This window comes from Mytilus galloprovincialis, chromosome 6, assembly GCF_965363235.1.
Source record: "Mytilus galloprovincialis chromosome 6, xbMytGall1.hap1.1, whole genome shotgun sequence".
NCBI lineage: Eukaryota > Metazoa > Mollusca > Bivalvia > Mytilida > Mytilidae > Mytilus > Mytilus galloprovincialis.
Genome location: NC_134843.1, coordinates 28207898 through 28352076, shown reverse-complemented (window position 1 = coordinate 28352076; position 144179 = coordinate 28207898). Strand labels below are relative to the sequence as shown.

The window sequence follows — 144179 nt, the reverse complement described above, 5'->3', positions numbered from 1 at the left end:
CCAATATACATAGTGTCAGAGTCAATATATCACAGTCAGATGATATATCCTGTAACAATAATGATACTGTGACCTATAAACATGGTATCAGAGTTAATCTATCACAGTCAGATGATTTATCATGTAACAATAATGATACTGTCACCTACACACATGATGTCAGAGACAATCTATCACAGTCAGATGATTTATCATATAACATTAATGATACAGTGATCTATAGACATAGCGTCAGAATCAATCTATCACAGTCCGATGATTTATCCTGTAACAATAATGATACCTTGACCAATAGAAATGATGTCAGAGTCAATCTATCACAGTCAGATGATTTATCCCGTAATAATAATGATACTGTGACCTATAGACATGGTGTCAGAGTCATTCTATCACAGTCAGATGATTTATCCTATAAAAATAATGATACCTTGACCAAAAGAAATGGCGTCAGAGTAAATCTGTCACAGTCAGCTGATTTATCCTGTACCACTAGTGGTACTTTGGCCAATAGACATAGTGTCAGAGTCAATCTATCACAGTCAGATGATTTATCCTGTAACGATAATAATACTGTCACCTATAGACATGATGTCAGAGTCAATCTATCACAGTCAGACGATTTATCCTGTAACAATGATGATAATGTGACCCATAGACATAGTGTCAGAATCAATCTATCACAGTCAGATGATTTATCCTATAACAATAATGATACTTTGACCTATAGACATAGTGTCAGAGTCAATCTATCACAGTCAGATGATTTATCCTGTAACAAAAATGGTACTGTGGCCTATAGATATGGTGTCATAGTCAATCCATCACAATCAGATGATTTATCCAGTAGCAATAATGGTACTATGGCCTATAGACATAGTGTCAGAGTCAATTTATCACAGTCAGTTGATTTATCCCGTAATAATAATGAAACTGTGACCTATAGACATGGTGTAAGAGTCAATCTATCACAGTCAGGTGATTTATCCTGTAGCAATTATGGTACTGTGGCCTATAGACATAGTGTCAGAGTCAATTTATCACAGTCAGTTGATTTATCCCGTTATAATAATAAAACTGTGACCTATAGACATGGTGTAAGAGTCAATCTATCACAGTCCGATGATTTATTCCGTAACAATAAGGATACTGTGACCTATAGACATGGTGTCAGAGTCAATCTATCACAGTCTGATGATTTATCCTGTAACAATAATGATACCTTAAACAAAAGAAAAGGCGGCAGAGTAAATATATCACAGTCAGATGATTTATCCTGTACAACTAGTGGTACTGTGGCCAAAAGACATAGTGTCAGAGTCAATCTATCACAGTCAGATGATATATCATGTAACAATAATGATACTGTGACCTATAGACATGGCGTCAGAGTCAATCTATCACACTCATATGATTTATCCTGTAACAAAAATGATACTGTGACCTATAGACATAGTGTCAGAATCAATCTATCACAGTCCGATAATTTATCCTGTAACAATAATGAATGAATGAATGAATGAATGAATGAATCTTTATTTCCTCCATGTATATGAAGATTTTGCATACAAAAAGAAAACAAGCAATTATTTACACAATCAACAAAATATCATACATTATGAGATAAATACATATGAAAAAAAAGAACAAAAAAACACACACAAAAAACAACATATAAGTTAAACACACAATGCACAGATTCTAGTATAAACAGCAGAAACACAATGTTTTTCAATCAATGTCTATTCAAAATTCAAAATTAAACCTATTTTCAAATAAAACATGTCTGAATTTTTTAAACATGGGGTAAATATGTTTTGCTACGTAATACATCATTCTAGACCAAACTATAGGATCGAGATCGTATACAGTATTATCAACAGCTCCCAATAGTACTTCAAGAAGGTCATCATCGTCTAAATTGAAAATATCCACGGACTTTTGAATGGGAAGTTCATCCACAATTTTATAGAACATGACATTTCTTTCGGTTAGTAGAACATGACACTCCATTATTAGATGTTTAACGATATCAAAAGATTGTTTGTTACATAGAGTACATGTAGCTTTCTTAATGGCTGCCGATCCTAAAGCTACAAGTACTAACAGTTCGAGTTTTGTATCGGGATATAAAACTGTCAACCGAATTAGTCTATGTTCACAGAGGGTAGGATGAATTTTGGAATACCGTTTGAGTTCATTTCTATTTTCTAAATTACTTTTCCATTTGTTCTCTTCATAAATTTCAATAGACTGACGGACAATTTTCGACCAAAGCACTTTTTCTGGTATGTAATCCTCATTTACATAAGTTTCAAGGAAGGAAAATAGATCGTATTTAACAAGAGTTGTTATAAGATTATATGTTATAGAGTGTTCGGCATTTTCATCCAGTATAATTTGACTGATGCACATGTTGAACAGTTTTTTATGAGTTGTGCCAGATTTACTCCTACATAATCGCCCAAAGAATAAAAGTTTGAATTTGTCGATTACAGCTTCTAATGACCATAGACCAAGGTTACTTGTAGTTGAGTCCGTTGGTGAATATTTGTCCATGCATTGTATATACCGCGCAGCATATCGTTGTGTTCTTTCTAAAAGTTCTGTTTCAGAATTTGAGAGTTGTCCCCATACTTCGCAAGAGTACAATGCTGTAGGAAGAACAAATCGTTTCCATATCAACGTGTTTGTAATCGGTGTAAGGCCTTTTGGGTTTACTCCAGCACTATACAATGAGTGTAGATTTTTCTTTAATTTCTTCGCCGCCTTTTTTGTCCTTTCAAACGTTTTATTATTGTTAGTTATCAATGTACCAGCATAAATTGTATCAGTTTTACACGCTATTGTTGTATTTCCAAGCTTAATGTCAACATCTGTATTATTATTATTAAAAGTCAAGACACAACTTTTTGTTCCGTTATATTTAAGTCTCCATTTACACGCATAAGTTTGAACACAGTCGAGAAGACCTTGTAGACCTTTTGGCGAAGCACTTAGAAGGGTTGTGTCGTCCGCAAGAAGAATGGTAGGAATGTTCAAATAACCAATTCGTATTCCACAATTTGTCGTTATCAGCTGCAATATTAAGTCATTAATGTACAAAGAAAATAGCCAAGATGAGAGTACTCTCCCTTGCCCTACACCCTGCGAAATGGAGAAATTGTCACTAGTGAGTCCATTATATTGCACATGTGCACTAGCAGATTTGTAAGACATAAAAAGAATGTTCCATAGTTTACCAGTTACACCGATTTCTTTCAATTTCAGAAAAAGTCCGTCGTGCCAGATCTTATCAAATGCTTTCTCATTATCTAGAAAACCAACATAAAGTTTAGATTTACTTTTCAAAAACACGTTAATACATTCTTTGAGTGTGTATAAAGCGGGGATAGAACCATGTTCAGGAACAAATCCAAACTGTAAAGGATCAGGAAAAGTCTTGTCTAGTGCGGTAAGCATTTTATTTATTCGATGAAGGACTGTTTTGTCATGTAATTTTCCAAATACGGATGTTAGGACAATAGCTCTGTAACTGTTCGGATTACTCTTGTCTTTGTTATTTCCTTTATATAACGGAATAATTATGCCATGTCGATATAATAATGGTACATATTCGCATTTAAGTATAATATTAAAAATATAACAAATCCATTTCAACAAGGTATTACCACCGTATATTATATGTTCATTGCATACATAGTCCGGGCCTGGCGCCTTACCACATTTTAAAGTTTTAATTTGCTCATATATTTCATCATCAGTGTAGGGCACATCGAAAAAAGCATTAAACGGTTTTCTACTTTGACTGCTATATTCACGAATTTTTTCTGTGACATCCATATAAAAAGATTGATCAAAATTGTCATTTTCATTTTCATTAGGAGTATACAAGTCACTAAAATAGGTACTCCACAACTTGCAAATATCACCGTTGTTAGTAGCTGAATTTCCATCATAATTCAAACAAGTTGCAGGCGATTTTTGTTGTCTATGCTTTCGCACAACACGATAAAAGTGTCCTATGTCCATTTCGGCTGCTTTTTGCACATCAGCAAATTTTTCAGATTCCCATAATCTCTCTGCATTACGTTTGTGTTTTCGAAATTCTCTTTTCTTATCTTTATACTGATTATAAAAGATATTGTCATTGTTACGTACTTTTCCCGTTGACAGCCACGTTTTTCGAGCTTGTCGTTGCTCATTATGATAATAGTCTAAGCTGTTACTCTTCCAGTACGGTTTTAGATAGTGTCTAAATTTTCCAGTAGGAATACACGAATTTGCGGCGATATGTACAACATTTATAATATTTGAGTTTATATGTTCTATGTAATTTTCGTTTATTTCACATGAGTTCAATGGTAAAACTTCAAAGTTTAGTAATTTGTCTAATTCTGTTTGATAATATTTCTTCTCCCATTCATCACATTTCGACCACATTAGAACTTTACGATAAAGATGAAATTTATTTGATGTATTACATAGCAAATTCATATCTAAGATAATCAAAACAGGATAATGATCTGAAACATTAAATGGACAATCATTTCTAACTTCTAAATTTTTAAAGCCATTACAAAAGAATTCTGGAATGAAAATATAATCAATCATAGTTTTACGTGTCATGTCTTTAGACCTAAATGTAAAATCAGGGCCTTTACGACCGGACATTAATGGAACAGGAGATAAATTATTTTTTGTAATGAAGTCTATGACATTTTTTGATTTACTACTTAAACTTGTTACTGTAATATCAGTATTAAAGTCACCACCAATTACTGTTACACAATCAACTGACATTCTATCATAAATACTACATACAGTTTGAAAATATTGTAAATACTCTTCAGTTGAATGATTTGTTGATGGTAGTAAAGTACCTATGATACATAAACTTTCATAACCATGCTTGGATAATTTGACAGCACAAATTCTGTCATTATCGACAAATAAATTATGTGTCTTAAAACCAAGTTTTTTCCTTACAAGAATGGCTACTCCACCAGAGCCTCTGTTTGAATTTACTGAACAAGAGCTAAAACATGAAAATACTCGAAAATCATATGCTAACTCATATAAAAATGTAATATTATTTCTATTTAACCAGTGTTCAGTTACAATACATATATCAGAATCATTGAGCAAGTTTTCAAAATATGAGGTGCCATACATAGCGCCTCTCATATTCCATGTTGTTATTCGTAACAACATGAGTAACATAACAAAAATAATATATAACAGTTTGAACATGAATGTTATTGATGTTTGTTTTGTGGGATATAGTCTCGCCAGTACACGCCTTCTGGCCAGAAGAAGTCATCGTTTTCTACTGCAGCAAAGTCCCTCTCATTGATGTTAACACGAAGAGTATATGTCGCAATGTCTTTGTATTGTCGCTTTGTTAGTAGTTTTACAAAAGTTATATTAACCCCTTTACTTGACGCAAAATGTCTAATTGCAGTATCAACTAGTTCGAAAGGTTTATAATAATGATACTGTGACATATAGACATAGTGTCAGAATCAATCTATCACAGTCCGATGATTTATCCTGTAACAATAATGATACCTTGACCAATAGAAATGGTGTCAGAGTAAATCTATCACAGTCAAATGATTTATCTTGTACCAATAATGTGCTTTGGCCAATATACATAGTGTGAGAGTCAATCTATCACAGTCAGATGATTTATCCTGTAACAATAATGATACTGTGACCTATAGATATACTGTCAGAGTCAATATATCACAGTCAGATCATTTATCCTGTAACAAAAAGGGTACTGTGACCTATAGACATACTGTCAGAGTCAATCTATCACAGTCAGATGATTTATCCTGTTACAAAAATGGCACTGTTGCCTATAGACTTGGTGTCAGAGTCAATCTATCACAGTCATATGATTTATCCTGTAACAATAATGATACTGTGACCTATAGACATAGTGTCAGAATCAATCTATCACAGTCCGATGATTTATCCTGTAACAATAATGATACCTTGACCAATAGAAATGGTGTCAGAGTAAATCTATCACAGTCAGATGATTTATCTTGTACCAATAATGGTACTTTGGCCAATATACATAGTGTGAGAGTCAATTTATCACAGTCAGATGATTTATCTTGTAACAATAATGATACTGTGACCTATAGACATACTGTCAGAGTCAATATATCACAGTCAGATGATTTATCCTGTAACAAAAAGGGTACTGTGACCTATAGACATACTGTCAGAGTCAATCTATCACAGTCAGATGATTTTTCCTGTAACAATAATGATACTGTGACCTATAGACATACTGTCAGAGTCAATATATCACAGTCAGATGATTTATCCTGTAACAAAAAGGGTACTGTGACCTATAGACATACTGTCAGAGTCAATCTATCACAGTCAGATGATTTATCCTGTAACAAAAATGGTACTGTGGCCTATAGACGTGGCGTCAGAGACAATCTATCACAGTCAGATGATTTATCATATAACACTAATGATACTGTTACCTATAGACATAGTGTCAGAATCAATCTATCACAGTCCGATGATTTATCCTGTTTCAATAATGATACCTTGACCAATAGAAATGGTGTCAGAGTCAATATATCACAGTCAGATGATTTATCCCGTAATAATAATGATACTGTGACCTAAAGAAATGGTGTCAGAGTCAATCTATCACAGTCAGATGATTTATCCTGTAACAATAATGATACTGTGACCTATAGACATAGTGTCAGAATCAATCTATCAGAGTCCGATGATTTATCCTGTAACAATAATGATACCTTGACCAATAGAAATGGTGTCAGAGTAAATCTATCACAGTCAGATGATTTATCTTGTACCAATAATGGTACTTTGGCCAATATACATAGTGTGAGAGCCAATCTATCACAGTCAGATGATTTATCCTGTAACAATAATGATACTGTGACCTATAGACATACTGTCAGAGTCAGTATATCACAGTAAGATGATTTATCCTGTAACAATAAGGATACCGTGACCTATAGACATAGTGTCAGAGTCAATCTATCACAGTCAGATGATTTATCCTGTAACAATAATGATACCTTGACCAAAAGAAATGGCGTCAGAGTAAATATATCACAGTCAGATGATTTATCCTGTACCACAAGTGGTACTGTGGCCAATATACATAGTGTCAGAGTCAATATATCACAGTCAGATGATATATCCTGTAACAATAATGATACTGTGACCTATAAACATGGTATCAGAGTTAATCTATCACAGTCAGATGATTTATCATGTAACAATAATGATACTGTCACCTACACACATGATGTCAGAGACAATCTATCACAGTCAGATGATTTATCATATAACATTAATGATACAGTGATCTATAGACATAGCGTCAGAATCAATCTATCACAGTCCGATGATTTATCCTGTAACAATAATGATACCTTGACCAATAGAAATGATGTCAGAGTCAATCTATCACAGTCAGATGATTTATCCCGTAATAATAATGATACTGTGACCTATAGACATGGTGTCAGAGTCAATCTATCACAGTCAGATGATTTATCCTATAAAAATAATGATACCTTGACCAAAAGAAATGGCGTCAGAGTAAATCTGTCACAGTCAGCTGATTTATCCTGTACCACTAGTGGTACTTTGGCCAATAGACATAGTGTCAGAGTCAATCTATCACAGTCAGATGATTTATCCTGTAACGATAATAATACTGTCACCTATAGACATGATGTCAGAGTCAATCTATCACAGTCAGACGATTTATCCTGTAACAATGATGATAATGTGACCCATAGACATAGTGTCAGAATCAATCTATCACAGTCAGATGATTTATCCTATAACAATAATGATACTTTGACCTATAGACATAGTGTCAGAGTCAATCTATCACAGTCAGATGATTTATCCTGTAACAAAAATGGTACTGTGGCCTATAGATATGGTGTCATAGTCAATCCATCACAATCAGATGATTTATCCAGTAGCAATAATGGTACTATGGCCTATAGACATAGTGTCAGAGTCAATTTATCACAGTCAGTTGATTTATCCCGTAATAATAATGAAACTGTGACCTATAGACATGGTGTAAGAGTCAATCTATCACAGTCAGGTGATTTATCCTGTAGCAATAATGGTACTGTGGCCTATAGACATAGTGTCAGAGTCAATTTATCACAGTCAGTTGATTTATCCCGTTATAATAATAAAACTGTGACCTATAGACATGGTGTAAGAGTCAATCTATCACAGTCCGATGATTTATTCCGTAACAATAAGGATACTGTGACCTATAGACATGGTGTCAGAGTCAATCTATCACAGTCTGATGATTTATCCTGTAACAATAATGATACCTTAAACAAAAGAAAAGGCGGCAGAGTAAATATATCACAGTCAGATGATTTATCCTGTACAACTAGTGGTACTGTGGCCAAAAGACATAGTGTCAGAGTCAATCTATCACAGTCAGATGATATATCATGTAACAATAATGATACTGTGACCTATAGACATGGCGTCAGAGTCAATCTATCACACTCATATGATTTATCCTGTAACAAAAATGATACTGTGACCTATAGACATAGTGTCAGAATCAATCTATCACAGTCCGATAATTTATCCTGTAACAATAATGATACCTTGACCAATAGAAATGGTGTCAGAGTAAATCTATTACAGTCAGATGATTTATCTTGTACCAATAATGGTACTTTGGAAAATACACATAGTGTCAGAGTCAATCTATCACAGTCAGATGATTTATCCTGTAACAATAATGATACTGTGACCTATAGACATACTTTCAGAGTCAATCTATCACAGTCAGATGATTTATCCTGTAACAATAAGGATACTGTGACCTATAGACATAGTGTCAGAGTCAATCTATCAAAGTCAGATAACAAAAATGGTACTGTGACCTATAGACGTGGTGTCAGAGTCAATCTATCACAGTCAGATGATTTATCCCGTAATAATAATGATTCTGTGACCTATAGACATGGTGTCAGAATCAATCTATCACAGTCCGATGATTTATCCTGTAACAATAATGATACCTTGACCAATAGAAATGGTGTCAGAGTAAATCTATCACAGTCAGATGATTTATCCTGTAACAATAATGATACTGTCACCTACACACATGATGTCAGACACAATCTATCACAGTCAGATGATTTATCCTATAACACTAATGATACTGTGACCTATAGACATAGTGTCAGAAGCAATATATCACAGTCCGATGATTTGTCCTGTATTAATAATGATACTTTGACCAATAGAAATGGTGTCAGAGTCAATCTATCACAGTCAGCTGATTTATCCCGTAATAATAATGATACTGTGACCTATAGACATGGTGTCAGAGTCAATCTATCACAGTCAGATTATTAATCCCGTAACAATAATGATACTGTGACCTATATACCTGGTGTCAGAGTCAATCTATCACAGTCAGATGATTTATCCTATAACAATAATGATACCTTGACCAATACAAATGGCGTCAGAGTAAATCTGTCACAGTCAGATGATTTATCCTGTACCACTAGTGCTTCTGTGGCCAATAAACATAGTGTCAGAGTCAATCTATCACAGTCAGATGATTTATCTTGTAACGGTAATGATACTGTGACCTATAGACATGGTGTCAGGGTCAATCTATCACAGTCAGATGATTTATCCTGTAACGGTAATGATACTGTCACCTATAGACATGATGTCAGAGTCAATGTATCACAGTCAGACAATTTATCCTGTAACAATGATGATAATGTGACCCATAGACATAGTTTCAGAATCAATCTATCACAGTCAGATGATTTATCCTGTAACAATAATGATACTTTGACCTATAGACATAGTATCAGAGTCAATCTATCACAGTCAGATGATTTATCCTTTAACAAAAATGGTACTGTGGCCTATAGATATGGTGTCATAGTCAATCCATCACAATCAAATGATTTATTCTGTAACAAAAATGGCACTGTGGCCTATAGACGTGGTGTCATAGTCAATCTATCACAGTCAGGTGATTTATCCTGTAACAAAAATGGTACTGTGGCCTATAGATATGGTGTCATAGTCAATCCATCACAATCAGATGATTTATCCAGTAGCAATAATGGTACTATGGCCTATAGACATAGTGTCAGAGTCAATTTATCACAGTCAGTTGATTTATCCCGTAATAATAATGAAACTGTGACCTATAGACATGGTGTAAGAGTCAATCTATCACAGTCAGGTGATTTATCCTGTAGCAATAATGGTACTGTGGCCTATAGATATGGTGTCATAGTCAATCCATCACAATCAAATGATTTATTCTGTAACAAAAATGGCACTGTGGCCTATAGACGTGGTGTCATAGTCAATCTATCACAGTCAGATGATTTATCCTTTAACAAAAATGGTACTGTGGCCTATAGATATGGTGTCATAGTCAATCCATCACAATCAAATGATTTATTCTGTAACAAAAATGGCACTGTGGCCTATAGACGTGGTGTCATAGTCAATCTATCACAGTCAGATGATTTATCCTGTAACAAAAATGGTACTGTGGCCTATAGATATGGTGTCATAGTCAATCCATCACAATCAGATGATTTATCCAGTAGCAATAATGGTACTATGGCCTATAGACATAGTGTCAGAGTCAATTTATCACAGTCAGTTGATTTATCCCGTAATAATAATGAAACTGTGACCTATAGACATGGTGTAAGAGTCAATCTATCACAGTCAGGTGATTTATCCTGTAGCAATAATGGTACTGTGGCCTATAGACATAGTGTCAGAGTCAATTTATCACAGTCAGTTGATTTATCCCGTTATAATAATAAAACTGTGACCTATAGACATGGTGTAAGAGTCAATCTATCACAGTCCGATGATTTATTCCGTAACAATAAGGATACTGTGACCTATAGACATGGTGTCAGAGTCAATCTATCACAGTCTGATGATTTATCCTGTAACAATAATGATACCTTAAACAAAAGAAAAGGCGGCAGAGTAAATATATCACAGTCAGATGATTTATCCTGTACAACTAGTGGTACTGTGGCCAAAAGACATAGTGTCAGAGTCAATCTATCACAGTCAGATGATATATCATGTAACAATAATGATACTGTGACCTATAGACATGGCGTCAGAGTCAATCTATCACACTCATATGATTTATCCTGTAACAAAAATGATACTGTGACCTATAGACATAGTGTCAGAATCAATCTATCACAGTCCGATAATTTATCCTGTAACAATAATGATACCTTGACCAATAGAAATGGTGTCAGAGTAAATCTATTACAGTCAGATGATTTATCTTGTACCAATAATGGTACTTTGGAAAATACACATAGTGTCAGAGTCAATCTATCACAGTCAGATGATTTATCCTGTAACAATAATGATACTGTGACCTATAGACATACTTTCAGAGTCAATCTATCACAGTCAGATGATTTATCCTGTAACAATAAGGATACTGTGACCTATAGACATAGTGTCAGAGTCAATCTATCAAAGTCAGATAACAAAAATGGTACTGTGACCTATAGACGTGGTGTCAGAGTCAATCTATCACAGTCAGATGATTTATCCCGTAATAATAATGATTCTGTGACCTATAGACATGGTGTCAGAATCAATCTATCACAGTCCGATGATTTATCCTGTAACAATAATGATACCTTGACCAATAGAAATGGTGTCAGAGTAAATCTATCACAGTCAGATGATTTATCCTGTAACAATAATGATACTGTCACCTACACACATGATGTCAGACACAATCTATCACAGTCAGATGATTTATCCTATAACACTAATGATACTGTGACCTATAGACATAGTGTCAGAAGCAATATATCACAGTCCGATGATTTGTCCTGTATTAATAATGATACTTTGACCAATAGAAATGGTGTCAGAGTCAATCTATCACAGTCAGCTGATTTATCCCGTAATAATAATGATACTGTGACCTATAGACATGGTGTCAGAGTCAATCTATCACAGTCAGATTATTAATCCCGTAACAATAATGATACTGTGACCTATATACCTGGTGTCAGAGTCAATCTATCACAGTCAGATGATTTATCCTATAACAATAATGATACCTTGACCAATACAAATGGCGTCAGAGTAAATCTGTCACAGTCAGATGATTTATCCTGTACCACTAGTGCTTCTGTGGCCAATAAACATAGTGTCAGAGTCAATCTATCACAGTCAGATGATTTATCTTGTAACGGTAATGATACTGTGACCTATAGACATGGTGTCAGGGTCAATCTATCACAGTCAGATGATTTATCCTGTAACGGTAATGATACTGTCACCTATAGACATGATGTCAGAGTCAATGTATCACAGTCAGACAATTTATCCTGTAACAATGATGATAATGTGACCCATAGACATAGTTTCAGAATCAATCTATCACAGTCAGATGATTTATCCTGTAACAATAATGATACTTTGACCTATAGACATAGTATCAGAGTCAATCTATCACAGTCAGATGATTTATCCTTTAACAAAAATGGTACTGTGGCCTATAGATATGGTGTCATAGTCAATCCATCACAATCAAATGATTTATTCTGTAACAAAAATGGCACTGTGGCCTATAGACGTGGTGTCATAGTCAATCTATCACAGTCAGGTGATTTATCCTGTTGCAATAATGATACTGTGGCCTATAGACATAGTGTCAAAGTCAATTTATCACAGTCAGATGATTTATCCCGTAATAATAATGAAACTGTGACCTATAGACATGGTGTAAGAGTCAATCTATCACAGTCAGATGATTTATCCCGTAACAATAATGATACTGTGACCTATAGACATGGTGTCAGAGTCAATCTATCACAGTCAGATGATTTATCCTGTAACAATAATGATACCTTGACCAAAAGAAAAGGCGTCAGAGTAAGTATATCACAGTCAGATGATTTATCCTCTACCAATAGTGGTACTGTGGCCAATAGACATAGTGTCAGAGTCAATCTATCACAGTCAGATGATATATCCTGTAACAATAATGATACTGTGACCTATAGACATGGCGTCAGAGTCAATCTATCACAATCATATGATTTATCCTGTAACAATAATGATACTGTCACCTATAGACATGATGTCAGAGACAATCTATCACAGTCAGATGATTTATCCTGTAACAATAATGATACTGTGACCTATAGACATAGTGTCAGAATCAATCTATCACAGTCCGATGATTTATCCTGTAACAATAATGATACCTAGACCAATAAAAATGGTGGCAGAGTAAATCTATCACAGTCAGATGATTTATCTTGTACTAATAATGGTACTTTGGCCAATATACATAGTGCCAGAGTCAATGTATCACAGTCAGATGATTTATCCTGTAGCAATAATGATACTGTGACCTATAGACATACTGTCAGAAACAATCTAATACAGTCAAATGATTTATCCTGTATTAATAATGATACTGTGACCTAAAGACATAGTATCAGAATCAATTTATCACAGTCAGATGATTTACCCTGTAACAATAAGGATACTGTGACCTATAGACATAGTGTCAGAGTCAATCTATAACAGTCAGATGATTTATCTTGTAACAATAAGATACTTTGACCTATAGACATAGTGTCAGAAACCATCTATCACAGTCTGGTGATTTATCCTGTAGCAATAATGCTACTGTCGCCTATAGACATAGTGTCACAGTCAATTTATCACAGTCAGATGATTTATCCCGTATTAATAATGATACTGTGACCTATAAACATGGAGTAAGAGTCAATCTATCACAGTCAGATGATTTATCCCGTAACAATAATGATACTGTGACATATAGACATGGTGTCAGAATCAATCTATCACCGTCAGATTATTTATCCTGTAACAATAATGATACTTTGACCAATAGAAATGGAGTCAAAGTAAATCTATCACATTCAGATGATTTATCTTGTACCAATAATGGTAGTTTGGCCAATATACATAGTGTCAGAGTCAATCTATCACAGTCAGATGATTTATCCTGTAACAATAATGATACTGTGACCTATAGACATAGTGTCAGAATCAATCTATCACAGTCAGATGATTTATCCTGTAACAATAAGGATAATGTGACCTATAGACATAGTGTCAGAATCAATCTATCACAGTCAGATGATTTATCCTGTAACAATAAGGATACTGTGACCTATAGACATAGTGTCAGAGTCAATCTATAACAGTCAGATGATTTATCCTGTAACAAAAATGGTACTGTGGCCTATAGACATCGTGCCATAGTCAATCTATCACAGTCAGATGATTTATCCTGTAACAAAATGGTACTGTGACCTATAGACGTGGTGTCAGAGTCAATCTATCACTGTCAGTTGATTTATCCCGTAATAATAATGATACTGTGACCTATAGACATAGTATCAGAATCCATTTATCACAGTCAGATGATTTACCCTGTAACAATAAGGATACTGTGACCTATAGACATAGTGTCAGAGTCAATCTATCACAGTCAGATGATTTATCTTGTAACAATAAGATACTTTAACCTATAGACATAGTGTCAGAAACCATCTATCACAGTCCGATGATTTATCCTGTAACAATAATGATACCTTGACCAATAAAAATGGTGGCAGAGTAAATCTATCACAGTCAGATGATTTATCTTGTACCAATAATGGTACTTTGGCCAATATACATAGTGTCAGAGTCAATCTATCACAGTCAGATGATTTATCCTGTAGCAATAATGATACTGTCACCTATAGACATACTGTCAGAGTCAATCTAATACAGTCAAATGGGGCAATATGCGCAATTGTTTCTCCATAGGCCGTAATGGTAACGTTTTCTTCTGTTGCTCAGCCCATATCGTAAACTTGTATATGTATGATGGCTTGTTTCGAAGCTGAGACATTTTTACATATGTGGTTAAATTTTCGGGGTACGAAGTGTGATTCATTTTTCCGTAATTTAGCAAACCCCGAGAATCCTTTTGCGATGTGGCTCCTCATGGTAAAAAATCCCATTTTTAACACAATAAGTTCTTTGAAATTTTAATACTTTGAACACATTTAATAGCTCCATGGTTTTTACACATTTATTCTGTGTTCCCCTACTTTCTAAATTAACACTAATGGTTCAGCTCAGTCATTTGTTTATCATAGAAATGTGTCAAATATCACTACACAGAGATTTTTTGTTTACACGTGACTTTTGTGTTCCTCATTTCAAGGCGCATTAGGGGTATTGTCCCATATTGAAATCCATAGTTCTGATTTTTCCAAATATTTTTAGGTGATCTTCATCGGTATGACATTCTGAATAAATCTGTGTATTTTTGTCCATTTCTGAAAAAAAATAAAGTCGTTTCAGCACTATATGGCAATGACACTTTTATCGCTATATTCATTTATTTTTAATACAACGTGTATGTATAATTAATTTCTTCCAGTATACCTTTACTAGTCAAAACAAGGACAAAACTTCTGATGATAACCTTAAATTACAATATACAGACCCTGTTAAAGCATTCCATAACATTTTCCTGTGTCTTAAAGTGCATTTTGACAGAGAAATTATGCAAAAATGTAGATTTCATAAAAAAAAACCCACCAAAATAACTATTCTTACCAGTAGACATCTGGTATATAATACTATGAAAACCCCTCAAAACTACTGGGAAAGTCATTCTTATTATGTAATTAGAGTGCAATGAAGTGCAAATTTTCAAAACTTGTCCATTCACATAATTCTATTTGAGAAAAAAAGGCTTTCTACATGTATTTTAGTGAAAATCCTTTCTCAGTGAGAAATCCACATGAGGTATTATAGGAAACATTGTGACATCACACGTATTATGGCGTCATTAAATAACGACAGATCAAAATAGTGCTAAATAGAGTTTGCAGTGTTACATGAGAATCAGTTGCCGCAAGATTTAACTCGAAATGTTGAGTCGAAAAGATCAGTAACCAAGCCTTTTCATTTAATAGCAAGACCATAGCAACAGTTTTCATATAAGCATATTTATAACATACCAACTGTAATTTCATTTGCACAAATACCATAAATAAATAATTTAGAGCTTACCTAATAAATCAAAATGCTTACCAGTTATTCAGGACTTTTTAAAACCTTTTGTTTGCCATCTCATGTTTAATAGTAATGATATGTCTGGAACTGAAATAAGACAAATTTTTTTACTCAGGCTGTGTTATCATTTAATTTAAGTACATAAGTATTATCGAGAGAGAAAAATCTAATTCTTGAAAGTTTTATCACAAAGAAAGAAAAATGCCTCTCCCTTGTGGCTTAGCCACCTTCATTTAAACTGTTTATATTAGAAGCAATGGGTAGTAGCTAACTAGCTTAATACATGTAGTTGAATAGCAATGTTGTTTTCAAGAGGATTGGCCCTCCCCCTTTTTCACTGAGAAATGACAATATCTTGTGTTTGCTCGTGTGCATTAACAATAGTAATACATGATTTTCTTAATACATGTACAAGGTCTTTTTCTGTTTATTTGCATATGATATCTACTGACCAGGGTCAAATCATTGTATAAAAGCATGTGATGATGTATCTCACTTTACTCGTGTGAAGTGTGTTATCTCCCTTGATTATCAGCTATTCCTGCAGACCAGAGTGATAATTACATAACAAAGACTATATTGTGTCATGTTTACTTACAATTAATTCATATTACATGTAAGTTTTCCTGCCTTTTTCAATTGAATAAACAATTCCTTTCGGATCTCTCGGGGTAAACAAAGTTATGATTGTGCCTAAAAAAAGTGTTCAGCCCCGTGCCAGTAACGATTTTAAAAGCGAAAAATTCATTGAATTTTTGCTGTTCTTTATCAATAATATTTATCTTAAATCATTTATGATAACTAGTTATAAATAAAAAACTACTAACCATCATTTTCACAATTTTCTGTGGTGTACAAGGTGAAATTATCTTAAGATATCTCTGGATCTTGTCTTAGAAGATGGGGCAATATGCGCAATTGTTTCTCCATAGGCCGTAATGGTAACGTTTTCTTCTGTTGCTCAGCCCATATCGTAAACTTGTATATGTATGATGGCTTGTTTCGAAGCTGAGACATTTTTACATATGTGGTTAAATTTTCGGGGTACGAAGTGTGATTCATTTTTCCGTAATTTAGCAAACCCCGAGAATCCTTTTGCGATGTGGCTCCTCATGGTAAAAAATCCCATTTTTAACACAATAAGTTCTTTGAAATTTTAATACTTTGAACACATTTAATAGCTCCATGGTTTTTACACATTTATTCTGTGTTCCCCTACTTTCTAAATTAACACTAATGGTTCAGCTCAGTCATTTGTTTATCATAGAAATGTGTCAAATATCACTACACAGAGATTTTTTGTTTACACGTGACTTTTGTGTTCCTCATTTCAAGGCGCATTAGGGGTATTGTCCCAAATGATTTATCCTGTATTAATAATGATACTGTGACCTAAAGACATAGTATCAGAATCAATTTATCACAGTCAGATGATTTACCCTGTAACAATAAGGATACTGTGACCTATAGACATAGTGTCAGAGTCAATCTATAACAGTCAGATGATTTATCTTGTAACAATAAGATACTTTGACCTATAGACATAGTGTCAGAAACCATCTATCACAGTCTGGTGATTTATTCTGTAGCAATAATGCTACTGTCGCCTATAGACATAGTGTCACGGTCAATTTATCACAGTCAGATGATTTATCCCGTATTAATAATGATACTGTGACTTATAAACATGGAGTAAGAGTCAATCTATCACAGTCAGATGATTTATCCCGTAACAATAATGATACTGTGACATATAGACATGGTGTCAGAATCAATCTATCACCGTCAGATTATTTATCCTGTAACAATAATGATACTGTGACCTATAGACATAGTGTCAGAATCAATCTATCACAGTCAGATGATTTATCCTGTAACAATAAGGATACTGTGACCTATAGACATAGTGTCAGAATCAATCTATCACAGTCAGATGATTTATCCTGTAACAATAAGGATACTGTGACCTATAGACATAGTGTCAGAGTCAATCTATAACAGTCAGATGATTTATCCTGTAACAAAAATGGTACTGTGGCCTATAGACATCGTGCCATAGTCAATCTATCACAGTCAGATGATTTATCCTGTAACAAAATGGTACTGTGACCTATAGACGTGGTGTCAGAGTCAATCTATCACTGTCAGTTGATTTATCCCGTAATAATAATGATACTGTGACCTATAGACATGGTGTCAGAGTCAATCTATCACAGTCAGATGATTTATCCTGTAACAATAATGATACTGTGACCTATAGACATAGTGTCAGAATCAATCTATCACAGTCAGATGATTTATCCTGTAACAATAAGGATAATGTGACCTATAGACATAGTGTCAGAATCAATCTATCACAGTCAGATGATTTATCCTGTAACAATAAGGATACTGTGACCTATAGACATAGTGTCAGAGTCAATCTATAACAGTCAGATGATTTATCCTGTAACAAAAATGGTACTGTGGCCTATAGACATCGTGCCATAGTCAATCTATCACAGTCAGATGATTTATCCTGTAACAAAATGGTACTGTGACCTATAGACGTGGTGTCAGAGTCAATCTATCACTGTCAGTTGATTTATCCCGTAATAATAATGATACTGTGACCTATAGACATAGTATCAGAATCCATTTATCACAGTCAGATGATTTACCCTGTAACAATAAGGATACTGTGACCTATAGACATAGTGTCAGAGTCAATCTATCACAGTCAGATGATTTATCTTGTAACAATAAGATACTTTAACCTATAGACATAGTGTCAGAAACCATCTATCACAGTCCGATGATTTATCCTGTAACAATAATGATACCTTGACCAATAAAAATGGTGGCAGAGTAAATCTATCACAGTCAGATGATTTATCTTGTACCAATAATGGTACTTTGGCCAATATACATAGTGTCAGAGTCAATCTATCACAGTCAGATGATTTATCCTGTAGCAATAATGATACTGTCACCTATAGACATACTGTCAGAGTCAATCTAATACAGTCAAATGGGGCAATATGCGCAATTGTTTCTCCATAGGCCGTAATGGTAACGTTTTCTTCTGTTGCTCAGCCCATATCGTAAACTTGTATATGTATGATGGCTTGTTTCGAAGCTGAGACATTTTTACATATGTGGTTAAATTTTCGGGGTACGAAGTGTGATTCATTTTTCCGTAATTTAGCAAACCCCGAGAATCCTTTTGCGATGTGGCTCCTCATGGTAAAAAATCCCATTTTTAACACAATAAGTTCTTTGAAATTTTAATACTTTGAACACATTTAATAGCTCCATGGTTTTTACACATTTATTCTGTGTTCCCCTACTTTCTAAATTAACACTAATGGTTCAGCTCAGTCATTTGTTTATCATAGAAATGTGTCAAATATCACTACACAGAGATTTTTTGTTTACACGTGACTTTTGTGTTCCTCATTTCAAGGCGCATTAGGGGTATTGTCCCATATTGAAATCCATAGTTCTGATTTTTCCAAATATTTTTAGGTGATCTTCATCGGTATGACATTCTGAATAAATCTGTGTATTTTTGTCCATTTCTGAAAAAAAATAAAGTCGTTTCAGCACTATATGGCAATGACACTTTTATCGCTATATTCATTTATTTTTAATACAACGTGTATGTATAATTAATTTCTTCCAGTATACCTTTACTAGTCAAAACAAGGACAAAACTTCTGATGATAACCTTAAATTACAATATACAGACCCTGTTAAAGCATTCCATAACATTTTCCTGTGTCTTAAAGTGCATTTTGACAGAGAAATTATGCAAAAATGTAGATTTCATAAAAAAAAACCCACCAAAATAACTATTCTTACCAGTAGACATCTGGTATATAATACTATGAAAACCCCTCAAAACTACTGGGAAAGTCATTCTTATTATGTAATTAGAGTGCAATGAAGTGCAAATTTTCAAAACTTGTCCATTCACATAATTCTATTTGAGAAAAAAAGGCTTTCTACATGTATTTTAGTGAAAATCCTTTCTCAGTGAGAAATCCACATGAGGTATTATAGGAAACATTGTGACATCACACGTATTATGGCGTCATTAAATAACGACAGATCAAAATAGTGCTAAATAGAGTTTGCAGTGTTACATGAGAATCAGTTGCCGCAAGATTTAACTCGAAATGTTGAGTCGAAAAGATCAGTAACCAAGCCTTTTCATTTAATAGCAAGACCATAGCAACAGTTTTCATATAAGCATATTTATAACATACCAACTGTAATTTCATTTGCACAAATACCATAAATAAATAATTTAGAGCTTACCTAATAAATCAAAATGCTTACCAGTTATTCAGGACTTTTTAAAACCTTTTGTTTGCCATCTCATGTTTAATAGTAATGATATGTCTGGAACTGAAATAAGACAAATTTTTTTACTCAGGCTGTGTTATCATTTAATTTAAGTACATAAGTATTATCGAGAGAGAAAAATCTAATTCTTGAAAGTTTTATCACAAAGAAAGAAAAATGCCTCTCCCTTGTGGCTTAGCCACCTTCATTTAAACTGTTTATATTAGAAGCAATGGGTAGTAGCTAACTAGCTTAATACATGTAGTTGAATAGCAATGTTGTTTTCAAGAGGATTGGCCCTCCCCCTTTTTCACTGAGAAATGACAATATCTTGTGTTTGCTCGTGTGCATTAACAATAGTAATACATGATTTTCTTAATACATGTACAAGGTCTTTTTCTGTTTATTTGCATATGATATCTACTGACCAGGGTCAAATCATTGTATAAAAGCATGTGATGATGTATCTCACTTTACTCGTGTGAAGTGTGTTATCTCCCTTGATTATCAGCTATTCCTGCAGACCAGAGTGATAATTACATAACAAAGACTATATTGTGTCATGTTTACTTACAATTAATTCATATTACATGTAAGTTTTCCTGCCTTTTTCAATTGAATAAACAATTCCTTTCGGATCTCTCGGGGTAAACAAAGTTATGATTGTGCCTAAAAAAAGTGTTCAGCCCCGTGCCAGTAACGATTTTAAAAGCGAAAAATTCATTGAATTTTTGCTGTTCTTTATCAATAATATTTATCTTAAATCATTTATGATAACTAGTTATAAATAAAAAACTACTAACCATCATTTTCACAATTTTCTGTGGTGTACAAGGTGAAATTATCTTAAGATATCTCTGGATCTTGTCTTAGAAGATGGGGCAATATGCGCAATTGTTTCTCCATAGGCCGTAATGGTAACGTTTTCTTCTGTTGCTCAGCCCATATCGTAAACTTGTATATGTATGATGGCTTGTTTCGAAGCTGAGACATTTTTACATATGTGGTTAAATTTTCGGGGTACGAAGTGTGATTCATTTTTCCGTAATTTAGCAAACCCCGAGAATCCTTTTGCGATGTGGCTCCTCATGGTAAAAAATCCCATTTTTAACACAATAAGTTCTTTGAAATTTTAATACTTTGAACACATTTAATAGCTCCATGGTTTTTACACATTTATTCTGTGTTCCCCTACTTTCTAAATTAACACTAATGGTTCAGCTCAGTCATTTGTTTATCATAGAAATGTGTCAAATATCACTACACAGAGATTTTTTGTTTACACGTGACTTTTGTGTTCCTCATTTCAAGGCGCATTAGGGGTATTGTCCCAAATGATTTATCCTGTATTAATAATGATACTGTGACCTAAAGACATAGTATCAGAATCAATTTATCACAGTCAGATGATTTACCCTGTAACAATAAGGATACTGTGACCTATAGACATAGTGTCAGAGTCAATCTATAACAGTCAGATGATTTATCTTGTAACAATAAGATACTTTGACCTATAGACATAGTGTCAGAAACCATCTATCACAGTCTGGTGATTTATTCTGTAGCAATAATGCTACTGTCGCCTATAGACATAGTGTCACGGTCAATTTATCACAGTCAGATGATTTATCCCGTATTAATAATGATACTGTGACTTATAAACATGGAGTAAGAGTCAATCTATCACAGTCAGATGATTTATCCCGTAACAATAATGATACTGTGACATATAGACATGGTGTCAGAATCAATCTATCACCGTCAGATTATTTATCCTGTAACAATAATGATACTGTGACCTATAGACATAGTGTCAGAATCAATCTATCACAGTCAGATGATTTATCCTGTAACAATAAGGATACTGTGACCTATAGACATAGTGTCAGAATCAATCTATCACAGTCAGATGATTTATCCTGTAACAATAAGGATACTGTGACCTATAGACATAGTGTCAGAGTCAATCTATAACAGTCAGATGATTTATCCTGTAACAAAAATGGTACTGTGGCCTATAGACATCGTGCCATAGTCAATCTATCACAGTCAGATGATTTATCCTGTAACAAAATGGTACTGTGACCTATAGACGTGGTGTCAGAGTCAATCTATCACTGTCAGTTGATTTATCCCGTAATAATAATGATACTGTGACCTATAGACATGGTGTCAGAGTCAATCTATCACAGTCAGATGATTTATCCTGTAACAATAATGATACCTTGACCAAAAGAAAAGGCGTCAGAGTAAATATATCACAGTCAGATGATTTATCCTGTACCACTAGTGGTATTGTGGCCAATAGACATAGTGTCAGAGTCAATCTATCACAGTCAGATGATATATCCTGTAACAATAATGATACAGTGACCTATAGACATGGCGTCAGAGTCAATCTATCACAATCATATGATTTATCCTGTAACAATAATGATACTGTCACCTATAGACATGATGTCAGAGACAATCCATCACAGTCAGATGATTTATCCTGTAACAATAATGATACTGTGACCTATAGACATAGTGTCAGAATCAATCTATCAGAGTCCGATGATTTATCCTGTAACAATAATGATACCTTGACCAATAAAAATGGTGGCAGAGTAAATCTATCACAGTCAGATGATTTATCTTGTACCAATAATGGTACTTTGGCCAATATACATAGTGTCAGAGTCAATCTATCACAGTCAGATGATTTATCCTGTAGCAATAATGATACTGTGACCTATAGACATACTGTCAGAGTCAATCTAATACAGTCAAATGATTTATCCTGTATTAATAATGATACTGTGACCTAAAGACATAGTATCAGAATCAATTTATCACAGTCAGATGATTTACCCTGTAACAATAAGGATACTGTGACCTATAGACATAGTGTCAGAGTCAATCTATAACAGTCAGATGATTTATCTTGTAACAATAAGATACTTTGACCTATAGACATAGTGTCAGAAACCATCTATCACAGTCTGGTGATTTATCCTGTAGCAATAATGCTACTGTCGCCTATAGACATAGTGTCACAGTCAATTTATCACAGTCAGATGATTTATCCCGTATTAATAATGATACTGTGACCTATAAACATGGAGTAAGAGTCAATCTATCACAGTCAGATGATTTATCCCGTAACAATAATGATACTGTGACATATAGACATGGTGTCAGAATCAATCTATCACCGTCAGATTATTTATCCTGTAACAATAATGATACTTTGACCAATAGAAATGGTGTCAAAGTAAATCTATCACATTCAGATGATTTATCTTGTACCAATAATGGTAGTTTGGCCAATATACATAGTGTCAGAGTCAATCTATCACAGTCAGATGATTTATCCTGTAACAATAATGATACTGTGACCTATAGACATAGTGTCAGAATCAATCTATCACAGTCAGATGATTTATCCTGTAACAATAAGGATACTGTGACCTATAGACATAGTGTCAGAATCAATCTATCACAGTCAGATGATTTATCCTGTAACAATAAGGATACTGTGACCTATAGACATAGTGTCAGAGTCAATCTATAACAGTCAGATGATTTATCCTGTAACAAAAATGGTACTGTGGCCTATAGACATCGTGCCATAGTCAATCTATCACAGTCAGATGATTTATCCTGTAACAAAATGGTACTGTGACCTATAGACGTGGTGTCAGAGTCAATCTATCACTGTCAGTTGATTTATCCCGTAATAATAATGATACTGTGACCTATAGACATGGTGTCAGAGTCAATCTATCACAGTCACATTATTTATCCCGTAACAATAACAATACTGTGACCTATAGACATGGTGTCAGAGTCTGACACAGTCAGATGATTTATCCTGTAACAATAATGATACCTTGACCAATAGAAATGGCCTCAGAGTAAATCTGTCACAGTCAGATGATTTATCCTGTACCACTAGTGATACTGTGGCCAATAGACATAGTGTCAGAGTCAATCCTTCACAGTCAGATGATTTATCCTGTAACAATAATGATTCTGTTACCTATAGACATGATGTCAGAGTCAATATATTACAGTCAGATGATTTATCCTGTAACAATAATGATACTGTGACCTATAGACATAGTGTCAGAATCAATCTATCACAGTCAGATGATTTATCTTGTAACAATAATGATACTGTGACCTATAGACATAGTGTCAGAGTCAATCTATCACAGTCCGATGATTTATCCTATAACAATAATGATACTGTGACCTATATACATGGTGTCAGAGTCAATCTATCACAGTCAGATGATTTATCCTGTAACAATAATGATACCTTAACCAAAAGAAATGGCGTCAGAGTAAATCTATCACAGTCAGATGATTTATCCTGTACCACTAGTGGTACTGTGGCCAATAGACATAGTGTCAGAGTCAATATATCACAGTCAGATGATATATCCTGTAACAATAATGATCCTGTGACCTATAAACATGGTGTCAGAGTCAATCTATCACAGTCAGATGATTTATCCTGTAACAATAATGATACCTTGACCAAAAGAAAAGGCGTCAGAGTAAATATATCACAGTCAGATGATTTATCCTGTACCACTAGTGGTATTGTGGCCAATAGACATAGTGTCAGAGTCAATCTATCACAGTCAGATGATATGTCCTGTAACAATAATGATACTGTGACCTATAGACATGGCGTCAGAGTCAATCTATCACAATCATATGATTTATCCTGTAACAATAATGATACTGTCACCTATAGACATGATGTCAGAGACAATCCATCACAGTCAGATGATTTATCCTGTAACAATAATGATACTGTGACCTATAGACATAGTGTCAGAATCAATCTATCAGAGTCCGATGATTTATCCTGTAACAATAATGATACCTTGACCAATAAAAATGGTGGCAGAGTAAATCTATCACAGTCAGATGATTTATCTTGTACCAATAATGGTACTTTGGCCAATATACATAGTGTCAGAGTCAATCTATCACAGTCAGATGATTTATCCTGTAGCAATAATGATACTGTGACCTATAGACATACTGTCAGAGTCAATCTAATACAGTCAAATGATTTATCCTGTATTAATAATGATACTGTGACCTAAAGACATAGTATCAGAATCAATTTATCACAGTCAGATGATTTACCCTGTAACAATAAGGATACTGTGACCTATAGACATAGTGTCAGAGTCAATCTATAACAGTCAGATGATTTATCTTGTAACAATAAGATACTTTGACCTATAGACATAGTGTCAGAAACCATCTATCACAGTCTGGTGATTTATCCTGTAGCAATAATGCTACTGTCGCCTATAGACATAGTGTCACAGTCAATTTATCACAGTCAGATGATTTATCCCGTATTAATAATGATACTGTGACCTATAAACATGGAGTAAGAGTCAATCTATCACAGTCAGATGATTTATCCCGTAACAATAATGATACTGTGACATATAGACATGGTGTCAGAATCAATCTATCACCGTCAGATTATTTATCCTGTAACAATAATGATACTTTGACCAATAGAAATGGAGTCAAAGTAAATCTATCACATTCAGATGATTTATCTTGTACCAATAATGGTAGTTTGGCCAATATACATAGTGTCAGAGTCAATCTATCACAGTCAGATGATTTATCCTGTAACAATAATGATACTGTGACCTATAGACATAATGTCAGAATCAATCTATCACAGTCAGATGATTTATCCTGTAACAATAAGGATACTGTGACCTATAGACATAGTGTCAGAATCAATTTATCACAGTCAGATGATTTATCCTGTAACAATAAGGATACTGTGACCTATAGACATAGTGTCAGAGTCAATCTATAACAGTCAGATGATTTATCCTGTAACAAAAATGGTACTGTGGCCTATAGACATCGTGCCATAGTCAATCTATCACAGTCAGATGATTTATCCTGTAACAAAATGGTACTGTGACCTATAGACGTGGTGTCAGAGTCAATCTATCACTGTCAGTTGATTTATCCCGTAATAATAATGATACTGTGACCTATAGACATGGTGTCAGAGTCAATCTATCACAGTCAGATGATTTATCCCGTAACAATAACAATACTGTGACCTATAGACATGGTGTCAGAGTCAATCTATAACAGTCAGATGATTTATCCTGTAACAATAATGATACCTTGACCAATAGAAATGGCGTCAGAGTAAATCTGTCACAGTCAGATGATTTATCCTGTACCACTAGTGATACTGTGGCCAATAGACATAGTGTCAGAGTCAATCCATCACAGTCAGATGATTTATCCTGTAACAATAATGATTCTGTTACCTATAGACATGATGTCAGAGTCAATATATTACAGTCAGATGATTTATCCTGTAACAATATTGATACTGTGACCTATAGACATAGTGTCAGAATCAATCTATCACAGTCAGATGATTTATCTTGTAACAATAATGATACTGTGACCTATAGACATAGTGTCAGAGTCAATCTATCACAGTCCGATGATTTATCCTATAACAATAATGATACTGTGACATATAGACATGGTGTCAGAATCAATCTATCACCGTCAGATTATTTATCCTGTAACAATAATGATACTTTGACCAATAGAAATGGAGTCAAAGTAAATCTATCACATTCAGATGATTTATCTTGTACCAATAATGGTAGTTTGGCCAATATACATAGTGTCAGAGTCAATCTATCACAGTCAGATGATTTATCCTGTAACAATAATGATACTGTGACCTATAGACATAGTGTCAGAATCAATCTATCACAGTCAGATGATTTATCCTGTAACAATAAGGATACTGTGACCTATAGACATAGTGTCAGAATCAATCTATCACAGTCAGATGATTTATCCTGTAACAATAAGGATACTGTGACCTATAGACATAGTGTCAGAGTCAATCTATAACAGTCAGATGATTTATCCTGTAACAAAAATGGTACTGTGGCCTATAGACATCGTGCCATAGTCAATCTATCACAGTCAGATGATTTATCCTGTAACAAAATGGTACTGTGACCTATAGACGTGGTGTCAGAGTCAATCTATCACTGTCAGTTGATTTATCCCGTAATAATAATGATACTGTGACCTATAGACATGGTGTCAGAGTCAATCTATCACAGTCACATTATTTATCCCGTAACAATAACAATACTGTGACCTATAGACATGGTGTCAGAGTCAATCTATAACAGTCAGATGATTTATCCTGTAACAATAATGATACCTTGACCAATAGAAATGGCGTCAGAGTAAATCTGTCACAGTCAGATGATTTATCCTGTACCACTAGTGATACTGTGGCCAATAGACATAGTGTCAGAGTCAATCCATCACAGTCAGATGATTTATCCTGTAACAATAATGATTCTGTTACCTATAGACATGATGTCAGAGTCAATATATTACAGTCAGATGATTTATCCTGTAACAATATTGATACTGTGACCTATAGACATAGTGTCAGAATCAATCTATCACAGTCAGATGATTTATCTTGTAACAATAATGATACTGTGACCTATAGACATAGTGTCAGAGTCAATCTATCACAGTCCGATGATTTATCCTATAACAATAATGATACTGTGACCTATATACATGGTGTCAGAGTCAATCTATCACTGTCAGATGATTTATCCTGTAACAATAATGATACCTTAACCAAAAGAAATGGCGTCAGAGTAAATCTATCACAGTCAGATGATTTATCCTGTACCACTAGTGGTACTGTGGCCAATAGACATAGTGTCAGAGTCAATATATCACAGTCAGATGATATATCCTGTAACAATAATGATCCTGTGACCTATAAACATGGTGTCAGAGTCAATCTATCACAGTCAGATGATTTATCCTGTAACAATAATGATACCTTGACCAAAAGAAAAGGCGTCAGAGTAAATATATCACAGTCAGATGATTTATCCTCTACCACTAGTGGTATTGTGGCCAATAGACATAGTGTCAGAGTCAATCTATCACAGTCAGATGATATATCCTGTAACAATAATGATACTGTGACCTATATACATGGCGTCAGAGTCAATCTATCACAATCATATGATTTATCCTGTAACAATAATGATACTGTTACCTATAGACATGATGTCACAGACAATCCATCACAGTCAGATGATTTATCCTGTAACAATAATGATACTGTGACCTATAGACATAGTGTCAGAATCAATCTATCAGAGTCCGATGATTTATCCTGTAACAATAATGATACCTTGACCAATAAAAATGGTGGCAGAGTAAATCTATCACAGTCAGATGATTTATCTTGTACCAATAATGGTACTTTGGCCAATATACATAGTGTCAGAGTCAATCTATCACAGCCAGATGATTTATCCTGTAGCAATAATGATACTGTGACCTATAGACATACTGTCAGAGTCATTCTAATACAGTCAAATGATTTATCCTGTATTAATAATGATACTGTGACCTAAAGACATAGTATCAGAATCAATTTATCACAGTCAGATGATTTACCCTGTAACAATAAGGATACTGTGACCTATAGACATAGTGTCAGAGTCAATCTATAACAGTCAGATGGTTTATCTTGTAACAATAAGATACTTTGACCTATAGACATAGTGTCAGAAACCATCTATCACAGTCTAGTGATTTATCCTGTAGCAATAATGCTACTGTCGCCTATAGACATAGTGTCACAGTCAATTTATCACAGTCAGATGATTTATCCCGTATTAATAATGATACTGTGACCTATAAACATGGAGTAAGAGTCAATCTATCACAGTCAGATGATTTATCCCGTAACAATAATGATACTGTGACATATAGACATGGTGTCAGAATCAATCTATCACCGTCAGATTATTTATCCTGTAACAATAATGATACTTTGACCAATAGAAATGGAGTCAAAGTAAATCTATCACATTCAGATGATTTATCTTGTACCAATAATGGTAGTTTGGCCAATATACATAGTGTCAGAATCAATCTATCACAGTCAGATGATTTATCCTGTAACAATAATGATACTGTGACCTATAGACATAGTGTCAGAATCAATCTATCACAGTCAGATGATTTATCCTGTAACAATAAGGATACTGTGACCTATAGACATAGTGTCAGAATCAATCTATCACAGTCAGATGATTTATCCTGTAACAATAAGGATACTGTGACCTATAGACATAGTGTCAGAGTCAATCTATAACAGTCAGATGATTTATCCTGTAACAAAAATGGTACTGTGGCCTATAGACATCGTGCCATAGTCAATCTATCACAGTCAGATGATTTATCCTGTAACAAAATGGTACTGTGACCTATAGACGTGGTGTCAGAGTCAATCTATCACTGTCAGTTGATTTATCCCGTAATAATAATGATACTGTGACCTATAGACATAGTATCAGAATCAAATTATCACAGTCAGATGATTTACCCTGTAACAATAAGGATACTGTGACCTATAGACATAGTGTCAGAAACCATCTATCACAGTCCGATGATTTATCCTGTAACAATAATGATATCTTGACCAATAAAAATGGTGGCAGAGTAAATCTATCACAGTCAGATGATTTATCTTGTACCAATAATGGTACTTTGGCCAATATACATAGTGTCAGAGTCAATCTATCACAGTCAGATGATTTATCCTGTAGCAATAATGATACTGTGACCTATAGACATACTGTCAGAGTCAATCTAATACAGTCAAATGATTTTTCCTGTATTAATAATGATACTGTGACCTAAAGACATAGTATCAGAATCAATTTATCACAGTCAGATGATTTACCCTGTAACAATAAGGATACTGTGACCTATAGACATAGTGTCAGAGTCAATCTATAACAGTCAGATGATTTATCTTGTAACAATAAGATACTTTGACCTATAGACATAGTGTCAGAAACCATCTATCACAGTCTGGTGATTTATTCTGTAGCAATAATGCTACTGTCGCCTATAGACATAGTGTCACAGTCAATTTATCACAGTCAGATGATTTATCCCGTATTAATAATGATACTGTGACCTATAAACATGGAGTAAGAGTCAATCTATCACAGTCAGATGATTTATCCCGTAACAATAATGATACTGTGACATATAGACATGGTGTCAGAATCAATCTATCACCGTCAGATTATTTATCCTGTAACAATAATGATACTTTGACCAATAGAAATGGTGTCAAAGTAAATCTATCACATTCAGATGATTTATCTTGTACCAATAATGGTAGTTTGGCTAATATACATAGTGTCAGAGTCAATCTATCACAGTCAGATGATTTATCCTGTAACAATAATGATACTGTGACCTATAGACATAGTGTCAGAATCAATCTATCACAGTCAGATGATTTATCCTGTAACAATAAGGATACTGTGGCCTATAGACATCGTGCCATAGTCAATCTATCACAGTCAGATGATTTATCCTGTAACAATAAGGATACTGTGACCTATAGACGTGGTGTCAGAGTCAATCTATCACTGTCAGTTGATTTATCCCGTAATAATAATGATACTGTGACCTATAGACATGGTGTCAGAGTCAATCTATCACAGTCAGATGATTTATCCTGTAACAATAATGATACCTTGACCAAAAGAAAAGGCGTCAGAGTAAATATATCACAGTCAGATGATTTATCCTGTACCACTAGTGGTATTGTGGCCAATAGACATAGTGTCAGAGTCAATCTATCACAGTCAGATGATATATCCTGTAACAATAATGATACTGTGACCTATAGACATGGCGTCAGAGTCAATCTATCACAATCATATGATTTATCCTGTAACAATAATGATACTGTCACCTATAGACATGATGTCAGAGACAATCCATCACAGTCAGATGATTTATCCTGTAACAATAATGATACTGTGACCTATAGACATAGTGTCAGAATCAATCTATCAGAGTCCGATGATTTATCCTGTAACAATAATGATACCTTGACCAATAAAAATGGTGGCAGAGTAAATCTATCACAGTCAGATGATTTATCTTGTACCAATAATGGTACTTTGGCCAATATACATAGTGTCAGAGTCAATCTATCACAGTCAGATGATTTATCCTGTAGCAATAATGATACTGTGACCTATAGACATACTGTCAGAGTCAATCTAATACAGTCAAATGATTTATCCTGTATTAATAATGATACTGTGACATAAAGACATAGTATCAGAATCAATTTATCACAGTCAGATGATTTACCCTGTAACAATAAGGATACTGTGACCTATAGACATAGTGTCAGAGTCAATCTATAACAGTCAGATGATTTATCTTGTAACAATAAGATACTTTGACCTATAGACATAGTGTCAGAAACCATCTATCACAGTCTGGTGATTTATCCTGTAGCAATAATGCTACAGTCGCCTATAGACATAGTGTCACAGTCAGATGATTTATCCCGTATTAATAATGATACTGTGACCTATAAACATGGAGTAAGAGTCAATCTATCACAGTCAGATGATTTATCCCGTAACAATAATGATACTGTGACATATAGACATGGTGTCAGAATCAATCTATCACCGTCAGATTATTTATCCTGTAACAATAATGATACTTTGACCAATAGAAATGGAGTCAAAGTAAATCTATCACATTCAGATGATTTATCTTGTACCAATAATGGTAGTTTGGCCAATATACATAGTGTCAGAGTCAATCTATCACAGTCAGATGATTTATCCTGTAACAATAATGATACTGTGACCTATAGACATAGTGTCAGAATCAATCTATCAGTCAGATGATTTATCCTGTAACAATAAGGATACTGTGACCTATAGACATAGTGTCAGAATCAATCTATCACAGATGATTTATCCTGTAACAATAAGGATACTGTGACCTATAGACATAGTGTCAGAGTCAATCTTTAACAGTCAGATGATTTATCCTGTAACAAAAATGGTACTGTGGCCTATAGACATCGTGCCATAGTCAATCTATCACAGTCAGATGATTTATCCTGTAACAAAATGGTACTGTGACCTATAGACGTGGTGTCAGAGTCAATCTATCACTGTCAGTTGATTTATCCCGTAATAATAATGATACTGTGACCTATATACATGGTGTCAGAGTCAATCTATCACAGTCACATTATTTATCCCGTAACAATAACAATACTGTGACCTATAGACATGGTGTCAGAGTCTATCACAGTCAGATGATTTATCCTGTAACAATAATGATACCTTGACCAATAGAAATGGCGTAAGAGTAAATCTGTCACAGTCAGATAATTTATCCTGTACCACTAGTGATACTGTGGCCAATAGACATAGTGTCAGAGTCAATCCATCACAGTCAGATGATTTATCCTGTAATAATAATGATACTGTGACCTATAGACATGGTGTCAGAGTCAATCTATCACAGTCAGATGATTTATCCTGTAACAATAATGATACCTTGACCAAAAGAAAAGGCGTCAGAGTAAATATATCACAGTCAGATGATTTATCCTGTACCACTAGTGGTATTGTGGCCAATAGACATAGTGTCAGAGTCAATCTATCACAGTCAGATGATATATCCTGTAACATTAATGATACTGTGACCTATAGACATGGCGTCAGAGTCAGTCTATCACAATCATATGATTTATCCTGTAACAATAATGATACTGTCACCTATAGACATGATGTCAGAGACAATCCATCACAGTCAGATGATTTATCCTGTAACAATAATGATACTGTGACCTATAGACATAGTGTCAGAATCAATCTTTCAGAGTCCGATGATTTATCCTGTAACAATAATGATACCTTGACCAATAAAAATGGTGGCAGAGTAAATCTATCACAGTCAGATGATTTTTCTTGTACCAATAATGGTACTTTGTCCAATATACATAGTGTCAGAGTCAATCTATCACAGTCAGATGATTTATCCTGTAGCAATAATGATACTGTGACCTATAGACATACTGTCAGAGTCAATCTAATACAGTCAAATGATTTATCCTGTATTAATAATGATACTGTGACCTAAAGACATAGTATCAGAATCAATTTATCACAGTCAGATGATTTACCCTGTAACAATAAGGATACTGTGACCTATAGACATAGTGTCAGAGTCAATCTATAACAGTCAGATGATTTATCTTGTAACAATAAGATACTTTGACCTATAGACATAGTGTCAGAAACCATCTATCACAGTCTGGTGATTTATCCTGTAGCAATAATGCTACTGTCGCCTATAGACATAGTGTCACAGTCAATTTATCACAGTCAGATGATTTATCCCGTATTAATAATGATACTGTGACCTATAAACATGGAGTAAGAGTCAATCTATCACAGTCAGATGATTTATCCCGTAACAATAATGATACTGTGACATATAGACATGGTGTCAGAATCAATCTATCACCGTCAGATTATTTATCCTGTAACAATAATGATACTTTGACCAATAGAAATGGAGTCAAAGTAAATCTATCACATTCAGATGATTTATCTTGTACCAATAATGGTAGTTTGGCCAATATACATAGTGTCAGAGTCAATCTATCACAGTCAGATGATTTATCCTGTAACAATAATGATACTGTGACCTATAGACATCGTGTCAGAATCAATCTATCACAGTCAGATGATTTATCCTGTAACAATAAGGATACTGTGACCTATAGACATAGTGTCAGAATCAATCTATCACAGTCAGATGATTTATCCTGTAACAATAAGGATACTGTGACCTATAGACATAGTGTCAGAGTCAATCTATAACAGTCAGATGATTTATCCTGTAACAAAAATGGTACTGTGGCCTATAGACATCGTGCCATAGTCAATCTATCACAGTCAGATGATTTATCCTGTAACAAAATGGTACTGTGACCTATAGACGTGGTGTCAGAGTCAATCTATCACTGTCAGTTGATTTATCCCGTAATAATAATGATACTGTGACCTATAGACATGGTGTCAGAGTCAATCTATCACAGTCAGATGATTTATCCCGTAACAATAACAATACTGTGACCTATAGACATGGTGTCAGAGTCAATCTATAACAGTCAGATGATTTATCCTGTAACAATAATGATACTGTGACATATAGACATGGTGTCAGAATCAATCTATCACCGTCAGATTATTTATCCTGTAACAATAATGATACTTTGACCAATAGAAATGGTGTCAAAGTAAATCTATCACATTCAGATGATTTATCCTGTAACAATAATGATACTGTGACCTATAGACATAGTGTCAGAATCAATCTATCAGTCAGATGATTTATCCTGTAACAATAAGGATACTGTGACCTATAGACATAGTGTCAGAATCAATCTATCACAGTCAGATGATTTATCCTGTAACAATAAGGATACTGTGACCTATAGACATAGTGTCAGAGTCAATCTATAACAGTCAGATGATTTATCCTGTAACAAAAATGGTACTGTGGCCTATAGACATCGTGCCATAGTCAATCTATCACAGTCAGATGATTTATCCTGTAACAAAATGGTACAGTGACCTATAGACGTGGTGTCAGAGTCAATCTATCACTGTCAGTTGATTTATCCCGTAATAATAATGATACTGTGACCTATAGACATGGTGTCAGAGTCAATCTATCACAGTCACATTATTTATCCCGTAACAATAACAATACTGTGACCTATAGACATGGTGTCAGAGTCTATCACAGTCAGATGATTTATCCTGTAACAATAATGATACCTTGACCAATAGAAATGGCGTCAGAGTAAATCTGTCACAGTCAGATGATTTATCCTGTACCACTAGTGATACTGTGGCCAATAGACATAGTGTCAGAGTCAATCCATCACAGTCAGATGATTTATCCTGTAACAATAATGATTCTGTTACCTATAGACATGATGTCAGAGTCAATATATTACAGTCAGATGATTTATCCTGTAACAATAATGATACTGTGACCTATAGACATAGTGTCAGAATCAATCTATCACAGTCAGATGATTTATCTTGTAACAATAATGATACTGTGACCTATAGACATAGTGTCAGAGTCAATCTATCACAGTCCGATGATTTATCCTATAACAATAATGATACTGTGACCTATATACATGGTGTCAGAGTCAATCTATCACAGTCAGATGATTTATCCTGTAACAATAATGATACCTTAACCAAAAGAAATGGCGTCAGAGTAAATCTATCACAGTCAGATGATTTATCCTGTACCACTAGTGGTACTGTGGCCAATAGACATAGTGTCAGAGTCAATATATCACGGTCAGATGATATATCCTGTAACAATAATGATCCTGTGACCTATAAACATGGTGTCAGAGTTAATCTATCACAGTCAGATGATTTATCTTGTAAGAATAATGATATTGTCACCTATAGACATGATGACAGAGACAATCTATCACAGTCAGATGATTTATCCTATAACAATAATAATACTGTGACCAATATAAATGGTGTCAGAGTCAATCTATCACAGTCAGATGATTTATCCCGTAATAATAACGATACTGCGACCTATAGACATGGTGTCAGAGTCAATATATCACAGTCAGATTATTTATCCCGTAACAATAATGATACTGTGATCTATAGACATGGTGTTAGAGTCAATCTATCACAGTCAGATGATTTATCCTTTAACAATAATGATACCTTGACCAATAGAAATGGCGTCACAGTAAATCTATCACAGTCAGATGATTTATCCTGTACCACTAGTGGTACTGTGGCCAACAGACATAGTGTCAGAGTCAATCTATCGCAGTCAGATGATTTATCCTGTAACAATAATGATACTTTGACCTATAGACATAGTGTCAGAGTCAATCTATCACAGTCAGATGATTTATCCTGTAACAAAAATGGTACTGTGTCCTATAGACATGGTGACATAGTCAATCTATCACAGTGAGATGATTTATCCCGTAACAATAATGCTACTGTGACCTATAAACATGGTGTCAGAATCAATCTATCACAGTCCGATGATTTATTTTGTAGCAATAATGGTACTCTGGCCTATAGACATGGTGTCAGAGTCAATTTATCACAGTCAGATGATTTATCCCGTAATAATAATGATACTGTGACCTATAGACATGGTGTAAGAGTCAATCTATCACAGTCAGATGATTTATCCCGTAACAATAATGATAATGTGACCTATAGACATGGTGTCAGGGTCAATCTATCACAGTCCGATGATTTATCCTGTAACAATAATGATATCTTGACCAAAAGAAATGGCGTCAGAGTAAACATATCATAGTCAGATGATTTATCCTGTACCACCAGTGCTACTGTGGCCAATAGACATAGTGTCAGAGTCAATCTATTACAGTCAGATGATATATCCTGTTACAATAATGATACTCTGACCTATAGACATGATGTCAGAGTTAATCTATCACAGTCATATGATTTATCCCGTAACAATAATGATCCCTTGACCAATAGAAATGGTGTCAGACTAAATCTATCACAGTCAGATGATTTACCCTGTACCACTAGTGGTACTGTGGCCAATAGACATTGTGTCAGAGTCAATCTATCACAGTCAGATGATTTATTCTGTAACAATAATGATACTGTCACCTATAGACATGATGTCAGAGTCAATCTATCAAAGTCAGATGATTTATCTTATAACAATAATGATACTGTGTCCTATAGACATGGTGTCAGAGTCAATCTATCACAGTCCGATGATTTATCCTATTACAATAATGATACTGTGACCTATAGACATGGTGTTAGAGTCAATCTATCACAGTCCGATGATTTATCCTGTACCACTAGTGGTATTGTGGCCAATAGACATAGTGTCAGAGTCAATCTATCACAGTCAGATGATATATCCTGTAACATTAATGATACTGTGACCTATAGACATGGCGTCAGAGTCAATCTATCACAATCATATGATTTATCCTGTAACAATAATGATACTGTCACCTATAGACATGATGTCAGAGACAATCCATCACAGTCAGATGATTTATCCTGTAACAATAATGATACTGTGACCTATAGACATAGTGTCAGAATCAATCTTTCAGAGTCCGATGATTTATCCTGTAACAATAATGATACCTTGACCAATAAAAATGGTGGCAGAGTAAATCTATCACAGTCAGATGATTTATCTTGTACCAATAATGGTACTTTGGCCAATATACATAGTGTCAGAGTCAATCTATCACAGTCAGATGATTTATCCTGTAGCAATAATGATACTGTGACCTATAGACATACTGTCAGAGTCAATCTAATACAGTCAAATGATTTATCCTGTATTAATAATGATACTGTGACCTAAAGACATAGTATCAGAATCAATTTATCACAGTCAGATGATTTACCCTGTAACAATAAGGATACTGTGACCTATAGACATAGTGTCAGAGTCAATCTATAACAGTCAGATGATTTATCTTGTAACAATAAGATACTTTGACCTATAGACATAGTGTCAGAAACCATCTATCACAGTCTGGTGATTTATCCTGTAGCAATAATGCTACTGTCGCCTATAGACATAGTGTCACAGTCAATTTATCACAGTCAGATGATTTATCCCGTATTAATAATGATACTGTGACCTATAAACATGGAGTAAGAGTCAATCTATCACAGTCAGATGATTTATCCCGTAACAATAATGATACTGTGACATATAGACATGGTGTCAGAATCAATCTATCACCGTCAGATTATTTATCCTGTAACAATAATGATACTTTGACCAATAGAAATGGAGTCAAAGTAAATCTATCACATTCAGATGATTTATCTTGTACCAATAATGGTAGTTTGGCCAATATACATAGTGTCAGAGTCAATCTATCACAGTCAGATGATTTATCCTGTAACAATAATGATACTGTGACCTATAGACATCGTGTCAGAATCAATCTATCACAGTCAGATGATTTATCCTGTAACAATAAGGATACTGTGACCTATAGACATAGTGTCAGAATCAATCTATCACAGTCAGATGATTTATCCTGTAACAATAAGGATACTGTGACCTATAGACATAGTGTCAGAGTCAATCTATAACAGTCAGATGATTTATCCTGTAACAAAAATGGTACTGTGGCCTATAGACATCGTGCCATAGTCAATCTATCACAGTCAGATGATTTATCCTGTAACAATAATGATCCTGTGACCTATAAACATGGTGTCAGAGTTAATCTATCACAGTCAGATGATTTATCTTGTAAGAATAATGATATTGTCACCTATAGACATGATGACAGAGACAATCTATCACAGTCAGATGATTTATCCTATAACAATAATAATACTGTGACCAATATAAATGGTGTCAGAGTCAATCTATCACAGTCAGATGATTTATCCCGTAATAATAACGATACTGTGACCTATAGACATGGTGTCAGAGTCAATATATCACAGTCAGATTATTTATCCCGTAACAATAATGATACTGTGATCTATAGACATGGTGTTAGAGTCAATCTATCACAGTCAGATGATTTATCCTTTAACAATAATGATACCTTGACCAATAGAAATGGCGTCACAGTAAATCTATCACAGTCAGATGATTTATCCTGTACCACTAGTGGTACTGTGGCCAACAGACATAGTGTCAGAGTCAATCTATCGCAGTCAGATGATTTATCCTGTAACAATAATGATACTTTGACCTATAGACATAGTGTCAGAGTCAATCTATCACAGTCAGATGATTTATCCTGTAACAAAAATGGTACTGTGTCCTATAGACATGGTGACATAGTCAATCTATCACAGTGAGATGATTTATCCCGTAACAATAATGCTACTGTGACCTATAAACATGGTGTCAGAATCAATCTATCACAGTCCGATGATTTATTTTGTAGCAATAATGGTACTCTGGCCTATAGACATGGTGTCAGAGTCAATTTATCACAGTCAGATGATTTATCCCGTAATAATAATGATACTGTGACCTATAGACATGGTGTAAGAGTCAATCTATCACAGTCAGATGATTTATCCCGTAACAATAATGATAATGTGACCTATAGACATGGTGTCAGGGTCAATCTATCACAGTCCGATGATTTATCCTGTAACAATAATGATATCTTGACCAAAAGAAATGGCGTCAGAGTAAACATATCATAGTCAGATGATTTATCCTGTACCACCAGTGCTACTGTGGCCAATAGACATAGTGTCAGAGTCAATCTATTACAGTCAGATGATATATCCTGTTACAATAATGATACTCTGACCTATAGACATGATGTCAGAGTTAATCTATCACAGTCATATGATTTATCCCGTAACAATAATGATCCCTTGACCAATAGAAATGGTGTCAGACTAAATCTATCACAGTCAGATGATTTACCCTGTACCACTAGTGGTACTGTGGCCAATAGACATTGTGTCAGAGTCAATCTATCACAGTCAGATGATTTATTCTGTAACAATAATGATACTGTCACCTATAGACATGATGTCAGAGTCAATCTATCAAAGTCAGATGATTTATCTTATAACAATAATGATACTGTGTCCTATAGACATGGTGTCAGAGTCAATCTATCACAGTCCGATGATTTATCCTATTACAATAATGATACTGTGACCTATAGACATGGTGTTAGAGTCAATCTATCACAGTCCGATGATTTATCCTGTACCACTAGTGGTATTGTGGCCAATAGACATAGTGTCAGAGTCAATCTATCACAGTCAGATGATATATCCTGTAACATTAATGATACTGTGACCTATAGACATGGCGTCAGAGTCAATCTATCACAATCATATGATTTATCCTGTAACAATAATGATACTGTCACCTATAGACATGATGTCAGAGACAATCCATCACAGTCAGATGATTTATCCTGTAACAATAATGATACTGTGACCTATAGACATAGTGTCAGAATCAATCTTTCAGAGTCCGATGATTTATCCTGTAACAATAATGATACCTTGACCAATAAAAATGGTGGCAGAGTAAATCTATCACAGTCAGATGATTTATCTTGTACCAATAATGGTACTTTGGCCAATATACATAGTGTCAGAGTCAATCTATCACAGTCAGATGATTTATCCTGTAGCAATAATGATACTGTGACCTATAGACATACTGTCAGAGTCAATCTAATACAGTCAAATGATTTATCCTGTATTAATAATGATACTGTGACCTAAAGACATAGTATCAGAATCAATTTATCACAGTCAGATGATTTACCCTGTAACAATAAGGATACTGTGACCTATAGACATAGTGTCAGAGTCAATCTATAACAGTCAGATGATTTATCTTGTAACAATAAGATACTTTGACCTATAGACATAGTGTCAGAAACCATCTATCACAGTCTGGTGATTTATCCTGTAGCAATAATGCTACTGTCGCCTATAGACATAGTGTCACAGTCAATTTATCACAGTCAGATGATTTATCCCGTATTAATAATGATACTGTGACCTATAAACATGGAGTAAGAGTCAATCTATCACAGTCAGATGATTTATCCCGTAACAATAATGATACTGTGACATATAGACATGGTGTCAGAATCAATCTATCACCGTCAGATTATTTATCCTGTAACAATAATGATACTTTGACCAATAGAAATGGAGTCAAAGTAAATCTATCACATTCAGATGATTTATCTTGTACCAATAATGGTAGTTTGGCCAATATACATAGTGTCAGAGTCAATCTATCACAGTCAGATGATTTATCCTGTAACAATAATGATACTGTGACCTATAGACATCGTGTCAGAATCAATCTATCACAGTCAGATGATTTATCCTGTAACAATAAGGATACTGTGACCTATAGACATAGTGTCAGAATCAATCTATCACAGTCAGATGATTTATCCTGTAACAATAAGGATACTGTGACCTATAGACATAGTGTCAGAGTCAATCTATAACAGTCAGATGATTTATCCTGTAACAAAAATGGTACTGTGGCCTATAGACATCGTGCCATAGTCAATCTATCACAGTCAGATGATTTATCCTGTAACAAAATGGTACTGTGACCTATAGACGTGGTGTCAGAGTCAATCTATCACTGTCAGTTGATTTATCCCGTAATAATAATGATACTGTGACCTATAGACATGGTGTCAGAGTCAATCTATCACAGTCAGATGATTTATCCCGTAACAATAACAATACTGTGACCTATAGACATGGTGTCAGAGTCAATCTATAACAGTCAGATGATTTATCCTGTAACAATAATGATACTGTGACATATAGACATGGTGTCAGAATCAATCTATCACCGTCAGATTATTTATCCTGTAACAATAATGATACTTTGACCAATAGAAATGGTGTCAAAGTAAATCTATCACATTCAGATGATTTATCCTGTAACAATAATGATACTGTGACCTATAGACATAGTGTCAGAATCAATCTATCAGTCAGATGATTTATCCTGTAACAATAAGGATACTGTGACCTATAGACATAGTGTCAGAATCAATCTATCACAGTCAGATGATTTATCCTGTAACAATAAGGATACTGTGACCTATAGACATAGTGTCAGAGTCAATCTATAACAGTCAGATGATTTATCCTGTAACAAAAATGGTACTGTGGCCTATAGACATCGTGCCATAGTCAATCTATCACAGTCAGATGATTTATCCTGTAACAAAATGGTACAGTGACCTATAGACGTGGTGTCAGAGTCAATCTATCACTGTCAGTTGATTTATCCCGTAATAATAATGATACTGTGACCTATAGACATGGTGTCAGAGTCAATCTATCACAGTCACATTATTTATCCCGTAACAATAACAATACTGTGACCTATAGACATGGTGTCAGAGTCTATCACAGTCAGATGATTTATCCTGTAACAATAATGATACCTTGACCAATAGAAATGGCGTCAGAGTAAATCTGTCACAGTCAGATGATTTATCCTGTACCACTAGTGATACTGTGGCCAATAGACATAGTGTCAGAGTCAATCCATCACAGTCAGATGATTTATCCTGTAACAATAATGATTCTGTTACCTATAGACATGATGTCAGAGTCAATATATTACAGTCAGATGATTTATCCTGTAACAATAATGATACTGTGACCTATAGACATAGTGTCAGAATCAATCTATCACAGTCAGATGATTTATCTTGTAACAATAATGATACTGTGACCTATAGACATAGTGTCAGAGTCAATCTATCACAGTCCGATGATTTATCCTATAACAATAATGATACTGTGACCTATATACATGGTGTCAGAGTCAATCTATCACAGTCAGATGATTTATCCTGTAACAATAATGATACCTTAACCAAAAGAAATGGCGTCAGAGTAAATCTATCACAGTCAGATGATTTATCCTGTACCACTAGTGGTACTGTGGCCAATAGACATAGTGTCAGAGTCAATATATCACGGTCAGATGATATATCCTGTAACAATAATGATCCTGTGACCTATAAACATGGTGTCAGAGTTAATCTATCACAGTCAGATGATTTATCTTGTAAGAATAATGATATTGTCACCTATAGACATGATGACAGAGACAATCTATCACAGTCAGATGATTTATCCTATAACAATAATAATACTGTGACCAATATAAATGGTGTCAGAGTCAATCTATCACAGTCAGATGATTTATCCCGTAATAATAACGATACTGTGACCTATAGACATGGTGTCAGAGTCAATATATCACAGTCAGATTATTTATCCCGTAACAATAATGATACTGTGATCTATAGACATGGTGTTAGAGTCAATCTATCACAGTCAGATGATTTATCCTTTAACAATAATGATACCTTGACCAATAGAAATGGCGTCACAGTAAATCTATCACAGTCAGATGATTTATCCTGTACCACTAGTGGTACTGTGGCCAACAGACATAGTGTCAGAGTCAATCTATCGCAGTCAGATGATTTATCCTGTAACAATAATGATACTTTGACCTATAGACATAGTGTCAGAGTCAATCTATCACAGTCAGATGATTTATCCTGTAACAAAAATGGTACTGTGTCCTATAGACATGGTGACATAGTCAATCTATCACAGTGAGATGATTTATCCCGTAACAATAATGCTACTGTGACCTATAAACATGGTGTCAGAATCAATCTATCACAGTCCGATGATTTATTTTGTAGCAATAATGGTACTCTGGCCTATAGACATGGTGTCAGAGTCAATTTATCACAGTCAGATGATTTATCCCGTAATAATAATGATACTGTGACCTATAGACATGGTGTAAGAGTCAATCTATCACAGTCAGATGATTTATCCCGTAACAATAATGATAATGTGACCTATAGACATGGTGTCAGGGTCAATCTATCACAGTCCGATGATTTATCCTGTAACAATAATGATATCTTGACCAAAAGAAATGGCGTCAGAGTAAACATATCATAGTCAGATGATTTATCCTGTACCACCAGTGCTACTGTGGCCAATAGACATAGTGTCAGAGTCAATCTATTACAGTCAGATGATATATCCTGTTACAATAATGATACTCTGACCTATAGACATGATGTCAGAGTTAATCTATCACAGTCATATGATTTATCCCGTAACAATAATGATACCTTGACCAATAGAAATGGTGTCAGACTAAATCTATCACAGTCAGATGATTTACCCTGTACCACTAGTGGTACTGTGGCCAATAGACATTGTGTCAGAGTCAATCTATCACAGTCAGATGATTTATTCTGTAACAATAATGATACTGTCACCTATAGACATGATGTCAGAGTCAATCTATCAAAGTCAGATGATTTATCTTATAACAATAATGATACTGTGTCCTATAGACATGGTGTCAGAGTTAATCTATCACAGTCCGATGATTTATCCTATTACAATAATGATACTGTGACCTATAGACATGGTGTTAGAGTCAATCTATCACAGTCCGATGATTTATCCTATAACAATAATGATACTGTGACCTATAGACATGGTGTTAGAGTCAATCTATCACAGTCAGAAGATTTATCCTGTAACAATAATGATACCTTGACCAAAAGAAATGGCGTCAGAGTAAAGATATCAAAGTTAGATGATTTATCCTGTTCCACTAGTGGTACTGTGGCCAATAGACATAGTGTCAGAATCAATCTATCACAGTCCGATGATTTATCCTGTACAAGTAATGATACCTTGACCAATAGAAATGGTGTCAGAGTCAATCTATCACAGTCAGATGATTTATCCCGTAATAATAATGATACTGTGACCTATAAACATGGTGTCAGAGTCAATCTATCACAGTCAGATGATTTATCCTATAACAATAATGATACCTTGACCAATAGAAATGGCGTCAGAGTAAATCTGTCACAGTCAGATGATTTATCCTGTACTAGTGGTACTTTGGCCAATAGACATAGTGTCAGAGTCAATCTATCACAGTCAGATGAATTATCCTGTAACAAAAATGGTACTGTGTCCTATAGACATGGTGACATAGTCAATCTATCACAGTCAGATGATTTATCCCGCAACAATAATGATACTGTGACCTATAGACATGGTGTAAGAGTCAATCTATCACAGTCCGATGATTTATTTTGTAGCAATTATGGTACTCTGGCCTATAGACATGGTGTCAGAGTCAATTTATCACAGTCAGATGATTTATCCCGTAATAATAATGATACTGTGACCTATAGACATGGTGTAAGAGTCAATCTATCACAGTCAGATGATTTATCCCGTAACAATAATGATACTGTGACCTATAGACATGGTGTCAGGGTCAATCTATCACAGTCCGATGATTTATCCTGTAACAATAATGATATCTTGACCACAAGAAATGGCGTCAGAGTATACATATCATAGTCAGATGATTTATCCTGTACCACCAGTGCTACTGTGGCCAATAGACATAGTGTCAGAGTCAATCTATTACAGTCAGATGATATATCCTGTTACAATAATGATACTCTGACCTATAGACATGATGTCAGAGTTAATCTATCACAGTCATATGATTTATCCCGTAACAATAATGATACCTTGACCAATAGAAATGGCGTCAGACTAAATCTATCACAGTCAGATGATTTATCCTGTACCACTAGTGGTACTGTGGCCAATAGACATTGTGTCAGAGTCAATCTATCACAGTCAGATGATTTATCCTGTAACAATAATGATACTGTCACCTATAGACATGATGTCAGAGTCGATCTATCAAAGTCAGATGATTTATCTTGTATCAATAATGATACTGTGTCCTATAGACATGGTGTCAGAGTCAATCTATCACAGTCCGATGATTTATCCTATAACAATAATGATACTGTGACCTATAGACATGGTGTTAGAGTCAATCTATCACAGTCAGAAGATTTATCCTGTAACAATAATGATACCTTGACCAAAAGAAATGGCGTCAGAGTAAAGATATCACAGTTAGATGATTTATCCTGTACCACTAGTGGTACTGTGGCCAATAGACATAGTGTCAGAATCACTCTATCACAGTCCGATGATTTATCCTGTACAAGTAATGATACCTTGACCAATAGAAATGGTGTCAGAGTTAATCTATCACAGTCAGATGATTTATCCCGTAATAATAATGATACTGTGACCTATAAACATGGTGTCAGAGTCAATCTATCACAGTCAGTTGATTTATCCTATAACAATAATGATACCTTGACCAATAGAAATGGCGTCAGAGTAAATCTATCACAGTCAGATGATTTATCCCGTAATAATAATGATACTGTGACCTATAAACATGGTGTCAGAGTCAATCTATCACAGTCAGTTGATTTATCCTATAACAATAATGATACCTTGACCAATAGAAATGGCGTCAGAGTAAATCTGTCACAGTCAGATGATTTATCCTGTACTAGTGGTACTTTGGCCAATAGACATAGTGTCAGAGTCAATCTATCACAGTCAGATGATTTATCCTGTAACAATAATTACATAATAATTAATTATGTAATAATTATGTCATAATGAAATTATCACAATTTGAAAGACTAATCTTTCTTATTTCTTTTTGGTACCTCGTTTATAAAATATAAAGAAGGATGGAATGAACTACATCAGTTTAAAGTTGTCTGTTTGGGAATGACAAAAACTTTGTATTGTGCTACCTTAAGTTTTACAACATTAATAATTATGTTAAAAGGTACATTTGTGTATCAATTTTAAACCTGGATCATGCAGTATGAGCAATGAAAACCTGTCCGCATCTCTGAACTATATCATGACTTTATTAAAACAGTACATATTATATATTATTTCTTATTTTATTCAAAAATCTTGAATTTGTCGTCTGTTTATTTATCATTCTACATTAAAAATTCATAACGGATACAGTAAAAACGGTATTTCAGGATTCGCACATTATATACACTGAATCTCTAGTTATACTACATGTACTAAGTAGTTGTGATAATGTGTTTTGAGACAGTGAGGCAATTTTGTAAAATGTATTTAAAATTTTAATTTTCAATTTTATTATTAGATTGTTGGTCCCGAGTATGACCTGCCAATTTTGAAGGAAGGTGACAGGTATGGTCACAGAGAGAAGAAACAGAGAAATAAGCTGTACACATGGGTGAAAAACCTTTGTGTGCAGCATAAGCATGGGAATGTTTATAAAGCAGGTACATGTATGTATAACTACATGAAATTAATAACACAGATTGATATACTGGGTTGTTGGTGGTCAAGTGGTTTAAGTAGTTTATCTACAGGGATAAATAGCTTGTCAACACTAACAATGACTGAGATTGTGAGATTATGAGGTGCATTTGACGGATATCTTTAAAATTGACAAGGATTACCATTTTTGCTGTTGAAGGTCAATACTCATTGATGGTTCTCTCCAGATAGTATGGCTTCTTCCACCAATAAAAAATGGCTACCGAAATATAGCTGAGAGTGCTTAAAGTTGAGTTCATCACCAACAAAGAAACAGATTGATTTGTGTATGATATTTAAAAACCAGTTTCTTTGCTGTATTCTTTGTTATTTGATGCAAAGTAAATACATGTATAATCTGCTTATCATGATCTATTATGTTAATATGAGGCAGGAGTTACCTGTAAAAGGGGATGAAGTGTGTATAAATTATTTTTGAACTTGATTAAGCATATTTTAACTTTTGTCTTTAGTGATTTTGTTAGTTATTTTTACCTGCATCACCAATGTTAAAAGAGGTCTAGTAACCCCTTGACTTTGCACATCATTCAGTTTGTCTGTACGTATGTACATCTGAAAAACCTTCTGTAGAAAACTTTCTAACTTGTTTTGGCTTCTATAAAAGGAGGCAATTTTATATTTGGTCTGGAAATTGATAATGTTGATTTGTAGCATGTAAACAATTTTTAGAAGCTTTATGTGAACATGCTCAAGTGTGTGATACAATATTTCAGATTCTTCACTCATCTGAACTGCCTTTTTCAGAATGTATAATAATAATAAGAGAGGAGACCTGTTTTCATGGTTTTTGTGTGTCTCTTTGGTTCCTTTTCTTCTAGATAAAATCAAGCAACTTGGCTCACTACTGTTAAAGGGGCATTTTGTGTGTATTTCAGTATAGACACCATCTGATTAACTATTGAGGTAACCTCCAAAGTCTGCCGACGGTCATATAACTTGATATAAATATAGATATAAATAGATAGCAAACCTGTGCAGTTTGATTTTTTCTAGGTTTGTTTGATTTCATATTATAGATTAAAAATATATGTTAATCATCATTTTTGTCGAGCCTGCAACTTTTGTTGCAGAAAGCTCGACATAGGGATAGTGATCCGGCGGCGGCAGCGTTAGCTAACTTTTTAAAAGCTTTATATTTTAGAAGGTGGAAGACCTGGATGCTTCATACTTTGAATATAGATGCCTCATGTTACGAAGTTTCCGTCAGTTACATGTCAAATGTCCTTGACCTCATTTTCATGGTTCAGTGACCACTTGAAAAAAAAAGTTCAGATTTTTTGTAATGTTGAATTCTCTCTTATTATAAGTAATAGGATAATTATATTTGGTATGTGCGTACCTTGCAATGTCCTAATGCCTGTCAGACAGTTTTCACCTGACCTCCACCTCATTTCATGGATCAGTGAACAAGGTTAAATTTTGGTGGTCAAGTCCATATCTCAGATACTATAAGCAATAGGGCTAGTATATTTTTCGGTGTATGGAAGGACTGTAAGGTGTACTTGTCCAACTGGCAGATGTCATCTGACCTTAACCTCATTTTCATGGATCAGTGGTTATAGTTAAGTTTTTGTGTTTTGGTCTGTTTTTCTCATACTTTATGCAATAGATCTACTATATTTGTTGTATGGAATGATTGTAAGGTGTACATGTCCAACTGGCAGATATCATCTGACCTTGACCTCATTTTCATGGTTGAATGGTCAAAGTTAAGTTTTCGAGTTTTGGTCTTTTTATCTTTAGAATACTATATGCTAGGTCAACTATATTTGGTGTATGTAAATATTTTATGATCTATATGTCAGTTGCGCAGGTTTTATTTGACCTCGACCTCATTTTCACGGTTCATTGCTTAGTGTTAAGATTTTGTGTTTTGGTCTATTTTTCTTAAACTATAAGTAATAGGTCAACTACATTTGTTTTACTAAAGCATTGTTAGCTGTACATGTCTGCTTGGCATGGTTCATCTGACCTTGACCGCATTTTCATGGTTCATTGGTCTTTGATTAGTTATCTTGGTTAATGTTAAGTTTATGTGACAGTTTTTAATAAAGCTTTATACTTAGGACTATCAACATAATATCAATGATAAGTAAAGAAGGCGAGACATTTCAGTGTATGCACTCTTGTTACCTGTATAAGAATGAGATTTTGTGGATCGAATCAGTCAATCAAATGATTTATCCTTGTTTCACATTTAATGTTGACATTCTTTTCCTTTTAATAACAAAACACACCTCATTCTTGCTTAACCAATCTCTAGATAAGGGGTTAAATTGAAGGTCACATGAATATGGATTAAATAAAGTAAAATTATTCACTTGCAAGTTAATAATTCATCAGCAATCTTTCTTAGCATATTCTGACAAAATTGAACCAAACTGGCTGCTTAAAGCGAATTATGATTGTAAGGTGTACATGTCTGATTGGAATGTGTCATCTGATATTGACCTCATTTTCACAGATCATTGGTCAATGTTAAGTTTTCCTGGTTATGTTTGTTTCTTAGATAGTATATGCCATAGGGCAACTATATTTGATCCATTGAATGATTGTAAGGTGACATGTCTGTATGGCAGGGTTCATCTGACCTTGACCTTGTTTCATTGGTCAATATGAAGTTTTCAAGGTTTGGTCTGTTTCTTGTATATTTAGTGTAAGTAATAGGTCAAATATGATTGATATGTATGGAATGATTGTAAGGTGTAATGTATTTCTGGCTTGATTTATCTGAGTATGCCCTCATTTTCTTGGATCAAATTAAGTTTATATATATGTGATACACGAAGTAAAACTTCATATTTAGGACTATCAACATAAAATCAATGCTCAGTAAAAACAGGTGAGACATTTTAGCATGTGCACTCTTGGTAGTCTTAGGGGGAGGATTGGCACCTTTAAACTAATTTAACATCCAACATTCTGTTTGTACCTGTCCCTAGTCAGGAGCCTGTAATTCAGTGGTCGTCATTTGTTCCTGTGTAACATATTGTTGAAGGCCATACAGTGACCTATAGTTGTTAATTTCTGTGTTATTTGGTCTCTTGAGGAGAGTTGTCTCATTGTCAATCATACCACATCTTCTCATTTTTATATTGACTACTGTGATCTATCTTGCTTTTTCATTTGTACTTAAAAAGAACCTTTAGGACTTCTAACAGGGGGTAAAAATCACTATCATTTTATATTTTTGTTGTAGTGATCACGACAGAGACATTTCTACACAATAAAAACCAATTATACCAAGCATGTTTCATAAGATAGACCATCTAACATCATAGTACTATCTTACTACACAATAAAAACCAATTATACCATGCATGTTTCATTTGATACACAATCTAACATCATAGTACTATCTTTCTACACAATAAAAACCAATTATACCAAGCATGTTTCATTAGATAGACCATCTAACATCATAGTACTATCTTTCTACGCAATAAAAACCAATTATACCAAGCATGTTTCATTAGATAGACCATCTAACATCATAGTACTATCTTACTACACAATAAAAACCAATTATACCAAGCATGTTTCATTAGATACACCATCTAACATCATAGTACTATCTTTCTACAAAATAAAAACCAATTATACCAAGCATGTTTCATTAGATAGACCATCTAACATCATAGTAGTATCTTATGTCGCAATAAAAACCAATTATACCAAGCATGTTTCATTAGATAGACCATCTAACATCATAGTACTATCTTTCTACAAAATAAAAACCAATTATACCAAGCATGTTTCATTAGATAGACCATTTAACATCATATTACTATCTTTCTACACAATAAAAAACAATTATACCAAGCATGTTTCATTAGTGAGACTATCTAACATCATAGTACTATCTTTCTACACAATAAAAACCAATTATACCAAGCATGTTTCATTAGATAGACCATCCAACTTCATAGTACTATCTTTCTACACAATAATAACCAATTATACCAAGCATGTTTCATTAGATACACCATCTAACATCATAGTACTATCTTTCTACAAAATAAAAACCAATTATACCAAACATGTTTCATTAAATAGACCATCTAACATCATAGTACTATCTTTCTACACAATAAAAACCAATTATACCAAGCATGTTTCATTAGATAGACCATCTAACATCATAGTACTATCTTTCTACACAATAATAACCAATTATATCAAGCATGTTACATGAGATAGGCCATCTAACATCATAGTACTATCTTTCTACACAATAAAAACCAATTATACCAATCATGTTTCATTAGATAGACCATCTAACATCATAGTACTATCTTTCTACACAATAAAAACCAATTTTACCAAGCATGTTTCATTAGATAGACCATCTAACATCATAGTACTATCTTTTTACACAATAAAAACCAATTATACCAAGCATGTTTCATTAAATAAAGGCAACAGTAGTATACCGCTGTTCAAAACTCATAAATCCATGGACAAAAAACAAAATCGGGGTAACAAACCAAAACCGAGCGAAACGCATTAAATATAAGAGGAGAACAACGACACAACATCGAAACGCAACACACACAGAAACAGACCAATCATCAGACAAAACACCACGAGAATAACAAATGTAACATGAAAACCAAATACATGAATTTGGGATAGACAAGTACCGTGCCACGTCTTATCTCAATATCTCAAAAATAAGAGAAAACACAAACGACTCAACGTTAAAATGCAACACAAAGAGAAACGAACAATATATAACAATGACCATCTTCCTGACTTGGTACAGGACACTTTTAAAGGGGAATAAAAGTGGTGGGTTGAACCTGGTTTTAAGGCATGCCAAACCTCGCACTTTAATGGCAAAGTTAAATATAACATTGAAATGACAACATAATATTACAGGACTACAATACAAATAAATAGGAGAACATATTAGACACAGAAAAACATGATTAATAGATAACAAAAAGCATCAGGTTTAAAATTCAATACGCCAAAAACGCGCCTTGCCCACACAAGACTCACCAGTGACGCCCAGATATAAAAGATCGAAAGTGAAAAAAGTACAAAGTTGTACAGCACTGAAGATCAAAAGTTGAAAAGGTTTCGCAAAATACGGCATTGTTTTTATGCCCGGGATAAGAACATTCTTATTATATAGAACAATTCATGCTATTGCAAACAGTAAATTTTATCAAATGAATATGAAAGAGATATACACAAAGAAACTAAAGTATTAACTAATTACAGAAAACTAAACCTGAATACATAACGCCTAGATATAAAAGATCGAACGTGAAAAAGGTACAAAGTTGTACAGCACTGAAGATTAAAAGTTGAAAAGGTTTTGACAAATACGGCATTGTTTTTATGCACGGGATAAGAACCTCCTTATTATATAGAATACTTAATGCTATTGCAAACAGTAAATGTTAACAAATGAATATGAAAGAGAAATACATAATGAAACTGAAATATTAACTAATTACAGAAAACTAAACCCAAGTTTATCACAAAATAGACACACATCCGAATCAGTCCAAGCGTCAACGTAATTAAAAAAATTGTGACGTCACATACGATGGCGAAAAGGCAGAAACGTTATGCCACATTTGAATTCATGAAATTTAGAAACAGCATGACGTCACATATGAAAAACTATCATTCAAAAATGAGATAGAATTAGGATTGATTTAGAACTAAATACTGATAATTCATTTAAACAAAATGCATATTGCAATACTTATTAATAGCAATTAACTGTAATATATATATGTCCAGTTTGTTATGAATCCAACTTCAAACGTAAATAATCGTACAAAATTTAATATAATTAATAAAGAGGAGGTGGTTAATTTTTCTATACGTCATACCTAAATATATAATAAGAAGACGTCAACACATTTGACAAAATCTGATGAGAATTACAAATATAACATTAAACATGTAAACTAAATACATGAATTTGGGATAAACAAGTACAGAAACACGTCTTATAGTAATGCGAATTCACATTCAGCAAAACGGTCACAATCGGGAATAAGTCACGTTTGGTAATTAAAAGATTAGACGACATAATGACAAACCACAATCTACCATGTGGTAAAAATGTCCTTAGCTAGTTTGGTTAAAGAGACATTATATGGATCAACCAATTCGTGATGGTGTCCATAAAATTTACGGAGTGTCAATTTTAATCTGTCCTCCTCATAACTTTGTTGGAGCAGTTTCTGCGTAAGGAGCACACTCCTGTATATGAAGTCCGTATAGTGTGAACAAGCACGTGAATAACGTATCAATTGTGATATGTAAACACCATACGAAGGGGCAGAGGGTATGTTACTGCTGAGAAATGGGAAATTGATAATTGGGAAGTTGAAATCGTCCCGTTTATCATAGATTTTTGTGTGAAGTCGTCCATCTACGTCAATATTGAGGAAAAGATCAAGGTATGAAGCAGTCCTTCTAGTATCAGTAGTATCCTTAATTTCAAGTTCACTGGGATATATGAGATGTAAGTATTGGCTGAAGTATGGGTTGTTCAACGATAAAACATCATCAATATATCGAAAAGTAAAATTAAAGAATTTCGCAAGGTGCTTTTTCTTTTTGTCTTTTAGAAGGTTCTGAATAAATTCTGCTTCATACGAATACAAAAACAAATCAGCCAGCAGGGGTGCACAATTAGTACCCATTGGAATACCGACTGTCTGTTGAAATATAAATCCTCCAAACTCAACAAATATATTGTCGATCAAAAAGTCCAGCATTTTAATAATATCATCTTCAGTATATTTTCTGGAAGATTCAGTGTGATTCTTCACAAAATATGAAGTATTGTATCCCAAAACAAGAAATTTGTATCTACGATTCCCATTTTTATAGAAAAAGCTCTGTTTTATGAGTTGGTGAAGTCGATCTTTCAACTGAGCATGGGGAATAGTAGTATATAGCGTAGAAAAATCAAAAGTTTTTATGTTGCTGCAAAATTGCAAAGATTGTGATCGAAGGTTAAGCAGTAGATCTTTCGAATTTTTGAGAATCCACATCTGGTTAACACCACTGGTAGAATATATTTCCTCACAATATTTTTGAAGCCCATCTTTAACTGTAGAAAGAATAGTAGTCAATACTTTAGAAAGATGTTTAGTCGAACATTTTGAAGACCCAGCTATGTATCGTTCTTTATATGGAGTTTTGTGTAATTTAGGTATCCAGTATAATGAGGGCAAGTTTTCTTCGTTTTCTTTGATGTTGATACCAAAAGAAAGAAGGACAGATTTATGATTTTGTAAAATTTCATCCTTGGTAAATGATGTTAAAGAATATGTAGGATTACCAGTAGTTTGATCAATTCCAAGCTCTGTAGTGAGACATTGCAAATAATGTTTTTTACATATGAAGACAATATTATTGGAGGCTTTATCTGCCGGAACAACGACATATTTGTCATGCAAAGAGGATAAAGCATCCACAACCTCCGGATTCTTGAAAGGGTTAGAAACTCTTGTACTCATATTACATCTTAGTTTTTGTATGCGCCTCTGAATGCATGATCGAATAGCTTTGATCCATTCAGACAAAGTGTCCAGTTCGGGTTCGTCTGGTTCGCGCTTTATCCATTTTCTTGCATAGTCCTCAACTGCATCCATCAGTAACTTGAAATTCTTTTTCCAGTTGATGGGCTGGGGGATTCTATACTTTGGTCCCTTGGCTAGCAACTCTCTTAGTTGTTTATTGGTAATAATACCAAGGTCACCAGTAATAATATGACCAGCTGGACTATAATTGTATTGAGAAGATGCACATGAGCAATCCGGAGGCTTGGATTTTGTATCTTTGAGGTTAAAATCCTCTAAAACTCTCTTGTGGTTGAAAATCTTTGATGCAATAGACTTGGTGTAAGTATAGACCATCTAACATCATAGTGCTATCTTTCTACACAAAAAAAAACAATTATACCAAGCATGTTTCATTAGATAGACCATCTAACATCATAGTACTATCTTTCTACTCAATAAAAACCAATTATACCAAGCATGTTTCATTAGATAAACCATCTAACATCATAGTACTATCTTTTTACACAATAAAAAACAATTATACCAAGCATGTTTCATTAGATAGACCATCTAACATCATAGTACTATCTTATGTCGCAATAAAAACCAATTATACCAAGCATGTTTCATTAGATAGACCATATAACATCATAGTACTATCTTTCTACACAATAAAAACCAATTATACCAAGCATGTTTCATTAGATAGACCATCTAACATCATAGTACTATCTTTCTACACAATAAAAAACAATTATACCAAGCATTTTAAAAAAAATAGACCATATAACATCATAGTATTATCTTTCTACACAATAAAAACCAATATACCAAGTATGTTTCATTAGATAGACCATCTAACATCATAGTACTATCTTTTTACACAATAAAAACAAATTATACAAAGCATGTTTAATTAGATAGACCATCTAACATCATAGTACTATCTTTCTACACAATAAAAACCAATTATACCAAGCATGTTTCAAACGATAGACCATCTAACATCATAGTACTATCTTTCTACACAATGAAAACAAATTATACCAAGCATGTTTGATTAGATAGACCATCTAACATCATAGTACTATCTTTCTACACAATAAAAACCAATTATACCAAGCATGTTTCATAAGATAGACCATCTAACATCATAGTACTATCTTTCTACACAATAAAAACCAATTATACCAAGCATATTTCATTAGATAGACCATCTAACATCATAGTACTATCTTTCTACACAATAAAAACCAATTATACCAAGCATGTTTCATTAGATAGACCATCTAACATCATAGTACTATCTTTTTACAAAATAAAAACCAATTATACCAAGCATGTTTCATTAGATAGACCATCTAACATCATAGTACTATCTTATGTCGCAATAAAAACCAACTATACCAAGCATGTTTCATTAGATAGACCATCTAACATCATAGTACTATCTTTCTACAAAATAAAAACCAATTATACCAAGCATGTTTCATTAGATAGACCATTTAACATCATATTACTATCTTTCTACACAATAAAAAACAATTATACCAAGCATGTTTCATTAGTGAGACCATATAACATCATAGTACTATCTTTCTACACAATAATAACCAATTATATCAAGCATGTTACATGAGATAGGCCATCTAACATCATAGTACTATCTTTCTACACAATAAAAACCAATTATACCAATCATGTTTCATTAGATAGACCATCTAACATCATAGTACTATCTTTCTACACAATAAAAACCAATTATACCAAGCATGTTTCATTAGATAGACCATCTAACATCATAGTACTATCTTTTTACACAATAAAAACCTTTTATACCAAGCATGTTTCATTAAATAGACCATCTAACATCATAGTGCTATCTTTCTACACAAAAAAAACCAATTATACCAAGCATGTTTCATTAGATAGACCATCTAACATCATAGTACTATCTTTCTACTCAATAAAAACCAATTATACCAAGCATGTTTCATTAGATAAACCATCTAACATCATAGTACTATCTTTTTACACAATAAAAACCAATTATACCAAGCATGTTTCATTAGATAGACCATCTAACATCATAGTACTATCTTTCTACACAATAAAAACCAATTATACCAAGCATGTTTCATTAGATAGACCATCTAACATCATAGTACTATCTTTCTACAAACTAAAAACCAATTATACCAAGCATGTTTCATTAGATAGACCATCTAACATCATAGTACGTTCTTTCTACACAATGAAAACCAATTATACCAATCATGTTTTATTAGATAGACCATCTAACATCATAGTACTATCTTTCTACACAATAAAAACCAATTATACCAAGCATGTTTCATTAGATAGACCATCTAACATCATAGTACTATCTTTCTACAAAATAAAAACCAATTATACCAAGCATGTTTCATTAAATAGACCATCTAACATCATAGTACTATCTTTCTACACAATAAAAACCAATTATACCAAGCATGTTTAATTAGATAGACCATCTAACATAATAGTACTATCTTTCTACACAATAAAAACCAATTATACCAAGCATGTTTCATTAGATAGACCATCTAACATCATAGTACTATCTTTCTACACAATAATAACCAATTATACCAAGCATGTTACATGAGATAGGCCATCTTACATCATAGTACTATCTTTCTACACAATAAAAACCAATTATACCAAGCATGTTTCAAAAGATAGACCAACTAATATCATAGTACTATCTTTCTACACAATAAAAACAAATTATACCAAGCATGTTTCATTAGATACACCATCTAACATCATAGTACTATCTTTCTACAAAATAAAAACCAATTATACCAAGCATGTTTCATTAAATAGACCATCTAACATCATAGTACTATCTTTCTACACAATAAAAACCAATTATACCAAGCATGTTTAATTAGATAGACCATCTAACATAATAGTACTATCTTTCTACACAATAAAAACCAATTATACCAAGCATGTGTCATTAGATAGACCATCTAACATCATAGTACTATCTTTCTACACAATAATAACCAATTATACCAAGCATGTTTCAAAAGATAGACCAACTAATATCATAGTACTATCTTTCTACACAATAAAAACAAATTATACCAAGCATGTTTCATTAGATAGACCATCTAACATAATAGTACTATCTTTCTACACAATAAAAACCAATTATACCAAGCATGTTTCAAAAGATAGACCAACTAATATCATAGTACTATCTTTCTACACAATAAAAATCAATTATACCAAGTATGTTTCATTAGATAGACCATCTAACATAATAGTACTATCTTTCTACACAATAAAAACCAATTATACCAAGCATGTTTCAAAAGATAGACCAACTAATATCATAGTACTATCTTTCTACACAATAAAAACCAATTATACCAAGCATGTTTCATTAGATAGACCATCTAACATCATAGCACTATCTTTCTACACAATAAAAACCAATTATACCAAGCATGTTTCATTAGATAGACCATCTAACATCATAGTACTATCTTTTTACACAATTAAAACCAATTATACCTAGCATGTTTCAAAAGATAGACCATCTAACATAATAGTACTATCTTTCTACACAATAAAAACCAATTATACCAAGCATGTTTCAAAAGATAGACCAACTAACAAATTCAGTATTTTTTTCATTTGTAAAGGGGCATAACTCTAGAAAAGTAATAGTAACACCATCAAAATTTGAATTTCATCTGTATTTTGTTGCAATAAGAATTGTGTATAAGTTTTATAACGTTAGGTTGAGGGAAACTTAAGTTTGAGAAAGAAAACGACGAAAAATTCAGCAATTTTTCAATATGTTAACAAGCATACATTTATTTTTGGCATTGCACAAGTCATGTCTTCTTTGACTGTTCATGACGTTGAAATACTAAATCTCTGGGATCTGTTTTAGTTGATTTTAGTCTCTGATGCATGATTTTTTTTTAATTAATTGTTTTTGGCTTTTCAGTAACTAAGAGTACTCTCAAATCGTACTTTCTTGTTTATTTGACCTGTTGATACTATTTGTAATGCTCTTTAGTTATTTAATGTTTACTTATTCAGGGATGTAACTGGTCTATATACCAGCTTTGATAAGTGTTTGATAGTACTATACATTTTCTCTAGAAAGGTTAAAGTTATGCCACTAAAATTCAAACTTGATCCGTGTTTTGCGTAATAAGCATTGTGTAAAAGTTTCAAACATTTGGTCGAGTCAAACTATAACATCCATAGCTAAGGCTGCAGCATAAAAATGTTGGTTATCCCCATTATTATTCAATCTATTGATAACTTACATTACTATCCTTATAAATCTATCTATAATCAGCTTGCATGTTAAATAGTCTAGAGCTGTTCCATTGAATTCGTCTTCTTTTTCTGTTTCTTAAGGAAGTTAAATCAACCTGTTCAGTCACTATAAAGTGTTACAATTCATATTTAGACGCAACACATAAATAGTGACCAAAAAGGTACCGCAATCTCAGGATGAACGCTTAAATAAAAAAAAAATATGAACACACCTCTTATGTCTCACCCCGCAACATTCTGTATGTATGTTTCTATCCCTAGTCAGGAGTCGGTCATTCAGTGGTTGTCCTTTGTTTATGTGTTACATATTTGTTTTTGATAGATTGGACTGTTAGATCTCTCGTTTGAATTGTTTTACAAGTCATTTCGGGGCCTTTTATAGCTGACTATACGGTATGGGCTTTGCTAATTGTTGATGGCCATACTGTGCCCTATAGTTGTTAACTTCTGTGTCATTTGATCTCTTGTGGAGAGTAGTCTCATTGGCAATCATACCACATCTTCTCTTTGACATAAAATATTTTAACCTTCGTTCTAAAAAACACATGTCCAAAACTGGAATATGATTTGATTGCGTTAAAGATCTGAACACAGACAGAAACACTAACATGACTAAATCCATATATATTTTGTTCAAGCATAATTGATTTGAAGTCATACTCTCCTCGTACATACTTGAATTTAACACGCGATGGATTGTATGAATAAATGATATCATTATTTTGAAACTTTCGGATGCACAATTAAATTTCCTAATGGTGCACATGCGCAGAAGCGTAACCAATTTGATTAAGATTAACCCGAATAATCCAGTTGTTTCATTCGGATTATTCCAATTATTAATGTATCAAAGGCAATTATAACAACAATCAGTGAGAATTATTATTATGACCTATTAATGCTCCAAAACAAGCCATTAACTTTTAATTATTTTCATGTGTTTTCGTGAATTTCGAGAATTTATACCATTTAAATATCTGAAAAGGTTTATTTAACTTAAATACCCATAATATTAATATTTTAGTATTATGCGTCCTTGATAAAAGTAAGGAGAACGAACCCAGGGCCTTACTGCTGATTAATGTTGATGTTTGAGTTCTTTTATATACGTTATAATATGAATATACCCAATAATCTAGAAAACTTGCAATAAAAACATAATCAACCTAGTTGTTTTATACTCATCTAAAATAGATATTTTTCAAAGGTCTTTTTTATTTTTTTACCGTACACCTTTTACATTTATTGACATTATAATAAAAATCATAAAAATTTATGAATTACAATTAATATATATCTTTATTTTTATTTCTTATATACATGATAAATATATTTTTTATTGGGGCCGGATCGATTTAACATATGGGATGGATCGACGTTGGGCCGGATCGACTTGGGCCGGATCTACGTGGGGCCAGATCGACCCAAAAGCTTATTCTTGCTGTGACACTTTCCTGTCGCAGAAAGGGATCAAGGCAAGAAATAAAATAGCCTTTCATGACTTCACAAAAATAACATATTTTATATTTTTCCAGCACCAGCAATAATTTTATCCCTCTATACAGGTATAAACACCATATAGAGGGTTTGTTCCCAACCGGATAAATAAAACTTAGATATGATGTCTTCTCCTTGTACATTTTTTGTACTTAGCTACAAAAGGACAGCAGGAGTCTACATGCCAGTTTGTAGAATTTGAAGCGTTTTACGTTTTTGTGGTTTTATCATAGAGTATTGCCCCTTTGACTGCCATGGCATTGAAAAACGTTTTACCTTTGACTGCTAAGAATCGGCCTGGCTTCGAACTTTATCAAACAGCACCATGGCAACCCTGACAACAATTGATAACGTCACGCTATTCTGCATGGTACCTGTATATGATTGCTCGTGTGATGACACCACAGTATGTCTGCTTCGTTCATTTATCACTCTCAAGTGTCGAATGTTTTTACTGTATTTGTGGTTTTTTTTATATTTGATCAGTCTTTTAATTGGTGTTAATTGCAATTTATTAGTATTTGTAAAAACTGATAGCCTCATTGACTTTAATGGTATTCAGAAAATCTGTGCCACATGGCCAATATTTTGGCCTTAAAGTTATTTCTCAAAAATGCAACGGCCCATTTTAAATCGTTTGTGTTGTATGAAATAAACCATAATTAGTTATGGTGACAACACCAGTGTTTAGTTTAAAATATTTAACGGTTTTACTTCGATTGACATCAGAAGAAGTGTGACGTCTTTTGCATCACTTTTAAATTCACGACAGGCTCCCGTTCTAGAACAAACTCTATGTGTAATATGCTTTATTAAACTCAAATGTTCGGATTTGTGTATCAAATTCCATTGTCAAACTTTTGAAGAAGAAAATAAAAACAATAAAAAAACTTCGGGCTTTGGAAAAGTTTTCTGATTTTGTTCTACATGCCTTTAGTTTGTATAATATCAAACATCGTCACAGCAAATAGGTATTTTGTCAATTTCGGTAAATGATAGAGCGAGAATATAAATTTATTTGTGAAAATTGCCACTGTGTGAAATTAAGTTCCTACAATTACAGACAGGCAAATTTTCTTTGTCTTGTTTTACTTTTTAGTTGATGATAAAATTGAAAATGGAAATGGGGAATATGTCAAAGAGACAAGAACCCGACCAAATATGTTAAAGGATGGCTTCTTAAAGTCAAGTGGCAAATAAATATGCATATATTAAGGACGTGAACATGCCACTTCTTCATTTACCAAGACCTAATTCTGATTTTTTGAAAAGAACATTTAAATATTCTGGTCTTATTACCTGGAATAATTTACCAAATAATATTAAAGAAATAGATAATTTAGATACATTTATGACCAACTGTTCAAACTATTTTCTAACTGAACAGAATAAAGATGCATGAAACTAATGTATTTCTTTTTCTTCTTCTACTGAATGCATATGTGCTTATTTAACTGTATTATGTATTTTATATTGTATGTATTTTTGTACGTTTTTTATTTGTATTGATAGTTTTTGAAGATTAACATGTAATTGTTAAATGTTTTACCTTCGTTAAATAAAGAATTTTATTATTATTATGTAAACAATCGCCATATTGCTTTGTGACGTATTGGAATTTCCACAACAATATATATATTTTCGAATAACAGCCACTTTAACTCGCTTTGTAACTTCCATGTACACCTTATCTACTAATATATATAAATAACGTCACATAATCTGTATATCTGTGTGGACCTAATCTACCATGTACCTATCTGATCATGTGACATGAATATTAATACACAAATTCTTGTTCAAATGTATAATTCCATAATATTTAAATAAACACAATTTCTTTTATGGTTGTGAAAATATTGAAGTTTCAAATATTAAACTCATGCAACACACATTATTTACATTTACCACAATTGATATTCTTTACAAAACAAAATCGAATAATACTGCATTCTTTTATACTAAATAAAATATCTGATATATAGATTCACTTACGTTTGCATGCAGTTTATTCACAATCGAGAGATATTTTCCTTTTCGTGTTTCAACACATCATCTCATTGTCAACTCATTGTCAACATTGATGTAAACAATCGCCATATTGCTTTGTGACGTATTGGAATTTCCACAATAATATATATATATATTTCGATTCACAGCCACTTTAACTCGCTTTGTAACTAGGATGTACACCTTATCTGCCAATATATTTAAATGACGTCACATAATCTGTATATCTGTGTGCACCTTATCTGCTATCGTGCCTATCTTATCACGTGACATGAATATTAATACACAAATTCTTGTTCAGATGTTAGATTCCATAATATTTAAATAAACACAATTTCTTTTATGGTTGTGAAAATATTGAAATTTCAAATATTAAATTCATGCAACACACATTATTTATATTTACCACAATTGATATTCTTTATAAAACAAAATCGAATAATACTGCATTCTTTTATACTAAATAAAATATCTGATATATAGATTCACTTACGTTTGCATGCATTTTATTCACATTCGAGAGATATTTTCCTTTTCGTGTTTCAACACATCATCTCATTGTCAACTCATTGTCAACATTGATGTAAACAATCGTCATATTGCTTTGTGACGTATTGGAATTTCCACAATAATATATATATATATATTTCGATTCACAACCACTTTAACTTGCTTTGTAACTACGATGTACACCTTATCTACCAATATATTTAAATGACGTCACATAATCTGTATATCTGTGTGCATCTTATCTACTATATGTATGATAACTTTTTAATTTACAGTAATTTTTGGGCCGAATAAGGGCCTTATTGCTCCTACTCCTTTGATTGGTTAAGTTCCAATGATGGTTATTTTCTTGTATGCAATCAAATGTTATGTTAAATTTTTTCTATAGTACTGGACAGGATAAAACTTTACTCATGCCAAGTATATCTTTATTTGTAACAAAGATAAATTCTGCACATTTTTTCTAAAAGTGCAAATTTAACAAAGACTATGGGCGAGTTGTTGTCGCTTTGACACATTCCCCATTTCCTTTTTCAATTTTAATAGGGAAAAATCAATGGTGGTATTACACCTAGAGCAAATCTGACATGTGTGTGTAATCTTCTTTCTATGAAACTACTGAGACACATTTAACCATACTTGACAATAATAGTTAATATGTTTTTTCTTTAAAAAATGTATCAGATGACCCCACCTTCCAACCCTCATGGCCCACATGAATAAAAATGGAACATAGGGGTAAAATGCAGATTTTTGTATATATCTCTGAAACTAAACCATTTAGAGCAAATCAGACAGGGGGCAGTTGATGGTTTTCTCAGAGCATGGGTCCTGTGTAATTTCGAGGAGAAGATTTTTTAAAAGTTAACGGACATTTAATATGGACGACAGACAACAAGTGCTGCCCATTGGACCAAGATCGTTTTTAACCCTTAAAGTACACCACTTACCATTTTGTGTACAACATCCCAGGAAATTAATAATATTTTCATGGCATCCTATTAATTTCATCACTTCCATTTCTTGCATTAAATCTGTCAATTCTCTATCGGTTGCATCCTCTAAAATATTTAAATAATATTGACAATTATTAATGGATAAAACCATTGGTCACATTCAAAGAATACTGTGGATTCATTCATTTTCATGGATTGCTTAAAACTTGCATAATCGTGGATATTTGATTTTGTAATTTTTCCAATCTCTGTATTCAAAGCCTATTCAAAATATGTTATTCAATGAACATTTGAATTCAATGTTCACCTGTACCCACGAAAATTGGCATCAAACTAATGTTAATGAATCAAAAGTAATTTGTCCCAACCCAGGACTATATGTCCCCATTCAAAAACATTGATCAGGAACCCTCCCCTTGCAGTGGCATAGCTTGCATGTATGCTCAGATGCTCAAGCATCCACATCATTTTGACAAAACAAAAATAAAAAAAACAGCAGTTTAACTCGGAAGTATCAAAATGTAACAAGGCTGAGGATATGAGGATAACATCCAGTCATTTTCGAAGCAGTATGCCTGGTCTTTCATTTAGGATAATTTAGTTTGATACATGAATCGCAGAATAGTGTTTCAAGTTAACTTTTCTTCGTATAAATAGTCTATGTCATCAGCTAAGGCAAGCGGAGAGGACTGATACGCAGACCCGTGGACATGTTTCATCTGAAATTGAACCTAGTGGAGGGATGGCTTCTCATTTGACTATAGTAACTAACAACTAAAACACCATATCCTGATATCGTTTCTTGCGACATTGTAAACGACGTGATAAAACAAATCAATTTGTAATAGATCGTGATAAGTCCTAGGCTTATGAATTCCCGTTTCTATTTAGGTTCAAATACTAATTTTATTTTTATTCAGTAAAGAACAAAGATCCAATATTCCCCGCCATGCACATTACATGTCATATTTTATCTATCAAAGGCCAAGGAACAAGGGAATAACTAAAAAAAACTTTTATTTCTTTTTCTTTTTTATTTTTAATATCTAAAAAGAAATAAAAGCTTCACAGCAAATGAAATGGGATTTCCATTACAATTTATATTTCAAAGGGACATTACTAGTTAAAAATATTTGATTACGAATTATTTTCAAAATTGTCAAAGACATTGCTTATGATATGAGTTTCACTTAATCTGACATGAATTGTACACATGAGAGTGCTAACAATACCGGACGATCGGACGCCCGGTATTTTTATGTCTCCTGCATGCGTTTAGCTCAGTAATAAAAAATCAAAGGTTGTAGACTCAAATTCCTGGAAAGAGAAGTCACTTCAGTTCCTATACTCAGAAGTTCCTAAATTATACAGAAGTGCTGCTGTAATGGAGTCCGTTTAAACAGTTTTTGATATGTCAAATAGAAGATTGGGGGGGAAACTTTACATCAAATATTTATGAATTGAATGATGGTAGTTTCAAGAAAACAATAAAATTTGGTTAAAAATATAAATATATGAATTGGTGGGTATTTTGAATTTAAACAAAAATCTAACTAGTGTCGGATTCTGGGGGAGTACATGTGCTTAAATAAAAAATATTTTCTGCACAAAAAGGTCCAAAACATTTTTCGGCTCGCTCGACTCGGCAAAACATCCACATCATTTCAACCCTGGCTACGCCACTGCCTTGGATCCCCAATAGAACAAGCAGAGCTTGCATTGCTCACAAGTTTGTTTTTTTGCTTAAATCTTTCATCAATGACTGTTTTTGCTTTTCAATTTATATTTAATAATAAGAGGCTTACAAATGCCAATACAATGTTCATTGTATCTGTCATATTTTCATTAAAAGCAAATAAATGCATTTTACCCATTTGTTCCATTTTACAAAAAACACATAAACAAAAAATATCAAGTCTCTACAGGTTTAGGGACGATGGCTTTTTTATTTACAATGAAGGTACAGATGATGAAATATCACAATTCTTTGAACATGCTAATAGACAACATGCACTTCTAAAATTTACACACGAGAAATCACAAACTAAAATGCAGTTTTTAGATGTGCTGGTATTCAAAGGTCTAAGATTTAGAGAAACAGGAATCTTAGACCTCACGACATTCCGAAAAAAGACTGAAAATTATCAGTATTTAGAGAGATCCTCATGCCACCCATCCTCTACTTTCAGAGGCATAATTAAAGGAGAAATGCTTCGCTTTAAGAGGTGTACGAACGATCCAGTAGATTTGCAAACACAATATGCGTTATTTTCTGAGCGCCTCATTAAAAGGGGATATCCAAAAAATGAAATTAAAACTGTTATGCAGGAAGTGACTGCAAAACAAAGAATAGACACATTAATGGTAAAGCCCAAATCTGTATTACAGTCGCCTCCCTTGGTATTCTCCACAGTGTTTTCAAGACAGAAATCACACATAAAGAACAATATCTTAAAACACTGGGATAAATTAAAGGATGACGAAGAGGCAAAACTGTTATTTGATAAAAGACCTCTGTTTGCTTTCCGTAGGCATAAAAACTTGAAAGACATAGTAACATCAGCAACTCTGAATAATTAATATGTTGCAGACTATGAAAATAGATTCTATACTTTGTTCATTAAATTGATAAACAAGGTTAAGTAGATAAAGAGTATAGAAAAATATAAGTCAGACAGATCATGAGGTGTCGAGCCCCTAATAAAAAGTACAGTATTTTTATAATAAGTGTCACTATGCAATGGCTTGGGCTCCTGACGATGGACATGGCCATGATCAATTAGTTAATTCTAATTGGTCTAAATAGATGTTCGAAACACCTTATGATCTATGGAGTTGGGGTGCTGGGATAGGCTTTGACAACGATTTATTGAAAAACAAGAAAAAGAAATGGTGACCTTCTGTTTTTACAGACTTTTCCGATAACAATTTCGAGTTTCTCAAGAGTTTTACCCTGTCAGTTTTAATTCTGTAAACAAGAATGTTTACTGAAACTTTTTCGATGTTGACATTTTCAAAAGTTGTAGATTTCAAATTTTAATGGGAGGGATGGAAGAGGGTCTGAAAAACAAGAGATTTCGACTCCCATCGGAAGAATCACATGTATGACATACAAAATTTAATTATTACACAATACAAACTAGACTAAGTGAAATCCCTGGCCACACTTCACTCTGAAACTGTTTTATAGCAAAGTCAATGTTGGATTTCTTTGACAGACACAAATGATGCCCCTGCAGATGCAAAGTCTTATTTAAAAATAACTGTCTAACACTTTACCTTAAATATGACAAAGGTAAATTATATTATCACCCAAAAGAGCAAATATAAATAAGAATCAAAATCCTGACCCCATGCACAAAAAATGGAAAAACCACCAACTAAGTGAACACTTCCTAGCATAAAACTGTAGGACAATTATCTGTATGCGAGCTCCCCTTATGCAAGTAACTACTACAAAAAATGATTAAGAGCAAATATTAAACAAAATCAAAACCCTGACCACATGCACACCTTCAATACATGTACAAAGACTACAAACAGACATCAGAGTGAAAACTTCCTAGAATTCAAACTGTAGGAGGAGTTAAGTGGAATAACTGTAAACCCATAATGGGAATGACATACAGAGAGACACTGACAGGGGTAAAATAATATGACGTTTCAGTTGTGGCGGCATTAAAAGAATTAATTTTTTAAGAAAAAACTGTACATTTCCAATTTTCATGATGCCAAACCTCCTATTTTTATGACAGTCTATAAAAAATTTATTGATAATGATGTAATCGAAAATTGATAATTAAATTCTCCAAACGATTAAATCATTTTTATGTGAATATTTTGCTCTAAGACGTATTATTTCTTGGTGAAAAACAAACATTTCTCATTCTTATCTAAGCCTTTACCTAAAACTGTTAGCCAGGCAGTCTGGTAATATCTACCAAGTGGAATAGAAATCAAGCAACCATACCATCCAGCATTATCTTTTGTTACATTCTTTATTGTCAGTATTTCTGGGTGACTTAAATTCACCATGGATTGCTAAAATATCAAATAAAACAGCATTAGAGGATGAGTATATAAAACATTGAAAAGCCAAATTTTCAAAAAAGTGAACTAAGACAATAAATTATAAAAAAAGTGAAAAAAGAAGAAAATATTTCACATTATTTTCTTAAGTCACTTGAGATTTGTCATGCAGTCAGTTTTTTAAATATACACATGTATATATACTATTGTATAACACTTTTTAACAGCAAGATAAACTTATCAACAGACAATAAGAAATTAAATTTAAAGAAACATTCACATCAAGATCATTCAGACACACCATATCTGTAAACATTTCATGACTCAGTGAGACATTTTTCAAGCAACATACATTTTGGTGTGAAAATCCCAATGCAACCTTCTACTTGAGGTATTAATAAGTTGAAGTTATGAAATAACTGTTTCACAAATGATATCGGATATGTTCCTTATGTTGTTACTACAATCCCCTTCCCTTTCATGAATGTGACCTACCAAATTAGACTATTTACCGGACTTGTTATTACATAAGCAACATGACGGGTGCCACATGTGGAGCAGAATCTGCTTACCATTCCGGAGCACCTGAGATGACCCCCAATTTTTGATGGGATTCGTGTTGCTTATTCTTTATTTTCCTATGTTGTGTCATGTGTTCTATTGTTTGTCTTTTTTATTTTTAGCCAGGTGCATGTTGTCAATTTATTTTAGTTGATTTATAAGTTTGACTGTTCCTCTGGTATCTTTCGTCACTCTTTTTTTGAAGTCTAGATTGACTATATAGATAAAGATAGAAAAATACTGGTCTTGGCCCGTAATTCCTAAACAGTTTGGACCATCACCACCCAAAAAAAATCTGAATCTTCCTTTTGTGGTTTTAATATAACTAAAAAGTGTGTGAAGATTTATGGAATAATCATAAATAGTTTCTGAGATACGGCACAACATGTATTTTTAATAAACATGATCACTCTAAAATAAGATAAAGAATCATCACAAAAAAGTAAACAGATCTTCAGATTAATATAACTTACCACTGAACCATGAAAATGAGGTCAAGTTCAGATGACACCTGCCAGTTGGACATGTACACCTTACAGTCCTTCCATACACCGAATATACTAGCCATATTGCTTGTAGTATCTGAGATATGGACTTGACCACCAAAACTTAACCTTGTTCACTGATCCATGAAATGAGGTCGAGGTCAAGTGAAAACTGTCTGACAGACATGAGGACCTTTCAAGGTACGCACATATCAAATATAGTTATCCTATTACTTATAATAAGAGAGAATTCAACATTACAAAAAATCTGAACTTTTTTTTCAAGTGGTCACTGAACCATGAAAATGAGGTCAAGGACATTGGACATGTAACTGACAGAAACTTCGTAACATGAGGCATCTATATACAAAGTATGAAGCATCCAGGTCTTCCACCTTCTAAAATATAAAGCTTTTAAGAAGTTAGCTAACACCGCCGCCGCCGCCGGATCACTATCCCTATGTCGAGCTTTCTGCAACAAAAGTTGCAGGCTCGACAATTAGCATCCACAGATTTTATCAAAACATTATATGATTAGGCGTTGTTAATTAAAGTCTATTTTTGCTAATGAGAGTAATATTAACATGTCGGGATAAATTGAGTTATTTTGTGTTTTAGTATAAATATCGTTGCAAAATTTTGGAAGAGCAGTCACCCTTCGGAAACCCAAACTTGCACTGATAAAGTCTATTATACTGGACCTGTAGGACTGACGATCAGTCTTCCAGTTGACTTTGTAGTGTTTGGACAAAAATGTATTTTTTGACTCCCCTTTTATTTTTGAGAATATTTTAAGATAGCAGTCAGTGTTCTGGAAGCGTAACCTCACACTACTCGTCATGCTCATGTCATTATACTAGACCTAAAAGATTGTTTTACCAGTCTACTAGTTGACTGTGCAGTGTTGAGACAAAATTTATCTCTGAATCATAATTTAATTTTAGAAAATACTTTTAAGACTTTTATATTTTGATTTTGAGATTAAGTTCATTTTATGATTTAGTAAATTTGGCATTTATTTTATATTTTACATTGTAAGGAGAAAATAGTTTTACTTTGGATTTTTTATTTTGAATTGATACTATGTACTTTAATTGGATTATTATTATTATTTGGAATTGTTTAATAATTAATTTATTATCATCATACGTCTAAATTATTATAGTAATTAAAGTATGAAAACCTAGTGATTTTTAGCCTTATGTTACAGTTCTATGTAATATAGGCATTTTCTAGTAATATTACTGTTTTATGTAATATGGAGACTATATTACACATTTCAGTAATATAACAATATTACAGGTTTTAGTAATATAAGAATTATATTACTATTTTTTGTAATATTACTTTTACTTGTAATATTATATAAAAAAGTAATATTACAGTTTTCAGTAATTGCCTGGACTGTGATAACAGCAAAATAAAATTTCATGTAGACAAGAAAAGATACCAAAGAAGACATCATAAGTCTTAGCTTGTGTCTCATTCCCTTTGATGATTACAAATAAAATATGTTTATATTAAGGGGGCTCTCCAGTATAAATCTTTTTTTTCTTTCTAATATATGATTTCTTTATATTTTTCTATAAACATGATAAATGAACTTTATTATATACTTAATAGAACAAGAGGCTCTCAAGAGCCTGAATCGCTCACCTGGTAAATAATGCCTTATTGAACATATTGAACCATGCCAGGCAAACATGTACAGCTAACAATTCTTCAATATTAGAAATACAAGTTCTACCATGTTTACACGTTTCCTTCTAATATAATATGCATACAAGAAGAGCGGCAGGACGTTATTTTTATTACATTATAGTTACAATAAAAGAATTTTAACAATAAAATTGTTATTGTTACATTATTAAATTGTTATTCTTTCGAATTTCTTCATTCATGATTTGAATTTATTCCACTGCTGAGAAGGGGCAAGGGGCTCCAATAACAGCAAAACAGTTAAATGATTTCATTAATAACAGTTAGGCATGGACCATTTAACTTGTAGGGGGACATGGGTTTTTTTCTGGTCAGAATATTTTCTATTTTTTGGAAGTAGCACAACAAATTATTTTTTTTGTAAATTGCAAATTGAAAATTTCAGGACAGGTAGACCTTGACCTAATAAATATTTTAACTTCTAGTCTTATTTGCTCTAAATGCTGGAGTTTTTTAGATATAAGCCAAAAACTGCATTTTACCCTGTGTTCTATTTTTAGCCATGACGGCCATGTTTTTAGACAAAATAGAAAATAAAACACAAACTTTATTTTATACACCCTACTGATCATTCAGTTGAAGTTTGGTTGAATTTGGTTGAGTAGTTTTAGAGGAGAAGATTTTTTAAAGTTAGCAAATATGATGAACAAATTGTGAAAAAATTGTCATTAAAGGACAATAACCCCTTAAGGGGTCAATTGACAATTTTGGTCATATTTAACATATTTGTAGATCTTACTTTGCTGATCATTTTTGCTGTTTACAGTTTATCTTTATCTATAATGATATTCAAGATAATGACCAAAAACTGCAAAATTTCCTTAAAATTACCAATTAAGTGGCAGCAACCCAACAATGGTTAGTTTGATTCGTCTGAAAATTTCAGGGCTGATAGATCTTGACCTAATGCACATTTTTACCCCATGTCAGATTTGCTCTAAATGCTTTCGTTTTTGAGATATAAGCCAAAAACTGCATTTGACCCCTATGTTCTATTTAAAGTAAGGGCGGCCATGTTTTTTGACGGATCAAAAATCGAAGCACACATTTTGTGCAGGATAATCTAAGGAACTATCATGCTAAGTTTCATCCAAATCCATTCAGTAGTTTCAGAGGAGAAGATGTTTGAAAAATTGTTAACGACGACAGACGATGACGGACGCCAAGTGATGAGAAAAGCTCACATGGCCTTTTAGGCCAGGTGAGCTAAAAATGAAATAAAAAAATTGGGTCACCGTTCATTTACGCTAACAATCTGCCTCTGAAAGAAGCATAATTTTTTGTTAATGTCCTTATTTACTGTTGAACTAATAGGAGAAAAAGAAGTAATATCGAAATAAAAAAAGAACTAAATTACAGAAATCGCTTAAATTTTACAAGTATTTAGTTCATGTACAGCTTTTTGAAAACAATAATAAAAAATATAGGTCATCGATGATTTAAAAAAGATATTTCAACTTTAATGCCAAAAAATTTATTTTTGCATCAAAGGGAGATAATTTGGAGCTTTTTCAATGCTATAAACATATTAAAAGTCACCTGGGGGCAAACAAAATTGATTTTTTTAGTTGATTTTTGTACCATATCATAAAGCAATAACTAATAGTGTGATGAATAAAATTTGTAATGAAAAAATTTGTAAGGGTTCCGCGGAACCCAGTGTCTCACCTACTTTTGCTGTAAATCGCAGGCTGAACAAAAAAAAGGAAAACAAGAGGCTGTCACAACGACAGCAAACCGGATTTATTAACATTTATTTGTGTCCTAGCAATATCACAAGAACCATTACTGATGAATGGTGAAAGGGAAAATCGTCAATATCAAATTTGACCTCCATTTTGTCATCAGTATCAACATATTAAAATTAGAAAAGCTTAGATTGAATGGTTCATGAGTAAATGCAATAAAGTGAATGGAAACGCCATTTTACGATCTTTCAAGAACCATAACTCCTGAACGGTAAAAGTCAAAATCGTCATTATTGAACATGTTGAACTTGACCTCTATTTTGTCATCAGTAACAACATATAAAAATTTCAAAAGCTTTGGTTGAATGGTTCATGAGAAAATGCACGGACATGACTGGAAACACCATTTTTCAATCTTTCAAGAACCATAACTCCTGAACGGTAAAAGTCAAAATCGTCATTTTGAACTTGACCTCCATTTTGTCATCAGTAACAACATATTAAAATTTGGGAAGCTTTGGTAGAACAGTTCATGTGTAAATACACGGACACGACTGGAAACTCCATTTTTCAGTCTTTCAAGAACCATAACTCCTGAACAGTAAAAATCAAAATCGTCATTATTGAACTTGACCTCCATTTTGTCATCAGTAACAACATATCAAAATTTGGAAAGCTTTGGTAGAACAGTTCATGCGTAAATGCACGGACACGACTGGAAAAACCATTTTTCAATCTTTCAAGAACCATAACTCCTGAACGGTAAAAGTCAAAATCGCCATTATTGAACTTGACCTCCATTTAGTTGTCGGTAACAACATATTAAAATTAGAAAACCTTAGATTGAATGGTTCATGAGTAAATGCAATAAAGTGAATGGAAACGCCATTTTACGATCTTTCAAGAACCATAACTCCTGAACGGTAAAAGTCAAAATCATCATTATTGAACATGTTGAACTTGACCTCTATTTTGTCATCAGTAACAACATATAAAAATTTCAAAAACTTTGGTTGAATGGTTCATGAGAAAATGCACGGACATGACTGAAAACACCATTTTTCAATCTTTCAAGAACCATAACTCCTGAACGGTAAAAGTCAAAATCGTCATTTTGAACTTGACCTCCATTTTGTCATCAGTAACAACATATTAAAATTTGGAAGCTTTGGTAGAACAGTTCATGTGTAAATACACGGACACGACTGGAAACTCCATTTTTCAGTCTTTCAAGAACCATAACTTGAACATTAAAAGTAAAAATCCTCATTATTGAACTTGACCTCCATTTTGTCATCAGTAACAACATATTAAAATTTGGGAAGCTTTGGTAGAACAGTTCATGCGTAAATGCACGGACACGACTGGAAAAACCATTTTTCAATCTTTCAATAACCATAACTCCTGAACGGTAAAAGTCAAAATCGCCATTATTGAACTTGACCTTCATTTAGTTGTCAGTAACAACATATTAAAATTTTAAAAGCTTTGGTTGAACGGTTCATGAGTTAATGCACGGACAACATTTGATTGACGCCCGAAAAATACCGAAAAAATGAATTTAATTTTTTACAAAATTAAGTTCTGGATACTATCTTATGATCATAAACAAGCTTCTGTCCAAGTTTGGTACAAACCCAGGATAGTTTAAGAAAGTTAAAGTTAAAAAACTACCTTGATCAAAAACTTTAACCTGAACTTTGCTCTATCATTTTCTATGTTCAGTGGACCATGAAACTTGGGTCAAAACTATAATTTGGCATTAAAATTATAAAGATCATATCATGGGGAACATGTGTACTAAGCTGAATGGACTTCAAATTCTTCAAAAACTACCTTGACCAAAAACTTAAACCTGAAGCGAACGGACACACAGATGGACGAACTAACGAACGAACGAACGGAGGCACAGACCAGAAAACATAATGCCTCTCTACTATCGTAGGTGGGGCAATCGTAGGTGGGGCATAAAAATGAAATCACATTTTAACTTTTTTTTTACACCAGAAATCAGGGACGTTCTCTAAAAGCAGGAAATATATTTCCTGACTTGTGCTCAGCCTGTTCAGACGTCTTAGACTATTTTTACTCAAAAGATTTTATCCTTTAAACAGGAACAGAGGTTAAAGACAAATCCAATCAAGGTGCACTCAGTGGGTTGAAAGATGCTTCAGATTTAAGATCACCCTTGCACACAACACAAATCATGTGGTAAGGCATTATGTTTGTTTTTCTTGATTCCAAATCATATAGAAGCTTCAAAGCAAAAAAGCTTTGATTTAAAACGTTTGATGACTGCAGCATCAGAAAGATATAAAAAAAAAAACCAACGCATCGGAAAGATATCACTAAAAACCAACATAGAAAAAAAAAATTTGGACAAGAATGGCCAATAAAATTTTTCGTGTTGCAGTGATTTTACAGGGTTAGTCGTGGAAAGGGAAACAAACAATAATTAATTTTTGGCCTACATAGCTAGTTGACACACAATGAATGTTGTGTTAGAACTTAAAACTAGAGGCTCTAAAGAGCCTGTGTCGCTCACCTTGGTCAATGTGAATATTAAACAATGGACACAGATGGATTCATGACAAAATTGTGTTTTGGTGATGGTGATGTGTTTGTAGATCTTACTTTACTAAACATTCTTGCTGCTTACAATTATCTCTATCTATAACAGTACTTTCTGTGGAAAATGTTATTGAAAATCTTCAAATTTTAAGAAAATTGTTAAAAATTGACTTTGAAGGGCAATAACTCCTTAGGGGGTCAATTGACTATTTTGGTCATAGTGACTTATTTTTAGTTCTTACTTTGCTGTACATTATTGCTGTTTACAGTTTATCTCTATTTATAATAATATTCAAGATAACAAAAAAAACAGCAAAATTTCCTCAAAATTACCAATTCAGGGGCAGCAACCTAACAACAGATTATCCAATTCATCTGAAAATTCCAGGGCAGATAGATCATGACCTGATCAACAATTTTACTTCCTGTCAGATTTGCTCTTAATGCTTTGGTTTTTGAGTTATAAGCCAAAAAATGCATTTTACCCCCATGTTCTATTTTTAGCCATGGCGGCCATCTTGGTTTGTTGGCCGAGTTACCAGACACATTTTTTTAACTAGATACCCCAATTATGGCTAAGTTTGGTTAAATTTGGCCCAGTAGTTTCAGAGGAGAAGATTTTTCTAAAAGATTACTAAGATTTATGAAAAATGGTTTAAAATTGACTATAAAGGGCAATAACTCCTAAAGTGGTCAACTGACCATTTTGGTCATGTTGACTTATTTGTAGATCTTATTTTGCTGAACATCATTGCTGTTTACAGTTTATCTCTATCTATAATAATATTCAAGATAATAACCAAAAATAGCAAAATTTCCTTAAAATTACCATTTCAGGGGCAGCAACCCAACAACGGGTTTTCCGATTCATCTGAAAATTTCAGGGCAGATACATCTTGACCTGATAAACAATATTACCCCATGCCAGATTTGCTCTAAATGCTTTGGTTTTTGAGTTATAAGCCAAAAACTGCATTTTACCCCTATGTTCTATTTTTAGCCATGGCGGCCATCTTGGTTGGTTGGCCGGGTCACCGGACACATTTTTGTTAACTAGATACGCCAATGATGATTATGGCCAAGTTTGGTTAAATTTGGCCCAGTAGTTTCAGAGGAGAAGATTTTTCTAAAAGATTACTAAGATTTAAGAAAAATTGTTAAAAATTGACTATAAAGGGCAATAACTCCTAAAGTGGTCAACTGACCATTTTGGTCATGTTGACTTATTTGTAGATCTTACTTTGCTGAACATTATTGCTGTTTACAGTTTACCTCTATCTATAATAATATTCAAGATAATAACCAAAAACAGCAAAATTTCCTTAGAATTATCAATTCAGGGGCAGCAACCCAACACGGGTTGTTTGATTCATCTGAAAATTTCAGGGCAGATAGATCTTCACCTGATGAACAATTTTACTCCTGTCAGATTTGCTCTAAATGCTCTGGTTTTTGAGTTATAAGCCAAAAACTGCATTTTACCCCTATGTTCTATTTTTAGCCATGGCGGCCATCTTGGTTGGTTGGACGGGTCACACCACACATTTTTTAAACTAGATACCCCAATGATGATTGTGGCCAAGTTTGGATTAATTTGTCCTAGTAGTTTCAGAGGAGAAGATTTTTGTAAAAGATAACTAAGATTTACGAAAAATGGTTAAAAATGGACTAAAAAGGGCAATAACTCCTAAAGGGGTAAACTGACCATTTCGGTCCCGTTGACTTATTTGTAAATCTTACTTTGCTGAACATTATTGCTGTTAACAGTTTATCTCTATCTATAATAATATTCAAGATAATAACCAACTAGAGGCTCTAAAGAGCCTGTGTCGCTCACCTTGGTCTATGTGACTATTAAACAAAGGAAGCAGATGGATTCATGACAAAATTGTATTTTGGTGATGGTGATGTGTTTGTACATCTTACTTTACTGAACATCCTTGCAGCTTACAATTATCTCTATCTATAATGAAGTTGGCCCAGTAGTTTCAGTGGAAAATGTTAGTAAAAATTTACAAATTTTATAAAAATTGTTGAAAATTGACTATAAAGGACAATAACTCCTTAGGGGGTCAATTGACCATTTCGGTCATGTTGACTTATTTGTAAATCTTACTTTGCTGAACATTATTGCTGTTTACAGTTTATTTCTATCTATAATAATTTTCAAGATAATAACCAAAAACAGTAAAATTTCCTTAAAATTACCAATTCAGGGGCAGGAACCCAACAACGGGTTGTCCGATTTATCTGAAAATTTCAGGGCAGATAGATCTTAACCTGATAAACAATTTATCCCCCTGTCAGATTTGCTCTAAAGGCTTTGGTTTTTGAGTTATAAGCCAAAAACTGCATTTTACCCCTATCTTCTATTTTTAGCCATGGCGGCCATCTTGGTTGGATGGCTGGGTCATCGGACACATTTTTGAAACTAGATACCCAAAAGATGATTGTGGATAAGTTTGGATTAATTTGGCCCAGTAGTTTCAGAGGAGAAGATTTTTGTAAAAGATTACTAAGATTTACGAAAAATGGTTAAAAATTGACTATAAAGGACAATAACTCCTATATGGGTCAACTGACCATTTCGGTCATGTTGACTTATTTGTAAATCTTACTTTGCTGAACATTATTGCTGTTTACAGTTTATTTCTATCTTTAATAATTTTCAAGATAATAACCAAAAACAGTAAAATTTCCTTAAAATTACCAATTCAGGGGCAGCAACCCAACAACAGGTTGTCAAATTCATCTGAAAATTTCAGGGTAGATAGATCTTGACCTGATAAACAATTTTCTAATAGTCAGATTTGCTCTTAATGCTTTGGTTTTTAAGTTATAAGCCAAAAACTGCATTTTACCCCTATCTTCTATTTTTAGCCATGGCGGCCATCTTGGTTGGTTGGCCGGGTCCCTGGACACATTTTTTAAACTAAATACCCCAAAGATAATTGTGGCCAAGTTTGGATAAATTTGGCCCAGTGGTTTCAGAGGAGAAAATTTTTGTAAAAGATTACTAAGATTTACGAAAAATGGTTAAAAATTGACTATAAAGGGCAATAACTCCTATATGGGTCAACTGACCATTTCGGTCATGTTGACTTATTTGTAGATCTTACTTTGCTGAACATTATTGCTGTTACAGTTTATCTCTATCTATAATATATTCAAGATAATAACCATATAACAGCAAAATTTCCTTAAAATTGCCAATTCAGGGGCAGCAACCCAACAACCGGTTGTCCGATTCGTCTGAAAATTTTAGGGCAGATAGATCTTGACTTAATAAACAATTTAACCCCTTGTCAGATTTGCTCTAAATGCTTCGGTTTCAGAGTTATAAGCCAAAAACTGCATTTGACCCCTATGTTCTATTTTTAGCCATGGCGGCCATCTTGCTTGGTTGGCCGGGTAACCGAACACATTTTTTAAACTAGATACCCCAATGATGATTATGGCCAAGTTTGGTTAAATTTGGCCCAGTAGTTTCAGAGGAGAAGATTTTTGTAAAAGTTAACGACGACGGACGACGGACGACGCCGGACGCCGGACGCCAAGTGATGAGAAAAGCTCACTTGGCCCTTCGGGCCAGGTGAGCTAAAAACAGCAAAATTTCCTTAAAATTATAAATTCAGGGGCAGCAACCCAACAACGGGTTGTCCGATTCATCTGAAAATTTCAGGGCAGATAGATCTTCACCTGATAAACAATTTTACCCCATGTCAGATTTGCTCTAAATGCTTTGGTTTTTGAGTTATAACCCAAAAACTGCATTTTACCCCTATGTTCTATTTTTAGCCATGGCGGCCATCTTGGTTGGTTTGCCGGGTCACGCCACACATTTTTTAAACTAGATACCCCAATGATGATTGTGGCCAAGTTTGGTTTAATTTAGCCCAGTAGTTTCAGAGAAGATTTTTGTAAAAGTTAACGACGACGGACGACGACGACGGACGACGGACGACGCCGGACGCCGGACGCAAAGTGATGGGGAGCTAAAAATTAAATTGGACATTTACCTGCTATGGTCCAATATACAAAATCTAAATACATGATTTGATTCAGCATATTTTAAAAAGAACCCCAACAATTCAATTTTTGATGAAATCAAAGAAAGTTCAATTTTGGAACCTCTAGAACTCAATGTGGACCAATTTGATAAAGGGGCCCAGACATCACAAATCTAAATAAACGATTAGAATCGGCATATCAAAGAACCCCAATAATTCAATTTTTGATGAAATCAAACAAAGTTTAATTTTGGACCCTTTTGGCCCCTCATTCCTAAACTGTTGGAACCAAAACTCTAAAAACCAATCCCAATCTTCCTTTTGTGGTCATAGATTTCTATTTACTTATACATACTAAAGTTATTATCCTGAAATCATTGGTCTTGGATGACGCTCAACAAGGCAGATGACAACAACGTATAACAAATATCAACTAAATTTTTTTTAATTATTTTTGCGGTTGTATCAAACGGACATATAAACCCATAACGTTAAAAGTGAATGTACCCAAATTCATGCTTCATTAAAAATTTGTGTGAATAAGCATTGTGTATACATTTTTTATATTATTTGGTTGATGCAAACTTCAGTTAGAGAATGGAAACAGAAAATTCAGCATTGTTTCCATAATTGTAAAGAAATAATTAACTTAAATGGAAATTAAGACCTCATTTAACACAAAATTAAATATAAAAGGTTGAAAAATAAAAGGCAAAGCTACAATATTTACAAACCTTTCGGCTCACTAATGCCATGAATTGATAGCCATACCACAGTGGTAACATCCTGTGTTATCTGATCTAGAAAAGAAAAAAAATACAAAAATAAATATGTAGTAAATATATATACTGTCTTAAGTGTTGAGGTACAATATCCAATAAAGAAAAATAAATCTAACATTAAGACGAAGTTGCAAGTGTTGAATTAATATTTCTGAATGCAGTTGTTTGCCAGCCCAGAATTGCATCAATTGAGGGCAGTATGTTTATTATACTAAGTGCTTGCAGAAATTAATCCTAACTACATAAGCCAAGGTTGTTTATAATTATTAGGATTTTAAATAGCATGAAACATAACCAGTGCTTAACAATTGTAAAGTATTGTGTAACTTATATTCAGAACTGTTAAAGTTGGATTATGTTGCTTGATGAATTTGGTGATTAGATTTTGTCAGTTGTCATGGTTGTTGTAGGATTTTTCTTGGATTTCAGTATTTCTGTTATTCTACTTTTTTTGTTATGTATAACAGCACTTACAAAAAGATTTTAATCATTTTAATTAGCCAAACATCATGTAGTCGCCAGAAATATGGTCATTGTATCGAAGCACATGTGAATTGTTCCAGTATGAAAAGAAGATAATTACACTTTTGCGAGATATGAACAAAGAAATGTTTAGCAACATTTTGAAAGCATATATTTCATGCTATTATCATTGCATGAAGTTTTAGAAGAACAATAATGTATACAAAATCATACATGTACATGTATTATTGGGGAAAAAAATGAAAAGCAAAGGAAGGGTGCTTTGGCTGTTGTCTTTCATCCTAAGGTCATGGTCAAATAGTGAGTACCCTGATTTAACATAAGTGAATTTCTTTGTTAGTGTGAGTAACCCTGCAAAGACGCCATTGGCATTGCAACAATTAATAAAAGTATATTTCAGGTGTAAGTAGGATGACAAAAGTATCTCTCATATTTGGAACTTGTAGCTTAACAGTGGAAAAGGTGTTTTCTAGAATTGATGCCACAGTAAACCAATCTTATTTCTCGGATTTAAACAAATGAGTAAAGGTTCTGTGCTACAAGAAAAAAAAGTATCATAAGTATAATGTGTACATACATTTTGAAGTTATTTTGCATTTTTTACAAAAAATTTTGTTTTCTCTTAGAGCAATTCACTATGCTGTTGAATATTAAACCTCTCAAAAAAATGTTTGAAGAAATTTTCTTTTTTATTAATGAAATTTCAAATGAGAAAAATTGAACCCAATTTTTTTAATCACATCCCCCTTTCCCTTATTCCAAAACTAATCTCAATTAAAATTTCTAATGGAGTTTGCAACAATAACTACTCATTTAAATACATCATAAAATATTAAGATGTAAAAAAACTGCTTGTTATCACTGAATGGTAAAGATTATTTTAATTTATCAGTTGGTAGTAAAAAGTGAATATACATTGTATATTGTATATAACAAAGATTTAAGTTGATTCTGGACAAAGAAAGATAACTCCAATTAAAAAAAAATCTTGCTATTGCACAATATTTTGCAATTAGATATTTCTTGCTTACTATTCTGGACAAAGAAAGACATAAGAGATTTTATTTTACTTACACACAATTTTCCATTAGGATCCCCCATGATGCAAACTGTCACATGTCAGTTCTTACCATGCTGACCAAACCAATCACTCTGTTTTTCTCGATACTGTAACAAAAAAGAAAGATACATGTATAACAAAGGTATATGTTCCATACTCCAAGGTATATCTAAAAGTAAATGTCCATAAAAACTGTCAATACAAAATCCCACTATCATATCACTATTAGGTAAAAATACCATTTTTTTTTTTAATCATTGTTAATGTTCCATTTTCTGTTCATCGTTCCAGAGTTTTATTTTTTTTACACTATCTACATGTATAGTATATAAATACAAATGGTGTTGTGATGTAAACAAATGACACCATAATGACATTTATGTGGTGAAAACAGATACTTTTGCAGTATAAGCTATTTATTTGTCTAGCAAATATGAATAATTGCATACAATTCACATTTTGTATCATAATCCTTCATGCTTAACAAATAAATTATATACATGTACATGTAATCTGGCATATTTGACTGTAAACACTGAATTTGACTGAGAATGTGTATGTATGCATTGAAAGAAGTGAGCTCCTTCTTTATACGACCGCAGAGGTTGAACCCTGAACGGTTGGGGCAAGTATGGACACAACATTCAAGCTGGATTCAGCTCTAAATTTGGATTGTGATTAAATAGTTGACACATCATAGGTTTCTGACACAGAATGAATGTGTTCTAATGAACTTAAAATTTTTGTTTTCTCTTAGAGCAATTCACCATGCTGTTGAATATTAAACCTCTCAAAAAAATGTTTGAAGAAATTTTCTTTTTTATTTATGAAATTTCAAATGAGAAAAATTGAACCCAATTTTTTTAATCACATCCCCCTTTCCCTTATTTCAAAACTAATCTCAATTAAAATTTCTAATGGAGTTTGCAACAATAACTACTCATTTAAATACATCATAAAATATTAGGATGTAAAAAAACTGCTTGTTATCACTGAATGGTAAAGATTATTTTAATTTATCAGTTGGTTGTAAAAAGTGAATATACATTGTATATTGTATATAACAAAGATTTAAGTTGATTCTGGACAAAGAAAGATAACTCCAATTAAAACCAGATGCTCCGCAGGGCGTAGCTTTATACGACCACAGAGGTTGAACCCTGAACGGTTGGGGCAAGTATGGACACAACATTCAAGCTGGATTCAGCTCTAAATTTGGATTGTGATTAAATAGTTGACACATCATAGGTTTCTGACACAGAATGAATGTGTTCTAATGAACTTAAAATTTTTGTTTTCTCTTAGAGCAATTCACTATGCTGTTGAATATTAAACCTCTCAAAAAAATGTTTGAAGAAATTTTCTTTTTTATTTATGAAATTTCAAATGAGAAAAATTGAACCCAATTTTTTTAATCACATCCCCCTTTCCCTTATTCCAAAACTAATCTCAATTAAAATTTCTAATGGAGTTTGCAACAATAACTACTCATTTAAATACATCATAAAATATTAAGATGTAAAAAAACTGCTTGTTATCACTGAATGGTAAAGATTATTTTAATTTATCAGTTGGTAGTAAAAAGTGAATATACATTGTATATTGTATATAACAAAGATTTAAGTTGATTCTGGACAAAGAAAGATAACTCCAATTAAAAAAAAATCTTGCTATTGCACAATATTTTGCAATTAGATATTTCTTGCTTACTATTCTGGACAAAGAAAGATAACTCTAATCAAAAAAAAATTTGCTATTTCACAATATTGTGCAATTAGATATTTCTTGCCATTGCGCAATACTGTGCAATTGAAAAGACTTGCTATTGCACAATACTTAATATAATAATTTTAGATCCTGATTTGGACCAACTTGAAAACTGGGCCCATAATAAAAAATCTAAGTACATTTTTGGATTCAGCATATCAAAGAACCCCAAGATTTCAATTTTTGTTAAAATCAGACTAAGTTTAATTTTGGACCCTTTGGACTTAAGTGCAGACCAATTTGAAAACAGGACCAAAAATGAAGAATCTACATACACAGTTAGCATGGTTAGATTTGGTATATCAAAGAACCCCATTTATTCAATTTTTGATGAAATCAAACAAAGTTTAATTTTGGACCCCGATTTGGACCAACTTGAAAACTGGGCCAATAATCAAGAATCTAAGTACATTTTTAGATTCAGCATATCAAAGAACCTAACTGATTCATTTTTTGTCAAAATCAAACTAAGTTTAATTTTGGACCCTTTGGACCTTAATGTAGACCAATTTGAAAACGGGACCAAAAGTTAAGAATCTACATACACAGTCATGACAGTTAGATTCGGCATATCAAAGAACCCCAATTATTCAATTTTGATGAAATCAAACAAAGTTTAATTTTGGACCCTTTGGGCCCCTTATTCTGTTGGGACCAAAACTCCCAAAATCAATACCAACTTCCTTTTATGGTCATAAACCTTGTGTTTAAATTTCATAGATTTCTATTTACTTATACTAACGTTATGGTGCGAAAACCAAGAAAAATGCTTATTTGGGTCCCTTTTTGGCCCCTAATTCCTAAACTGTTGGGACCTAAACTCCCAAAATCAATACCAACCTTCCTTTTGTAGTCATTAACATTGTGTTTAAATTTCATTGATTTCTATTTACTTAAACTAAAGTTATTGTGCGAAAACCAAGAATAATGCTTATTTGGGACCTTTTTTGGCCCCTAATTCCTAAACTGTTGAAACCAAAACTCCCAAAATCAATCCCAACCGTTTTTTTTTGTGGTCATAAATCTTGTGTCAAAATTTCATAGATTTCTATTAACTTAAACTAAAGTTATAGTGCGAAAACCAAGAAAATGCTTATTTGGGCCCTTTTTGGCCCCTAATTCCTAAAATGTTGGGACCAAAACTCCCAAAATCAATACCAACCTTCCTATTGTGGTCATAAACCTTGTGTTAAAATTTCATAGATTTCCATTCACTTTTACTAAAGTTAGAGTGCGAAAACTAAAAGTATTCGGACGACGACGCCAACGTGATAGCAATATATGACGAAAAATTTTTCAAATTTTGCGGTCGTATAAAAATCTAAATTTTATGCATTTGAATAGTTATATACCTTTTATGGCAGGAATTTCATTGCAAACTCCATGATTATTAAAATCTGCTGAGGCTTGAGGTCCTTTAGGATATCCAGTTGTGATTGGTCTTAGTTGATTGTTCAGACTATATGTCTCTTCCAGACATGCATCTGATCCATGGTTTGATACAGTTAATTTTCTCTCCTGAATCTTCACAGAACTGAGCACACTGTAACATTTTCAACATCTCGAATCAGCTGACACTGCTCATGATCACATGCTGAGTATAATTCTAGCCTTTTTGGGTAACTGAGAAGTCAAGTAATGCAATGGTCTGCACGTCTACTCTGAGATGCACAATGTACATGACGTAGTTTAAAATCAATTTTAAGGCACTGCTTTGCTGCAGAAAGCTTATTCTTACAAAACTTGGGCTGTTCATTTGACATACATGTGGATCCCTTATTATGAAGCTCTTCAATCATCTCTTCAAGTCGCGTAAATGTGTCATTTTCATCTGTTGCAATATTGTCTAGACCTTGTAAACTTGTTCTTTTTGAAGCTGCATATGTTTGTAAGATTCTATACAAGGATGATTTTCTTAATGGAGTAAAGTCAGTATTTTCACAATAAGAAAGATATATATCATATATATATTAACCATCTGTGAAAGACATACTGTTCTGACTACATCTGGAATACTTAGACTTTTGCCACAGAGTCCAATTTCATATCTGGTGTTTCATACATTTAACTAACTGATTGAACAAAACAGGAGTCAGTTAAGAATGCCATAGAATGTTTTAATTTGACAGTGTTCATCCTTTTTCTGGGGTATTTTTCTTTGACCATGTCAACTAATCCTGTGGTTTCAATATCTAATATTTAGACTGATAATACATGTAGCTTGAAATGTTAGGTATGTATCTGTTTATATCTGACTTTGTGTATTTTTTGGACAGAACAGCCAGCAGTTGCTACTTTAATACATTGTTTTCAGTCTGTATGTTCATCTTAAATAATGTTAATATAAATCCTTCAGGTAATGAAGTTGTAATTCCAGAAGATAGTTTTGCTTTCTTTTAAATTCATCAGACTGGCCAGGTGCAATTCAAATATGTGTGATACAACTTCCTCAGTTTTTTTCGTGTATAGTATCTTTTGGTGCAGTCTGATGTACTATTCCAAGTTGTTTTAGTTGCAATTTTAAGGAACTCACAGTATTATTTGAGATCAGTGTCAAACAGTTATTAACATTACCAAGTTGATGATCAGTACATGTACTTCCCTGTGCCACAAAAATTCTGACGTCTGACTCCAATTTGATATCTGTGAATCTGTAATAGATCCCTGAAATAAAAGAATACAATTAACAGATATCTATGAACATGATACATTAATAATTCTTATAATAATATGATTTGCATATATCAATAAATACTTGAACGGGATTGGTCAATTTCATTATTCCCCCTTGGTTTACACTTCAATAAATATAAAAAAGAAGATGTGGTATGAATGCCAATGAGACAACTATCCACAAAAGACCAAAATGATACAGACATTAACAACTATAGGTCACTGTACGGCCTTCAACAATGATCAAAGCCTATACTGCATAGTCAGCTATAATAGGCCCCGATAAGACAATGTAAAACAATTCAAACGAGAAAATGATACATTAATAATTCTTATAATAATATGATTTGCATATATCAATAAATACTTGAACAGGATTGGTCAATTTCATTATTCCCCCTTGGTTTACACTCCAATAAATATAAAAAAGAAGATGTGGTATGATTGCCAATGAGACAACTATCCACAAAAGACCAAAATGACACAGACATTAACAACTATAGGTCACTGTACGGCCTTCAACAATGATCAAAGCCCATACCCCATAGTCAGCTATAATAGGCCCTGATAAGACAATGTAAAACAATTCAAACGAGAAAAATGATACATTAATAATTCTTATAATAATATGATTTGCATATATCAATAAATACTTGAACAGGATTGGTCAATTTCATTATTCCACCTTGGTTTACACTCCAATAAATATAAAAAAGAAGATGTGGTATGATTGCCAATGAGACAACTATCCACAAAAGACCAAAATGACACAGACATTAACAACTATAGGTCACTGTACGGCCTTCAACAATGATCAAAGCCCATACCCCATAGTCAGCTATAATAGGCCCTGATAAGACAATGTAAAACAATTCAAACGAGAAAACTAACGGTCTATTTATGTAAAACAAGAGGCTGTCACAACAACAGCAAACCAAATTTATTAACATTTATTTGTATCCTGCCAATATCACAAGAACCATAACTGATGAACGGTGAAAATGAAAATCGTCAATATCAAATTTGACCTCCATTTTGTCATCAGTATCAACATATTAAAATTTGAAAAGCTTAGGTTGAATGGTTCATGAGTAAATGCACGGACACAACTGGAAAAGCCATTTTTCAATCTTTCAAGAACCATAACTCCTGAACGGTAAAATTCAAAATCGTCATTATTGAACTTGACCTCCATTTTGTCATCAGTAACAACATATTAAAATTTGAGAAGCTTTGGTTGAACAGTTCATGTGTAAATGCACGGACACAACTGGAAATGCCATTTTTCAGTCTTTCAAGAACCATAACTCCTGAACGGCAAAAGTCAAAATCGTCATTATTGAACTTGACCTCCATTTTGTCATCAGTAACAACATATTAAAATTTGAAAAGCTTTGGTTGAACAGTTCATGGGTAAATGCACGGACACGACTGGAAAAGCCATTTTTCAATCTTTCAAGAACCATAACTCCTAAACGGTAAAAGTCAAAATCGTCATAATTAAACTTGACCTCCATTTTGTCATCAGTAACAACATATTAAAATTTGGGAAGCTTTGGTTGATAAGTTCATGCGTAAATGCACAGACACGACTGGAAAAGCCATTTTTCAATCTTTCAAGAACCATAACTCCTGAACGTTAAAGTCAAAATCATCATTATTGGACTTGACCTTCATTTTGTTGTCTGTAACAACATATTAAAATTTGAAAAGCTTTGGTTGAACGGTTCACGAGTAAATGCACGGACAATATTTAGTTGCTGCCCGGCCGCCCGCCCGACCGGTTGCCCGCTGTACATCCCCAAATCAATAACCGACATTTTTGTCACAAAAATCCGGTTAAAAATGAACGAACAACAAATATGTAACACATAAACAAACGTAAAACCACTGAATTACAGGCTCCTGATTTCATGTTTCTGAAACCACTTTCATAAACTTCAGTGATCTATTCATGCGCAATACACATGCATAAAAGGATCCCAGGATTTTCATCAAATTGAGATTGAAAAACAAATAAACATAACAGTAGACTTTTTTCTATTTAATGCACATATAACAGAAAAAAACAAGAATGTGTCCATATATAGTACACGGATGCCCCACTCGCATTATCATTTTACATGTTCACTGGACAGTGAAATTGGGGTCAATACTTTAATTTGGCATTAAAATTGGAAAGATCATATCATAGTTAATATGTGTACTAAGTTTCAAGTTGATTGGATTTCAACTTCATCAAAAACTACCTTGACCAAAAACTTTTCTTTATTCATTTATAGTTACAGAATTAATTTTTTTCCTAGTGTTCCAAATAAAAATAGATATGTGCTTTCAGTTACCCAACAATAAGTCAAATGAATGAATGGTTCATTAAAGTGCAACCTGTATATATACAAAACTAAATATCTAGTACAAAAAATTAACTATTTTTTTATATTATATTAAGTAAAGATAAAGTACTAGTAGTAAAAGTAGCAAAAAAAATATCAATTTAAAAACTTGTTTCATGGCACTGAATGAATTAGTCCCTGTTATTTCTTATCTTTACATCAAAATGATACGTATTTTTAACAAAGTTATTTAACAAATAGTCTATTAATGCGTAGTTTTCTCTAGGTATATTTTTTCTGTCTACCGTCCGTCTGTTGTCATTATCGTGAAAATGCGGATTTTTGTCATATCTGGTCCGGTTCCGATCCGTAGTTTACACAAAAATGTGCAATGGCGGCCGTAGAAAAATTTACGAAAATGAGTCCGAGAATAAACATTGTTTGACAAGAGATTGTGAATGAATAAGACGCTTTTAATGCATTAAATGAATTAAACATAAACTTAAGCCAATTAGGATCACTTTTTAAAGAAGTATCAAACTTATTTTAGCTCAAAACCAAAATTCTCGCTCTCGTATTACCGGAAGAGAAAGAAAGTATTTTTTGGAGACTCGAGTTGCACAAATAAACGACCTTTTAAAAAATAAAAAAATCGTTTTAATCTTTGAAATTTCGTAATACAAAACATAGATTTCGAATTGTTTTTGTAATTGAATTTTTCCATGTCGAAATTGGTGATTGCAGACACGTGGCAAGTGTCAGCTTGGGATATTCGCATCCAAACAGTTATCACCCTGAGGGCAATTAACACCTGGCTATTCAATCTCTTCATTGCATTTAGTGTTCGACTTAAAGGGATTACAATTAAAGGTGATTTAATTTTTATGATTATAATCGATAATAGATGAAAGTTCAAAATTGAGGACAAGTAAAATAGCATCTTCAAAATAATTATAGCGTAGCGGGAATTATTATAGCATCACGGTGAAAAAATATAGCGTCGTGGTACCGCGACGCTAAAACGGCCTGGGGAGAACACTGTCACCCTGCTAAGCCGAACCATTTTCTTTGTAAAAGTTATCTCCCTATTCACTGTTTTTCATCTGTGTGCATCTCCTTCGTAACAAAAAAAGATATCGACAAAATTCTTTTTACAAATAGTTCGTTACATCCTCAGTAATTTTTGGCTTATTTGGATCGAAGCGATTCGATGAAATTTTTATGGAGTTATCTCCCTTAACAAAATAAATTTGTCGGTATGTACATTTAACTCATAAACAGTTAACCGTATAACCCTGGAATGTTTTTATTTGAGTCCCCTAGGTCCAAACTTAGAAAATGAGGTCAAGGTCAAAGGTCAAGGTCAAGTTCCAATTGTGACTTTTGCTTGTTTTTGCATTTTCTCCGACACTTTGAAAGATACATACTTTTTTGCATTTTCTCCGACACTTTGAAAGATACATACTAAAGAACAAGTGCAAAATGTAAGCTTTATTGTAATGAAGATATGCTACATTTAGTCTTATACAATTTAATGGCATCTTATAGGAGTTGTTGCCCCTCAAATGTCTTGATATGAGGTTATTTGATTATGACTTCAACTAAGTTCATTATAAAGGCATTTGACCTTGTACAAAAGATTAGGTGACAAATGACCTTGAAAAATGACTACCAGAAGTGACCTTGAGAAAACCGGAAGTAGCCTTTTTTGCAATTTTTTCATCTCAAAGTACCCAGAATCAATATATTTTGTCATATAGATACATAAACTGATTACTGGAGACTAAACATGACTTCCAACAAACCGGAAGTGGCCAATTATTTCCCCTTCTACATACAATAGTATATAGAAACTATATATTTTTGGAATCAGTGTGAAATAAGCTATCATATGAGACTGGAAGTGACATTTATTTCACCGGAAGTAGCATATTATCTCCCTTTTATCACTCAAAAACATAATTAAACCATTTATCTCATCAGTATGAAGAAACTATCTTCTTATCAAAATTTCTTTGGTGTGGAAAGACTTTCAATTGTTCTCTGAACAATTGGTTTTTAATTGTATTTGTTCTGATTATTATTATTTTTTTTTTTTTCCGCCACATTCTAAAATTTTTGTTTCACAATATGTCGCTTAGATATTTTGTATATTGTATCGTATAGTTTATACGGCTTTAAATCTCACCCTGCTAAGAAGAACAATTTTCTTTGTAAGAGTTATCTCCCTATTCACTGTTTATCATTTGTGTGCATCTCCTTCGTAACAAAAAAAGATATCTACAAAATTCTTTTTCTTAATTGTTCGTTACATCCTTAGGAATATCTACAAAATTCTTTTTCTTAATTGTTCGTTACATCCTTAGGAATATTTGGCTAATTTGGATCAAAGTAATTTGATGAAATTTTATAGGAGTTATCTACCTTTACAAAATAAATTTGTCGGAATGTATTTTTAACTTATAAACCATTAACCGTACGGAATGTTTTTATATATATGAGTCCCCTAGGTACTAACTTAGAAATTGAGGTCAAGGTCAAGGTCAAGTTCTCATTTGTGACTTTTGCTTGTTTTTGCATTTTCTCTGTCACTTTGAAAGATACATATAAAAGAACAAGTGCAAAATGTCTGCTTTATTGTAATGAAGATATGCTACATTTAGACTTATACAATTGAATGGCATCTTATAGGAGTTGGTGCCCCTGAAATGTCTTGATATGACGTTATTTCATTATAACTTCAACTAAGTTCATTATAAAGGCATTTGACCTTGTACAAAAGGTTAAATGACAAATGACCTTGAAAAATGACTACCGGAAGTGACCTTGGGAAAACCGGAAGTAGCTTTTTTTGCAATTTTTACATATAAAAGTACTCAGAATCCATATATTTCGTCATATAGATACATAAACTGATTACTGACGACTAAAAATGACTTCCAACAAACCGGAGTGGCTAATTATCTCCCATTCTACATACAATAGTATATAGAAACTATATATTTTTGGAATCAGTGTGAAAAAAGCTCTCATATGAGACCGGAAGTGACATTCATTTCACCGGAAGTAGCATATTATCTCCCTTATATCTCTCAAAAATATAATTAAACCATTATTAATTGCATCAGTATGAAGAAACTATCTTCTTATCAAAATTTCTTTGTTGTGGAAAGACTTTCAATTGTTTTAATTTTCTTTGGTTTTTCTTCTGACATCAGACTCAGACTTCTCTTGAACTGAATTTTAATGTGTGTATTGTTATGCGTTTACTTTTCTATATTGGCTAGAGGTATAGGGGGTGGGTTGAGAAAATTAAAATAATACAAGACTAACAAAAGCCAGAGGCTCCTGACTTGGGACAGGCGCAAAAACGCCTGCATTTTTGCGCCTGTCCCAAGTCAGGAGCCTCTGGCCTTTGTTAGTCTTGTATTATTTTAATTTTAGTTTCTTGTGTACAATTTGGAAATTAGTATGGCGTTCATTATCACTGCACTAGTATATATTTGTTTAGGGGCACTCTGAACGACGCCTCCGGGTGCGGGAATTTCTCGCTACATTGAAGACCTGTTGGTGACCTTCTGCTGTTGTTTTTACTTGTTGTGGTCTCTTTGACACATATCCCATTTCCATTCTCAATTTTATTTAAAAATGTATAACTGTATAAAATTAAGATTCATACACAATTCCGGTAAATTTCATGAATGATTTGGTGAATTTACGTCATGGCAATTTAGGCAAAACACAATGTCATACGATAGAAAACTTTCAAAGGGAAGATTATTTCGTTACTTGTACACTTCAAATTCAGTTTATATCTAGTTAAAATGAAGTTTTTAAGGTAAGTGCTATTTCTTTTTAAATCCTGTTGCATTTATCGGACATTTATGGTTTTTAGAAAGTAAAGATGGTGGCATACTCCTTAGTTACAATATTCCATTGTGCTTTTGGTGGTAAATATAGTAGTCATCAATTAAATGATGTTAATTAATAATCGCTTATGATTGCCTGAAGAATTATAAGGATTAAACACATTTTTTCTAGAGGTTATTGATGTGTAAACTGGGTCTCTTACTCACAAACAGGGTTTACGCTGGCAGTTGCCATTTTCGTATTTTGAAAAAATAATAATTGTGGTGAATAAATTCCATCATTTGCAAAAGAATTTAATCTTGTTTATTTGGTTTGTTTTGAGTTTCTCAGACTTTACCTGATCAGACAATACTCTGAATTGACCTTAAGCTTGTTAAAATTTTGACAAAAAATCAATAATCAGGTGATTGCATTTAAGATGGTACCTAACACAACAGGGAGATAACTCTGTAAAGTCACCTAAATGTTTTAATTACGTTGTGTTGTAAAAGGAATATTTAGCTTCTCAATGATCAAAATTGGTGTTTGTCAAACTGCTATATAACCAGTGTAATTCTTCTGACAAAACAGTTGGTTCAAAATTTTTGAAATTTTTATATTTTTGTTAAAGGGTCAAAGTACTACATACTTGACAAAATTTTATGAAAATTAAACGAGCCAAATTAATTTTAGTGAAAGTGTTGGGTACCACCTTTTAAAATAGCTATAAGCAACAAAGAACTAATCGATGAAGGTGTTAATTGTATTGTTTGACAAAATGATATGATTAAATGACATATATGTCACATGTCACATAAAGGATTTTACCACTTTTCGTCGCACGTGTTTAAAGCCAACTTTTGGCTCTGATATAGATAATTGATTTGAAATGGTCTTTTTTCATTAAAGTCGTTTTGGCGATGCATGTGTTTCAAGGATAGTTTTTACGTCTCAACTTTTTCATATTTTTACGTCAACTTTTTCATATCATTGGTTTGGAATAGAAAACTGTCCGGATGAAGGAATATATTCAACAGGTTGAGATCAACAACTCAAATGCATGTTAGACCTTCAATGTATTTTTTTTTTTTACTACAAATGTAATGAGGGATCCATTTAAGGTGGATAAGGATGTTTTGTTAAAAAAAAATCCTCCAATAGATTTCTACAATATTTATCATTTTGCAAGATTAGGGTGTCCTCAGCAAAATATGAAAGTATTATGACCACTTTCTTGGTAAATAAGGGAGATAACCCACCATGAGTTACCCCCCCCCCCCCTAATGATGATTTCCTCAATTTCCCAATAAAACACTAATTTCATGTTAATTTTTTAATTTTTTACAGTTAAAACATTTTTTTTCTACATAATTATAAAATATACATTTGTTTCATATAATAATAATTGGATGTGTGCTTTACTTTCAGTTACAATCTGTGAACGGGGTAAAAATAACACATTTTGATGAAAATTGGCACTTCTGTAGGAGCCAATTATGCAAATTAGGTCACCCTGTACAAAAAACCACCCAATAGATTTTTTTTTTAAATACAAGCATTTTGAAGGTCTATACCTAAGCATTGTTTAAGCATAATATGAACATACATTTCTTACCTCATTTATTGTCTGTACTGTATACTGATAATTGAAGTAAAGTGGCAAAATTTGGAAAATTGACTTAAAATACCATTTAATAGATAAACTGTCATAAATAAGTAATTAAAATTAATGAAAAATGTATGGTGAAAGGGAGTTTGTTCTGTCAGTCATTCTAAATAAACAAAACCTTATCATGGACCTGCAAAAAAAAAAGAAGATGCCCTTTGGGTATCAGTCTGTCCGTAAGTCAATCTGTTCAAATCAGGTTCTGGTTGTAACATTTTTGTCTTTTTATGTAGGCTATTGATATATGGTATAAGGGTAGCTCAGCTCCAAAGGATGTGTTACTACCATGATAAGTGACTTTTGACCTTGAACTTTGACCTCAAGGTCAATTTAATGATTCTTTTTTTTCTAGAACTGTAACTTTTGTCTTTTGATGTAGGCTTAACTGCTGCTTTTGATATTTTGTATGAATGTAAATCAATTCATGAAGATGTGTCATGCACCATAGTGACCATAGTATTTTTGACCTTGAACAAAGACTTCAAGGTGAAAATGATTTCCATATAAACAAATTTTTGTTTGCAGGTCTTAAAGTGACAAAAACTTTGCACACATGATAATGCTATGACTACCCACACTTGTAAAATTCAAAGTATTGATAACAGGATGAAGGTATTGGACAGACCTAAAAAGTAACTACACGTTTCAACTTATCACTGTCAGGGTGTTGTATTGGCCAATTACAAATAATGAAGTCATTAATTCTGCCAAGTATTTTCTGTAAGAAAAAATATTCGACCTTAAATGTTACAAGTACCAGCAATTAGGAAGTAGTTTTCAGACAGACCAAAAAGTGATAACATTACAACAGACAACTCATGATTATTGGTTCTCACTTCTATAGATTGAATGTAATAAACAATTAATTTCTCCAAAGGCAACAATGGTTGCCTTTTTTCAAGATACAGAATCAATCCTCCCTATATATCGCTCCTTATTCTAAATAGGGACTATGTTGCGAATACTTAGATGCTTTCCCTTTTGGGGCCCTAACCAAATGCTGAAAAGATACAGTGCAAATGAAGCATCTGTTTTACACTAATCAGAGACCAGTAAAGGGCCCAAGATATGTTAACTGGTTCTTAGTTAGAAGTATAAACTGAACAAACACAGGTTTGGGACAAAGAACCACAGTTTAATATTTTCTTTGCATATCAATAAAGCAATACATGTAAACATAATTACAAACAAAGCAAATTCCAGTTGAAAATCTGTGGTACTCCTAACACAAAGTACATAATAACTGTGAGTTCTAATAATAAAAAAATAACATGCACTCATATGGACCTGATTAGCCATAAGCTCAATTCTGAATACCATGTTATGTTCATAAAATGGTTGTGCCAATACAATCTGGTGACAAATAGATGTAATACCACCATCATGACCATTGATTTTCCTAAATAGTCCTTGTTAAATTTACACTTTTCAAAGAATTGTACAGAATTTTTTTTTTTAAATAAAATATACTTTCTTTAACACATTTTGTGTGTTAATGTGCCTGTTCTAACTCAGGAGTCTGTAATTCAGTGGTTGATGTTTGTTTATGTGTTACATGTACATATTGGTTTCTCAATCATTTTTTGTACATAAACTAGACTGTTAGTTTTCCCCATTGAATTGTTTTACATTGACATTTCGGGACCTTTTTATAGCTGACTTTGTGGTATGGGATTTGCTCATTGTTGAAAGCAGTACAGTGACATATAGTTGTTAATTTTGTGTGTCATTTTGTTCTCTTGTGGAAAGTTCTGTCATTGGCAATAATACCACATCTTTTTTTCCATATTTAGCATGAGTAAGGTTGTATCCTGTCCAGCACTAGTACTATAGAAAAAGATGACACTGTACATTATACATTGCATGTACACAAAATGATGTAAGAAACTAACCATCACTGGATATTAACCAATAAAATTTTCCTACGCAACTGGATGTAACTTTCTATGATTTGGTGGTACATGTATTACATCAATAACAAGTTATTCCTCAGTACATGTAAAATATTTAGTAAAACATGTGACTGTTTTGGCATTAAAGCCATGCTCTAACAAAATAGATTTGAGGCCATTTTCACTGTCTCTGTTAAATGCTAACTGTAGATGTTTCAGACAAAGTCCACTGTGTGCTAATTTTCTAGCTGTTAGCTTGGTGATGCGCGAGTCCCTTATCAAGGGAATGTAAGAATCTGTTAGCAAAGCTGAATTAAATGGAAAAACATCCTTTTCTGAATATTCAAAGTGCGCAAGAAGTTGAAATAGACTTGTGACATCAGCACATGCATTGTGAGCATCATATTCTACGCCAAGTAATTTTGTGACCAATGTTTGTTGTTTATGATTTCCTATGTCTTTAGTTTTGAATTTCCTTCTTGCCAATTTTATTGTATCGATGCACCCATAAATATGTAACATGAATTCTGAAAGAAGACTGTGCTGACGTAGTTTGTTCATCGATATGGGAATGTCAAACGAAGCAATGTTGTGACCGAAAAGAATTGGTTTCTTCTTTTTGCTGATAAACTCAATAAATTCTAGGAGTACAATCTGAATATCTCTGCTTTTAACTGGTTTACCATGATGGTACATCTGATCACAAGAAAAATCGAAAGTCAATCCTGTTATTTCTGATGATTTGGGTGAAATAACCTCCCTAGGTGATACATACTCATTAAAAACAGTGGTTCCATCAAATGCAGCCAGCTGAGTTATATCAGACTTCCTTGATAATCCTGGAACAAAAATAAACAAATATTGCATTAATAATTAAAAGTGTATCTATCCCGAAATGTGAGATGACTTGTTCCATATATCAAGTTTGGTTAAATTCTGCTTTAAATACTGTTTTTGTCATATTAATTTTTCTAATTTAAAAAATGATTTAAGCGGCAGCAAGTTTTAAATGGTTGACTCTTTAAAAACTTATGGCTTCTTGAAAAGTGCATCCAAATTTATGGGAGTCAAATTTCTTGATTGCAAGAAAAAATGTTTCAATTTCAGCAGGTTCTAATTTTAGCAGTCCACCCTATTTTCAAATGAACATTATATTGCAATTTCATTTTCATCTAACTTAATTATATCTGTCAAGTTCCTCATGAATAAAGCAAAATTTAAATCAAAGCCTATAGTGTATGCTGTTAAACTGTAATCCATGTCAATTTTATTTTTCATGATGTAAGGGACTTAACTCCCAACAAACATCAGTAATATATCACTTTATTCCAAGATAATCATTGAAGCATTCCCAATACAATGGACGTTTACTACGCTTTATGTTATGTCACTTTCATCTATTTCACTGAATTACAATTACATTGTAAGCTTATTTCACTTACTAACAATAGCAATGTAAGTTTTAAGGTCATGGTAACTTTATTCCAAGCATCAATATTTGATTAAAGAATCACTAATAAAGTCATGAAAGTAGGCAAATCATGTATCTTGTGTGCCATTATTTTAGCCTGATATCTGTGATTCAATTTGTTTGTTTACACTTACCTGTTGTTTCTAAATCAAAAACTACTACTGATTCTTCTCCTCCAAACTTCATCTTCGATGGAATAGTTTCTGTGTCAATATGTTCTTGCACTTCTATTTCTCCTCCATAGGTGTCTCCCTCTTTTACTGATTCTCGCTGATTATCTTTCAATTTCTTGGACTAGAAACAATAAAAAAACATTTAAGAACAATTATGGAAAAAGTGATTCAGATCTATGCAAATGCACAGTGGGATGTTTAGAACAATTGCTATTTTATGTTGAAACATTTAATGTCTCCTTCCAATCAAAATTGAGAGCCAGAGAATTCTCCATCTGTGGGTTTTCAAACAAAATGTTAATAAACTTTAAGACTTGTGGCTAAGTTTGATCAAATTTGGCTCAGTAGTTTCAGAGGAGAAGATTTTTGTAGAAGATTACAAAAATTTACGAAAAATTGGTAAAAACGACTATAAAGGTTAATAACTCCTTAAGGGGTCAACTGACCATTTTGGTCATGTTAACTTTTTTGTAGATCATACTTTGCTGAATATTATGATGTTTACAGTTTATCTCTATCTATAATAATATTCAAAATAATAACCAACCAGTTGCTTCGCAGGGCGCAGCATTATACGACTGCAGATGTAGAACCCTGAACAGATGGGACAAGTATGGACACAACTTTTAAGTTTGATACAGCTATAAATGTGGATTGTGATTAAATAGTTGACACAACATAGGTTTATGTCACATTATGATTTTGGACCCTTTGGACCTTAATGTAGACCAATTTGAAAACTGGACCAAAAATTAAGAATCTACATACACAGTTAGATTTGGCATATCAAAGAACCCCATTTATTCAATTTTTGATGAAATCAAACAAAGTTTAATTTTGGACCCCGATTTGGACCTACTTGAAAACTGGGCCAATAATAAAAAATCTAAGTACATTTTTAGATTCAGCATATCAAAGAACCCCAAGGATTCAATTTTTGTCAAAATCAAACAAAGTTTAAGTTTGGACCCTTTGGACCTTAATGTAAACCAATTTGAAAACACGACCAAAAATTAAGAATCTACATACACAGTTAGATTCAGCATATCAAAGAACCCCAATTCTTCAATTTTTGATGAAATCAAACAAAGTTTAATTTTGGACCCTTTGGGCCCCAAATTCCTAAACTGTTGGGACCAAAACTCCCAAAATCAATACCAACCTTCCTTTTATGGTCATAAACCTTGTGTTTAAATTTCATAGATTTCTATTCACTTATACTAAAGTTATAATGTGAAAACCAAGAAAAATGCTTATTTGGGCCCCTTTTTGGCCCCAAATTCCGAAACTGTTGGGATCTCAACTCCCCAAATTGACCAACCTTCCTTTTGTGGTCATAAACCTTGTGTCAAAATTTCATAGATTTCTATTTACTTAAACTTAAGTTATTGTGCGAAAACCAAGAAAATGCTTATTTGGGCCCTTTTTGGCCCCTAATTCCCAAAATGTTGGGATAAAAACTCCCAAAATCAATCCCAACCTTCCTTTGTGGTCATAAACCTTGTGTTAAAATTTCATAGATTTCTATTTACTTTTACTAAAGTTAGAGTGCGAAAACTAAAAGTATTCAGAAGACGACAACGACGCAGACGACACCAACGTGATAGCAATATACGACGAAAAATTAAAATTTTTGCGGTCTTATAAAAACTGTAAAATTTTCTTAAAATTACCAATTTAGTGGCAGCAACTCAACAACAGGTTCTCCAATACATCTGAAAATTTCAGAGCAGATAGATGTTGACCTGATAAACAATTGTGCCCGCACCAGATTTGCTCTAGATGCTTTGGTTTCAGAGATATAAGCCAAAATCTACATTTTACCCCTATGTTCTATTATTAGTAATGGTGGCCATCTTGGTTGGTTGGCAGGGTCACCAGACATATTTTTTTAACAAGATACCCCAATGATGATTGTGGCAAAGTTTGGTTAAATTTGACCCAGTAGTTTCAGAGGAGAAGATTTTTGTAAAAGTTAACAGACGACAACAACAGACGAATGACGCAAAGTGAAAAGAAAGGCTCACTAGGCCCTTCAGACCAGTCGAGCTAAAAAAGGCCTACCTTTATTGTGAGTCTTTTTCTTTTGAAATTAGTAGTTGACTGTGTTTTCCTAATCTGTTTACGCCTTCGATCCTTTCGAATTCCATGAAGTATGGTCAAATGTCCAGGAGAGAGTAGAGAATTCTTATTCACCTGAAAAGAATGAAGACATTTGCATGTAATGTATTAAATTGATCTATTTTGAATGATTCATTTACTTTAAAGATATATAAAATTTAGAATGTAGAGAAAAAAGTACAGATCTGAAAAAAAAAAAATATCTAAAAAAAATATAATTATAGAATAACTACACATCAATTCACCAATGTATACATGTAGTGTGTGAGTTAATTATCAGTGTTGTTGCTGTCATGAGTGTAATATTTTTCTCTATTTGAATTTTTGTATTAGTTACTCTTTTTATTACACTGGCAAATGGCATTTTTTCTTCTGAAAATAAGGTAGAAAATGTAAGGAACTATATCTTTCACAATTGTTTTGATCCAACGTCATGACAAAACCTACAGTTGTATGGTGTCAGTGGAGTGAAATAACAACATTTATACACAGAATTATACGACTTTTAAAACTTTCTTTTTCTCTTTTTACTTTCTCTCCTCTTTTTACCATTATGAAAGCTAGTATTATATTCTATAAACTGTTTGCTTTATATGCATGTCCATTATATTATACTATTATTGTAATTTTATATTGTATTATGGAGATGACTTCATAAGTATGATTTACTTGTGTCTAATCCATTTTGCTTTAATTAAGCAAATAAAATAAGTTTAAACTAAGCATACATAATAAATCCCCTAAATACATTTACCTTGCTTAACCAACCATAGCCTTCATTCTTTTGCATCACAGCTGAAGACACCCTAGCTTTTAATGATTTAGTCCCTCCATAAAACCTGAAAAAAATCCCATAAATAAATGTTCAACATACAAACAAAATAGTTTATGCTCCACAAAAATAAAACACATAAATATGTCTCTCTGTCTCTAGTCCTGGAAAATGACAGTTAGTGGATCGTAACTGTGGGGCATATGCATATAATGGTAAAGGAACTAAGATGAGCTTGAATTCATAGCTATCACAGTCTTCAACATCAATGACATTGACATGATTTTACAAAAAAAATATTCATGTTTTCCATTTTTAATGACAAAGTTAGACATTAAACACCCCAGATTGCATTGAAATCACAGTTACCACACATTATTGGAATACCAGAGTGTGTCACTTACAATTTTCATGTGTCTTACAAAAAGTTCTGTTTAAAACTGGAATTGTTTTACTTTGAAATTTTAAATTACAACATTGAAGATAAGGAAAATTTGTGCAAACAAAGACTTCTATTTCAATTTTTAAACAGTTGCAGAGATTTTGACCATAATCAAAAGAAATCCTAAAGTAATGTTAGGCATACCTGTTTTTTGGGGCAAAACTAGCAACACTGTTGTTGAAACTTTCGTTTGACTGTGTTGACCCTAGATTTAACAGCCTATCTGCTCTTTCAATATAATTTTGTGCCAACTTGTCCAACTCTTCCCTCAGCTTGTCTCCAGAAAGGGCTTTCCCATTGGGTAAATGTTTGAATCTGTAATATTTATAAACAAACAGAAAATGAGATTGCACTGCCACTGGGTTTTTTTCTACACTAATAGCAGAATTCTAAAAATGTTATTCAGTCTAATGATCTTTTTTGTTCTGAACACATCTACATGTAACTGTAGTAAATATTAATATGACATGTGATCAAATGTGAAAAATTAAATCCTTATCATTAAAGTTTATTTTCAATCCACACTGTACTTTTAGAAGAAAGAAGTTTTGAAAGTTATCAGATGGGCCAAGACAAAGATGGATACATGATTAATACATAATGATGACAATAGTTCACACAGCCCTACAATTGTTTTAATTATACATATACTTTACTGAACTCTAGGAAATAAGAACTTGTAAAAAATTATTGCAGCATTGAAACATTAAATGATCACTTCATCAGGCCAGGGATCAATGTTATGGTATAAATTACCTAAATTTAGTTGGATCTTTAACATATGTACACCAAGTTGGACTGCACTGTTCATGGTGTCCAAAAATATGTGGCACTATAGTGGCCAGTTCTGTCTTCATTGATTGTTTACTATTTTGGTGTTTAGAAATAGTATACATAAAACACCGCACTATGTAGGTAATGACTTTTGCTGATTTTAACTGTTTGTAGTTTTTTGACAGACCATATAGACGTTTGGACAGATTTTTCTTCACATGTGTTTTGTCATCTTTTTTAATAATTGAACAAGGCAGTCTTGATTGGGTTGTAGCATCATTATCCGCATGTAAAGTCCCAACCGTATATCCATCCTCAGCAAGCCTTTGGATCATTGAACATGCCATGTCTGGCTCCATACCTTTGCTTGATCCTGCAATACAAAATCAAAATAAAGTCAGTGTGTCCAATAATTTGTAATACTGTGAAAAACTGTTGACAAATTAGAGGTACATTATACACATGATATACATTATCATTATTGACTTTTCTTGAGGTGTACTCAAGGGCTATACACAGACATGGTCACTGGTTTCTTCTGTGGCCAAAGTCTAAAATGAGCCAATGTCTTGTCAGGAAAATATAGTCCTTAGCCATGTTAGCATACCTAAGAATGAGTCATTTACAGATATATTAAATGATAAGGATTTGTTTACTTAGTTTTGTTTACTTTTATTATATTTTCTGTTTTTCGAAAATGCTCCCTACTTTTTCCAAGGTCAAGCAAAAAAATTAATGAGCGTTCATGTGCTTATATTGGCAAGCTTTCTGTGAATTTATGATTACTTGGACACCCCCATGAGTGGCCTTTATTACAGTAAACATTAACATGGGGAACAGGAAAGTAATTAATATGTAACTGTTAACATCCCTATACCATATGTACACCTTTAATTACATGACCTTTTAGTCAACACTTACAACAGGTGAAAGGTGTTGAATTTTTATACGAACAACTATCTAAATTCACGATTATACATCTTTTAAATCAAATAACACTATCAATTCTTCTTAAAAGGGTTACAAAGACATTTTTCAAAGTTGTCAACTCTTCCCATTACAAGGAAAAATTCAGAACGGGGAGGGAAACTATATGACAACTTGTTCTTTTTAAAGGTGTCAATTCGTCCCTTTACATACTTCATCCCATAATCTTGTTACATTTCTCTTAAAAAAATATGAAAGATGACTTTCTCAGTGTGTTTAACCATGTTTGTTTACATTTCAGAAATACCAAACTATTTGAAATCTTGTCTTTTGCTTTGCTCATTGTTGAAGGCCGTAAGGTGACCTATAGTTCTTAATGTTTGTGTCATTTTTGTCTTTTGTGGATAGTTGTCTCATTGGCAATCATACCACATCTTTTTTTATATTTGATAAGAACAGTGTAACATTCCCATATACTGTTATTAAAATGTGAGCAAAACTCTTTAAAAAAAATTAAATTGTGTCCATATTTTACGGATGTCCTACATGCACTATAAGCTTATGTATTTTCAGTGGATCATGAAATTCGGGTGGAGTATAATGAAAAATAGCAAAGTCCTATACATATATTGAAGTTGAACAGTCCACCCCTTATTTTCAATGAGTTAATCATTATTCTATACCTGTCCAGTTAACATTACACTCATGTGGTGGTTTTGGTTCATTTTTTCCTATGTAATATTGGCAAATACTACAATTTCTGGTTCTGACGTCAAATTCTACAACTTTCCCAGTATTAATTCCAATTAGACTTGCATGACCTGAAATAGTATGTAGAAAAGGGAGACTCAATATTATTTCATTTCATTTTTAGCTAACATACATGTATTAACGAAAAAGAAGATCTCAAATTGAAAATCTTTGGTGGTTTAATTAATAGAGCATGATACCCTGTTTTTTTAAAAGAATAAATTAAAGTTCAATTTTGTGACAATAACTTCTCAACGTAATTTCATAAATCCATAAAAAACAAGAATGTGTCCAAAGTACACGGATGCCCCACTTGCACTAACTATCCTTTTCCATGTTCCATGGACCATGAAATTGGGTAATAATCTAATTTGGCATTAAAATTAGAAAGATCATACTATAGGGAACATATGTACTAAGTTTCAAGTTGATTGGACTTCAGCTTCATCAAAAACTTCCTTGACCAAAAACTTTAACCTGAAACTCCCATTTTCATTTTCTATGTTCAGTGGACCATGAAATTGGACTCAAAAGTCTAATTTGGCTTTAAAATTAGAAAGATCATATCATAAGCAACAAGTGTACTAAGTTTCAAGTTGATTGGACTTCAGCTTCATCAAAAACTACCTTGACCAAAAACTTTAACCTGAACGGAACCACAGACGGACAAACGAACAAACAGAGCCACAGACCAGAAAACATAATGCCCCTCTACTATCGACAGTGGGGCATAAAAAGGAGTTTATCTTAATAGATAAATCCCAGCCACCAAAGCTTAAGTGTTATAATAAGTGCTCAAAACTGAAAAATCCCCCTTTTTAAAACTTTAAATATGAAATTAATAAATCAACTGCTTCGCCAATCACAGCTGGATACCACCATAAAGGTTCAACCCTGTTAGTAGGACAAAAAGGAACATGATATTTGTACTTGATCATGTGACACAGGTCTGAATTTGGATTGTAATCAAATATTTGACACATACATGTACATATAATAGGTTTCTGACAGAGAATAACTGTAATCAAAGACTTAGAATTGGGTAATGATTTGAATTTATATTAATTTTTTTGCTATGGTGCAATACACCATGAGCAGGGGCGTATGCAGCCATTTTTAAAAGGGGGTCCCAACCCAGAGTAAAAAGGGGGTAGGGGGAGGGGAGGTGGTTCCATCTACATGTATATCACTATATGCTCCCATTCATATTCATTCATCGGCCAAAAAAAAGGAGGTCCAACTCCTGGACCCACCCCTCCCTTGATCCACCTATGATGCTGTTGCAAATTGAACTCCCTCCATTTTTTATTGGCAAAAAAAAAAAAAATTTGAAGAAATTTTCTTTTTAGTTTTTAAAATCTTAAATCATAGATTTCTATTCAATTAAAGTAAAGATATTGTCTGGAAACCAAATGTCTTTGGACTTCTCTAGCTGAGTACAACGACAGGGTCAAGGTGATACCAATATACAACCGCAATATAAAAAAAATTAAAAATGAAATGCAGTTCAAGTCAATGGATATAAACAATTCACAAAATTTTCATGCGAATTTTTGTTCAAGTGTTTTTGAGTTATTGTCCGACATGGCAATGATCGACGGAGGGACAGACCGACAGACAACTGTATTAACGGGCATATAAAAAAACCAAAACTATTCATTATAATCTTAAAGTAATATCCAGGTTCACATGGATCCTGAACACAGAGGTTTTTTTGAGCAGGTCCAAAAGGCTAAAACCCTAATGTATACGAGATCAATAAAATAGAAGCCCATCTACACTTCATATCAAAATAACTGATAATATAATTTACCTGTGTGACTATTGTAAGACCAACCAGAACCTCTCTTCTGCCATCCAGCATCGAAGCTTCCCTCTAACTCACTGCACTCTGAACATTCCAGCTCCTCTCTCTGTGCTTCTTTACATGATGCTTCTGCTGCCTCAATGATAACTGGGGCTAGTTCCTTCTGTTTTTTACGTAATGTAGAGGCATCTACTGGAGGAATGTTGCATCCTGTCAGGAAGTTGTTCACATGGCTGGGTCCCATACCTGCATTAATCATGGCTGAAAATGAAAGATTTAAATATTATTTAGTTTCCTAAAAAAAAACATTTACAATATTTAGCTCATACCTGCCAACTTTTCAAATGCCCATGGGGGTTTTACATGAAAGATGGTTCTTATAGTCCTACAAAACCTTCAAAGGGGCCTTCAAATATATTATAATGTGTTTTTTAGGCTTCTTCATGCTTTAACAAGCTCATACCCATTGTTAAATTAATTGTTTTCTTTAAAATAGTGGACAAAATTGCTCTTACAAAATTTCCACTTGGGAGGCTCCATGGGGGAAATCCTCCACAAATAGTGACAGTTGGTGGGTCTTTTGTTATGTCCACTAATCTTGTAAATGTTTACCCTTCCTTAATTGAAGGACAATATAAGAAATACGGTGTAGTCCAGTGTATCCACTGACCTAAGACTTATGTCTTCACTTCATTCAACTGATAAAACCTTTTACAAAGTAAATAATAAATTGCAGTGAGTACATTTTATATTTCTGACAATGTACATGTATTTTTTATCTTGCAACTTACACTGGTTATACATATTTGAGTTCAGCATTAGTTGTTTAATACCAACAGATTGCCTCTGATTGTTTAAAAGAAATCAAGATAATTGAAACGTGAACTACAGATCTAGTCAGAGGGGACCCCAAAAATTGAAAATGAACAGTTCTAAAGAAATTCATGTATCCATATTTCAGTTACTGATTGCTCAACTTGGAAACATGTACAAATAAAGCAACACAGGGTGTTGATAGTTCATGAGTTTTGGTATATTTGCAATTGGGCCCCTGAAAAAGTTGTATGAAAAGTGTTTATATTGATTATTTTTATATTTCCCCATGATCATAGTTAAGTAGTTGTCTCTTGAAAACAATCACCATTTGCATTCCTTTTCTATATAATTACCTAAACAAACTTTGTAGTTGATATTAAAGCCTTTGCCGTTGCTCTTCTTCCCCGTTGGTACCAGACTGATGTGTTGACAAGCACTGCTCGGACACGAGATATATGAAAAACTAGCCATCCCATAAATCACCTCATCTTTTATATCAGATAATCTAAGCCATGAACTGCATTTCTCACAGTTCATGGACCTAGCCAGCACATCTAGCTCAACAACCCGTCTTCCTTGGAACCAAGGTTTGGAGGATCCCAGTTCAACATTTTCCCCAACTTCCAAATCAGTTGCATTTACACTTATAGGCCCTTCTACAAAAACAGCGCCGTAATCATGGTCTTCACCTCGTAATGTTTCCTTACTATTCATTTTTCTCATACGGTCCGCCTTTTTACTTCTTCCTGTGCTAGCCATCTTTCCACGAACACGTTGAGAATACTTGTCGTCTGCCATGTTTGTTGTTTACCGCCGGAGTTTGCAGACGCGGTTCCGGTTCTATATTTACCATGACAATCACGTGACAATTCAAAACATCACGTGACGTAATGTCCTGCTCTACCTTAAAGTGATACAAAATTTGTTTTGTTTAAAAAAAAATAAGAAACCTTTCCTAAAGAGCTTTACATCTATCTGCAATTATAAGGTCAGACATGTCCAGGAATTTATTTTCTTCCTGAACTTGTATCTCTTCTTTAAAAGTGAAAGTAAGTGGACCCCTCTTTAAGGTAAGTTGTTCCAAATATAATGGATCCCCCCTTCCCTATAAGCTAAAAAAGCAAAGAGCTTATTTTAAACCAGATGCTCTGCATGGCGCAGCTTTATATGACCGCAGAGGTTGAAACCTGAACGGTTGGGGCAAGTATGGACACAACATTCAAGCTGGATTCAGCTCTAAATTTGGATTGTGATTAAATAGTTGACACAGCATAGGTTTCTGACACAGAATGAATGTGGTCTAATAAACTTAAAATTTGTTTTTTGCCTTTGAGCAATTCACTATGCTGTTGAATATAAATCCTCTCAAAAATATGTTTGAAGAAATTTTCTTTTTATTCATGAAATCTGAAATGAGAAAAATTGACCCCCCCCCCCTTTCCCCCCCAATTTTTTTTTCACATCTCCCTTTCCCTTATTCCAAAACTGATCTCAATCCAAATTTCTAATGGAGTTTGCAACAATAACTACTCATTTAAATACATCATAAAATATTAAAATGTAAAAAAAGTGCTTGTTATCACTGAATGGTAAAGATTGTTTTAATTTATCAGTTGGTAGTCAAAGTGAATATACATTGTATATTGTATAAAACAATGATTTAAGTTGATTCAACTACTATTCTGGACAAAGAAAGATAACTCCAATTGAAAATTTCTTGCTATTGCGCAATATTGTGCAATTAGATATTTCTTGCTATTGCGCAATACTGTGCAATTGAAAATACTTGCTATTGCACAATACTGTGCAATTGAAGATTTCTTGCTATTGCTGAATACTGTACGTGCAATTGAAAATTTCTTGCTATTGCACAATACTTAATATAATAATTTTGGATCCTGATTTGGACCAACTAGAAAACTGGGCCCATAATAAATCAAAGCACCAAAGGGTGCTATAGGCAGTTAATCAAAAAACCCAAAGGCAAACTTGGTAAAGGTCAGATGAATAGTGTCAATTATTTATCTCAGGCATTGTTCTCAGCTATTTCTAAAGTATCAAATAATGCTTGTACAGTAATGTTTATGTTATGCAATCGTACTACTTTCAAAAGTTATTTCCAATTTATATTTATAAAGATTCAATGTTTGAGATTATACACATACAGCTGTCCTATGTTAGGGGAGAGTTTTGGGCCAGTTAAGATGTTTAAGCCACCACCAGACCACATTCTGTATGCACCTGTCCATAGTGAGGACCCACTAATGCAGGGCTTTCCCATGAAATTGAAGTAGAAGGCTCAATTAAAATTATAGGCGGCTGTAACATGCGTTCAGCGAAGCCAGACGCGGCCCACCAAGCTATAAGCTTGGTGCCTTACGGCAGGGGGTCTGGGGCCCCTCAAGGCCACCAGAAGCTCTGGCATAAATAGAGCATGAAATTCTGCATTCTCGCAATCTCCTGGCACCTAATTTCATCTTTCAACTGACCATTTTTTATGTATGAAATTTAAGAAAGAAATAAAAATCTCAAAGAAATTTCATTTTTTTTATGTTATAGTTTTTTATTTTTAATACCTTATGCTTAAAATTCATTTACTTTTAAAGGAGTTTTATTTATATAATAATCCGGTTTGTTATAAATCTTGATCGATTTATTTTGCATAACTACGTGAATTTGTAAACAAATGACCCCCCTCTTCTCTCTAGAGACTGTTACGCGTATTTAAATCATACAATTATTTCTCAAGCATTGACAGAAAATTGATATATCCTCTGATTTTTTATTTTTTTTTGTAAACTGTTCAATAAGTCTGATACATAAATCATTTGGAAATGTTATTTATTTGAGGTCGAGTCGACAATATTCTACTTTCGTTTTTGACCTTGATTCTCTGAACACCACGTGGACTTTGAAAAATGAACTTCAAAAGATACTGTTTTCCAGATTCTGAACAATCTACTACACTTTCTTTAATTTGACTGATATTATTCCATAACATAAGATTGTCATCCTATCTGATTGTCTTCACGTTTTAAAAGCCAAAAAAAAAGCCAACGAGTTAATGGCCATCGGAACGTCTCTATTGTTATCGTTTAATGACAACCGGAACGTCTCTCTTGTTATCTTTGAAAAGAAACGATGCATTCTGACTTTAAATAGACAACCAATCAGTGACCTGAATTCATGTGAACTATATTTAGCCCACAGAAAACACTGACTTTTCACCCTTGTTTATCGTGACCGCGACTTTGCGACAATACGTCTCTCGGCTGCCTGTAAACATTTGAAAAAAGATATTTTTTATCTTTTTGAATTATATTTTTGAAGTAGCCGGCACTTGAAGCCACCGAAAGCCCTAATCATCAGAATCCTCTCAATTTAAAAGGTACGTAAATTTCGTCTTCTATGTAATTTGAAATTGCCGCCAACTTATTACTAGACTACAGTACTGACGTATGTAATACGTATCGATGACAAACAATATTCCTACGACTTTTGCCATTTGGGAAATGTAAACGACTCATCTTTATAGATTTTCGGCGACCAAATATTTCATACAATTGTTCTTTGGCATCTTAGCCAACAGCACAGGGGATAATAAACTATAGAAGGATTTCTATCGAGCACTACTTCCTATGTGCATCTTCAAAACTTTTGGGAAAATCGACGACCATTTAACGTTTTTAGGATAATATTTTTTATATTCCAGAATAAAAAGTATGACAAAAGTGTCCAATTAGTTATAAATAACATGATAGCCAGCCAGATAATAAAAGTGGCACATATTTCAGCATTTATTGGGTAGAACATAAATCTAGGGTGCTCGCATAAAGCAGCTTAACTGCTTAAAAATCTAAGTACATGTTTAGATTCAGCATATCAAAGAAGCCCAAGAATTCAATTTTTGTTAAAATCAAACAAAGTTTAATTTTGGACCCTGATTTGGACCAACTTGAAAACAGGGCCAATAATCAAAAATCTAAATACATTTTTAGATTCAGCATATCAAGGTGTAATACCACCATTGATTTTCCCCTATTAGTCTTTGTTAAATTTGCACTTTTCAAAAAAATGTGCAGAATTTATCTTTGTTTCAAATAAAGAAATACTTGGCATGAGTAAAGTTTTATCCTGTCCAGTACTATAGAAAAAAATTCACATAACATTTAATTACATATAAGAAAATAACCATCATTGGAAGTTAATCAATCAAATGTCTCCCCTTATTTTATCTGTGTACAAGGTTTAGTCACCATGTAACCTCAAGATTACAAAATTTTCTATAGAAATTCAAAATAAAAAATAATGGTGTTTTGAAATACCCAAGACATATGTTTATGACACAGAAATGTTTTTACTGTAATAAAATGTAGGATTAATTACCTACAACTGTCAAATTCAAGGGAATATTTTTTTAGACCTACTTTCGTATACAACCGGATGTGACGTACCATGATTTGGTGGTATTACACCTAGAACCCCAAGGATTCAATTTTTGTTAAAATCAAACTAAGTTTAATTTTTGACCCTTTGGACCTTAATGTAGACCAATTTGAACACGGGACCAAAAATTAAGAATCTACATACACAGTAACATTTTTTGTAGATTCGGCATATCAAAGAACCCCAATTATTCAATTTTTGATGAATTCAAACAAAGTTTAATTTTGGACCCTTTGGACCCCTTATTCCTGAACTGTTGGGACCAAAACTCAATCCCAACCTTCCTTTCATGGTCATAAACCTTGTGTTTAAATTTCATTAATTTCTATTAACTTATACTAAAGTTATGGTACGAAAACCAAGAAAAATGCTTATTTGGGCCCCTTTTTGGCCCCTAATTCCTAAACTGTTGGGATCTCAACTCCCAAAATCAATCCCAACCTTCCTTTTGTGTTGATAAACCGTGTGTTTAAATTTCAATGATTTCTATTTACTTATACTAAAGTTATTGTGCAAAAACCAAGAATAATGCTTATTTGGGCCCCTTTTTTTTACCCTAATTCCTTACAGTTGGAACCAAAACACCCAAAATCAATCCCAACCTTCCTTTTGTGGTCATAAACTTTGTGTCAAAATATCATTGATTTCTATTCACTTAAACTAAAGTTATAGTGCGAAAACCTAGAAAATGCTTATTTGGGCCCTTTTTGGCCCCTAATTCCTAAACTGATGGGACCAAAACTTTCAAAATCAATCCCACCTTCCTTTTATGGTCATAAACCTTGTGTTTGAATTTCAAAGATTTCTATTTACTTAAACTAAAGTTTTAGTGCGAAAACCTAAAGTATTCGGACGACGACAACGACGCTGACCCCAACGTGATACATGTACCAATAAACGACCAAAAAATTTTCAATTTTTGCCATCGTATAAAAAGTAGTGTTTAGTGTTTCTTCATTACAATTTACAATGTAAACTAAAAGATGAGTTTGAGAATAATCATAGACAACAATAGGGCAAACTCATTTTGGTTGGGGGAGGGGGGGAAGATAGAAAGAAGGGAAATTTCAAACAAACAGTATATTTATGATACTTGGCGAATAAAATAATAAAGTGGCGAAAAATATATTGTTTTGGCGAAAGAGGTGGCAAAATTAATGATTGACCCAGGGAAAACCCTGCTCACAAACTTGACATATATATACAAATCTGAATATTTAGTTTGTGAGTTAATCGCCCCGGTTTACACAGCCATTACAGCAATAACCTCTAGAAAAATGTGTTTAATCCTATAATGTTCATGATGTTTGCAAGTATTGAAGGTATATAAAACTCTATGTTTTAAATTTCTCAAATAAACCAATATTAAGGTATTATCTTAGGCTACATGAACATGCTAATTGTCATCATATTCATGATATTGGATGGCTGTGAGACTTACTGTATCTATCCTAAATTTCTAATCAACAATAATTTTATAAAAATTTAAATTATATAAAATTATATTAAAATTGGATTGTGATTAAATATTTGACACATCAAAAGTTCCTGACTTAAAGAATTTGATCAAAGAACTTAATATATGACATGTATGACATTACATGTACATTACCTTCTGTATTACCCAATATTCTAAATCTAAATACACATGGTTAGATTCAGCATATCAGAAACCCCAAGAATTAAATTTTTGATAAAATCAAACAAAGCTTAATTTGAACATAAATTTGGACCAATTTGATACAAAGGCTCAAAATCAAAATCTAAATATAGCCAATATGATTAATTTTTATTGAAATCAAACGAAATTTAATTGGTCTCTGAAATTTAAGAAAATTTGAAAACTGGACACAAACACTAAAATATGGATACAAATTTCATTTTTTCTTCTTATTAAAATCAAACAAAGTTTAATTTTGGACCCTTTGGATCTAAATGTGAACTAATCTAAAGGCAATTATTATTAATTTCTTTGTCGTCATTGCTTGTGGAGAGTTGTCTCATTGGCAATCATACCACATCTTCTTTTTTTTATAAATTGGACTTTTTGGACTTTAATATGGATTAATTTAAATTGGTTCAAAAATAAAAAATCTTAATGCAGTTAGTATAAGCATATCGTAGTACCAGAATAATTAGTTTGTGGTGTAATCACACAGATTAATTTGGGATCCTTTGGACCTCAACATGCTCAATGTGGACCAATTTAAAAGTAAGGCCAAATTTTCAAAATTCAAATACATTACAGGAATCCAAATGGTCACCTCATGTACATTAGTTTTCAAAGAGGATCATCTATGGACCATTTCACAAGTGTTGTCCTGATTGGCTCAGAAATTCAGAGGATAAAGTTTTAAAGATTTTTTTTATCATGAATTACTTGTACTTCAATATATATGTACTTCTTATTGGCTATTCAGTTTGAGAGGAGAAGATTGAAAGATGTAATTTGAAGAACAGCAGATGTAAAAATGCCAGCTGCTACTCATCCAACAAGAGCTCACAAAGCAGTTGAAGTTATTATCCATCATTGTCCATAATTACCTTATCACTGGTTTGAGATGCATAACATATTTTCTTTTCCTAGTATTGTAATGACTCTCTGGATCAAATTGATTTTCCTGCAAAAATTATGAAATTTTAACAAGAAGGCATGCAATGTCATATTACAAATACCAATTATCCCCCTTGTAGTTCCAATTTTCTGCTTACAGACAGTACATGTACATTGTGTAGGTGTTTGATAGATCTGAAAAGTGCTCAAATATTACAAGTTATCACTGTGAAGCTCATACATAAAATAGTCAGTATAAGAAGTAGTTTCAGAGAAACATGTGACTGAAATTGAGTCACTGAATTTTTTAGGACCAACTGGCCAAGGACAAATGGAGTGACACAATATAGCTCCTACTTTTAGAGTTAACACAGTTCTATTTACAGATCATTACATAAAAAAAAAATTTAAAAATCATTTTAAGTCCTTTTCATGCTTTTCGGGCAGATCATTACATATTATTTTTTTTTCAATTTCATTTTAAGTCCTTTTCGGCCAAGTTTTCATTTATGCCAATCAAGGTTACTTTTTTTTTTTAATTTTTGATCATTTCCAGATCATTGACAAATTAAAACATGAATATTTAATCAAAGCATGCAAAGTATTAACAAGAATGTGTCCATAGTACACGGATGCCCCACTCGCATTATCATTTTCTATGTTCAGTAGACCATGAAATTGGGGTCAAAACTCTAATTTGGCAATTAAATTAGAAAGATCATATCATAGGGAACATGTGTACTAAGTTTGAAGATGATTGGACTTCAACTTCATCAAAAACTACCTTGACCAAAAACTTTAACCTGAACGAACAGACAGACAGACGGAAGGACGGACGGTCGGAAGGACAGACGCACAGACCAGAAAACATTATGCCCCTCTACTATCGTAGGTAGTAGACCATAAAAATGTAAGAACTTTACATTTTTGAAATATTAGATTTTTTTCATGACTTACATCATGTACATGTACTGGACTAGACAATCATAATGAACTACATGTACATGTATAAAGTATACATTATATGTACATGTTTATAGCTACATGAACTAAGAACATTTTTTTTAAAAGTTTTGTTTGTACATGTACATACATCTATTAATGGCTCCGGTGGTACTTGTACAATGTAGCTGAGCTGGTAAATTCTCTTCCTCAGTCATACATGTAGCATTCTTTTGACTGCATCTCTTGTATATGTTGTAGCAGACTATACATAATCCTGTGCAAATTGAAGAAAAAAATCATATGTCATAAGCTGTCCATGTTATGCAAACATTTGAAAATCATAATAAACAATGATAAACTGCAGCTAATATTTTCCACCTGAAGTAGAAATTAAAAAAAAATATATCTATCATGTTCAGTTCATCAAAAAATGTTTTACCCATGTGCATATATACTACATACATGAACATGTATGTCTATGTGTATACATGTATATTGTCATGATTGTGTTCAATACTATAAAATTGTGATAGGAGTAAATCAGTAAAAAGATTGTGAACAGCTGGATTCATATTTATGATTAAAACAACATTAATAATAGTTTTTTTTTCACTATTATATTATGAAGAAATAGCTACATTTGTAGTACAATTATTTATGGATCTCAGAAAGGCTGATCCTGAAGTCCCTTTCTTACAAGTGCAGTGTTATCCCCAGAAGATAGCATCCCATTTGGCGTAAAAAAAAATTAACTGTGTCATTTGTCGGGTCTCAGCGATGCTCTATTTCCATTGATTTCCTTTATGTTATACATGTATATGTTTATATTGTTCAATTCATTACTGAGAATACAATTAGACTAATCACTAATACCATGAATACAGTTGTTTCAGTTTGTTTTATCTATTCATTTATAGTTACAGAATTATTTTTTGCCTCTTGTGCCAAATAAAAATATATATATGTGGTTTCAGTTACTATAAGTCATGAACATGATGAAAGTAAAATGAATGAATGATTTATCATAGTGCAACTTGTATATATATACAATGATAAACATATAAATATCTAGTACAAAAAAGAAACCTTTTTTTTTTTATATATCAAAAGAGTAAAGAAAGTGTTATAAATAGCAAAAAAATCTCAATTTAAAAACTTTTTTCTTCATCATGTCTATGAAATTCATTGTTTCAAGGTACCCAATTGGGCCAATGATTTAGTTCCAGTTGTTTCTAATCTTTACCATGTTTACATCAAAATGATATATATATTTTTGACAAAGTTTTCAGAAAAATAGTCTTTTTATGCGTAGTTCTCTATCGTGAAAATGCGGATTTTTGTCATATCTGGTCCGGTTCCGAACCGTAGTGTGCAATGGCAGCCAAATTTTTTTTTAACAAAAATGAGTCCAACAATAAACAAGAGATTGGGAATGAATGACGCTTTTAATGGATTAAATGGATTAAACGTAAACTAAAGCCAATTATGATCACTTTACATTGCTTTATGAAGAAGCATAAAATGTATTAAGCTCAAAATCAAATTGTTCGCTCTCAATAGAAAAGTAGTACCGGAAGAGACAGAAAGTATATTTTGGAAAGTTGTAAAAATAAACCAACAAACCTTTTTTTAAGAGAAAAATGGTTTCAATCTAAGATTTTCGTAATACAAAACGTAGATTTCAATAAATGCGACGAAAATATTCATGGGACTGACGGAAGGACAGACAGAGGTAAAACAGACTAACAGTATACCCCCCCTTTTTTAAAGCGGGGGTATAATAAGGAATGGGTTGTCCAGAAATTTTTCAGTATTTACGCAAGAAGAGTTAATTAAGGAAGAGGTTGTCTAGAGATATTCACTTAATTTTATTCACATTTTTTGGGGGTTGATGTAAATATTTTTTTCTCTCATATAAACTAAACTAGAACACACCCGCGAAATCGCGGGCATATGCAGCTTGAAGACTGTTGTAGGATGATTTTTTGTAAAAGATATTATGTATGGAGAATTTCATAAAAGGTATCAAAAGCCCTCTCCCCTTTTCCAAAGTCCGATATTTGTTTCCTTTCTGTTAAATTCAATTATTTTCGTGTGTCTGGCTTCTCCTTTGCTACAATGCTTCTTTTGGTAAAAGTCAAATCAAATTAACAATTTGCACCGTTTCAAACATGAAATAAATGTAACTGCTTATATATAGACCATTATTAGTCTAATAAAATATGCTTCTAGGATAATCCATCAGTGTTTTCTTTTTCTTTTGAGAGCCTTATTAACATGCCAATGGTAGGATATGAATCATGTATAAATGACTAAGGCTAATTTGAGGAGTGGTCGGACGGGTCCTGATCCCGAAATCCCGACCTTAAAACCATGAAATCCCGAGATGCAGAATTTAAAGAAATGCATATCCCGAAATCGAAAAATATATTCCCGGATCCCGTAAGGATCAATCCCCAAATCCCGAGCTTAAAAACACCCGATCCCGAGTTATCATGCAAGGTTCTGCCTACTTCTAATCTCTACCTTACTTTCATTTTTGCCAAATCACTATTTTCCCTTTCAACAATAAATTGTTATGCCCCATTTATGGGCATTATGTTTTTTAGTCTGTACATCCGTTCGTTCGTTCGTTCGTCCGTCCCTCCGTCCGTTCGTGTCTGTCCCGCTTCAGGTTAAAGTTTTTGGTCGAGGTAGTTTTAGATGTAGTTGAGCATGTCATATATATATGCAAGTGGTATGAACCCTTAAATAGTAAACATTTCAAAGAAAACAGTAGACAAAATCAGGGCCGACTTTCTATACTAACATGCTAACATACTAACATAGAAAGTCCCTGACAGAATACAGACAGTCTCTATATATTAAAGTAGTATAATCGTAGTTTACATGTAGATAAACGCGAAAAATAATTGTCTTCTCTAAGGAGGTATAATAGTTGTGGTTCTTGCGATCTAAACACCATGATATGAAACGCGAAAAATAATTGTCCTCTCTAAGGAGATATAATAGTTGTGATTCTTGCGATCTAAACACCATGATATTGAGAACGCTCTGAATGGCTTATTTTTTTTTCCATTTTTGTTATCCATCATACGATTGGTTTTACTTGTGTCAAATGTTTTACTTATTTTAATATATATACAACTGGTATGACTCCTTAAATAGTAAACATTTAAAAAAAAACAGTAGACAGAATACAGAGAGTTTCTATATATTAAAGTAGTATAATCGTAGTTTACATGTAGATAAACGCGAAAAATAATTGTCCTCTATAAGGAGGTATAATAGTTGTAGTTCTTGCGATCTAAACACCATGATATGGAGAACGCTCTGATTGGCTAATTTTTTTCCCATTTTTGTTATCCATCATACAATTGGTTGTATTTGTGCATCTTTTAAAACCGGAAGTCTAATCTATGACTAAAAGTCAGTCCAATGACGGAATCATATCCGGACTCCTTTTTTGTCGTTTTTCTCTCAAAATAACTCAATCTGAATAATAATGAGAATGGATGACAAATGCGACTTTGCATGTTACCTATAGGACACAGAGGCATGATGATTGATTTATTGTGGAAGGAAGAGAAGCGACACCCAAAATGAGGTCTTCTCGTTTAATAGTATAGATGTGTATTTTTAATTATGTATAAGAGGTAATGGATATTTTTTATACATTTTTTAACCAGTTGAACATTTTGCAGGATTGTTGGTTTAAAGGGAAACTTCGCAAAAAAATCAAAAATTGATATTATGTCCATTCTGTATAAAAATGCTCAAATTTATAGATATTAAAGTTTTATTCCGCTAGATAAGAGATCACCATTGATTTTAAATTTTGAGTATCAATTGTCTGCATTCCGCTATTTTGTCATCTTCTCCGATAAAAAAATCATGATATGTCTATAAACCACAAAGATTTGAAGAAAGTAGAAATCTATTTACATATTTTTTCCAAGGGTTTATTTGGAAAAATGTAATATATACTCGTTGTCAATAGTAAAGGACAGATTGGAACATACCAGATATTGATTTAAAAAATGTACGCACTTGTTGTCCATTCGTTTATACGCCTGGATAGAAAGTTACGGAACTATAGCGTAATTTAAAATATATACATGTATACATGTACATTGAACATAAGAAAGGAACATACATTTTGTGTAAATTTGGGTAAAAGTTTTGAAAATAGACTAGTCAACGTATGCCAACGGTATGTAATCAACGAATTCGATAGACTTTTGTATACCAAAAGAAGAAGAAGAAGAAGAGAACCAATTTGATTTAAATACAGGTCGATATATAACTTGCTTTGGTTCATCAAAGTTATGAACATAGTAAAATCACAGATTTATATATCAAATAGATTGTTCTCGAATAAAGGAAGAAATTCGTCATCATCACAATTGTTCCGACATTCATGTAATATATATATGCAACTGGAGGTACACTGATAATCCCCAAGGGATGTGAATATTTTCTAGGAAAACTATTAAGTATTACGTACAGTTTCAAATCAATTTCGGGATTTATTTTCTTTCTTGATATTCAATGACAGCAACTTAAAGAATAAACTGCTTGTCCGCTTTAGGGGTATTCTTGCCAGTTGAACAGACTTATAATTACATTCAAAAATAGGGAAAGATGACATTAAATTCGTTGTCTGTTGTTTTTAAGTAAAAGTTAATTGAATCATCAAAGTTAATATCCTTTGGTCTTGAATGTATGTTAACTTATTAATGTGTTTTTATAGGCTAGCTCAAATCCTCATCCAAATAATATAATCTATATGTAATAATCCCTTCCTTCCACACAGAGATTTAATGCCAAGCAGTAGACATATAGGTACTAATTAAGTAATTAAATGAACAATAGATAACAATAATTAATCATAAATGTGAAAAGATGTGAAAACAAAAGTATTCCTACATATTATATTCCGCTTCGGTAGAGTTATCTTCAGATAGTTTCAGATATTAATTAATACATGGCTTTCAAAAGTCTAACTCGTACATTTTTTTGCCTAATTAAGACAATCAAAATGCTTAGGTTAAGCTATTTCTAATTTCTAAGTTCCCCTTTTTTATGAGACATAAATCAAGGACAAGCGGTGTATATCATTTCATTCTGACACATGAATTAGGTTTCCACGGCGATCTATTTTTATTCGTCACCAACTTGAGTATGTACTTTAAATGTGTGTATTAAATGCTCCCTTGTTTTATAATACACTGATCCGAAAAGACAGTCACACCTGGCAAGGTGTGCCCTAGAGGCGTGGTTAAATACTGAAGTGCAAATAACAATTTACCTTTCAACAAGCCATCTACGAGTATTGCCACAGAACCGTGAATACACACACAGTCATAGCAGAGGTAGTAAAAGGTCAATCAATAAGAGTACACCAACATATTGTCTTAACAGATTATTGTACGTTAATTTATTCACTTAATTAGTCCGAAAATGCATTAATTAAAAATAAATTTATAACTTTTTGTGTTGTCTACAAAAATAATTCAAATATATACGTTTTACATAGAAAATTTATCTCATGAATGTGTACAATTGCACGTCTGTGTGTTTTATCTTCTTATTATCAGATGGTTATTAGATAAAGCATAAGTCATTGGTGAGCTTACAATTACGTTAAAATATGATTAAAAGCCAAGACTTTTAATGATTGTATTTTAAATCCCAGCATGCAAAAACCAGGCGAAAACGTCACGACCTACAGGAAGTAGTTAATATTTTTTCATTAATTATTGCAGGGCTTCGTTGTTTCTTATGAAGTTTTTAAAGTAACTATGTTATTAATTACCTGAAAAGAAAAATTATCAAAACGTCAGTCATAGAATGTTGGGAAAACTTTAGATAATAAACTTTTGCATTCCAGCTGCTTGATGCGTTTTAATGCATGCTAAAATCTAGTCCAAATAATTATGACGTCTGGCAAGGCTATTTTATTTTTTTTCTGGGACGACTTCCTAAAATTAGGTGTCAAAGTTCCCCCCAAAATTTGCTCTCAAACTCCAGATGTAAAAAATGGCTTCGGCGTTATGACGTCGTAGGAAGGCGTCCCAGAAAAAAATTAAAATAGCCTTGCCAGTAGTCCAAATAATTATGACGTCTTGAAAGGCTATTATAATTTTTTTCTTTGACGCCTTACATCGATGTCGATGTAAGTCGATGTAAGGCGTCAAAGAAAAAATTATAATAGCCTTTCAAGACGTCATAATTATTTGGACTATGTCGATGTAAGGCGTCAAAGAAAAAATTATAATAGCCTTTCAAGACGTCATAATTATTTGGACTACCTTGCCAGACGTCATAATTATTTGGACTACCTAAAATCCAACCCCCATAATAGATCATGAATTTATACATTTTTAGAATTATTTATATTTATTTTATCAAATATTATAGGATGCCGAATTGACTTTAAATAGGTGCTGATTTGACTAGTTCCGATTTAACAAGGTGCCGATTTGACCAGGTGCCGATTTGACTTGAAGTTGTACCCATTATAAATTGCCTTCCGACAGAATTTCGGCTGTAAAATCTCGTCTCTGTCCACATTTCAGTCCTAACCTTTTGAAATGTGATGTAACATCCCCCTGGCAATCAAACAACTTTACTAAATGTGTGCCATGAAGATGTAAACATAAGACATAAATTGATAATGTTACAGAATCCATGTTGTATACAGCGCCATCTATAAATAGTTCTAAAGGGAGATAAGGTAAACTTCTTCTTCTTCCAAATTTTCACATCCTTTGTAGGACAACCACACCGTTACGGCGTGTAGAACAAAACCCACCACCATGAATGTAGGAATATAATATGTACACTATATATTGAATAATGATATCCTCCACTAATATATACAGGATCACTTTCTAGTTGCACAGAACGGGCAGGTTCCTCAATCCCAATCTTAACCAGCGCATACCAAATTTAAAGCACAGAGAACTTGAGAAAATACGTCGAGGAAAACGCACCAGAGAGGAAAACTGCACATTGGGACAATTCGTGCCAACAGGCCATAAGATTGAGGATTGAGGACGTATAGAAGAGGGACGAAAGACACCAAAGGGACAGTCAAACTCATAAATCAGGGCCGTAACTGGGGTTCGAATTCAGGGGAGGCAGGGGTTTGGGGGCCGCCGAGTGAGGCCCCCAACCCCCCCCCCCCCCCCCCCCCCCCGCCGATTTTTTTTTTCTCTCAGTCAATGGCTAAAAATGACCCGTTTCCCTTCGATTTCCTTACTTCAGTTTTGCTTGAACCTGGAAGCAATTTTTATGCAAAAACAAGCTGAGATTGCTGTTCGGGGTGAGCCAAGGCTCCGTCTTGAAGGCCGTACTTTGACCTATAATTATTAACATTAAAATTCATCGTGGCCGCCGATTTTTCTCTCTTAGTAAAATGGCTAAAAATAACCCGTTTTCCTTCGATTTCCTGACCGTGACTGTAAGAAACATCAGTATTGCTGGATCCTGGGAGCAATTTTTATGCAAACAATTATTATCTGTATTTAAAGATATTTTTGTTAGAAATCAAACTGGTAAGTTAAAAAAAAACATATAAAGCAAGATTAAAGAACGCAAGATATTTTTTTTTATCGAGGACCTTGAATTTCAATATTGTTGAAAGCTGAACAGACATGTTAATAACTACAACCAGGTACTTTCTATGCTAGTATATACTTAGTATAGAAAGTCCCTGCTACAACAAATGGGAGGCATTGACCATAATGTTCTCGTACGATCGGGAGACGTTAAAAAACGATCCAACAGCTGATTCAAACGGTAATGAATTACCGATATCTTAAAGATTCACAATACAAAGGTAACTTCCTCTGCTTAATTGAGCCCCTAAATAAATGTGAATAGTTATGTTTTATTTAAAGTTATCGAAAGCAAAGTTTCATATGTGCAACTTCTCAATATAAATTCAAGTTCTTCGTGTATATATTGTCAATATTTCATTTTATTACTTAAAAAAAAAATTTGGTGTAGAAAATTCAGGGCAGGCAGTTGCCTCCCCTGCCTCATAGGTAGTTACGGCCCTGTAAATCTAAAACAAACTGACAACGCCATGGCTAAAAATGAAAAATACTAACAGACAAACAAAAGTATACATGACACAACATAGAAAACTAAAGAAAAAACAACACGAACCCCACCAAAAACTAGGGGTGATCTCAGGTGCTCCGGAAGGGTAAGCAGATCCTGCTCCACATTTGGCACCCGTCGTGTTGCGTATGAGATAACAAATCCAGTAAATAGTCTAATTCGGTAGGTCACATAGCTTGTAGTATGCATTCTTAGTTGCGTTAAAAATTGTTAGGCTAGTTACCGGACATATATACAGGGGGGATTACAGTGGCGGATCCAGAACTTTTCATAAGGGGGCCCGTTGACTGACCTAAGGGGGGCTCCAGTCATGCGTCAGTGATTCCTTATATAAGCAACCAATTTTTCCCACACAAAAGGCGGGCGGGCCCCCAGGCCCCCCTGGATCCGCATATGGGTTATATATGTTTACGTAGTAAAATAGTAAAAGATAAATGTTGTAAAATAAATTACTTCACTAACATTCACACGGGTAAAAAGAATAACAAGCTTGCAGCATTTAAATCTAAAAATAGTTCGCTTTTCACAATATAGATTAAGGATCTAAAAGCTAAAACACTTTGTCTTCTTTTCATCAGAGACTCTGTTTTCATTAACTAAAATCGAATAAAACGTTCATAGTGTCTACATACTTAATCCACGCATAGAATTTGTCGTTTTACATCATAACATCTAATAAAAAGGTTTTTAAGATTTCATCGTATCTAAATATTAGCACTTTGTGCATGTGACGTTTACGATCTAGGCACGCACTGTATATGTAAAGCCAATTGTCATGTTTTTACTTACTTAGATCTAAAACTTAAAAACTTGTCTTCGTCTCAACTCGGCCGATTCCGTACCCTCATCTAGGAAGGAGCTAGAGTATCGGATTCTACCGAGGATTGTCGAATGCAAACCACCCTTCAGCTAATCAGAAAATGTTTCACGACTATTTTTCTGACTTACAGTGTTGTTTTTTTTGTTTTTTTTTTTATAACCTTCTTCAGTTCAAATAATGATAACCTAGAATTTATTGTCGTTCTTTGCAAATCAAAGAACTGTGTTTTGTTTTTTTACAATTTTGGTATGGATACATACAGGATCATAAAGGAGGGGGAATATGACCTTTATCGGGACTCCGGGATCGGGTGTTTTTAAACTCGGGATTTCGGGATTGACCCTTTCGGGATCCGGGAATCCTTTTTTTCGGATTTCGGGATGTCGGGATTTGCTTTATTTAAATTCGGGACCTCGGGATTTTTTTCAAGTCCGGGATTTCGGGATCAAGACCCCTCCTATCCCCCCTCATAAAGGGAAACTGATAATTTTTTGTATGATATGTGCTCATGTTTTTCAGCGATGATCCTTTTATGCTGGGTTTTATACTGAATAAAATTAGTTAGTTAGTTTCTATACTTTTTTTATTAAATGGCTATCCGCAATATGTTTAATAAGATCATTTAGTCTGAGTTGTTTGATTGAGTATCGAGAAAGAAAAAAAAAATCTGATGTATGCAGCATAAACACGAAAATTTTGATAACTACATGGCAGAGGGAGGGGCAGGACTTTTTCGGGACGTCGGGATCGGGTGTTTTTAAGCTCGGGCCTGATTTCGGGATTGACCCTTTCGGGATCCAAGATTTATTTTTTCTAATTTCGGGATGTCGGGAATTAAATTTCTTTAAATTCGGGACCTCGATTATTTAGATAATTTTATAGAGGTTGTTTTTTTTTTTTTTTTTTTTTTTTTTTTTTTTATTAAAGACAGTTTTTGTACTAGTGTAAATTGATATCATTTACCTGAATGGTCTCAAATATTAGATAGTATCAGATAGTAGAGAAACAACAGTCATATCACATCTCATATACATTTATATGATAATAAGAGATGTTTCTGGAATTACGTATATCAAAATACCTAAGTTTAGTGCTTTTCGGTAAAATCCTATTTATTACAGAAATGCAATCTAAAACAAAAACCAAAGGCATCTTTTTAAATAACAAGATACCCAAGTCGGAAGAATTAATATTTTAATTAATGATTAAAAAAAGGAAGCTGAAAGTATCTATTTAAGGTCTTTCATAACAGCGGTATTTGTTAAAGGGACTGAAACGATTAGACGCGTGCTCAAAATCAGCATGCATGATGAGTTGGTTACCGTTATGTGGTTAAAAGCTTGATAAGTGAAATGACAACTTTATTGCACCTACGCCTACGCAGGTCAATTCAGTTCAATGATGCACCGTCTAATAGTTCTCGCACTTATATTATTAGCAACGCAAAAGTAAATACATCAATTGAGTGAAACATTTATATGCAACAGTTTTATCAAACGGTGCGAAAAGATGCAATTTAGTATTATGATTTGTATTTTTATATGTTGAATTTATATGTAGTAGTTTTAGACAAAACCAGTGGCGTAGCCAGGGTTGAAATGATGTGGATGCCTTTGACCGAGCGGAGCGAGGCGACATTTTTTTTAGACTATTTTATGAGATTTTTTTCGGCCCCCAGACATTGTTCCTGTAAGCACATGTACTCCCCTAGAATCCGACACTGGTTAGATTTTTGTTTGATTTCAAAATACCAACCAATTCATATAATTATATTTCAAACAAAATTTTAATGTTTTCTCAAAATTCTCGAAATTGAATGTAATTCATAATTTATTTATTTGATGTAAAAGTTTCCCACCAATCTTATATTTGACATCTCAAAAACGGCCCCATCACAGCGGCACTTCTGTATAAAGGAACTGAAGTGTTCCCCTTTCCTAACCCGAATAATTCAGTCTTTATATTCCGCTGATCTACGAAGGCTACATTAACTCTTGTGGGAGAAAATCGGACACGGAAAGGGCTTGAATTATTCGAGTTACCCCTTTTCTAGCATTTCTCAAAAAACGGCCCCATCACAGCGGCACTTCGGAATACAGACACTGAAGTGATTCCATTAACGCGTCGCAGGGGACATCATCGAAATTCCTGGTATCCGTCAATCCGGCCTTGTTTGCACTCTCATGTGTACAATTCTTGCCAGGTTTTTATATCATCAGCAATGACCATTTCGAAAATAAGTCCTAAGCTTTGATCTTTTGAAATATGAATTATAACGGGAATTCCATTGCATTTTCTCTGAAGCTTTTATTTCTCCATTAAAAATAAAAGGAAGAGGAAAAACATTATGTTTTATTAGTTATTGCCCTTGTTCCTTGGTTACATAAAATATGTGCAATACAGGGGACTTGGTAACTTTGTTCTTTTATTAAAAATAAAATTAATATGTGGACCTACCAGACTCAAGCTGGCAGCCACTTTTATCGGCCAATCAAGATAGCAGCCACTTTTTTCCAGCAGCCAATTTTGACGATATGTCTAAAAACCAAAAAACTGCGTGAGGCTCAAACGTTCCAAAAATCGCTAAATCTTAGTTAAATGCAATCTAACAGCGGAAATCGACAATTTCACGGTTTCTGCTAATTTCTAAAGCATTTCATTCCGTTTGAAATATGTATGTAAGTGGTCTGTCCTTTATTTGACATTCGATAATTGATATTCAATATCCAACCGACTGCTAGCCGTCGGTTCAATATTTAAATTTAGTTGAAAATCACTATAAAGCCTGAGGGAAAAGATACCATTCTATGACCCCTTCAAGCTGTCATAAATTTTCGTTGTCCTCGAATATAAACCCTGATACAAGTTGTATATTTGTCTTTATGTTATATAGATTTGTATCCATAAAACATTACAGAGGATTCACCAAAGATGTAATTTAATATATAAGATATGAAACAAAATCAAATTACTCCAGAAACATAAAGAAATATACATAGAAATACTTATGGAAAGCCAAAAAAAGGAAAGAAATTAATAGTGAACACCTACCAGAGACTGCTTAAATGACGGTGACCACACTAAGACGACTTTGGACCTCTGTGGTGGCCAGACGGGCCCGGATCCCAGAAAAATATTTAAGTGGGCAATAGCTTGGGTCAATACCTTTAAAATGAGCTAGGTTCGGTTCGGAACTTTGCCGTTGGTATATGCCGAAAAGTACCGAATGTATGCATATGGTTAATACGGAAAATTACGTTAAGGGGCACCTTTGAACCTCTGTGGTGGCCAGACGGGCCCGGATCCCAAAAAAATATTTAAGTGGGGAATAGCTTGGGTCAATATCTTTAAAATGAGCTAAGTCCGGTTCGGAACTTTGCCGTAGGGATATGTCGAGGAGTACCGAATGTGTGGTTGATATGGAAAATACGTAAATGGGCAACTTTGAACCTCTGTGGTGGCCAGACGGGCCCGGATCCCAGAAAAATATTTAAGTGGGGAATAGCTTTGGTCAATACCTTTAAAATGAGCTAGGTCCGGTTCGGAACTTTGCCGTAGGGATATGTCGAGGAGTACCGAATGTGTGGTTGATATGGAAAATACGCAAATGGGCAACTTTGAACCTCTGTGGTGGCCAGACGGGCCCGGATCCCAAAAAAATATTTAAGTGGGGAATAGCTTGGGTCAATACCTTTAAAATGAGCTAAGTCCGGTTCGGAACTTTGCCGTAGGGATATGTCGAGGAGTACCGAATGTGTGGTTGATATGGAAAATACGTAAATGGGCAACTTTGAACCTCTGTGGTGGCCAGACGGGCCCGGATCCCAGAAAAATATTTAAGTGGGGAATAGCTTGGGTCAATACCTTTAAAATGAGCTAGGTCCGGTTCGGAACTTTGCCGTAGGGATATGTCGAGGAGTACCGAATGTGTGGTTGATATGGAAAATACGCAAATGGGCAACTTTGAACCTCTGTGGTGGCCAGACGGGCCCGGATCCCAGAAAAATATTTAAGTGGGCAATAGCTTGGGTCAATACCTTTAAAATGAGCTAGGTTCGGTTCGGACTTTTGCCGTTGGTATATGCCGAAAAGTACCGAATGTATGCATATGGTTAATACGGAAAATTACGTTAAGGGGCACCTTTGAACCTCTGTGGTGGCCAGACGGGCCCGGATCCCAAAAAAATATTTAAGTGGGGAATAGCTTGGGTCAATATCTTTAAAATGAGCTAAGTCCGGTTCGGAACTTTGCCGTAGGGATATGTCGAGGAGTACCGAATGTGTGGTTGATATGGAAAATACGTAAATGGGCAACTTTGAACCTCTGTGGTGGCCAGACGGGCCCGGATCCCAGAAAAATATTTAAGTGGGGAATAGCTTTGGTCAATACCTTTAAAATGAGCTAGGTCCGGTTCGGAACTTTGCCGTAGGGATATGTCGAGGAGTACCGAATGTGTGGTTGATATGGAAAATACGCAAATGGGCAACTTTGAACCTCTGTGGTGGCCAGACGGGCCCGGATCCCAAAAAAATATTTAAGTGGGGAATAGCTTGGGTCAATACCTTTAAAATGAGCTAAGTCCGGTTCGGAACTTTGCCGTAGGGATATGTCGAGGAGTACCGAATGTGTGGTTGATATGGAAAATACGTAAATGGGCAACTTTGAACCTCTGTGGTGGCCAGACGGGCCCGGATCCCAGAAAAATATTTAAGTGGGGAATAGCTTGGGTCAATACCTTTAAAATGAGCTAGGTCCGGTTCGGAACTTTGCCGTAGGGATATGTCGAGGAGTACCGAATGTGTGGTTGATATGGAAAATACGCAAATGGGCAACTTTGAACCTCTGTGGTGGCCAGACGGGCCCGGATCCCAGAAAAATATTTAAGTGGGCAATAGCTTGGGTCAATACCTTTAAAATGAGCTAGGTTCGGTTCGGACTTTTGCCGTTGGTATATGCCGAAAAGTACCGAATGTATGCATATGGTTAATACGGAAAATTACGTTAAGGGGCACCTTTGAACCTCTGTGGTGGCCAGACGGGCCCGGATCCCAAAAAAATATTTAAGTGGGGAATAGCTTGGGTCAATATCTTTAAAATGAGCTAAGTCCGGTTCGGAACTTTGCCGTAGGGATATGTCGAGGAGTACCGAATGTGTGGTTGATATGGAAAATACGTAAATGGGCAACTTTGAACCTCTGTGGTGGCCAGACGGGCCCGGATCCCAGAAAAATATTTAAGTGGGGAATAGCTTTGGTCAATACCTTTAAAATGAGCTAGGTCCGGTTCGGAACTTTGCCGTAGGGATATGTCGAGGAGTACCGAATGTGTGGTTGATATGGAAAATACGCAAATGGGCAACTTTGAACCTCTGTGGTGGCCAGACGGGCCCGGATCCCAAAAAAATATTTAAGTGGGGAATAGCTTGGGTCAATACCTTTAAAATGAGCTAAGTCCGGTTCGGAACTTTGCCGTAGGGATATGTCGAGGAGTACCGAATGTGTGGTTGATATGGAAAATACGTAAATGGGCAACTTTGAACCTCTGTGGTGGCCAGACGGGCCCGGATCCCAGAAAAATATTTAAGTGGGGAATAGCTTGGGTCAATACCTTTAAAATGAGCTAGGTCCGGTTCGGAACTTTGCCGTAGGGATATGTCGAGGAGTACCGAATGTGTGGTTGATATGGAAAATACGCAAATGGGCAACTTTGAACCTCTGTGGTGGCCAGACGGGCCCGGATCCCAGAAAAATATTTAAGTGGGCAATAGCTTGGGTCAATACCTTTAAAATGAGCTAGGTTCGGTTCGGAACTTTGCCGTTGGTATATGCCGAAAAGTACCGAATGTATGCATATGGTTAATACGGAAAATTACGTTAAGGGGCACCTTTGAACCTCTGTGGTGGCCAGACGGGCCCGGATCCCAAAAAAATATTTAAGTGGGGAATAGCTTGGGTCAATATCTTTAAAATGAGCTAAGTCCGGTTCGGAACTTTGCCGTAGGGATATGTCGAGGAGTACCGAATGTGTGGTTGATATGGAAAATACGTAAATGGGCAACTTTGAACCTCTGTGGTGGCCAGACGGGCCCGGATCCCAGAAAAATATTTAAGTGGGGAATAGCTTTGGTCAATACCTTTAAAATGAGCTAGGTCCGGTTCGGAACTTTGCCGTAGGGATATGTCGAGGAGTACCGAATGTGTGGTTGATATGGAAAATACGCAAATGGGCAACTTTGAACCTCTGTGGTGGCCAGACGGGCCCGGATCCCAAAAAAATATTTAAGTGGGGAATAGCTTGGGTCAATACCTTTAAAATGAGCTAAGTCCGGTTCGGAACTTTGCCGTAGGGATATGTCGAGGAGTACCGAATGTGTGGTTGATATGGAAAATACGTAAATGGGCAACTTTGAACCTCTGTGGTGGCCAGACGGGCCCGGATCCCAGAAAAATATTTAAGTGGGGAATAGCTTGGGTCAATACCTTTAAAATGAGCTAGGTCCGGTTCGGAACTTTGCCGTAGGGATATGTCGAGGAGTACCGAATGTGTGGTTGATATGGAAAATACGCAAATGGGCAACTTTGAACCTCTGTGGTGGCCAGACGGGCCCGGATCCCAGAAAAATATTTAAGTGGGCAATAGCTTGGGTCAATACCTTTAAAATGAGCTAGGTTCGGTTCGGAACTTTGCCGTTGGTATATGCCGAAAAGTACCGAATGTATGCATATGGTTAATACGGAAAATTACGTTAAGGGGCACCTTTGAACCTCTGTGGTGGCCAGACGGGCCCGGATCCCAAAAAAATATTTAAGTGGGGAATAGCTTGGGTCAATATCTTTAAAATGAGCTAAGTCCGGTTCGGAACTTTGCCGTAGGGATATGTCGAGGAGTACCGAATGTGTGGTTGATATGGAAAATACGTAAATGGGCAACTTTGAACCTCTGTGGTGGCCAGACGGGCCCGGATCCCAGAAAAATATTTAAGTGGGGAATAGCTTTGGTCAATACCTTTAAAATGAGCTAGGTCCGGTTCGGAACTTTGCCGTAAGGATATGTCGAGGAGTACCGAATGTGTGGTTGATATGGAAAATACGCAAATGGGCAACTTTGAACCTCTGTGGTGGCCAGACGGGCCCGGATCCCAAAAAAATATTTAAGTGGGGAATAGCTTGGGTCAATACCTTTAAAATGAGCTAAGTCCGGTTCGGAACTTTGCCGTAGGGATATGTCGAGGAGTACCGAATGTGTGGTTGATATGGAAAATACGTAAATGGGCAACTTTGAACCTCTGTGGTGGCCAGACGGGCCCGGATCCCAGAAAAATATTTAAGTGGGGAATAGCTTGGGTCAATACCTTTAAAATGAGCTAGGTCCGGTTCGGAACTTTGCCGTAGGGATATGTCGAGGAGTACCGAATGTGTGGTTGATATGGAAAATACGCAAATGGGCAACTTTGAACCTCTGTGGTGGCCAGACGGGCCCGGATCCCAGAAAAATATTTAAGTGGGCAATAGCTTGGGTCAATACCTTTAAAATGAGCTAGGTTCGGTTCGGAACTTTGCCGTTGGTATATGCCGAAAAGTACCGAATGTATGCATATGGTTAATACGGAAAATTACGTTAAGGGGCACCTTTGAACCTCTGTGGTGGCCAGACGGGCCCGGATCCCAAAAAAATATTTAAGTGGGGAATAGCTTGGGTCAATATCTTTAAAATGAGCTAAGTCCGGTTCGGAACTTTGCCGTAGGGATATGTCGAGGAGTACCGAATGTGTGGTTGATATGGAAAATACGTAAATGGGCAACTTTGAACCTCTGTGGTGGCCAGACGGGCCCGGATCCCAGAAAAATATTTAAGTGGGGAATAGCTTTGGTCAATACCTTTAAAATGAGCTAGGTCCGGTTCGGAACTTTGCCGTAAGGATATGTCGAGGAGTACCGAATGTGTGGTTGATATGGAAAATACGCAAATGGGCAACTTTGAACCTCTGTGGTGGCCAGACGGGCCCGGATCCCAAAAAAATATTTAAGTGGGGAATAGCTTGGGTCAATACCTTTAAAATGAGCTAAGTCCGGTTCGGAACTTTGCCGTAGGGATATGTCGAGGAGTACCGAATGTGTGGTTGATATGGAAAATACGTAAATGGGCAACTTTGAACCTCTGTGGTGGCCAGACGGGCCCGGATCCCAGAAAAATATTTAAGTGGGGAATAGCTTGGGTCAATACCTTTAAAATGAGCTAGGTCCGGTTCGGAACTTTGCCGTAGGGATATGTCGAGGAGTACCGAATGTGTGGTTGATATGGAAAATACGCAAATGGGCAACTTTGAACCTCTGTGGTGGCCAGACGGGCCCGGATCCCAGAAAAATATTTAAGTGGGCAATAGCTTGGGTCAATACCTTTAAAATGAGCTAGGTTCGGTTCGGAACTTTGCCGTTGGTATATGCCGAAAAGTACCGAATGTATGCATATGGTTAATACGGAAAATTACGTTAAGGGGCACCTTTGAACCTCTGTGGTGGCCAGACGGGCCCGGATCCCAAAAAAATATTTAAGTGGGGAATAGCTTGGGTCAATATCTTTAAAATGAGCTAAGTCCGGTTCGGAACTTTGCCGTAGGGATATGTCGAGGAGTACCGAATGTGTGGTTGATATGGAAAATACGTAAATGGGCAACTTTGAACCTCTGTGGTGGCCAGACGGGCCCGGATCCCAGAAAAATATTTAAGTGGGGAATAGCTTTGGTCAATACCTTTAAAATGAGCTAGGTCCGGTTCGGAACTTTGCCGTAGGGATATGTCGAGGAGTACCGAATGTGTGGTTGATATGGAAAATACGCAAATGGGCAACTTTGAACCTCTGTGGTGGCCAGACGGGCCCGGATCCCAAAAAAATATTTAAGTGGGGAATAGCTTGGGTCAATACCTTTAAAATGAGCTAAGTCCGGTTCGGAACTTTGCCGTAGGGATATGTCGAGGAGTACCGAATGTGTGGTTGATATGGAAAATACGTAAATGGGCAACTTTGAACCTCTGTGGTGGCCAGACGGGCCCGGATCCCAGAAAAATATTTAAGTGGGGAATAGCTTGGGTCAATACCTTTAAAATGAGCTAGGTCCGGTTCGGAACTTTGCCGTAGGGATATGTCGAGGAGTACCGAATGTGTGGTTGATATGGAAAATACGCAAATGGGCAACTTTGAACCTCTGTGGTGGCCAGACGGGCCCGGATCCCAGAAAAATATTTAAGTGGGCAATAGCTTGGGTCAATACCTTTAAAATGAGCTAGGTTCGGTTCGGAACTTTGCCGTTGGTATATGCCGAAAAGTACCGAATGTATGCATATGGTTAATACGGAAAATTACGTTAAGGGGCACCTTTGAACCTCTGTGGTGGCCAGACGGGCCCGGATCCCAAAAAAATATTTAAGTGGGGAATAGCTTGGGTCAATATCTTTAAAATGAGCTAAGTCCGGTTCGGAACTTTGCCGTAGGGATATGTCGAGGAGTACCGAATGTGTGGTTGATATGGAAAATACGTAAATGGGCAACTTTGAACCTCTGTGGTGGCCAGACGGGCCCGGATCCCAGAAAAATATTTAAGTGGGGAATAGCTTTGGTCAATACCTTTAAAATGAGCTAGGTCCGGTTCGGAACTTTGCCGTAGGGATATGTCGAGGAGTACCGAATGTGTGGTTGATATGGAAAATACGCAAATGGGCAACTTTGAACCTCTGTGGTGGCCAGACGGGCCCGGATCCCAAAAAAATATTTAAGTGGGGAATAGCTTGGGTCAATACCTTTAAAATGAGCTAAGTCCGGTTCGGAACTTTGCCGTAGGGATATGTCGAGGAGTACCGAATGTGTGGTTGATATGGAAAATACGTAAATGGGCAACTTTGAACCTCTGTGGTGGCCAGACGGGCCCGGATCCCAGAAAAATATTTAAGTGGGGAATAGCTTGGGTCAATACCTTTAAAATGAGCTAGGTCCGGTTCGGAACTTTGCCGTAGGGATATGTCGAGGAGTACCGAATGTGTGGTTGATATGGAAAATACGCAAATGGGCAACTTTGAACCTCTGTGGTGGCCAGACGGGCCCGGATCCCAGAAAAATATTTAAGTGGGCAATAGCTTGGGTCAATACCTTTAAAATGAGCTAGGTTCGGTTCGGAACTTTGCCGTTGGTATATGCCGAAAAGTACCGAATGTATGCATATGGTTAATACGGAAAATTACGTTAAGGGGCACCTTTGAACCTCTGTGGTGGCCAGACGGGCCCGGATCCCAAAAAAATATTTAAGTGGGGAATAGCTTGGGTCAATATCTTTAAAATGAGCTAAGTCCGGTTCGGAACTTTGCCGTAGGGATATGTCGAGGAGTACCGAATGTGTGGTTGATATGGAAAATACGTAAATGGGCAACTTTGAACCTCTGTGGTGGCCAGACGGGCCCGGATCCCAGAAAAATATTTAAGTGGGGAATAGCTTTGGTCAATACCTTTAAAATGAGCTAGGTCCGGTTCGGAACTTTGCCGTAGGGATATGTCGAGGAGTACCGAATGTGTGGTTGATATGGAAAATACGCAAATGGGCAACTTTGAACCTCTGTGGTGGCCAGACGGGCCCGGATCCCAAAAAAATATTTAAGTGGGGAATAGCTTGGGTCAATACCTTTAAAATGAGCTAAGTCCGGTTCGGAACTTTGCCGTAGGGATATGTCGAGGAGTACCGAATGTGTGGTTGATATGGAAAATACGTAAATGGGCAACTTTGAACCTCTGTGGTGGCCAGACGGGCCCGGATCCCAGAAAAATATTTAAGTGGGGAATAGCTTGGGTCAATACCTTTAAAATGAGCTAGGTCCGGTTCGGAACTTTGCCGTAGGGATATGTCGAGGAGTACCGAATGTGTGGTTGATATGGAAAATACGCAAATGGGCAACTTTGAACCTCTGTGGTGGCCAGACGGGCCCGGATCCCAGAAAAATATTTAAGTGGGCAATAGCTTGGGTCAATACCTTTAAAATGAGCTAGGTTCGGTTCGGACTTTTGCCGTTGGTATATGCCGAAAAGTACCGAATGTATGCATATGGTTAATACGGAAAATTACGTTAAGGGGCACCTTTGAACCTCTGTGGTGGCCAGACGGGCCCGGATCCCAAAAAAATATTTAAGTGGGGAATAGCTTGGGTCAATATCTTTAAAATGAGCTAAGTCCGGTTCGGAACTTTGCCGTAGGGATATGTCGAGGAGTACCGAATGTGTGGTTGATATGGAAAATACGTAAATGGGCAACTTTGAACCTCTGTGGTGGCCAGACGGGCCCGGATCCCAGAAAAATATTTAAGTGGGGAATAGCTTTGGTCAATACCTTTAAAATGAGCTAGGTCCGGTTCGGAACTTTGCCGTAGGGATATGTCGAGGAGTACCGAATGTGTGGTTGATATGGAAAATACGCAAATGGGCAACTTTGAACCTCTGTGGTGGCCAGACGGGCCCGGATCCCAAAAAAATATTTAAGTGGGGAATAGCTTGGGTCAATACCTTTAAAATGAGCTAAGTCCGGTTCGGAACTTTGCCGTAGGGATATGTCGAGGAGTACCGAATGTGTGGTTGATATGGAAAATACGTAAATGGGCAACTTTGAACCTCTGTGGTGGCCAGACGGGCCCGGATCCCAGAAAAATATTTAAGTGGGGAATAGCTTGGGTCAATACCTTTAAAATGAGCTAGGTCCGGTTCGGAACTTTGCCGTAGGGATATGTCGAGGAGTACCGAATGTGTGGTTGATATGGAAAATACGCAAATGGGCAACTTTGAACCTCTGTGGTGGCCAGACGGGCCCGGATCCCAGAAAAATATTTAAGTGGGCAATAGCTTGGGTCAATACCTTTAAAATGAGCTAGGTTCGGTTCGGAACTTTGCCGTTGGTATATGCCGAAAAGTACCGAATGTATGCATATGGTTAATACGGAAAATTACGTTAAGGGGCACCTTTGAACCTCTGTGGTGGCCAGACGGGCCCGGATCCCAAAAAAATATTTAAGTGGGGAATAGCTTGGGTCAATATCTTTAAAATGAGCTAAGTCCGGTTCGGAACTTTGCCGTAGGGATATGTCGAGGAGTACCGAATGTGTGGTTGATATGGAAAATACGTAAATGGGCAACTTTGAACCTCTGTGGTGGCCAGACGGGCCCGGATCCCAGAAAAATATTTAAGTGGGGAATAGCTTTGGTCAATACCTTTAAAATGAGCTAGGTCCGGTTCGGAACTTTGCCGTAAGGATATGTCGAGGAGTACCGAATGTGTGGTTGATATGGAAAATACGCAAATGGGCAACTTTGAACCTCTGTGGTGGCCAGACGGGCCCGGATCCCAAAAAAATATTTAAGTGGGGAATAGCTTGGGTCAATACCTTTAAAATGAGCTAAGTCCGGTTCGGAACTTTGCCGTAGGGATATGTCGAGGAGTACCGAATGTGTGGTTGATATGGAAAATACGTAAATGGGCAACTTTGAACCTCTGTGGTGGCCAGACGGGCCCGGATCCCAGAAAAATATTTAAGTGGGGAATAGCTTGGGTCAATACCTTTAAAATGAGCTAGGTCCGGTTCGGAACTTTGCCGTAGGGATATGTCGAGGAGTACCGAATGTGTGGTTGATATGGAAAATACGCAAATGGGCAACTTTGAACCTCTGTGGTGGCCAGACGGGCCCGGATCCCAGAAAAATATTTAAGTGGGCAATAGCTTGGGTCAATACCTTTAAAATGAGCTAGGTTCGGTTCGGAACTTTGCCGTTGGTATATGCCGAAAAGTACCGAATGTATGCATATGGTTAATACGGAAAATTACGTTAAGGGGCACCTTTGAACCTCTGTGGTGGCCAGACGGGCCCGGATCCCAAAAAAATATTTAAGTGGGGAATAGCTTGGGTCAATATCTTTAAAATGAGCTAAGTCCGGTTCGGAACTTTGCCGTAGGGATATGTCGAGGAGTACCGAATGTGTGGTTGATATGGAAAATACGTAAATGGGCAACTTTGAACCTCTGTGGTGGCCAGACGGGCCCGGATCCCAGAAAAATATTTAAGTGGGGAATAGCTTTGGTCAATACCTTTAAAATGAGCTAGGTCCGGTTCGGAACTTTGCCGTAGGGATATGTCGAGGAGTACCGAATGTGTGGTTGATATGGAAAATACGCAAATGGGCAACTTTGAACCTCTGTGGTGGCCAGACGGGCCCGGATCCCAAAAAAATATTTAAGTGGGGAATAGCTTGGGTCAATACCTTTAAAATGAGCTAAGTCCGGTTCGGAACTTTGCCGTAGGGATATGTCGAGGAGTACCGAATGTGTGGTTGATATGGAAAATACGTAAATGGGCAACTTTGAACCTCTGTGGTGGCCAGACGGGCCCGGATCCCAGAAAAATATTTAAGTGGGGAATAGCTTGGGTCAATACCTTTAAAATGAGCTAGGTCCGGTTCGGAACTTTGCCGTAGGGATATGTCGAGGAGTACCGAATGTGTGGTTGATATGGAAAATACGCAAATGGGCAACTTTGAACCTCTGTGGTGGCCAGACGGGCCCGGATCCCAGAAAAATATTTAAGTGGGCAATAGCTTGGGTCAATACCTTTAAAATGAGCTAGGTTCGGTTCGGAACTTTGCCGTTGGTATATGCCGAAAAGTACCGAATGTATGCATATGGTTAATACGGAAAATTACGTTAAGGGGCACCTTTGAACCTGTGGTGGCCAGACGGGCCCGGATCCCAAAAAAATATTTAAGTGGGGAATAGCTTGGGTCAATATCTTTAAAATGAGCTAAGTCCGGTTCGGAACTTTGCCGTAGGGATATGTCGAGGAGTACCGAATGTGTGGTTGATATGGAAAATACGTAAATGGGCAACTTTGAACCTCTGTGGTGGCCAGACGGGCCCGGATCCCAGAAAAATATTTAAGTGGGGAATAGCTTTGGTCAATACCTTTAAAATGAGCTAGGTCCGGTTCGGAACTTTGCCGTAGGGATATGTCGAGGAGTACCGAATGTGTGGTTGATATGGAAAATACGCAAATGGGCAACTTTGAACCTCTGTGGTGGCCAGACGGGCCCGGATCCCAAAAAAATATTTAAGTGGGGAATAGCTTGGGTCAATACCTTTAAAATGAGCTAAGTCCGGTTCGGAACTTTGCCGTAGGGATATGTCGAGGAGTACCGAATGTGTGGTTGATATGGAAAATACGTAAATGGGCAACTTTGAACCTCTGTGGTGGCCAGACGGGCCCGGATCCCAGAAAAATATTTAAGTGGGGAATAGCTTGGGTCAATACCTTTAAAATGAGCTAGGTCCGGTTCGGAACTTTGCCGTAGGGATATGTCGAGGAGTACCGAATGTGTGGTTGATATGGAAAATACGCAAATGGGCAACTTTGAACCTCTGTGGTGGCCAGACGGGCCCGGATCCCAGAAAAATATTTAAGTGGGCAATAGCTTGGGTCAATACCTTTAAAATGAGCTAGGTTCGGTTCGGAACTTTGCCGTTGGTATATGCCGAAAAGTACCGAATGTATGCATATGGTTAATACGGAAAATTACGTTAAGGGGCACCTTTGAACCTCTGTGGTGGCCAGACGGGCCCGGATCCCAAAAAAATATTTAAGTGGGGAATAGCTTGGGTCAATATCTTTAAAATGAGCTAAGTCCGGTTCGGAACTTTGCCGTAGGGATATGTCGAGGAGTACCGAATGTGTGGTTGATATGGAAAATACGTAAATGGGCAACTTTGAACCTCTGTGGTGGCCAGACGGGCCCGGATCCCAGAAAAATATTTAAGTGGGGAATAGCTTTGGTCAATACCTTTAAAATGAGCTAGGTCCGGTTCGGAACTTTGCCGTAGGGATATGTCGAGGAGTACCGAATGTGTGGTTGATATGGAAAATACGCAAATGGGCAACTTTGAACCTCTGTGGTGGCCAGACGGGCCCGGATCCCAAAAAAATATTTAAGTGGGGAATAGCTTGGGTCAATACCTTTAAAATGAGCTAAGTCCGGTTCGGAACTTTGCCGTAGGGATATGTCGAGGAGTACCGAATGTGTGGTTGATATGGAAAATACGTAAATGGGCAACTTTGAACCTCTGTGGTGGCCAGACGGGCCCGGATCCCAGAAAAATATTTAAGTGGGGAATAGCTTGGGTCAATACCTTTAAAATGAGCTAGGTCCGGTTCGGAACTTTGCCGTAGGGATATGTCGAGGAGTACCGAATGTGTGGTTGATATGGAAAATACGCAAATGGGCAACTTTGAACCTCTGTGGTGGCCAGACGGGCCCGGATCCCAGAAAAATATTTAAGTGGGCAATAGCTTGGGTCAATACCTTTAAAATGAGCTAGGTTCGGTTCGGAACTTTGCCGTTGGTATATGCCGAAAAGTACCGAATGTATGCATATGGTTAATACGGAAAATTACGTTAAGGGGCACCTTTGAACCTCTGTGGTGGCCAGACGGGCCCGGATCCCAAAAAAATATTTAAGTGGGGAATAGCTTGGGTCAATATCTTTAAAATGAGCTAAGTCCGGTTCGGAACTTTGCCGTAGGGATATGTCGAGGAGTACCGAATGTGTGGTTGATATGGAAAATACGTAAATGGGCAACTTTGAACCTCTGTGGTGGCCAGACGGGCCCGGATCCCAGAAAAATATTTAAGTGGGGAATAGCTTTGGTCAATACCTTTAAAATGAGCTAGGTCCGGTTCGGAACTTTGCCGTAGGGATATGTCGAGGAGTACCGAATGTGTGGTTGATATGGAAAATACGCAAATGGGCAACTTTGAACCTCTGTGGTGGCCAGACGGGCCCGGATCCCAAAAAAATATTTAAGTGGGGAATAGCTTGGGTCAATACCTTTAAAATGAGCTAAGTCCGGTTCGGAACTTTGCCGTAGGGATATGTCGAGGAGTACCGAATGTGTGGTTGATATGGAAAATACGTAAATGGGCAACTTTGAACCTCTGTGGTGGCCAGACGGGCCCGGATCCCAGAAAAATATTTAAGTGGGGAATAGCTTGGGTCAATACCTTTAAAATGAGCTAGGTCCGGTTCGGAACTTTGCCGTAGGGATATGTCGAGGAGTACCGAATGTGTGGTTGATATGGAAAATACGCAAATGGGCAACTTTGAACCTCTGTGGTGGCCAGACGGGCCCGGATCCCAGAAAAATATTTAAGTGGGCAATAGCTTGGGGAGTACCGAATGTGTGGTTGATATGGACATGGGCAACTTTGAACCTCTGTGGTGGCCAGACGGGCCCGGATCCCAGAAAAATATTTAAGTGGGCAATAGCTTGGGTCAATACCTTTAAAATGAGCTAGGTTCGGTTCGGAACTTTGCCGTTGGTATATGCCGAAAAGTACCGAATGTATGCATATGGTTAATACGGAAAATTACGTTAAGGGGCACCTTTGAACCTCTGTGGTGGCCAGACGGGCCCGGATCCAAAAAATATTTAAGTGGGGAATAGCTTGGGTCAATATCTTTAAAATGAGCTAAGTCCGGTTCGGAACTTTGCCGTAGGGATATGTCGAACCGAATGTGTGGTTGATATGGAAAATACGTAAATGGCAACTTTGAACCTCTGTGGTGGCCAGACGGGCCCGGATCCCAGAAAATATTTAAGTGGGGAATAGCTTTGGTCAATACCTTTAAAATGAGCTAGGTCCGGTCGGAACTTTGCCGTAGGGATATGTCGAGGAGTACCGAATGTGTGGTTGATATGGAAAATACGCAAATGGGCAACTTTGAACCTCTGTGGTGGCCAGACGGGCCCGGATCCAAAAAATATTTAAGTGGGGAATAGCTTGGGTCAATACCTTTAAAATGAGCTAAGTCCGGTTCGGAACTTTGCCGTAGGGATATGTCGAGGAGTACCGAATGTGTGGTTGATATGGAAAATACGTAAATGCTAGGTCCGGTTCGGAACTTTGCCGTAGGGATATGTCGAGGAGTACCGAATGTGTGGTTGATATGGAAAATACGCAAATGGGCAACTTTGAACCTCTGTGGTGGCCAGACGGGCCCGGATCCCAGAAAAATATTTAAGTGGGCAATAGCTTGGGTCAATACCTTTAAAATGAGCTAGGTTCGGTTCGGAACTTTGCCGTTGGTATATGCCGAAAAGTACCGAATGTATGCATATGGTTAATACGGAAAATTACGTTAAGGGGCACCTTTGAACCTCTGTGGTGGCCAGACGGGCCCGGATCCCAAAAAAATATTTAAGTGGGGAATAGCTTGGGTCAATATCTTTAAAATGAGCTAAGTCCGGTTCGGAACTTTGCCGTAGGGATATGTCGAGGAGTACCGAATGTGTGGTTGATATGGAAAATACGTAAATGGGCAACTTTGAACCTCTGTGGTGGCCAGACGGGCCCGGATCCCAGAAAAATATTTAAGTGGGGAATAGCTTTGGTCAATACCTTTAAAATGAGCTAGGTCCGGTTCGGAACTTTGCCGTAGGGATATGTCGAGGAGTACCGAATGTGTGGTTGATATGGAAAATACGCAAATGGGCAACTTTGAACCTCTGTGGTGGCCAGACGGGCCCGGATCCCAAAAAAATATTTAAGTGGGGAATAGCTTGGGTCAATACCTTTAAAATGAGCTAAGTCCGGTTCGGAACTTTGCCGTAGGGATATGTCGAGGAGTACCGAATGTGTGGTTGATATGGAAAATACGTAAATGGGCAACTTTGAACCTCTGTGGTGGCCAGACGGGCCCGGATCCCAGAAAAATATTTAAGTGGGGAATAGCTTGGGTCAATACCTTTAAAATGAGCTAGGTCCGGTTCGGAACTTTGCCGTAGGGATATGTCGAGGAGTACCGAATGTGTGGTTGATATGGAAAATACGCAAATGGGCAACTTTGAACCTCTGTGGTGGCCAGACGGGCCCGGATCCCAGAAAAATATTTAAGTGGGCAATAGCTTGGGTCAATACCTTTAAAATGAGCTAGGTTCGGTTCGGAACTTTGCCGTTGGTATATGCCGAAAAGTACCGAATGTATGCATATGGTTAATACGGAAAATTACGTTAAGGGGCACCTTTGAACCTCTGTGGTGGCCAGACGGGCCCGGATCCCAAAAAAATATTTAAGTGGGGAATAGCTTGGGTCAATATCTTTAAAATGAGCTAAGTCCGGTTCGGAACTTTGCCGTAGGGATATGTCGAGGAGTACCGAATGTGTGGTTGATATGGAAAATACGTAAATGGGCAACTTTGAACCTCTGTGGTGGCCAGACGGGCCCGGATCCCAGAAAAATATTTAAGTGGGGAATAGCTTTGGTCAATACCTTTAAAATGAGCTAGGTCCGGTTCGGAACTTTGCCGTAGGGATATGTCGAGGAGTACCGAATGTGTGGTTGATATGGAAAATACGCAAATGGGCAACTTTGAACCTCTGTGGTGGCCAGACGGGCCCGGATCCCAAAAAAATATTTAAGTGGGGAATAGCTTGGGTCAATACCTTTAAAATGAGCTAAGTCCGGTTCGGAACTTTGCCGTAGGGATATGTCGAGGAGTACCGAATGTGTGGTTGATATGGAAAATACGTAAATGGGCAACTTTGAACCTCTGTGGTGGCCAGACGGGCCCGGATCCCAGAAAAATATTTAAGTGGGGAATAGCTTGGGTCAATACCTTTAAAATGAGCTAGGTCCGGTTCGGAACTTTGCCGTAGGGATATGTCGAGGAGTACCGAATGTGTGGTTGATATGGAAAATACGCAAATGGGCAACTTTGAACCTCTGTGGTGGCCAGACGGGCCCGGATCCCAGAAAAATATTTAAGTGGGCAATAGCTTGGGTCAATACCTTTAAAATGAGCTAGGTTCGGTTCGGAACTTTGCCGTTGGTATATGCCGAAAAGTACCGAATGTATGCATATGGTTAATACGGAAAATTACGTTAAGGGGCACCTTTGAACCTCTGTGGTGGCCAGACGGGCCCGGATCCCAAAAAAATATTTAAGTGGGGAATAGCTTGGGTCAATATCTTTAAAATGAGCTAAGTCCGGTTCGGAACTTTGCCGTAGGGATATGTCGAGGAGTACCGAATGTGTGGTTGATATGGAAAATACGTAAATGGGCAACTTTGAACCTCTGTGGTGGCCAGACGGGCCCGGATCCCAGAAAAATATTTAAGTGGGGAATAGCTTTGGTCAATACCTTTAAAATGAGCTAGGTCCGGTTCGGAACTTTGCCGTAGGGATATGTCGAGGAGTACCGAATGTGTGGTTGATATGGAAAATACGCAAATGGGCAACTTTGAACCTCTGTGGTGGCCAGACGGGCCCGGATCCCAAAAAAATATTTAAGTGGGGAATAGCTTGGGTCAATACCTTTAAAATGAGCTAAGTCCGGTTCGGAACTTTGCCGTAGGGATATGTCGAGGAGTACCGAATGTGTGGTTGATATGGAAAATACGTAAATGGGCAACTTTGAACCTCTGTGGTGGCCAGACGGGCCCGGATCCCAGAAAAATATTTAAGTGGGGAATAGCTTGGGTCAATACCTTTAAAATGAGCTAGGTCCGGTTCGGAACTTTGCCGTAGGGATATGTCGAGGAGTACCGAATGTGTGGTTGATATGGAAAATACGCAAATGGGCAACTTTGAACCTCTGTGGTGGCCAGACGGGCCCGGATCCCAGAAAAATATTTAAGTGGGCAATAGCTTGGGTCAATACCTTTAAAATGAGCTAGGTTCGGTTCGGAACTTTGCCGTTGGTATATGCCGAAAAGTACCGAATGTATGCATATGGTTAATACGGAAAATTACGTTAAGGGGCACCTTTGAACCTCTGTGGTGGCCAGACGGGCCCGGATCCCAAAAAAATATTTAAGTGGGGAATAGCTTGGGTCAATATCTTTAAAATGAGCTAAGTCCGGTTCGGAACTTTGCCGTAGGGATATGTCGAGGAGTACCGAATGTGTGGTTGATATGGAAAATACGTAAATGGGCAACTTTGAACCTCTGTGGTGGCCAGACGGGCCCGGATCCCAGAAAAATATTTAAGTGGGGAATAGCTTTGGTCAATACCTTTAAAATGAGCTAGGTCCGGTTCGGAACTTTGCCGTAGGGATATGTCGAGGAGTACCGAATGTGTGGTTGATATGGAAAATACGCAAATGGGCAACTTTGAACCTCTGTGGTGGCCAGACGGGCCCGGATCCCAAAAAAATATTTAAGTGGGGAATAGCTTGGGTCAATACCTTTAAAATGAGCTAAGTCCGGTTCGGAACTTTGCCGTAGGGATATGTCGAGGAGTACCGAATGTGTGGTTGATATGGAAAATACGTAAATGGGCAACTTTGAACCTCTGTGGTGGCCAGACGGGCCCGGATCCCAGAAAAATATTTAAGTGGGGAATAGCTTGGGTCAATACCTTTAAAATGAGCTAGGTCCGGTTCGGAACTTTGCCGTAGGGATATGTCGAGGAGTACCGAATGTGTGGTTGATATGGAAAATACGCAAATGGGCAACTTTGAACCTCTGTGGTGGCCAGACGGGCCCGGATCCCAGAAAAATATTTAAGTGGGCAATAGCTTGGGTCAATACCTTTAAAATGAGCTAGGTTCGGTTCGGAACTTTGCCGTTGGTATATGCCGAAAAGTACCGAATGTATGCATATGGTTAATACGGAAAATTACGTTAAGGGGCACCTTTGAACCTCTGTGGTGGCCAGACGGGCCCGGATCCCAAAAAAATATTTAAGTGGGGAATAGCTTGGGTCAATATCTTTAAAATGAGCTAAGTCCGGTTCGGAACTTTGCCGTAGGGATATGTCGAGGAGTACCGAATGTGTGGTTGATATGGAAAATACGTAAATGGGCAACTTTGAACCTCTGTGGTGGCCAGACGGGCCCGGATCCCAGAAAAATATTTAAGTGGGGAATAGCTTTGGTCAATACCTTTAAAATGAGCTAGGTCCGGTTCGGAACTTTGCCGTAGGGATATGTCGAGGAGTACCGAATGTGTGGTTGATATGGAAAATACGCAAATGGGCAACTTTGAACCTCTGTGGTGGCCAGACGGGCCCGGATCCCAAAAAAATATTTAAGTGGGGAATAGCTTGGGTCAATACCTTTAAAATGAGCTAAGTCCGGTTCGGAACTTTGCCGTAGGGATATGTCGAGGAGTACCGAATGTGTGGTTGATATGGAAAATACGTAAATGGGCAACTTTGAACCTCTGTGGTGGCCAGACGGGCCCGGATCCCAGAAAAATATTTAAGTGGGGAATAGCTTGGGTCAATACCTTTAAAATGAGCTAGGTCCGGTTCGGAACTTTGCCGTAGGGATATGTCGAGGAGTACCGAATGTGTGGTTGATATGGAAAATACGCAAATGGGCAACTTTGAACCTCTGTGGTGGCCAGACGGGCCCGGATCCCAGAAAAATATTTAAGTGGGCAATAGCTTGGGTCAATACCTTTAAAATGAGCTA

At 34.9% G+C, this 144179-nt stretch overlaps 1 protein-coding gene and 3 long non-coding RNA genes across 7 annotated transcripts; all 4 read right to left on the bottom strand.

Annotated features, from left to right (window-relative positions):
- Positions 1-15116: 15116 nt before the first annotated feature.
- On the bottom strand, positions 15117-17519 carry LOC143079313 (uncharacterized). The gene is made up of 3 exons (XR_012979379.1): positions 16995-17519; positions 16186-16254; positions 15117-15422 (listed from the first exon to the last, which is right to left on the bottom strand). It is a non-coding gene; the product is annotated as an uncharacterized LOC143079313 (long non-coding RNA).
- A 1902-nt stretch (positions 17520-19421) lies between these two features.
- On the bottom strand, positions 19422-21823 carry LOC143079312 (uncharacterized). The gene is made up of 3 exons (XR_012979378.1): positions 21300-21823; positions 20491-20559; positions 19422-19727 (listed from the first exon to the last, which is right to left on the bottom strand). It is a non-coding gene; the product is annotated as an uncharacterized LOC143079312 (long non-coding RNA).
- A 45464-nt stretch (positions 21824-67287) lies between these two features.
- On the bottom strand, positions 67288-86572 carry LOC143079311 (uncharacterized). The gene is made up of 4 exons (XR_012979377.1): positions 84678-86572; positions 81573-81665; positions 79968-80033; positions 67288-68211 (listed from the first exon to the last, which is right to left on the bottom strand). It is a non-coding gene; the product is annotated as an uncharacterized LOC143079311 (long non-coding RNA).
- Positions 86573-95729: 9157 nt separating this feature from the next.
- Positions 95730-120426, bottom strand: LOC143079310 (uncharacterized). Of its 4 annotated transcripts, none has more exons than XM_076254574.1 (12): positions 120255-120426; positions 113885-114010; positions 112782-112858; positions 106145-106695; positions 104982-105236; positions 103102-103239; positions 101474-101864; positions 100862-101032; positions 100258-100342; positions 99447-99578; positions 97344-97503; positions 95730-96577 (listed from the first exon to the last, which is right to left on the bottom strand). In XM_076254574.1, exons 4-12 carry the CDS (start codon positions 106587-106589, stop codon positions 95829-95831), a joined length of 2526 nt encoding a protein of 841 aa, XP_076110689.1. In that variant the 5' UTR covers positions 106590-106695; positions 112782-112858; positions 113885-114010; positions 120255-120426; the 3' UTR covers positions 95730-95828. The 4 variants fall into 4 exon arrangements, with proteins under 4 accessions (XP_076110689.1, XP_076110688.1, XP_076110690.1 ...); XM_076254573.1 differs by having other exon boundaries at positions 120325-120426; XM_076254575.1 differs by lacking the exon at positions 120255-120426 and adding an exon at positions 119048-119525.
- Positions 120427-144179: the final 23753 nt, after the last annotated feature.

Bases quoted from the DNA above. Each gene is read 5' to 3' on its own strand.
- LOC143079310 (XM_076254574.1), bottom strand. From the start codon at position 106,589: ATGGCAGACGACAAGTATTCTCAACGTGTTCGTGGAAAGATGGCTAGC. The intron at 101,033-101,473 runs GTAATTTATACC...TAAATATTACAG, and splicing joins AAAGATCCAACTAAATTTAG to ATTCAAACATTTACCCAATG. The intron at 100,343-100,861 runs GTATGCCTAACA...GATTTTTTTCAG, and splicing joins AGTTTTGCCCCAAAAAACAG to GTTTTATGGAGGGACTAAAT.